Raw genomic sequence first — 144179 nt, 5'->3', positions numbered from 1 at the left:
GCTCTCATACTGAGCTACACGTGGTTGCACTCAGTGTCGTTCCCGATAGTGGCAGCTTCTCTCTCCTGGGTGGGTTTCCATCACCTCTATGCCTCCTGCACCCTGTACAACAAGAGACCAGAGGATAGGACACAGTTTGTGATTTTCACTGGGGTCTTTCACACCCTCAGCTTCCTCCTCTCCCTTATAGTCCTGTGTTTCACATATCTAAAAGTGCTGAAGGTGGCACGGTTTCACTGTAAGCGGATTGACGTGATCACTATGCAGACCCTGGTGCTGCTTGTGGACATTCATCCCAGGTAAGGTGCCGGTGTGTTCAGCAAATGAGACTCTTCGCTGCAGAGGAAGCAAGGACAGGGTTCGGTATGATGTTAAATACAGCCTGATTTGTGTCACAGCAGGGGATGGGGAGGGGGAGAAAGCAAGCATCCTTCTTGTCAGTTTCTATTCTGCATGTTTCCTTTACTTGTATTTGTTTTACCGGCTGCAGAAACAACTCTTTTTTGTGCTGGTTAAGGGCTTGTTTGGGAGGCAGAGCAAACAAACAGGCAGTTTTGGCTGGGCATGCACTTCCCTTTGAGACAGTGATCAGATCACTGCCGTTTGTCTCCGAAGTTGATTTAGCAGTTGATAGATTTGCATTTTTTGGCATTGTCAGCCCAAAACGCTGCTGGATCCCTAAGAAGGAGCAGGCAGAGGCTGCACATGTCCCTTCAGTTGGAATTCTGATGGGAAGCCGGGTGCTGTGTCCCACTCCTTCACCTGGCAGTTTCCCTATTGCCATACTCTCTGTAACTTTATCTTTCCTGAAGGCAGAATTGTCAAGGAGTAACATCTGCAAAATGCATACACTCAAGTGCCTATGCTTACATCTAAGTGAGAGACTTCAGTAGTGATGTTAATATGACAAGCAAAGGGAAGTAAAATTCATTTCAAATTACAGTCTTTAAGCAAGCCCCTTGTGCCTAGACAGAGGAGGAGAAAAGTCTCTGGGGGCTGGGAGGATAAAGAGGTTGAAGGCAAGCTCCAAAGGGGAATGAATGTGTCCTGGATACTGTGCAAAGAATCACGTCAGGGATTAGACACAAACTATAAATCTTGCATGAATAGGTATGTCTGGATCTGGAAGGGATGCAGATTTGGTGTCTGATACAGGGGCAGAAGTCTGCCTGGAGCTAAGGAAAGCTGAGAGTAGTCAAAGAGGGCAGTCCCGAGCCAGACATCCCACCTGATCCCCCTTCGATGTCCTTTGCTCTGCAAGCTGGAGGCAAACAGCAGCTCTCTCCATTAGCAGGGAGCAGGGCTTCAGGACTGAAAGCAATGTGGCTGTCCTCAAAAAAAGGTCATAATTTGGGGATTCCTAAGCCCAAGACAAATAAATCTGAAAGGATCAGGGCAGGACAGCACACTGTTAGAGGAACAGGAACATTTACTCAGAATTCTCCACTTAAGCTGTTTGGTCTTTCTCTTGACCAAGTATGCAGAGCAGAACTTTGGGCAACTCCTATAACTGTTCTTGAGAAACACATGTATAAATCTTCCCTTATTCGCCAAGTCACATAGAGGAAAAAACACTCTCCTGCCCTACGTGCTGTCTGGTTGCTAAACTGTGCCTCAACTGGTCTTAGCTCCTGCACGCACTGTGAGATGTGGTGGCTACTCCCTGACAGTGCCATAAACCTACCAGGGCTATTTGAAATAGCAATCGTTGTGCCTAATGCTTAAAGTATGCTTGGACTGCACAGCAAAGTTTAGGAAAAGGACAAAGATCCCAGTGCTGTTTCCCCTCCTCTGCATTTTTTCTGGTCTAGGTTAACTTGAGGATGTGTGCAGTCATTGCACAGAGGGGTGGATTCAATGGGGCTGTGGGAATAATATCCCCTTTCTTCAGAGGAGGCGAATAACCTGTAGTGCTAACTCTTATTTATCTGTCACATCAGGTTATTCTAATGCTTCTTTCTAAGAAAGGAGTTTTAGCTTCCTTTTTAGACTGCATAACTGGTGGCTGATATGGTCTATGGTGATGTTGCCTTAACTGGGACAGCTACCACCACTGAAAGGGCTAGACCTCAGATAGCCTTCCCTGCTGTGAGAGCTACACAAAAAGCTGAAGGTCTCCTGGAGAAGTCAGTGATGTTCATAAAGCCCTGACAGAGCAACAGCATCATTTGAATTACAGAAGTGATATATATATATGTACAGGCATTTTCAGTGTTTACCATAGTACCTAACAGCATAGACATGGGTGCTGGGAGAATTCGCATGAGAGAACTAAGTTTGCAATCCCACCTTAGACTACCCTGACTTCTCTGGCTTTTCACACTGTCTAGTTTCAAGGCTGAGAAATGTGTACAGACAATTTTCTGCTTCCTATGACTCAGAATCCACCCGCAAGGGGGTCCAGCGACAGGCATTATGACAGATGGCTTCATTACCTGTGACTTGGAAAGACATGAGTGATCTTCTGAAGATCATTCAAGATGAGTACAAAGGAAGCCTCTAAATACCACACAGATTTATGTGAATGTTGAGGGCACGTGCCCTTTCGAGTTAGCTTAGGCGTTTTTACTGGATACTGCTTCTTTCTTGACTTTGCTCTTAAGACCAAGATATCTTAGGTATTGTGAGAGTTTGGGCAAGATCCCACTTAAGTGCTTAACCCATGTGTTTCTTCACTCAAATTATCTACACTATCTTTTTTGTGTATTCAGCTCTATGCATCTTTAAGGTCCAGTATCTCATAAATGTTGTTTTAAATACCAAACCTTCAAAGGGATATTTCCAAGATTTCCCAAGATATCAAGATCTTTAAACAAAAGCTTAGTCAATAATCCACTTCTGTTGCTAGTGTCACTGCTGGAACTCATATGTATGTTCTTATCTTAGTGCATGAAAGTGTGTGCAAAAGCAGAGTACTCATCTGCGTACATTGTCTATGTGAAGAAGTGAGATAAAATACCTTCCCCTATGATGGGGTATTTATTAGCTACACCTGGAAAGGCTGAACAAAAGAAACTGGTTGAAGCGTACCAGGACTTCCCAAGTCATGTGTGAGCTCCAGGACTGAAAGACAGTTTTCTATGTGCCAGGAAGGAAAAGATGTTACTGGAGAAACTGTTAGAGACAAAAACCATGCCACCTTTACACCCTAACACCCCCCCAGTTTAACCTACTTTGGGGATTGCTTTTCCTACATCACTGTGTGTCTGAGATACTATGAATTTAATAACACACGATTTAGGTTAAGCTGTCAAAGATCATCTGTCTGCACCTAAAAATACTCCAAGTTCTCTAGCTCTTGCAGAACTGAGAGTACATAGGTTCTCTGGAAAAGGTGCATTTTTTTTTCCTTCTGAGCTGTCATTTCTAGCTGCAAATAACTGAGACGCAGAACATGTAACACATTTAGATGTGTTTTCATTCTACTTACGCATATTCTTTGACAGGAAGACAATTTGCTATTTCTAGGAGAACAAACTTTTCCTCCAGAATTTATTTCATTTTGCATACCATGATAACAGCTCCGGGTACTGACAATGTATACCATTATATACCATATATAAAACAGAGCAAAGGAAACACATTTTCGCTACCAGAAACAAAAAGTAATACAAGACTCATTGCCACAGAGATCACTGAAGCACACTGAGATCCTCTGGACATAACATGTTTAGATGATCAAACATATGTAGTTAGAGCAAATAACGTAAGAGTGTGGCCATAAATCTCTTAGCTATTAATATATGTAAGTGTGGAATCTGACAATGACTCATCAGTTATAAAATTTATAATAAAAACAGAGAGATTGATGCTAAGCAGTTACAAAATGCAGCACATGGGCCAGACCATTCAGTTTGCCTAAGGTGTGATTGTGTTACCACCAGACTTATGCAATGAGTCACCATGTAGCAGAGTTATGCGTGTAGAGAGGGGTTTCAGGACTCAGTCTGGCTTTGGTTTTGCCCTTCCCCAAAGGGGTTTGTTCAGGTACAGATGGCCCTGGTGCTCTGGGAGATACAACCAGTGCTGCCCATCCAATCTAACCATCTGATGAAGAGAGTAACTCATCCATTTCCCTCAAAAGGCACAAAAAGCACAGGAGTTACACAAGCAGGTAGAGATGGAGGATGGGCTTTGATCTTATTACTCTGTTAGTAAGCTAATATGCTGATTACAAAGGAGAGTTCCTGCAGTGAAAGTGTGACCTCAGCTCCTGCTCCAATCACCTAGCTGGCACACCAAAGGCCTTACCAGCTTTTCTGATGCCCTGGTGAGATCACTGGGAAAACCAAAAGAGAAACTCTTGTCCTAAAGTGCCACAGGTAGCAAAAAATCCCAGGGGGTGATTAATTTGTACCTGTTTAGTTGGGAATCAAGCCTGGTGTGAGGTGAGCAATCACAATATCACAGCGCTGTGGATTTGTTATATGATTCCCAGCTTTGCAGAGCATTCAGCACAGGCAGAGCACAAAAGATTTATGGCCACACAGTTCACAGCTATGGGACACAGCTATTGCTCCAACATTGGGCTGAATGTTGAGAGCATGATTTTTCCCTGTTATTATTTCATTGTGTTTTATTGCTTATCTTGCTGGGAGGTTTCTCCTATATGAGGCAGTGATGTTGGAATTGCTGTTTCTAGGGAAGTAGCATGCTGCCTACCCCACTCTGGATATTTTCCAAGTCTCTGAATAACATGAGGCAAACTCTGGGTTCAAAAGAGTGCTTGCAGTAATTCAAAAAGAAGCTGTAACTGAATTCAAGGCTGAATTCCACCACTTTCACTATATATAAACCTATATGACGGGGGTGTGTGCATATGAATGTATAATCATGCATTTCTCAGTGATCATTTTTGGAGAGTAGGATGATCATACGATGAATTAATACTTGGTATTGCCCCACATAAATGCAGTGCACGTGGTATTGACTTCTGTGATTACAATAGTTCCTGGAAAGAGTGATTTCCATCGTTCCATAAGTAAAGCCATTAAAATCTGCTACCTGATATTATGATTCATGTTCTTGTTTGTGTTGAATGTCACACAGCGTAAGAGAGCGTTGTCTAGAAGAACAAAAGAGGAGGAGGCAGCGAGCAACAAAGAAAATAAGTACCTTTATTGGTACTTTCATACTTTGTTTTGCACCTTATGTAATTACGAGGTAAGTGTGAACCTACATACTGGAAAAGAGTACTGAGATGCACTCTTAGCTCAGAGAAGTAGGGCACTCCGAGCCAGAATATGATTCAAGTCTCCTGTAAAAATGTTGTGCACTGTTTCAACTCTTATGACAGAGACTGCATTTACTGAGCTAAAAAAGCCCTATATAAAACGACATAATGCTTATGTGATACACTCCTGATGCTGTCCGTGGACCAAACTCTGTCCCATCAACCCAGTCAATGTGTTGGTTGCATGGGAGTAATCTAATTTAGGAAGTCAGCCCATGGGATTTTGCGGGCTTTTTTCAGATTCCCACCCTGGTTCAGGGAGAGATACTTGTCTGAGTAGGTCAGACTGTAAAACTCTGGTCAACAAGATCCAACTGAGGTGAGAACATGGTCCACAGACTTAAATGATAGTTTTGTCTGGCTGGATAGAGTTTATTACCCATAAACATCAAATATCAAAGCTGTTCTGTTATACAGCTAAAGAAAAATCCTGTGATTTATGGTCAGATGTCTATCTATCTCCTAGTTTATCTTTGGGAATGGCTCCTGTGGGAAACACAAAATTACTCCTATGAAACATAAAGTATTGGAAAGTGAGTATATCCAGAAAAGTGTTATCTAGTTGTTGAAGAAAATTTACAACTTGAATTCCTTATTAAAAGACTCCGGAGAAAACTGAAATGCTGCTATGCAGAATAGAGAAAGAAAAGAATATTTTTAAAGTATCTCCTATTCTAATGCTATCAAATAGAAATTATTGGGGCTGACTTCAGCCAAACTCAGATCCATCATAAATAATCATTAAAAAAGCTGAATTAAGACTTCATATAAGTGGGCATGTGCCAACCCCAAGTCTTTCCAATTCAACATAATATCTTGAATTTCTATTTCTAACGAAACTGTTAAGAAGGTATTTTAATCTCTTGGTAAAAACAGAAACCTGCATGTCACATTGGTTTTATGTTCATGATAATAATAGGTAATTGATTCATGCTGTTTATTTGTAACAATGTTGCAAACACATTTGTAACAGTGTTACTAGATTTACCTTCACTTTCACTTAGTAGTCACAAAAAAACACTGTACCACACACTCTAAGGGAGTATGAGAGGATTTGTAATTATGGACACTTAACCTTAGCTCTCAGGGTATAAGATATTGAAGTATTTGTCGCTTTGCAAATGGTTAATTTTCATTTTATGCTGGGTCTCTGAACTTAATGAGAATCGTCACAGTCCCAGAATAGCTGGCAGCTTCATCCTGAGAGACGCCGAGTGCTCTAACCAGAACTGTCAGAAGTATTTTTGTGCTCCTCCATAGGCATCTCAGCCCAGCAAACAGGCACCACCTCCTTCACCTTCTCTTAACTCTGTGGCATCCTAATTTGCTTCCCAGTAAACTTAAGATACAGAAGAGGGGTTAGAAAAATCCTTAGCCCCCTCCCTTTAGTCCATACAAGGGCCGTTTAAATATTCCCCTTCAGTCTGTTGAGGACTGATAGCTTTGCCAGAGACAGCAATGATGAGAAGAGTCAAAATATAGCTTTCTGAACGCATGAAGACGCTTGCCTGCACAGGGATAGACTTGGACACTTGTCAGACAGGGTAAAGGCTATCATGTCCCTGAACTTTTCAGTTCTGAAACATCAGGGGGATTCTGCTCAACAAGCTACAGGGAATTATGGAATCATACAATTCTAGAATGGTTTTGGTTGAAATGGACCTTGAAGCTTGTCCAGTCCCAACCCCTGCCACGGGCAGGGACACCTTCCACTAGAGCAGCTTGCTCCAAGCCCTGTCCAGCCTGGCCTTGAACACTGTCAGAGGTGGGAATTCCCTCTTTAGCTACTTGAGAGACTTTGCTGGACATTATACTGTTCTAGGACTTCCCTATGCCTCACAAGTATGGCTGAGGGTGCTGAAGGACTAGGAGGCTTTTGAGCTTAATTATGTAAGCAAGTATTATCTTCTGGACCAAGTCCAGTGCTTTGTAGGTAGAGGCAGAGATGGAGGCAGTCAATCAGTTCAAGGCAGTGAACAGAAGACAGTTAATGAAGTCTGTTGCTCAGCTTCTCATTTGGACAGCAATAATCTTAAATTAAATGTGCTTTTAAGTACTTCGTGTACTGAGGTGTGAAAGCAGCAAATCAAAGCTTTTATTATAAAACATCTTTCTGCTTCCACACTAAAAACTTATAGTTGTCTCTAGCAGTTCCATGAACCAGTCACAGAGTTGTGCTAATAACCCTAATCAGATAAATTCTTCTCTAGATAAACCAGAGTTTTTCAGATTACATTAAGGTAAAAATCAGTTTAAGCTCCTCTTTTATCAAGAAAATGCCCTTCTAATTAGTTCAGTAGCTGATTCTTTTTGCTTCAGTGTTTCCACTGTACCTATATGACAGTTGTATTATCCCATAGTAAATATTTTTAGGCATAGCTTGTTTCTTGGTTTGTAAATATTCTATTAGCACACATCTCTTCTTTTGCTATATTTATCATTATGCAATTCAATAACGTTGTTCAAAACACTTTCTGCAAGGAGCTTTTGCATAAGAAAACTTAAAGTAAGTCATACCAATTTCTAATATTCATTTCCAACACCAGGTATTTCATATTGAAATACAGAACTTTGCATATGGAAGTTAATAAGTGCCGTCAATGTGTGAGGAAATGGGCCTTGAATTAAAAATCCTGAAGTAATAGCAGAAAGACATTCATAACCCCAGTCCTCAGGTTACAGAGGAGGATGGTGGAACAGGCAGAAGATTAATGTTCTCTTTATCATCTCTGGGAGACAAGGATAAGCAAACTGCAACTATGCTTTTAAACTGATTGCCTGCCTTCTGCATGCAGATCTTGCTCAGGCTTAACAATTCTTCTGCAAGTTTTGTTCCTGCCTGTCTGTGCATATAAATGCATGATTTTCCTATGCAATCATCTTAGGTTGACACATCTGAAGAAAGAGGCCTTCTGGTCAAAAGCTTCAGCTGATGTTAAGTAATTTTCCTCCTGGGTGGAAAAATCTTTTGGTACAAGCTGGCCAGTCCTGTTTGCTACCCTCATATCTCTGTGCTGGGAGATGGCTCTTGCAGCTGTGGGGAACAGGAACGACTGAAAGCAATGGTTTGCAGAATTTGCAGTTCTAACTACAGGAGTCCAAAACTGGTACTGCTTCCTCCCAGAAGCTGTCTGGTTGTAATACATGCATCACTTCAGACACGAAACTGGCTAAGAGTAAATGAGGTAATGATAATTGCGATGCCATTTTTTGTATTAGGAAACAATTACTAAAATAGGGCTTTTTCACTAGCAAGACAGCATACAAAGAATTCAGCCTACCAAGCAATAAAGTGAAAATAAAGTAAAATAAACATCAAGATAGAACTCATGCTCAGCTTATTCATAACAATAGCACAATAGAAACAAATAAAAGTATAATCCTGATACTATGGGACTTGTGTGGAGACAAAAAAAATCTGAAATATGACAGAAATATTAGGAATGCAAGAGCTGATACAAATCCTTAAGGAAAAGACTGTGTTTTTTCTTGTGAGAACTACATCATCTACCAGCTCCGAATACACTGCCAGCTTTGTTTCGCTCCTGAACAACAAGTATTTTAGCTTAAGACTGGTTTATCCATAGTTTTCTCTGTAACTCAGTTAAGTTCTCAGGTTTATGTAATACATAACAGATATCTTGCAGTTGTAGGAGCCTTCAAGCTGGACACGTACATGGTCATGAAAACATTTTACTGTAGTGATTAACTTCACATGTATATAAAGGGTTTTCAGTGTGTATTATCTGCATCAGAGATCAAAGTATCAAATATCACAGCAAAACATCTTCTAGTTTTGAAATAAAAAGATATTGAAGACCAGAAGGTAGAAGAGTGGCTTATGGAAGCAAGATAGGAACTGATGTAGCTGATACTCTAGAATTTAATTTACAGGTAGCACTGAAATATTAATGCTCCTTCACTGAAAATGTCTTCTTTCTAGCTGAAACATTTCAAGAATATTGAAGCTATGCATGTAATTTCCTTCATAAATGAGAAACAAAACCTTCTTTCAGAGGCAATAAAGTAAGGGACGTGCCTTGAAAGACTGAAATTTAATTGTTTGTACAGAAAATAGAATTGCACAAATTCTGTATTTGCTTCTTGATATCTGCAAACGTAATTTACCATCAAAAATAATACACAAGAATTGTGAAATGTGTAAATATCAAGGATACTTTAGGAACGCAATCAAGGAAAATATTTCAAAGTCTTTTGGTTAAAGTGTAGGCTTAGCTGATCACTCAGTGAAGGTAAAATTAGTAAGTCTAGGCTTGCAACTGTATTTGATATGCTCTAAATGGAGATTGTTAACATCTTGTAGAGCTGACTGACAGAGACTCAGACATAAATCTGTCATATTTTGGTCATTTGAGGCATCCACTGGATTTAATTGAATTTGATCAAATTCACATCTATAAAACGTTCAGTAAAAAGTAAATCAACCCGATGAAATTTAACACAACGAAACTCAAAATACAAAGAAGGCATTGAATATATGAAGTGAAGAATCACAAAGATGGCTCATGGTAGATTACAAAGTAAATATGACTCAGTAGATGATTAATTTCCAAATAGTAAATTCTCATTTTCAAGCATAACAATGTGGGTGTCAGAGGGAACATTTTATTAAACAAGAGAGAGCACACCAAACGAGACCACCTGGCAGTGTGAGCAAATGACAATTACGTCTGGGTTTCGATCCTACTTTGCAAGAAAGATATCAGCCAGGAGATGCAAGGAAAGGTTGAAAGAACATCATTTTTTTGGTGTAGATGAAAAGAGAGATAAATGGACAGATGGACATTCTTTGGTATCTCAAAGCTGCTTACGGTGAGAAGCTGACACAAGTGGTACTAGTGGAGGGGCAAAATTCCCAACTGTTTTCATGTAACATAACCTCATCACCTCAGATGTTTCACACATCTGTGATTCCAAAGAGTGTTTTGGCTAATGTCACCACCCCTAAAAGCATCATCTTACAGGTGCACCTCATTTCCAATGAAAGTGATACACAATGTGAATAAATTGCTAGCACAAAATGCGCACAACTATGCTCAGTATTAGAATTACCAATACTGTGACAGTGGCTTAAGCCCCAGCACTAGATGCAGACCATGGTGCTAAGCCCAACACACATATCTAGGGAGATACAGAGCTTTTGCCTTGGAGTTTGCAGTCTAGGCAAACTAGAATGGGGAGAGAAGACAGAATCTTGGAGTCAGTGCTGTAACAAATTAAGGCTCCTTAGTCCCACTTTCATGCTCAAATGATGGTCAAATGGTCTCATGCTCAAATGCCATCTGCTCAGATGGCAGACCATGCCATCTGCCAGTGCTATTTTAAACAACATGACATAGTGAAAGTTTATGGAACGGGAACAAAATGACTAAGGAAAAAAATCCTCATCCCTAAACTGCTTGAAGTACCAACACTATTGCCATTGCTGCTGCAGGAACCGTGCTGCAGAATGCACCTTGGATATGGTGCTTTGTCTGAAGATACATTAGCAATTGAAGTATTTTCCAGGCTGGTTTGACAGCACCTTCTGCTGGAGACAGTTTCAGCAAAGGTCTTATTTGCCCTTGCATAGTGGGGCTCTATAGCAGCACATGCAGCTGTTTGTCCTCTAGAAGAATCAATAGTTTCTCAGCAGCTGTAGAGGCATATTGAACAGAACTGCCCTTCAGTGTTGCTCAAAGACATGGAGAGAGAAAACCTTGTGGAGATATCAATATTTCACTGTTAAATATACTCTATCCTAGTACAAAGTGATCTCTCTGTGTTAGAGCAGTATGAGGAATACATAAAGCTCTTCCTTCTCTCCCTCCATCCCCTAATGAGTTAAAAGTTTTGCCTTGCTGTATTTGTTGCAAATGTAAATGTTTGGCCTTTAAAAGTATTTTTTAAATTCAAGATCTATTATGCCATCTCTCAAAGATGCATTTTCCTTCCTTGTGTGCTTTTCCTATGACCCAGACAAACTGTTTAAAGGATCAAACTCTCTCTCTAGGAGCTGGACTGGCTAAGAAAGCCAGAGAGCACTGGTGATGGTGTTTCTCGAATGCTGACGTGGGGACCTAGAACCACAAGTTCAGACTAAATACTTGATTTTTAGACAGCTAATGGAAGGAGAATATGACTCCCATAAGACCAAGCAATGGCACTTGGTGTCCTGACCTCAGACTTAGGCCGTCAAAGTGTGGTTTTGCATCAGTATTTCAAAAATCATGTTAGGTTATACAGAAATAACTTTATAAAATAGTTGTGGTTAAATTTGGTGTGCATGATGGATTCAGTGGTGACACTAAGTGTGAAAGTCATCAGGAAGCATATCTGGGGAGATGATATTCCTGTCATTCCCTTTAGAGCTATATTAAGTCTGTGATGAACTTCAGCTGCCAGAAATGTGATCTTACGACACACACTAGAAAAATACACAAAAAGTAAAGTAAAATAATACAGTAAATATATAATGAAGTGAAATGTTACTGTCTAACAAGAAATCTTTTTAGGACTGAAAACCACGGAGTCACTACAGAAAGTAACACACATTGTCTGTATGGATAAATTTGGCACAGAGCCTAAAAGTGTAATGGTTGAGGATATGTTATGGAGGAAATGATTTTGAGTAGATGCTGTGTGACCTATTTCATCAGCAGTAAACTTTCTGTGAAGTGTTGACCAGCTTATCTCAGAGTATTTATGATCCCCACAGTGGTGTTCACCAGGCAGTACAAATAGGGCTAGGGTACAGTAGCCTGCAGAGAAGGGTGCTCCTTTATCAAATACCTTGATGGCCGGAGTGACACAGACGAGTTGAAAACCCAGCTCTACATCAGAGATCTGTACTCAAGTTTTACACTCCAAAAGGCATATTCTAATAGCAAATAAAAGGGATCTTTTGAAGACTGTTTCATATCCTGATGGAGTTATTCCATTTTGCACTAAATTCTTTCAAGAATTCAACATTTATTGAAGAAAATGAGTAAGAGAACCTGGTAGGAGGTAACACATCCAAGGTCTGCTTCCAGGCTCAGTAAAGGTACAGTTAAACATACAGCCAAGGATGTCTTGAAGTTTGGAGGCCAAGACACTCTGATAGGAGGTGTGTAGTCCCATCCATAGGAAATAGACTTCAAGTTTACATTTGCAGTCTTAGAAATGTATAAGTGAAGGACTACATTTTCATTTTCATGAGTATGCCATTCTTTTGTTTTCTTGCAGCTTTCCAGGAATAAATTGGTGTTTGGGGGGGGGGTGTCTTTGCCTTACAGTTGTGCTGTTGTTCCACATTTTTAATGTGAACATTCACTCTTTTAACCTTCCTGTTTCCACAGACTTGTTGAATTATCCTCTGTGGTCCACATCAACTCCCACTGGGGAATCATTTCCAAGTGCTTAGCTTACAGCAAAGCTGTTTCAGACCCTTTTGTGTACTCTTTGCTACGGCATCAGTACAAGAAGACATGGAAAGACATCATAAACAAGATCCTCAAAAGAAGCTCCATCAATTCCTCTGCCCTCACGAGCGAATCGCACAATAGGAATATATTGCAGCTGAACGAATGAGGAGCCTGGTATGGGACCTACAAGACACATAAAATGATATATAGGAAACAAAAGTAACTGGCCTATCCCTAGTATCCTCAGCTGTCAAGGTTTCGGAAGGCAGTCCTGGACAGGTTGAAGCCCAGCCCATGTTTGTCGAGAAGCCCATGTAGCATCTAAGGGAGGCAGGCTGCTTTGGACCTCCTGCCTCCGACTAAAAGAGTGTTATTGATCTGTGGTCCTGCAGGCTTCACTAATACAAATCTCCCATTGATCTCCATCAGCAGTTACACATACATATAGTCTTCAACAGAAGGACTCATGACAGTAATGGGAGCAAACTGATGCCATCATAAGTTTATTCTAAAAAGCCACAGAGGGATATATGTGCTGCATTTTTCACTGGCTGCAGGTAACACTCCCTCCAATGGGGTTGCCAACCTGCCTTTACAAAAACCACCCCAACCTGGTTCTTTGAGTAGGTTGTGTATAGAAAACCTCTTAACAGGAAAAGCTTAATAGAAATACCTTTACCTAGATACTCATTGTGCCCAAAGCATCTTTCAAACTCTTCTAATACACAGTTTTTGAACAATCCTGTAGAATTGAAGGAAGAAAAAAATCACTTTGAAGTACTCTATGGCTGGATTCAGCCCTGTCTTGTCTAAGTTTTTCAAGTAATTTCCACAGAATACCGTTAGTTTTCTCCCTATTAAATTACAGCAAAATAGAAATGGTAGACAGGATGGAAAGGTCACGATGCCTCCTGCATACCTTCTAGTATATCTGAGCTACAAAGAAATGGATTTTGCTTGATGCTGGAGAATGGGGCCCTGGGCCCAAGGGAAAAAATACCCCAAAGCACCAATCCTCTCAGAACCACCCACCAAACAACAAACCTACCAAAATACCCCCAAAATTGCTTTTTCTAATATCATTAATCATGGTTATTTTACCTACAGATATGTTACTTAAAGGAAAGATGAGCCTAAAGCTGAGTTTAAAAGTATAATTTCTAAACCAAATAGAGTAAAAATAATAGACCCCCCCCCCCCCCCGAGTGCAGCCAATCTGAATCTACATCTCAACATGCAAATCTCAGAAGTTTTCAGTATAGACCTTTATAGCTGTAGACTACAGCTATACACAGTAATGTTACTAATGTTTACTATACCTCCAGTTCAGCCTACAGCTAATATAGGCTTCAATACCAGTAAAATTTTGAAAACCAGACCAATCCTACATGTCACCCTTCCTCAGACATCACCACTGTATCTTAATTTTTGCAAACGTGATTTAGTTCATTGGAAGTACAACTACAGCTAGTAGATGGCTTCACAACTGTCATGTAGACGCGATGCTGAAGCCACCCTTTGGTGTCTAATAGAGAGTTACTTTCCTGGGTAATTTTCAGTGACTTCTCTCTCAATTCAGTGAGCACACTATGAAATGAGACAGCTTTTGAAGTGTTTTCTTATTAATTAAATTGGAAAATATCAAGATCAATAATGACTCAGGCTTTACTTCTGTTGTTCTGATTTCTGAAACAATTGGAAACAAAGTTTTTTTCCTCATAAACTCTTAAAATTTTTTTCAGATCCAGAACTACTCATTTCAAATGCTTTATATTTTGATAAGCAAAAGACTTAGTACCAAATCTGACCTTAATTCTGCACACATTTTTCTACAGAAAGTGACATAAATTCCAAAAGACAACAGCAAGTTAACATCAGAAATCAAATGAATTTTTGATGAATAGGTCAAGAAAGCTGCTGTCCAGTGGCCATAAAAAAAAGAGTTTCTTCAGTGAGGGTAAATACATGCCCAGATTTTGAATAGTCTTGGTCAATCAGGCTTCATGCATGCAATGACAGCTTAAATAATAGCTGATATAACTGAATATTCTTGCTTATAATTTTCATGTTAAGAAAAGATGATTTGCATCATATTGAGAAAATAAGGACCTCAGTACTAAAAAACACGGGATTACATTTTAGTTATTACCTCCCGTGTCCCCCAGGCAAAGGGCACTGTTTGATGCCTACAGCTCTGCACAATCCCTGACAGCAAAGGTTAATGAGATAAAATTGTACTTTCCCTGTCACTCATTTCAAATTATCAATATCAGTCAGTTTGCAAACATTAGCACGCTCCATTTGGCAAACTCTACCATGAATAGAAGTCTTTGATAGAACAGACATTATGTATTCTTTCATACCTTGTAAAAAGTGTTGTCTGCTGAGGTTTCTGTCTTGTGATTCAAAGCCCAGACAAGTAACTCAGTGAGAGGCTTCACCCCATCATCAGCGAACGTGGCGTCATACCTCAGCTGTTAGTCTGGAGAGCCTTTCTTTAGCCCTTAGCATAGTCCTACATCTACAAGGAACCATAACAATATATAAATTGTCACGATTTATAAATGGAAGAATTAATATAATGAAGATCATCAACTACAATGTAAATAAAAAAAAGGAGCTTCACTATTACTTTTAGTTATAAAAATATAACATAATTACAATAACATATACCCACAAATATAGAGACATACTTTAAGTAAGTTTTCACAACACTTTCTTCAAAATTAGTCTTTCTCCAGATTAAATGGTCTACCTCATCTTAATCATTTTACTTCTTAGGCATAACCTAATTTTCTCAGGTGCAATAGGTAACAACACCCAGTTCAATACTTGTTTCTTAAGAAATTCATTTGTATCAGAATGCCGGATATTAGAAAATTATTAGTGAGTTTAGAAAGATAAAAACTCTATATAGGATTGTTATATGTTTTACTAAGACCACTTTTACCTGAGTAAACTACAACAGGATGATTTTTAAAGTCCACAGCTGTTGTCAACTTATACATAGGGCTGCTGCCAAAGTCAATGGGACTTTTGTATGTCAATGAAGATAGTCCCAGAAGGATTTTGAATTTCAGATCAATTATTCACACAGAGTAAGCTAAATTCCCTGGAAACAAAATAAAACCCACTGTATGTTTAGGATGGCTAGTTAAACATGGAGAAGAATACAGCATTGGACTTGTCTCATTATCCTTGTATATCACAGTCAGTCACTGGTCGATTTACGTGTCACCACGAGCAATAAATCTCTCCCTTTGTATGTGTTTAAAAATTCATCTTTCTTTCATGGTGCCTTTCTTCTAGACTTAATCTTAGAGAATAAATATAATTTCCCCTTACTTACATCAGCTCTTTGACACATTGTCATATTTCTACCATCTGAAGCAGGCAGGAGTTGCAAAGGCTGGTGGCTTGACAAACTGACTCAGTATACAAAATAAAAGTAATACCTAACATTTCCTCATGACGTTTTGTAAGATACTAGAAATATGATTCTGTGGCTCGTTTGGTGCCAGTCAGCTGAATTCTTATAGGCGACTGGCACAAATCTAAAATGTATGTCTAAGTGATGAATGTAGATATAACTATCTGTCTGCTGAGTATATATGTACTATACAACACTGACTCAAGTGAGTTAGAATAACGATAAATGTAATGCACAGTACTTTATTATCTCCGATCATGAAGCAGAATTGTTCTCTCATCTAACAAAAACATGTGTGCGTGCAGGGGAGGGGGGGATTGGATTTTCCGTTTGTTATTTAAATATTTCTGAAGACGTGAAGTATGGCTGCAATGTGTGCCCAAAATGTGGAACTGCATGTGCAAAACCTGCGCAGCTGCTTCAGCAATATGCAGTGTTGTTTGTTGGTAGCTGCGTTCCATATGCAATAGCTATTCCTCACATGCATGTCCAACTAACATTTTCTTCATACCTTGTAAATTTGGCAGGCGGAACATTGGCAGATGAGGAAGACAGTTCAGTCCACTGTGTCATTTTGCAAATTCTGAGCTTTTTCCTCCATTCATTTTACAGTTATTTATATAATTTCAAAGCCCTAACTGTGAACTAATATCCAGTTTTATGTCATTCTTTTTAAAGCAGTTTAAATGTGAAGATCTGGGTAATTGCATTTACCAAAAAATATGAGAGACTGATAAGACTTTACTGAATAAAATACCAAGCGCCAGGTTCTCTCCTAACATAAATCGACATCATAGCTGCTTGTTTCACCTGAGGATCAGGTCCCATTAGATAACTATTTCCGTGTTTTATAGATCCGTCTTCTAAATGTGTAGAGCCCTGTTTTCGTGGTTTTGCAAATGGAAAGATGTCAGCAGGATTTAGTGAGCTCCTCATGTGCGTTTGTGCCCACTTGTAATGTCAGGTGACTGCATGACTGTTCTCTAAACAAGTTCTGTTCCTGTTCTTACTCTGAGTGAAAGACTTCAACAACCTCTTTTCAGTGACCCATAATCAGACTACTTTCTAACATCCCTTATGTGTGAAAAAGATCAAATCTAGACATTAAAAAAGTTCCAGGCAAACCCTTATTAAGCCTGCAGCAGTAGCCACGTGTATCACAGCACCATGGACCGCCAGAGGTCATCTTGTTCAGCCCCCAAAACACATGTCCCTGTCTCTTGCTGTACTTTACCTTCTAAATTCCACCAACGCATCTGTTCATTCTGCAGTACTGCTGGGAATTGGTCTTAGTTTGCTTCTGGTCAACAATGAAATCATCCTTGACAGAATTGATTAAAAAAAAAAATAACTTTGGGAAGACAAATTTAACTCCAAGAAACAGCTGCAAAATAACAACTTCAGAGGTTACAAAACTGAGGCAGAAATGGGTCTGAATGGGAGGCTGAGAAGCTATCAACTGGTTTTGCTGCTGCAGTATGCGTTACCCTGGCTGCGGTAGGCTTTTCCTAGTGACCTGTTTCCACACGGAGAGCTCTCCAGATCTCTCAGATACCCACTTACCCCAAAGAGAAAAGTAAAATTTCCATCAAAGCTCAGCAGCTGCCATAGAAGGAGCTAAGGCTTAGCTTCCATGTGTTAGGAAAACTCTAATGCTTTTCAGGTGGGCTATTTGGAAATTACTCACACTGCTTGAAGGACCAGAAATCACCTACATCTGGATGAGCCTTACCTTAGAGGTTTAGGTAGCTTGGAGAAAATAATGCTTTTTTGTACCTGCATGCCTAAGGTTTTATAGTTCCCTCACCCCTCTTAATCCTAAATGAAGAAGGCACTAAGGGATCTGAATATCTTGTCCTATACATTTTTACACACGCAGTGAATACCTTTGAAATGTCCTTTGGGAAACTGATTGTTTTTCACTACAGTTGGAGATGTTTTCTCCCCATGTTAAACGTTCTTGTGAATAAATGAAGCTTAAAAGCAAATCCAGAGGCTTCACACCTATGTCAACTCATTGTTACTTGACCCTAAAAATCACAAAATGCTTCAGCACATCACATTCAGCACAGAAAGCTCAGTTAGATTTTGATCCTATAGTCATTACCTGTCTGTTCCAGCTGGTAGCCCTGGATAGTTAGGGCTAAGCATAGATTTATCTATTTGCAGAATCAGGGATTAAATCTTTGTAACCTAACCAAGCCCAAATAAATGAGAACAATTTTAGCCTTAAGTCTAATTTTGTTTTTAATTTGCTTTTTATGCTTTCAGCATTCAGTATATGAAAAATCTTTGATGGGTGAAGTTTCTTTATGAAAACCATCCTGCTCAAAAGGCAGCTGTTCCTGTTGGTGGGGGGATATAAAAGTTTACATGGAGAAAAGAGCTGCTGCAGTCTTTGTAAATTGTCTACTTACCTATAGTCCTGGTGTGTATCATGTAAATATGTATTTAAGATTGTTGGTTTTTAAGCAAATAATGCTGATCTAATGAAATAGAAATGTTGCTATAGTTTATCATATATGTCTATATTTATAAGAAAGATGCTTAGCCCTATAGACTGTAAGTGCACTTCAGAAATGTGTGTATTGAGAGGCAAATGCATCAGATGTATGACAGCATGCATGTGCGGTAACTGTGTAGTAAAATATGATTCTTTTTGTTAAAGAAATACTATTGCACATGGTTTCAATGTACCCAAAGGCATGAGTCTACAAAGATACATTACGATAAAGATCTTCATTTGGAGATATTGCTGAATACTGGGATTTGAGTCACCATAGTTGTACAGAGCTTTAAAGCAAAACCTTTTAAAGAATCATGCAAACAGCAAAAAGTTGAAAGCCTCAGTCCTCCTGGGATTTGGATCCGGCAAGAGTACCTAGTGAAAAAGAAAAGCAGTGCTTTACCAAGGAAATGCCAGTGCATCCTAGTGAGACATTAGTGGGAATGCAACACGGCCTAGGGTATAAAGTCAGCTGTAGCTTTCCTCTGCTGTCCATCACAGGCAGTCCTATTCAGTCATATTGCACTTACAGTACCTTGAGTTCTTGAACAGAAATTTAAAAAGCCCTGTTGGGTATCAGGGTTTTACATTATCTGCTGACCACAAAATCCGTATGCAAAGATAAGCAGTTTCTACTCCTTTCGCTTTACTAATGTGATCAATGAGCTACAGAGGAAAAAAAACTCCAAATCTCATTAATTGAAGGATTTTTGTTAGGAAAAAAGAAGTCAGTGACAAGGCTGGGGCAAGTTCTCTGTGCTCTGCCATCCAGCCCAGCCTCATTTGAGTAAAACAAAGCTACCTGCATCAGCCAGAGTAAAGAATGGGTCTTTTGATAACAGAAACCATAGGGCTTCCCAGAGAAGATGTTTGGAAAAACATTATCACAGATTGCCTTGGAAAATAGTAATAGATAACTAAAAGGTGCCTTGATTTACCTTTATTTATACACAGGACATTTTTCTAAACCTTAGATTTTTTTTCAGTGTTTTTATTTTCTTAAGGTCATAGTAGGATGAAAGATCTCATACATTTGGTAATCACTTTAATTCATAGAATCGTAGAATGCCAGACTGGTTTGGGTTGGAAAGGACCTCAAGATCATCCAGTTCCAACCCCTGCCACGGGCAGGGACACCTTCCACTAGAGCAGCTTGCTCCAAGCCCCTGTGTCCAACCTGGCCTTGAACGCTGCCAGGGATGGGGCATTTAATTATTCCCTTCTGAATTCTTGCAGGAATGTAACATATTGTCAGTCTCCAGATGCAGTTAGATGTAAACATTTTTCCCTAGATTAGATTATTAGATGATTATTTGCTTGTAAAAAATGTTAGGGGCTGGTTTTATAAATCCTCACTATAAGGACAATGAGGTTGCTTGGCTAAGTAAGGACCATTCATATAATGAGAGGAATAAAAGGTCTAGCCCTATGTATGTAAAATTCTGTTTTGCTTTGCAAATAATGAAAATAGATGATTTCTATTTCTAAAAGCACTTATCCAGTCTGAAGACAGTTCTGAAATAACATTAGTAACAGCTGCTGTACATAGGGCATGTTTTGATTATATTATTATAAATATACCACTATAATTTATTGCATTTTACTTTTTTTTTGTGTATAAAAATGAGATCTAATTGCAGGGGCTATTTATGTAGGGGAAAAATGGCAATATAAAGAAAACCTTTCCAAATTGCATGGATAGAGATGCACAGACCGATTCGTAATGGCAACATGCTCAAGAGTGCCATGGATTAACATGGATTCCAGGGTCCCATGTAAGCTAAATTGCATTACTCTCTCAAAAGAGTCACTCATGTAAAGGCAGAAACATAAAGTTCTGCTGTGCTATTACCTACAATGTAAAGAAATAGTATACAAGAAATCTTAATCCTGACTTCCAATTTCTGAATAAAGGGGCCTGTGGTGTCTATGCTGTTTACAATGGCTTGTGCTTTGTGAATACATATCAGATGTTGTAATATATTTTTATTACATAGAGTTAATGGCTAATACAAAGCGACATATATAAATAAATACAAACTATATATGTATGTTGTGATTTTGTTAAAGTTGCTGTTAATGAAACGTGGTTATGATCAATGACTTGGTGTGAACTATTTTTTCATATAAAAGTTAATGTTTCCAAAAGTCCGTTTCACTTCATTGTTGCAAAAGTCAAGTAATGTCATTGCAATGATGTGACCTGCTCAGTCCTGCTCCTTTTTGGGAAACAAGTACTAACTCAATTGCAATAGAATATTACTCCTCTGTTATATGAGCAACACAAGTGAAATAATTGGAGAACCTTAAAACATAAAACATACATCTAGTCTTAATACACACAACGCGACTTAAATTTACCTGTTCCTTGACACACATTCGTGTGAAACCAAGGTTTGGGGGAGAGAGTTATTTGCAGTGTGGAGCTCCCTATTCCTGCTCCCTGAGCATCGCTGCCGAAGCAGAGGTCCCACAGAAAGGTCTCTGGGTGTTTCAGACTAATTCTGGACACCACTCAAGAATCACACCCTGCAGAGGGAATAGACAGTAGTCCTCACAGAGCAGAGGTCTTTCATTGACAATGTGAAGTCAAAACACTTGGTCCCAAATGTTCTTTTGCTCACCTGTTTTTTTGACCAGGTTGCTCCAAGCCCCTGTGTCCAACCTGGCCTTGAACACTGCCAGGGATGGGGCAGCCACAGCTTCTCTGGGCACCCTGTGCCAGCGCCTCAGCACCCTCAGAAGGAAGAGCTTCTGCCTAAGAGCTCATCTCAGTCTCCCCTCTGGCAGGTTAAAGCCATTCCCCTTGGCCTGTCCCTACAGGCCCTTGTCCCAAGCCCCTCTCCAGGTTTCCTGCAGCCCCTTTAGGCACTGGAGCTGCTCTCAGGTCTCCCCTTCAGGAGCCTTCTCTTCTCCAGGCTCACCCAGCCCAGCTCTCTCCGCCTGGCTCCAGAGCAGAGCTGCTCCAGCCCTCGCAGCATCTCCATGGCCTCCTCTGCACTCACTCCAACAGCTCCACGTCCCTCTTGTGCTGCTGCCCCAGAGCTGGATCAGGACTGCAGGGGGGTCTCCCCAGAGCACAGCAGAGGGGCAGGATCCCCTCCCTGAGCTGCTGCTCACACTCTGGGGGTGCAGCCCAGCACACAGGGGGGTTCTGGGCTTAAGCGCACACTAAAGCCGGATCATGGGCAGCTTCTTGTCAACCAACACTGCTGAGTCCTTCCCCTCATGGCTGCTCCATCCCTTTTATGCCAGCCTGTAATTGGGTTTGGGATTGCCCTGATTCAGAGGCAGGACCTTGCACTCAGCCCTGTTGAACTGCATGAGGTTCACACAGCCCCAGCTCTCCAGCCTGTCAAGGTGCCTTTCGATGGCATCCCTTCTCTCCAGCACATCAACCTCGCCTCACAGCTTGGTGTCAATGGGAAACATCACAGCTTCAATAGAGGTGGGTATTTGATTGGTGAAAACAGCGAGATCTCCAGTCTTTTTCCTGTAATCTCTAGTCAGAGATTTGAATTGAAGTTTAAATTCCACTCCAGTGCACAGATTAGGCCTCTTAAGGGCTCTTTTGCTTCCCTTACACGTGTTAAATCTCTATTTCAGAAAAGAAGGAGACCCCAGAAGAGCTCACAATTCTCAGACATAGAATAATTTCTGATTTAACCAACATGATTACTTTGTGATACATCTTTATCTTTCCACCCTTTATTTCCACCCTCTATTTCCACCTTTTATTTTAAGCAGCTCAGCAAAAAAATGTCCTTCTTTGTGTATGCTCTCCCTTCTTGTCACACACACACATAGATGGTTTCTGCAGATTAACACCATGCTCTCAGAAAGGCTGGCAGGGCTGCATGAAGTAAATGATTTATTCATGTTCAGCTCATAGCCACTTTCACTTTGCACTGAGGGCAATGAACAGGCTCCAAGTGCACAGATTTGCTGTTGTTTTTGGAAGGAGAAGCTGAAGACATTCCGGCTCTGCAAACCCTCAATGCCACAATAACGTCCTCGCACAAGAGGAAGACATTTGCCAGCATCACGGATCTGTCCTGGTCTCCAGGCTCAGATGAATACTCAAAGGAAACCTGCTAACACAATGTGAGAGATTCTGGGAGTCTGTTCCCTCTGAATCTGTGGGAGGTTTTATTTTGCTCTGGTCTCCATTACAACTGCTTCTTTTTATCCCCGTGGAAGGACCTAAATATTGCCTTTCACATGACAAAGGCTGATGCAAAGGAATAGTAATTCCTGGAAAGTTTTGCCTGGATATTTAGCAGAGAGAATAATTACCCTGGAAAACGCAAGGAAATATAATTTCAAAGGACTTGCCATCCACATGGTTATAAAACTTGGTTCTTCTGCCAGCATTGTGCTAGAACCCAGTTAGAAGCTTCATGTCAACTTTTCCTATCCAGAATTTGAAGGAAAAAAGCTGTAATGTCAATACCACAGCGGACATGCATCCAGCATGGCTGGAATAAAACTCTTTATTTCTTTATTTGTATTTAGTTGCATGTACAATGTACAAAAGGAGCCCAGCCAAGCCATCAGAGTCCATCTCTTTGGTCAGTCTGGCCCCACACACAGGAGCATAACATGAGGAGGTAAACTTCAACACATCACCAGAAGGTCAAGAGGCCTCTGAAGGGAAAAGGTTGTGAGACATTTAGTGGTTTATGGGCCATTAGATAACAACAGGCTGAGCCAAACTGATATTATATCTCCATGCGTGGCTGTACAGACCATTTCCAATGGGCTTGAGCAGATATGCCATGCAAACAATGCAGAAATACCCATATCTGTGCCATTTACTCAAATGATTTGTGTTAGTGTCGCTCCCAATGTATTCCCAATGTATTCATTGACAGAAAGACTCTAATGAAAGATAAAATTGAAGAAAGCAAGCCAACACAAATATTGGGCAGTAAATAAGTGGCTATTCATGTTTAGTGTTGTGTCAGCAGAAACAAAAAGTGTTCCAGAGGAAAAGAAGATTAAACAACTGCTCTTCAATGTAGGAAAAGTTCTTTTGGAAGGAGACAGAGCTCTGGAGATGCTTTTGCAGTTAAGCAAAGGAAAAGCGCTCCAGCCATTCCTGCCTTCCCTGTATTCTGCCTAGCACGTGTGTAGCTCTGGAGGCCCTCACTTTGATTAAACTGCAAATTTAGATCATTGCAGCACAGTATTTTCCAATTAATTATTAACCTTCAAGCCCCATATTTGAGTATGCATGTACTGAACCATTATATATGATCATCAGGATCAATTAAGTTTGATGGCACTTTTGAACATGCACAGAGGCTTCAGTTGAAAGAAGCACTAAAAGGAAACACTGCATATCAGCAATCTAAAGCAACCTAAATGACTCAGCTTTCCAGCTGGGGCTGGGCATAGCTAATGCTATTTGACTTTGGGTTTTGGTATTAACACTTTAAAATTGCAAAAGTTTCTTTTCAAATTTCTTTTTTCTTTCCAGCATTTCCTGAAAGTGCTTTAAAAAGCCTGTTTCCAAGATGAAAAGTGATGTTCTGACATCTTTCATAATGGTTTCATCATTACATCTGATGTAATGATTTAAAAATTCATTCTTCACCTTTGCTGTCCAGGTATCACGTTTTAACAACTGAAGCTACATATAATTTTGCTATATCTCCCTATATGTGATGCTATTTTTGCTTTCATCAGAAAGCTTCTTAAACTGTAAAATAAATTATTATGTACCTTTTCTACAGCCCATAATTCCTTTTGATGTATATTAAATATCTTGATTTTCATGACATATGGAAAGGGATAATGTTGGCTTGATTTACTCTGAACCTAATACTCCCCAGATATTAAATTTACCATTTGTTCAGATTTACCATCACAGATTTCACTAACTTCTTGCAATAAACCTCTCATTGTGCTAATGTTTGATGAATAGACCCACTGGGGAAGAATCCAGCCAAAAATAGTTTTATTATCTTATAGTTCCTACTTCTTTGTATTGTAAAGCTTCCACTCCCAACAGGCAAACTGTCAAAATCCAATGGTTTCATTGAAAAACAGGTTTCTCTGGAATCCATACAGCTTCATATGAAAAATAAATGTGATATGAGCAGCCATACATGCAAAGCAATAGCATCTGAACTCACACTACTCCCATCAGTTATCACCTTTCAGACAAAGTATACTTAAGGTCTTGCATTTCAGAAAGTGAACACACATTTTCTCCCTCAAGGGCTGTCAGTCATCCCCTATGTTCCCACACTTGCTCCAGGACTGCTCACATTGTGTCCCAGGGCCTGGGTAGGGCACAGCATCTAAGCGAGGACCCAGCATTCTTGATGTCCATGTGCATCTGGTCTCCAGGTTAGGCTTCCCTTGGCATGCCTGTTTTGCAAAGAACGTATTTCCACATTATCATCTACATCATCAAGTCCTGAAGCCACCACTCCAAAGTCATCATTGTTCAAATGGACAGGAGAGAGCACTAGGTATATTAATAGTAAATGCATTTTCATCTTCTTATGCAGTGTAAAAGCTGCCAATTGAGCATATCAGACACCTTTAGGAAGTCCAATGACTTGATAACATAGGAAGTCAAATTTCCTTTTACCTTTAGGAAATTTAATATGTCTCAATAAAATAATGTAATCTGTTCTATTAAGCATGCCTGTGCATGGGAGCCTTCACTGCTATTTAGAAGAGTCTATGCTCTAGACTAGCTTTTTGGCAGCAAGCTTTGCTTCTGTGGCCTTGCCTCTGTGCAGGGAGACTTTCATGCCAGCTGATACAGTGGTGTCTTGCCTTGTGAATAGGACCACTATTCCAATCAACTGAGACAGGTGTTTTAAGAGAGTAATTCAGAAAGTCCTTGCTGAACACAGGAAGGCACCTCAGTAAGGTGAGAGGGCCAGCAGCTGAAATGTGTAGTCTTTCTTCCAATAAATTTGCTGAAGACTTCTAATCTGAAATTTGCTTATAATCACTAAATTCCTACTGTATGAGCCCTGCACACTTTTAACAAAACATTTCTATTATAACTATTAGTAATGCCAAACAGCTAAAATTCTTATAGGCCCTTAAGGATATATTTATAATATAAGGAAATAATAAAATGTTATCAGAAATGATAGCAGAAATGTCTTAAAAGATAGCCTGAAGTGACCTGCTAGGATATTGTTAAAACTAGAAGGCCTTGGAGTAAAGTCTTAAATCTGAAAGAATTTGACTATCAAATTCTCTATTTGCAAACAGGAAAGCATAAACACTAGATTTACAATCACGGCTCATCTCTCATGTGTACACTAACAGAATCACTTCCAGCTGCAATGCTTTGGACTGGAGCATAATAAAATAGTTGTTAAAGAAAATATTATAGTGAATCAGACATCTGGGGCTCCCTGCTGCCAGGTAGGCTTAGTTATAACTAATTCATCTCCAGCAAAAGATAGCCTTATCTCTTTTTTAAAACACCCAGTTATGGTTATCAATAACTTCCCTATCCTCTCTAGATTATTTTAGAGTTTTACTGTTCCTGTAGTTAGCTTATTCTCTATAACATTTGAACTTACTGTTGCAAACTTTGATGCAAAATGTATAGGTCTTAATCGATTTTATTCAGCTGCAGTTACAGGAGGAGTCTTTTTTAGGAAGTGAGAATCTGAGGGGTTCAATATCTATTTACAAGAGACTAAAACTATAAAGGAAAATATCAGAAAAAAGCCCCATAAAATTCCCCAGATTTTTTCTCCCACAGAATCCCTTTGAAGTGGATAAACACTTGCACAATAAGACTCTCCAGGCAGATGGATGGGATGCTGGCACTGTTCGGTTGCATTATTTCCAGGCTGCTAATGAGTCAACAGTAACACTCTCACATGGTATTTTTGAAAAGACTCAGGAAATGAAAAAATTGGAAAAAAACCCCAACAACCCAAACCCCATATTTTCAGAATTTTGATCACTAAAACTAGTCAAAATCGGAGCTTTTTGCTGGTCAATGTCCTGAAGATGAAAGGCTTTGATGGTATTTTATATATAAAATGCACATAACCTACAACATACATGGTAGGGGGTTGAAACTAGATGATCCTAAGGTCCTTTTCAACCCAAGCCATTCTGTGACTCTGTGATTCTATGTTATATGTAAACCCTGATGAGACACACACAGGGGCAGCACTGGCAGGTTCCTCCTTGCCTCACTCCCTTCTGGAATGCCTCCAAGACATTCCATCACACACACAAATACCTACTGCCAAAGTGAGGCAGGCAGGGAACAGACAACCTAAATATCTCATCTGCCATGAGGTGGGTGCTCCTCTGCAATTCCCAGCATTAGGACCAAGCCTCAGATTCCTTAAACAGTGCCAGATACCAGGGCCAGCAGGCTGGTCCTGAAACACTGCATATCACTAGATATATCATCTATATGCCTTTCAATTTTTTAATCAATATCCTTTTCCTTTCTCTGAATGTCATCACGAGTGCTCCCATGATGCTCTTAGGTGAATACTCCTGTCTAAATGGAATGAACATAGCCTAAAGGGATCTCTTCCTCTTTCCTCCACGTGCTTTTAAAACATCTCTATCCCCTTTGTTTTAAAAGACGTGTGAGCAACACAAGCCTTCAAATAGAAACCATTTCCTATACACCCAACCCAAAGTCCTACAAGAGGCATGTGCCTGCTGGGCTCTACCCCACATCCCTTTACGGGGAATAGGAACAAGGCTCCTGCTCCCTCAGGCCAGCCCTGCATGCCACAGTCCCAGGGACGGAGCCGTTGCAGAATCACCCTCTAAGTAGCTATTTCTTTATGTTCAATCCAAATTCAGTCAATCCCTGCTCTTAGCAAAGCACAGTCCTCATGCTGGCTTTGCTTGTCAGATTGGCCTCTCGGCAGTTTGAGATGCTAAAAATTCCAGACTATTCTGGAGATCAAAAATAGCTATTATGAGAAGCAGGTGTTTTTTAAAAATTCAAAAATCTGATGGTTTTTTGAAATCAGTATCACAAGGTGTTTTTGCTGGGAAAAGATCCACCTGTACCCTGTGGATTCCGAGAGAGAGCATGCCGCAAAAGTCAACAGTCAACCTCATACAAATGCCAACAGCAGAATAAATCAGAAGCTAACAGCAAACCTCCAGTACTCTGAGGTCTGGTCCAAGCTGTGTCTTTTCTGAACTTGGACGCAAAAGCAAGAATCAGCATGGCACTTTGCTACACTGATTACATATAAAGATCACTTCCTCAGGATTGTAAATCCTCGTTTTACCACTATGAGAATAGAAGAAAATATTTGAAGGTTTTAATACATACAAGGTCATGATATGTTAATTTTTACAAGGCTGCTGTTTCCTTCAATTTTCTGGTATAAAGATTGCTTCTAGTGCTTTATTATATGTCCTCATTTAATGCATTTCAAAAATATCTGTGAAGCATGAAACACTGCTGTTGATCTCATTGTGTTCTAATAATTGCATATTTGAAGAAAACTGAAGACAAAACCTGACTGAAATTAAGCTTGTAATGCAAAAGAACAAGAAAAAAAAAATGAGTAGGAGTATGCTAATTACGTGCTTACGACTGTGACAGTAGGCAAAGAAAACAGAGCAGCAGATGGTATCTAAATCTGAAGGAAAATGTAAATGATGCTGAACTCAGACCATTCTCTTCGTTAGAGGTGTATTAAAGTCTCTTATTTAGATGGTGTATTTAGCTGCAGGAAGATGTTGCACCAAAACTGCCTGATAATTCAAGGGCATACATCCAATATAGAAGGGATGTAGAAGACACCTTTATTTGGATGAGAAATCACTTTATCAATTTCTAGGTACTGAAGGGCCTTTACCTCACTTTCCTGGCCATGGCTACGACTCTGCTTATCAATAAATTTACATTAGATGTTATATTTATCACTTGTAATCACACAGAACATCACCTTTTGTGACCTTGGTATCCTTAACACGGTTATTTGCAATGAAGTCTGAGTCAGTAGTAACTGGCCTCTAATTCGATGGGAAAAAAATCAACATAACACTAAAAGTCAACAAAAAGTATCATCAACATTTTAGGACGTGCTCCCAGGGAGGCTGCTCAGCTGCCTAATGCCAGTGTCATGTGAACGAGTGCAATGGAAAAATCAGGCCTCCCCCGTTTTCCATGTTTCCAATAGAACATGAAAGGCCAGCTCAGTTCATGGAGCAGGTCTGGCCAGCCAAGTGCTGACTTACAAATGAGGTTTTTTCAAGGATGTTACAAAGCAGGGCATGTGTGCAGTCCAAATGTCTCATCAGTGAAAAGTTATGTGTCAGCTTTAGAGAATAATTGGGTGAGTATAAACACAGTTAATAAGTTCCTCTGGCCTTGTTTTGCTCATATTGTTATAATTCTGGAGCGAGCAATGTGTGAACACACTGTAGAGCTAGGCAGCATTTGTCTAAAGATATTTGTACTCATACTTTGTTCCTCCTTTGCAATGCAAAAGAGAGAAGAGGAAGGGAATATATATCTATGCTTCTTCCATATTTACATACTTCTATATTTATATTGCATATAGATACATATGTTTTACAATATATTCATCCAAAGGAATAGTACAAAACCAAAAAAATCTATTATTTGATAAAAATATTAAATTTTAAATTAAAAATATCACTATTATGAAATTATGATTCTTTTTAATTCTCCTGTGTCAAGAGGACACAAAGAATATTGCTGCCTGCCACCAAAACATAAACACACATGGGCAGTGAGCTCATCATCTCAGAAGAGCTTATGGTTACTTTAGATTGCTTCCTCTATTTTTTGGAGGACTCGCTCAGGCTTTTTCTAGGGATGGAGGCATATTCTTCCTTGTAGTAAAACCAAGCAGATTACATTGGGTTTATTAGGTGGCCAAGGTACTAGCTGTGCCTTTCTAAGTTTACTATTTCCTCCTCCATAACCCAAATTCCATGTGTGTTCCAAAATACCTGCCAATTTTAAAGAGTGTCCCAAGGAGAGGCAAGTACCCAGTGTGTCCCTATGACTTCCCAATCTTGTGCAACTTGCTTGGCTCATCTTCACCATGCAAGAGCTTCCATAACATGGCCTGAACCAGCAACACCCCTTTATGTTTTGCATTGTGCTGAGGACCATCATTGCATTGTGCTCACGACCATCATTACATCGTCCTTGTCCCAGGCTGCCTAACAATATATTTTCTCTTTCTATCTCAGTTCCTACCATCTGACAAGTTATTGCTTGTTATTTTATTTTGCTTCTTTTAATAGATGCAGGTGCACACACTGCTGAAATGCTTTCCCCAGGAGCCCGCAGCTCTTTAATCATCCTATTGAAGTGACTTTGCATTTGCCATAATTTTCACATTAAAATAATCTGCACACATAAAGTTGGTCAAATTATGTGTTGTGAGCAGCTGGTTGAGTTGAGCTCTGTTTGTTTACCCATTGTCCACTGCCTGTTCACAGTTATAGGGAGCTGCTGAGTCACTCCTTATGAGAATAGAAGACAGTCATTTAAAGTTTTTAATACATACAAAGTCATGTTATGTTAATTTTTACAAGGCTGCTGTTTCCTTCCATTTCAATTTGAAGCTGTTCAAGAGATTTCAGATACTTTGAGCTGGGAGGGCATGAGCACTATTGTTGATACTGAGATGATCTGAGCTTACTGCTTCTAAAATGCCATGGGGCACCTTGCAGGCTAACACATAACCCAGTGACATGCCTGGTCTTCAGTAGGTTATCACAGTTTTTCTCATCATTAATGCATGTTGCACAGAGTCTTCCTACAGCAGCAGCATAACAAAAATAGCCTCATTGCTAAGTTGGCAGCAGCAGCCTCTATGGATAGAACAGTGAAGCATTAAGCCTTCAAAATAGATATACGTCCTGTTTATGTAGAGCCTGTACATTTTTGCCTTGCCATACTACATTTTTAGTCTTCTGATCTTACCTGCTGACATACATAAAACAAGGGATCTTCCAGGCAGCAGCTTATTGTCATTTGATGTGGTGTAACTGCTTGCTTTAAATATCTTTCTTGCGTGGACAGAATAGATATACATGTCCATTGCCCCTGCCTGGAGCAAAGGGATAAAGATGACAAACTCAGATACCTTCTGGTACTTCTCAAGAATCAACAATAAGAAAAAAAGTTACCATGCTGACCGTGAAGACCTCTCTTTTTAAAATTAACATGTTTTTATATCAGAGTTTCAATAAATTTGGGGAGTTTTGACTTGCAGAAAGAAATGTGCTGAGCCAGCAGCACGCCCAGGTGGCCAAGAATATGATACCTGGCTTGTATCAGCAACAGTGTGGCCAGCAGGGTCCTGCAGTGATTGTCTCCCTCTACTCGAATCATGTGCTCAATTTTGGGTCTCTCACTACAAGAAAGACTTTGAGGTGCTGGAGAGGGTCCAGAGAAGGGCAGCAGAGCTGGTGAAGGGTCTGAAGCACAAGTCTTATGAGGAATGGCTGAGTGACCTGGGGGTGTTCAGCCTGGACAGAGGAGGCTGAGGGAAGAGTTTATCGCTCTCTAAAACTACCTGAAAGGAGGTTGTAGTGAGGTGGGGAATGGTCTCTATAACAGGACAAGAAGAATGGCTTCAAGTTGCACCAGGACAGGTTTAGATTGGATATTAGGAAACAGTTCTTCACTTAAAGTGTTGTCAATCACTGGAACAGGCTGCCCAGGACAGTGATAGGGTCACCATCACTGGGGGTATTTAGAAGACCTGTAAATGTGCCACTTACGGACATGATTTAGTGGTGGACTTGGCAGTGCTGGATGAACAGTTGGACTCAACAATCTTAAAGGTCTTTTCCAGCCTAAATAATTATGATTCTATGCTTTGAAAGGCTCTATATGTTTAAGAAGATGTCTCCTATTTAGAAATGCTTTCTATGAACTCCTACTCCAGAAATGCAGTCCTGCTCTTGAATGAGTCTCTTTGCTTCTCCAACATGAATTTGCTTATAACATATGTATATGTGCATTGTTAAAGCTAACTGAACTTGCAGAAGTTTGAAAATTGTGCTTTTGCTTTTGGAACAACATATCAGTGAATTGAGAAGTACCAAACACTACTGTGACTACTGCTGCCACCATCCCCTCCCCTCCCTCTTTGTGTTATAGAGACAAGCACTGATGATGCTACTCAGTTTATTTGTACATGAAGTACTGTTTGCTTGAGCACAGGAGGAACAGAAAAGAAGAAAAGCATTTCCTTGCTCCCAAGACTCTTCTCTCTCACCTCCTTCTCCCTCTGGGATGCTCTGCATGAACATACTGTCAGCATGTTTCAGGCTTTCTCTTGTTATTTTCTTGCCCCTTACACAGTTTCTCTTACAGTCACCTACACAATCACAAACAGCTTCTGGGAAATAACTAGCTGAGGAAGAGAGGCAGCTACAGCTGAATTTCAGGGAGTTTTCTGTACAAACCCTAATGTACAATGCTGGATGTGCCAGTTATCCACATCAGTCCCCACGTCTCCTTGCTGCAAAGCCTGTCTCTATTGGGATGGTTGCTGTTCTCTATTTCTTCCCTTTGCCAGCAGAACAGCATTGCAAAGCTTATTTTCACCAAAACAGGGTGATTTTCACTGTGGTGAAAATAGCAGCAGTGACTTGGGCTGCGGCCTGTCTCTGGGAGACTAATGCTTTTTGATTAAAATACTGTTCATACAACTTAGAGACAGAAGAAGGGGCAAAGGCAATAGGGTACCATGCATACCATGATTAAAGTGACCTTGTAAGTACTGAAAATGTTGTTATAAGTTCAGTGCTAATGTGTATCACAAATTCCTGAGAACTGCAGTCTACAGAAGCAACAAATGAAAATCAAAATATCTTCATCATAGTACCCATTCAATATCTCAAACATTTTTAGTCTGGCTCACGCAAAGTAATGAATTTAGCTTAAAAATAATGAAATTAATAGAAAATACAATTGAGGACATTGATATTTTGGGTGGTATGTTTTAGTGGGAGGTGTCCCTGCCCATGGCAGGGGGGTTGGAACTGGGTGATCTTAAGGTCCTTTCCAACTCGGACTATGATTCTATGATTCTATTTAACCATGTTTTCTCCAGATGCTTACAAACTTCTGATTTTTGGCTTTCTTTAAAACTCTGAAGGCTTTAAAATAAAAGCAGCCAAAAGCTGAATTTCTTCCAGGGACATCTGTATAAATCCCAGTGTTGGCAGCATTTTGCCAGAGCTCAAATGACATCTTTTTATTAGTACCGTTTACAGCAGCACTCACAATGTGCTAGACCCTTCCCTAAACATTCAAGTGTGGATGAGTCATAAAGTTTGATGTAGAAAATCATCATACTTTCATAGTAGGAATCAAATATATATTAACTCTTGGTGAGCCATAACCTGCCTTTGAATTACTGATAAGGAATTCCATCAAATGCAGTGTCAAAGTGGCTGGGCAATTTTATCTTCATGGCAGTAGGTTTTGTATGGCTTCAACAGATGAGAGTTTGTTCTTGTTTCCTTTCTAAAGCCTCTTTACAACCTGCCATATGAAAATATAGCCAAGTTCCTAAATATTTCAAAGTAGCATTTTCAGATTTCGGTTCCAAGGCTGCAGCTTCACCACTGAAACTAATTAAATGAGATATAATCAGGAAAGCTGACAAATGCTACAGACTCCGACATTCTGCTCTGATTTTTACTGTAATAAAGCCACATTCGGACTATTTGGTTTTCTAATGTCAAACAATTGGCAGCTCTGCAGTGTTGATGCCCCCTGAGGGCTGCCTGTCCTCTTAATTGTTTCTGTCTGCTAAAAGTAAACCTATGAAGTGTATACAACATACCCCCACACAAGGCACATAGACACACACACTGGTATTGTAGTGGGTGACAAAGATTCATTTCTATTCTATTTCTATTCATTTTTAATATCCTTATTTGCCCCTTCCTCCCTGTCCAAAGTTTATTTTCTTCCTTCTAATGACTGACATTTAATTTATATTAAATTGGGAATGGACAATTTCAACATCCTCAGCAGTTCATGACAATTTCATAATACCTTTTTAGGTATTCAACCGCTCTTTCCAGATTGTGTGTTTTGGGACAGTGATGACAGAGCTGTGCTTGTGCCTGCTATGGGACAAATGCTCTGGACAAGGGGTGGTAAACAGAGCCCTGGCTTGGCTTATTTCACACATGCTCCACCCTCCTACCATGAAAAGGATATAACACTATTTTCTCCTTCACAACAAACATGAAATTTGTGTCGCATCACAAACTGTTTTAAGGAATGCTTCTTTGACCATTCCGTTTCCTACCCCGAGCTTTTACCAGCTTTCTTCCTCTTCCGTTGGTGTGAAAACTACTCAGTCTTCTTCCTTCCAGATCCCAAATTTCAGAGTAATTTTCTGTTATTTGAAAAACTACAGTTATCAACATTTGAGGAAAAAAAATATGCCAACATGTACATCCAAATTCTCTAGGTTTGACTGGAAATCTTGAAATGCCAATACTTAGGCTGCCCTTTGCTAATCAACTCACTGACTGCTGTTCTTTGTTAGTCAGCTCATTGACTGTTGTTCTTTGTTAGTCATCTCACTGACTGCTCCAAAACTAAGGACTATTTGAAAATTCAGGAAAAGGCAAGTTCAGGGAAGATTATTCAGGACAGAAAGAGGAGCAGATGCTTTCAACTTGAATCCTCTTTCCCATCCCTCAGTTTTTCTCTGAAAAATTGGTTCTCCCTCTCCCACCCCAATCTCATCCTTTTTCTGATCTCTTTTCCCAGACACTATACCTAAGAAGTTAACGGCTTCCCTGTAGATTACAAGGATGAGTTACAGGGAAGCTCTATATTTTGTGCAGATCTGGTCCATAATGTTTCTTCTTAATCTGTATTAATGGTGCATTTTCAAGAGCATGGAAAGTTTTTGTCCCCAGAGTTAGTACCAGCAAGCCACCAAGCAAGCAGCAGGGTGAAACCCCCTCATTCTCAAGTCCTTACTACATTTGATTCTCAGCCTGCTAACCACAAATCATCCAGCAGACAAGGAATTAATAATAAATCTAAGAAATGCGATTATCTGAAAAGTACTCTCAGGAGACTCATACTGCTTTAAGAATGATAGATTGCTTCCAAAGTCAAGATGGAAATGAATCAATTTGTTTGTACGAACACCTTCATTAGTGAGAAACTGATCCTGTAATGTTGGATTTTCTCCAAATCACGTATGTTCTGCACACCATTTAATGCTTAATGCATGATTATTGACAGTATAGTACCACAGTACTCAAATTTACAGTGATGCAGTCATTAAACTGATCCTTGGCCCTCTTAGGGCAAAAGTATGCAAGGAAACACTGCTGTGAAATGTCAGTAAAACCAGATACCACATGTCTCTGAAGAATAACTCTCAAAGTTCTAACAGTCATAGAATCATAGAATATTTAGGGTTGGAAAGGACCTTAAGATCATCCAGTTCCAACCCTCCTGCCACAGGCAGGGACACCTCACACTAAACCGTATCACCCAAGGCTTCATCCAACCTGGGCTTGAACGCTGCCAGGTGTGGAGCATTTATCACTTCTTTGGGTAACCTCTGCCAGTGCCTCACCACCCTCACAGTAAAGAACTTCTTCCTTATATCCAGCCTGAACTTCCCCTGTTTTAGTTTGAACCCATTACCCCTTGTCCTACTGTTAGTCTTCCACTCCTTTCCAGATTATATTGTAAAGCTCGTGGTTTTGCTTGTGCAAACTTGATCTCACTTCAGAGTCACCAGAAGCAGATTTGTCAGCTGGGTTAGAGCTGGGGCATGCTGCTAACCAAATTAATGATTCCACTCACCTGTGAGTTAAACAGCTCAGAAAACTGTAGTAAATAATAATGTGATTTTAACACTTTTTACATTGAAGCTATATAATCAGATCCAGATTCTTGTGGTGAGAAGTAGATCTCAAATTTCAATCCCCCTGCTCCATTCAAGTGAGATTATACTGCCAATAATCCTTATTAAACCACGTATTGAATTTCTGTCACATCAAACCAAAGAGTAATTCCATTTTTCATATTTTTACTTGCTGACAATAGGGCTGGCTGAATTTTCTTAAATCTTTAAATAATCGTTTATTCTGAATGCTCTTTTTGTTGCTCTTGGGATTGTAAGGAGTTAATAAGAATCATTTGTGCTGTTGACATAAGTGGTGTATTGAATTCTAGAAAGCAGCTGCTGCAAATTAAGTGAGAGCTAATGGTTAGAATGATTAAAATATGAGGTGGTTGATATAACTTCATATAATAATAGTGGGAATCATTAGTAACTGCTTTCTCTAAACAACATTGGTATTTCAGAATATACAGTACTAATTTGGAATGGAAAAGGACTCAAAAGAAAAAGCTTTCTGTTCCTAATTGTGATTTGATATTACTATTCATAAGTATTGTTTCAAACATGCAAAAGAGGATTTTTTACTTGCTTAATTTGCTTGCAAAAATCAAAATGTTGTTTTGGGTTGGGGTTTTTTGTGCTTGTTTGTTTGCTTGTTTATAGTTTTGAAGGTGTAGGGGGGAATGGGTGGGGGTTTTCATCTCATTCTGTATATATATTTTCAACTACAAGCCTGGTTGGGCTCTTTCCATATAGGTACTTATCAAGCTGCCATGCTTCAAGCTGCATACTGGGTCTCTATATTTATATATTTCTTTGATCTGTGTATTTCCTTTTCCATTTACCCTTTTCTGGCCTGGAAACCTACTGTACAGGCTGATGCTTTACCCTCTAAGACAGTATCTTTCAGGTGCTTTAAGCCCCAGTCTACACTGAATATTGAAATTCCTCAGTGTGGAGTGAAGGGCAGAATGATTTATTTAAGCCACCGGGGAAAAGTATTTGTTTTAACATGGTATTCATTGGTGTTGCAAGACAACTTTAAATACATCTATAAAGTCATAAAGTCTTGCAGAAATGGTAACATTTGAATGCAAAGAATTCCTTATGGAGCTATAATTTAATCTTGCTTTTTTAAACATCCTCTATTCATTAGTCCATCAACTTTTTCTTTACTTATATCCTGATCAGGACAACAAAGCGTTCTAATTTGCCCACACCTTCTCTTAGATAAGCATTAAGCTAAAAAAGTAGGCATTTGCAGAGCAGTGCAATGCTCCTTTGTAGTATTTTGCTGAAAAAACCCTACTTTCAGAAGTGTTGATGTACCTTCAAGAGCCTCGGTATTGCCTCCAGATGCAATGCTGGCGCTCCAGCTATGCTCTGATGACCTTCCCAGATGAAGATTTGCTCTTCATCTGGGAGCCCCTGTTTGAAAGGTCTCTGAAGATCAGTTTAGTAAAGAGAGACAAGCAAAGCTGCCTAAGCAGAAAACTGTGGGAAATTGTTTAATCCAGCCTGTGCAAACCACCAGACACGGGAGGGGAAGATGGATTTAACCTCTGAGCCTGGCAATCCAGCAGATGAATAAAGGCACTCATATAACTGAAAAGGCAGATTAAGTATGTAAACGTGCAGCTATAAAGTACCTTTACGTCCACTGCCTAAAAGTTTTTCACAGGATTTCCAAAATCCTACTCTTGGCATTTTTGCTAGTAAATGTATTCATTTCATGTAGTTATGAGCAGAAATGTTATACCAAAAAATGTCGAGTCAATACAGCCCCTCTGATATTTATGAAAGGCTTTAAAATGTCATTTTTCTGCCTAATGAGCAAGGAGCAGATAATGAGCATGAGAGCACTGCTGAAAGTTTTCTTTGAAGCCGTAATTCAAATCTCCATGAAAATAAATATGAGTCACTTGTCAGGTTAAGAGGACAGAGAAGCCACCACAACAACTGAGTGACACATTGTCCTGCAAATCTGAATATGGAATTGGTGGGTTTCTAAGTCTCAGCTAGGTATAAACTGACTATGCAGGCCGTAAAATTGTGGTTATACCAGTGCAAGATGGCAGAGAATGGTTATTTGGTGACTTACTGTTCCAGGCACAAAACTGCATTCACCGGGATGGCTTCATTGAACATAAATTTTGCTGCTAAAGAATCATATTAGAGCGTTACCATGAAATACAAAAGTAATCTCAAGCTAAATGACCTTCAAAAAGAAATTAAAACAAGCACAATAGACTAAAGGTATAAATGCCAGTTAAATTTGGAAAATTAAGGAAATACCAGAATAAAGACCTAAAACTACTATATTAAACACCTGAAGCCACACAGCATTAATAGCTGCTCATTAAGGGCTGGAAAGGACTGAAAAAATTGCTTGCCACTATGATAGCACAAAGAAGCACAGGCAAAAGTGATACTAAAATTACCCATAAAATCTACTGCAAAAATCACTGTCCCTCTCTCAATGTATGCAACCGCTCCAGTAAGAAAGGAAAATGACATTTGAAAAATTGTATACTCTTAATGAATATGAAATAGGGCTTCTTTGGGTTCCTGCTGGATAGTTAGTAGGTGGGCACAGAGCTCTTTCTCCCGCGGTGTTTCTGTAATGCTGTAGCAGTGTATTGCAACAGGAGGTGATGCTACCACAATTTGTACAACTTGTATGTGAGTTTACACTTCATCCCTGAGGCTTGTGGTTACAACCTGACTAAATTAATGCAGAAAATGATCGAAAAAATAAATGGTAAAGAGGCACTCTGCCTCCAAACTCATGCATTTTCAGACCAATAAAAAACACATCACATGCCAATTTTTAAAGGTTAATCATAGAATCATAGAATGGTTTGGGTTGGAAGAGGCAGTAAAGCTCATCCAGTTCCAACATTCTACCATGGACAGGGACACCTTCCACTAGACCAGGTCGCCAAAGCCCATCAAATCTGGCCTTGACTACTCTCGGGGATGCCACTTTTACTCTATTTCAAGCTAACGCATCTCTGTTCTGGTGCTTTTCGCAAAGGTCAGCCACCTACCACACCATGGTAAAAGAGTGAATCTGGCTATAAAACTTTGTCACTAACTGCCGAAGTCCACACTTTGGAAGGTGTCCCGGATTCACTGAAAATAATGAGCTGAAGACAGAGGAAAAAAACACAATTATACATGGGTAAAAGAAAAGAAAGTAGTTGGTGACAGAAAATGAAAGTATGTGAGAGGCTTAAAATATCTATTTAATTTCTTCACCAGCATAGTCAACAACTTCATTTACATTCAATTTTATCAGTGTGTTTTATCCACAGAGGTCAAAATCCTGGTAAAAGCAATACTCAGATACCTTTAACAGTCTTCTGGTGCCAATAGATTAAATTTGGGTTAGAGATTACCAAGATTCTCTACACTTACACCAACATGTGTAAATGGAAATAGTTTTAGTAGATACAGTTTTATTGGCTTCAACATTCCCAAGCTGATTTGCAAACACCGAGATCTGTCTCTGAGAGGTTATGTTCTTGTAACTACTAAAATGAATGAGAAAAACTGAGATACAGGGTGGTGAAAATTATCATAATTAAACAGATAAAAAATTAATAACTGGATAGCATGGCATGGGTAGTCAAGGAGAAGCCAGCAACTCCCACTGTATTTTATGATTGTCAGGGCTCTGTATGGGAGCAGATGACTGATGGTTGGTATTATCAAGAAGAGTAGAATGTGTCCTGTTTTAACCTTTTATTTGTTTAACCTTTAAGGTGTAGGTGAGATTGTGCAGCTGAATTTCTTATTACTGGAAGAGATTGTGTTTTTTTTTATTCTTTCCTATCAGGGATGGTCAAAATTCAGCAAATTCTTCATGTAAGCAGCTATTAAAATGGGTCTGTAATTATAAAAGGATCATATCCATCTTCAAATCTTATCTCCTGCTGTTTCTGCAGGGTTGCTCATTTTCCTACAACACTGAAAGGAGAAGAGATTAAAAGCACAAAATTAATAAAAAAAACTATTCAAAAACCATGGAAAAGGTAAATAAATAGAAAACATTGGTACCAGATTTAATATATTGTGGTTGGGATCTATTTAAAGGTTAAATAGCTGTACTAGGTATTACAAAGAAATTAAACATTTTAACTCCCAAGTGCATAACCAGAGCACTAAATAAGGCACACATTTGTTCAGTATTGTTATACTCAGGGCAGGCATACGCATCTTATCTCAATATAAAACATTGATACACCTGAAGTTGCCAGTAAAATTCCTTTGAACTTGAGTGTTTCCCAGTGTAAAGGTGCCAGACTGTCAAAAAATAATTGCAGAGACAAGTACACTTGGCAACTATTAGGCCGTTTATTTAGCAATGCCTGGGCTAAAATGGAGTAAGGTCACCTGCATGAGTCATAGTTCTGCTGTGCCAATGTGTAAGCACTAGCCGTGGCCAGTAAAGAGCACCGAGCCTTCAGCATCTGATGTTACTGAGGTCTTCAACCAGAGTTCATCTAATTTAGCCAATAGACATCAAAGAATTTCCCATCAAATCCACTTGTTGCTATCAAATAAAACAAACTAACTTCTCATGGAGACAACCTCATACCTGAGAACAAAGCATAGGGACCTCTAGGTTTGTAAATTAAATCTCAAACCAGTCTGGAACAAGGTAGAAAGAACTCGCCTGTCAGGAATAAGATAGCGGTTTGTACCCTCAATCTGATTATCAGAGTGATTTAAATTTGTCTAGTTAGTTCCTTGTTTGCCTGTGCATGCCAATCACCCCATTGACTGAGTAGCCATGGGAGGGAAGAAGAAGCCACCTCAGAAACTCAGCCTATAATACAAAAAATCATGTATGACCCTGATCTATTGTGGTGATAATAAAATCCACATATGCCAATGAACAAGCCAAATGCTAACAAATTGTCTACTGTCGTTACTCCTTATTCCAAAATCATTTCCCATCACTATCTGCACAATGACATCATTAATCCTTCCCAGCTGCCAAAAAAAAGCCCCTTCTCAACAAGTTGCTGTTATATTTCCTATACAAAGGCATATGGTGTATAGAGTGCTGTAAGGGTGGTAAATAAAATGAAATAAGTAAAATATAATTCCAGATGTTAACGTAATGACTGGATTATTTGCTTACCTCTATTACTTAATTTAAATGATGCTGACTGGGAGCTGGAATCCCATAATTTCAGTTATAGAAAATTACATCTGCACTCTTTATTTTATTTGAGCCCTTGCTGCCAAATACATTGCTCTTGTTTAAGAGCATCTGCAGAAAAAACATGGGCTGGAATTGTCTAAGAAATTTAAGAACAAAACTATCTATGATTATATTATTCATTCTGTAATCTTTTTCCTTTTATGTGTTTACAAGATCCATTGACGAGAAAAAAAAGATTTAATAGAGATGGCACATGGTATTTTTACAGTAAGCTTTTTACTTGCATTGTATTTTCTCTGTTTTTAATGACACTTTGAATGTGTTTTCCAAGAATCAGATCAAATAGGCAACTATAATAGCAATTAAAATGCTTTAAACAATTTTATTTGGAAATGTATGCCACAGTCTTTCTACCAAGCATATGAAGAGATGTTTACTTAGCCCTAGAATTTTGACTGGCTAAAATCGTGCATCTGGCCTTTCATTTGGTATAATAAAGGTCATAACTTTGAAGTTAATGGAACAAAATTGATTTTCACCAGCTGATACTTTATGTTTATTTAGGTCTTTCCCAGATCTGAACTGCATATTTCCTGAACCTTGATTCTATCCTGCTGAATAATTTTGTTACTCAAAAGCCAATAATAAAGCCCAAATCCTGCTCCCATAGAGTTGTAAGGCCAGAAAAGCAGCAGCAGCTGGAGTGGCAAGATGAGCAGAGCATGCAGAGGAATAGAAAATCCTCTCCATCTCAGGGAAGTCAGTGGCACAAAGTGTGCATGAGCACAGAAGAACTGAGGCAGGCCAAAAATCAAGGCAAAATATATCAGTGGATTTTTGAACTCTGCACATATCCATGACCAAGCCTGTCCTCTCATACACTATATGACCAGCTGTATTGACAAGAAAGGCTTTGTTTCAAGTCCCTTTCCCAGGTTAGAGAAGGGGTGCCATGCCACATTGCTGAAGTGGTCCTCATCCCATGCCCTTTTTATTTTTACTTTTAATTGAGTAAAAACTCAGCCTTAAAATCCAGAGAAGAAAAAAACATTTGTGGCCTTAAACTCTGGAACCACAAAACATCCTTAAATATAAAAAACCCAAGCAGGAAAGCTAAGCTGGGTTATTTGCATCAGGTTTTTTCTCCCAAGTATTATGGTGCTTGCCAAAAGGTGGAAATTCAGGGAAAAGGGAATTGAAATTTTGACACAAATTTTAATGATATTCAACAGAAGTTGTCTCCTTTTCTCTCACATGAGAACAAAACGTAAAGAGTGTAAAATCCTTTCTGAAAGGCAAAAATATACCAATTTTATACTTTAGAAACAACGTTTTACAGTTTTTCATTCAAAACAACACTTCTTTATAAGTCTCTCTTTTCTATTTTAAAGAAAACAGATTTACAAAGGATTAAATAACCCAATAAGCAAAAAAAAAAATCATTCCAGGTTAACTCAAAACATCTTTCTACATTCGTCCTGCCTCTCTCCCCAGCCCGGGGCTTATTTTGGTTCAACTTGAATTTTGTTTCTTATTTTTTTCCAACTGAACCCCCCATTATTCATCCAGCTCCACTAACAGAAAAGCCTCGTGCAGAGAAATATGTATGAAAGAGGAGCTATGTAACTCTCACTACGACTAGAGCCAGGCTGATAGAAGCAGAGCTCATGGATGCTGTGGTTCTGCCTGGGCTGAGGTCTATCGCTGCTGCCGCCACTGCCGAGCCCTTTGCCTGAGCCGCCGGATGGACAGGCTGACCGGCTGCTTCCCAAACTTCTTCATGATCTCCTTGATTCTTGCCAGGTTGGTTTTGGAGATGGTGAAATCGCACTGGGTAGCTCCCATGTCGTAGCCGACTTCGCAGGTCTTGGTGGCGGTGGTGTAGCCCTCTGCCTTCACGGCCACCACGTATTCCCCTGGGTTGAGAAGGCGCCAGTAGTCCCCATCGGCTCCTGGTAGGAAAAGAGATGGCTTTCAGGACAGCATTGAGGAAGGTGCTGTTTATGGGAATACAGAAATACCTGCGTATTGACGACACCACAAGCAACAAGCCTGCATCCTCTCACCAGGAGGGTGTCAGTGATGCTGTCCCCCATCACACATAGCGTTCTTCGTCCTGCCAACTCTACAGGAAAACCCACCTCAAAAGTTTTCCAAATGATGAAAAATGACAATGGACTTTGATTTTTCTTAAGACTTTTGTCAGATGAAGTCAAAACCATCTTGAGGCAAAGGGTCACCTTGCTGGTGATTCCCAAGGGGGTATAAAAGATCTTTTCCACACTAATTCTGCTGAAGGAATCAGTGAGGTACCCATATCACTCTCATGAACCTGGCCAGACTGCCTTGACACACGTTTTGATACTATTTAGTATGCAAAGCATATGAATGCATAATATCAACTCAGAGATCTGAGCATCCTCCTCTATAAAATCTTACACTGAGTTTTACTACACTGATTTTCCTACAGAGCATAATTCATCAAGGTACTTAATCACTTGCTTACCTGTAAGCACATGAACAGCAATAACCCTAATCAACTAAAGTAGTCATGGACAAAGCAAGATATATCTTAACACGTCATTGAATCAGGACTTTGATTACTCCTTTCTTCCTTATAAATGGTCTCAGATTACCCATACATACATAAGAATGGCTTTAGACCTCTTTCTAAGTATTATTTTAAATAACAAATATGATTAGCTGTGGACTGAAAAAGGTGAAACACTAATATCTAAAGTCAGTTTTGTACTCTTTCCTGGGAAAACCAACTGTGAAAGAAAGTGCATATTCAAATGTGCAATTCTATATATAAACAAAAATGCACCATCTCTTGATGATGAGGAGATACTTTAGTACTAATGCGAACCGGCAGCTTTGGGTTTCTTGCAATGCAGTGTGTTGCAAAAACCTAACTATGGTTTACATAAAAATATTATATTTAGGAAAAGAGCAGACTAACCTCTATGCAAAAAAAAAATGGATTTTAAGTGAAGGGTTGGTAAAATAAAAACCACGTTTGCAACCTGCAAGTGTTAATAAAAGAGCATTACCAACTATATCCTGATATTGCAGTCTCTGAACACAAGCATAGCAGCTTGCTTAGGTTTTTCTTTCAGCCCGTTTGACCCCACTTGGGGTGATGATGAAGATCCAGATTTTCTACTTCTCAGGGCTCAAGCATTTTTAAGAGGAGCTCTCTAAAAAGCTTTCTATTCAGCTCTCTCTTAACTATTGGGTCCACTGGCACCTTAACCAAAGGACAAAACATAAAGCTGTCCAGGTTTATTGAATTTATCCCAAAGGACTCATCCGTAGCTGTAAATGCTCTGGCGATACTACAGGGCTGGCAAAAGGCTACGGATCACCCAGTGTGTGGCCGTGAATGCATCCGTGCTCAGAGGCCGGCTTTAGCCCCTGGTGTTCAAAACTGACCCACATTTTCTGACACATTTAACAAGCGCTTCACCACAGCCCCACACAAGGCCAGAAAAAAAGCAACACGTTCACATACCGCTGATAAATGACTACAAAGCTGAATATTAAGCTGTTAGCAGGATGCCTTTTACCTCCTTTCCATTTACAAGTAAGCAGCCATTAGCATTTCTGACAGCTGTCATTGCCCAGAATTTAATACCAGGCTTAAAGGTCTTTTTTTTTTAAATCAGATTAAATGCAGTAAATAAAAAATTTCAGAGCAGATGGCAAGAGAAAAACAATTAAAAATACAGATAAAAGTAGTAAATAATAGGTTTGCTAAAAGAATAGGCTCCAGTGGGAGCAGGTTGGAGGTAGACTACATCTATCTCCATCTATTGGGTCAGGAAAAGAATTGCCATGTCTGCTTGGATAAAATAAAAATGCATAAAAATATGATTATAATATTATTATAACTCAAATATGCCAGGTGAGTCCATAAACCTGTCAATTAAGAGGAACACTCCGAGTGTGGAAGGACAGACCTTTGTTACAGTTGTCATGTGTACACTTAGATGTACCCAATTTCACTAATGTAAATACCTTATAAAAATCTATCCTAATGCTCTGTTACCTGCAAAAGACTCTCCAAGAAACCTAGCCATAGTACTGCACACCCAATGCATGTAACATCTAAGCCTTAACTTTTCTCTACTGAACAGGCAGCCATGAATGAGGATGGAGTTATGAGAATTATGCTTATCTTAGGGTAATGTTATTAAATGTTACTAAACACTTATTCAAAATCTTTGGGTTTTGTTAGATAATATAAACAGGGGAAGTTTAGATTGGGTATAAGGAGGAAATTCTTTCCTGTTAGGGTGGGTGAGGCACTGGAATAGGTTGTCCAGGGAGGTTGTGAATGCTCCATCCCTGTGTTCATGGCAGTGTTCAAGACCAGGTTGGACAAGGCCTTGGGTAACATGGTTTAGTGTGAGGTGTCCCCATGGCACGGGGGTTGGAACTAGATGATCTTAAGGTCCTTTCCAACCCTAACTATTCTATGATTCTATGAAATAATACGAGACATCAAAATATTGATAAAAATTTATCTGCACACTATGTGAAATTATATTAAATATGCTTTATTATTATAAATTGTGGAAAAAATATATTTTAAGAATATATATAATAAAACTATATGTATTATGTAAGTATGCAAAAAAAAAGATCACACAGAAATGTGCATCTGTATTTGAACTCTGTTCACTAGAAAGAAATTTTATATTTCTTCATCAAGATTTGCTGTGAGATTCCCAAAATGCAATTACAGGAAGCAGCACACAAAACTGCCTTTGCACCGTGAGGAAAGAGGTGTTCAGGTGCATTTGTTCATCTGACTGATGAATTCTTTTCCAAAGGTTATCTTACAAAGCACAGTTCACATCTAATTGCAACAACATGTAATCACCCAAACTTAATCAATAGTTACATCTGCATCAACAGAAAATGCAATAATTTTCCACAAAGCTCTTACTTCAGAATCAAAATCACTTAGGCTATTAATACTGTCAGCTTAGTGTCAGCAACCCTCTCTTCCCATATAATGTATCATACATCCAAGAGAAAGTACAAATAAAGAGTGCTTTCCATGCAGTTTTTGTCCATGGGATGAAGCAGAGAAATTTTCTCAAAGAAGTAAATGTTCTTAGAGGACCTTTATAGATAACTCTTGTCTGGCTCTACAGGGTAGTCGACCATGTTAATGTATCAAAGAAACAGTAGATAGCAGCTTAGCTCACTTTAAAAAAACCTTACATGAATAGAAATAGCAGCCATAATTTTTCTCCTGCTTGGCCTATTTTTACATCAAGGCAACACAGAGGTTCAAATGGATACATTTTTCAATTTAAAAGGTATAAATGAAAGCAGACCGCTGACAATTCGCCTTCTTTCACTGGAGTTATACATGCCATTTTAGCTTTTTGCCTCCAACATAAATTCTCTAGTTTCAAAGACTAATGAGACATAGAAGTTTCGAAGACTAATGAGACATACATTGTTATCTGTGTAATATAAAACAAAATAGACCTTTTATGTTCCCATCTACAAAGTGATTTGCAAACAGTGTCAGCTTAAATGTCTCATTAAAAAGAAAAATTAAAAAGAATAAGTACTTCTATTTTTACTAACAAGCACAGATGGCTTTGAGCCATAGGAGCTCAGCTCTAAGTCTAGATGTAAATAGCTGCAAGATTTTGCCAGTGTTATGAGGTGGATTTGGGGATCTTGCACATTTATTACACATGTCATTGGGTCTCCTTTCTGTATGCATGTTTGCTGTCTTGAAACTGTTGGTTTTTCTTCCATGTGGCAATCCAACGTACTGAAAGCTGGAGGTTAATCCCCTCTTGCATTTACTCAGCCTCAACCAGAGGCATATATTAATTTTGTTAACAGGGTAATACAAACTACAATTTATGGCAATCTTTCAAGACTGCCAAGACTTCTACAATGAGGAAAAACAACTGATTACTTTAATTCCTGCTAATATTTCCCAGTGGTCCCATTTGGAAATGTTTAAGGCAGAATCATAATTGCCTAATTAACTATCTGTCATTCAGTGTTTTCTCTTACAACAGAGACAGAGTAGCACTGAGATAAAGTTAATCATAAACTAAGTTAGATATTCCAAGTTTTATTATTGGCTCAGATAATTTACTGTAGCAAACATTAAAGATTTGGAAGTCTCTTATCTAAAGCTCTGTGATAGTCCATAACCTAAAATCAATAATTTACCTGTCAAAGCGTTATGTACTGTACTTCAATGGCAAAGCACATGGAAGTGGCAGCAAATGAAAGGCCCAGAATGCCAGTCAGATATATAAATGATATAAAACTAGTGTTCCTCTTTCTAATACTGAGTTAAACCTGGACTATCCAACAAGATTTCTCTGATTAGTTACCATGATGTGATTCTTCCATAAAAGTCCACAGAAAGTTGTTAACCTTTTGCAACCAGCACTTTGAGTGCCATCACTAAAGACTCCTGCTGACATCTTTCGCTATTTTTCTTCATTCTTCCTTCTTTGCTGCATCTCTGATGACTGTGTGTATTAAATCACAGTACGCAGACAAAATGAGTACTGGGCTCTGTCCCAGCCACCGCCTCTCAACAGCAATTTTCAGGTATTACTATTAATCTTGTAATTGGCTAGTGTCTATTTAAAGCAGTTCTCTATTTAGTGCCATATCTACTTTCCAAGCTATTAAATAGGCTTAGAGTTTGCTCTGAGTATACATGCCTGTGTCTGGTTGTAGATCAAAACTGTGCTAACATGACAAATAGCATTTTTTTTAACTATGCACATTTTGGGCCGAAATTCACCTGTGCAAAGCAGTGTTTCTGCTGAGACCCATTAAATGACCTTTTATACAGCTGTGATGTTTTACAGGGTACTTTAGGTTGTGAAACTCCTCTTTCCCTGCAATAGCTCTTTCTCCTCTGGACACAGCTCTAAATCACATCTCCAATACATTCAGAGTCCTATAACTGCTAACAGCTAGAGGAATGCTTTTCACTCAGCAAGGCCTTATATACACTCCTGGTTTTCAGGGCTATAATTACTCTGATTTGCACTACCTTTAAATGAGAAAAGGAGCAATAAGAGTGATATGGACTCAGCCTTTTGATTGATTTTTGGCAGATTGATTTTTGATTTTTTGGCTATTGATTTTTGGCAGATTGATTTTTGATTTTTTGGCTATTGATTTTTGGCAGATAAAAGGCTATTTTCTCAATACTTTAAGAGGTGGAAAGAGGAAGAGGGCTAGAGAAGAAAGCCATAGTTTGGTTCTTTTTTATGCAGCTGCTTCATGGGAAGAAGTGACTCTGCCCTTACGCAAACTCTGTCCTATTGCCACTCCTTCTGCAACATTCTCCTTGGACCAAATATTATCTGCTGGCTTTTCTCAGAAAAGAGTTCAAAGTTCAATGAGGTTCTGCATTTTGTTTAAAAACCATAAATCTGTTCATTTGCACTGATGTTTTGAGGGGTTTTTTTACCTGTGCGAATGTCATGGTTAACACCTTCTACTGAAATAACAGCATTTGGGATTCCCTTTCCATGCGCATCTTTTACTATGCCTTTGATGCCCCGATGAACCTAGTGAAAGAACAGACAAGAAATATTGCACAGCAACAATCACTACTATTGTTAAAAAGAGTTGGGACATATAATTCCATATGTCAATTACATATATTATGGCTTACACAATTTTGAAGTATCATTACTAACTCAGAATATAACCCTTTCAGGCATTAGCCACTTGTGAATCAGCTTACAAATTCTGGTAGGATTCCCAAGATATCAAATTCAAGAGGTAGATAAAACAAGCAGATAAAGCAGCAGACATAAGGTTTTTCTGGAACTCCTTTGTAACAAGCTTTTCACTCACATCAAGTTTTAACAAGCTTCATTGCCTTATTCTCCTAGGTCAAAACAGCCTGGCTGAAGTGATACACTAACACTGCTTGTAGGTAAGGTTTCCAACACAAACATCAATAATCATGCAATTAGCTGTGTAAGAAAAATATCAGAAACCTCAAACTCCCTTTCGTTCTGAAAGGAGTCATCAAATTACTCAGAAGTTACTCGTCTGTCAAATACCTGTTCCATAAAAACAATCAGGGACTCGCGATTGTTTTCCCATTCTTCAGGCAGCTCGCTCTCATGGGGATACTTGTCACAGCCAACGTAGATGGACAGCTCAAAGCAGTTTGTGTGCAGATAACTGAAGTCATTTATGCCTGTCAGTGGGGGGTATAAACCAAATTATTTTATATCTTCTTTTAACCTATTGATCAGACCTGATTTCTTTATGCAAAGTAATCTAACTTATTTAAACACAAACATAGCTGACTTAGACTGCATAGATGACGTCAGGGCAAAAGATTTTTAGAAATACTACATCTCCTGTATCAAAGCATCAGAATAACATCAGAGCTATATATGTGAAAAAAAAGAAGACTTTCTAAAGACAGTATCCCATCAATACACTCAAAACAGAATATATTACACCATGACAACATAGGGCACTGTGTCACCCCAGCACCACATCCCCAATTCCTTTGCCACAAAGAATGGCATCCTTCTGCCATCTCAAAACTTAAAGGAAATAGAAATTTAGCAGAAAACAAATGAACAAACAAATTAAAGTCATTCCAGATAAAGTTTCTATGATATTCTTCACTATGATAGTGATAAGACATTGGAATAGACTGCCCAGAGAAGCTCTGGCTGCCCCATCCATGGCAGAGTTCAAGGCCAGGTTGGACACAGGGGCTTGGAGCAATCTGTTCTAGTTGAAGGTGTCCCTGCCTGTGGTAGGGGGTTGAAACCAGATGAGCTTTAGGGTCCCTTCCAACACAAACCATTCAGTGATTCTATTGATGAACTTGTGAGTACAAATGCCATCGCTCTGAATATCCCCCTCCCTTCCTCTTTCTTCCCACAGCTTTATGTGCTGAGCTATGCATATCCTATATGGTGCGAGATATCCCTTAGGTCAGTTGGAGTCAGCTGTCCTGACTGTATCCCCCAACTCTTGAGCGCACCCAGCCTCCTCACTGGTGGGGTGAAGAACAGAGAAGTCCTTGACTCTCTGCAAGCACTGCTCAGCAATAACTCCTTGTGATCAACACTCTTTAGAGCACAATTCCAAACCATAGCCTCATACCAGCTACTGTGAAGAAACTTCACAGCAGCCCAGCCAAAACCAGCACACCATATTACGGCTTTGTAGAGGACTGGAGTTGCACTATTGTGCTGCAACAGGGATTTCCATGAGAAGTATGTCCTAATCAAAACCCAGGAATCGCAATGCCTCTGACCTCTGAGGAGCTGCAGTTTAAGTCTACGTTACAGAAAGCACTGTGACCTTTGCAAAGGTCCTGGGCACTTAAGGTACTCTGCCTTTAGACACAGATCTCAAACATTTTTATTCTCAGGTTTCTCTCCCATTTCTCACAATTATTTTTCCCTTGGGAAATTCCATTTATTAGTTCTCCACAATCACACAGATAATGTAAGTACATGAACACCAGAGGAATAAATGATGTGAGATTCATTTCCTATTCCACCTGCATTTCTAATAAAAATATATTTTAAAACATGTTTACTTATGATCATGAAATGTATTTTAAATGTCAAAGATTAGCAGCAAATGCATTCACCAAGTGGTTCTGATTGAAAAGAGTTAAAAACCCCCTAGTCCTATCCAGTTACCATAGTGCAGTAGTCAGGTATTTAACGAGCCCTCAGTGCCTTCTGGATAAGGAGCAAGAGGATTGTATAATGCAGATGTTAAGTTGTTCAGTTTTGTGGATGAGGAAAGCCTAAATATCAGACAGTGGCATATGCTACTCTGCATAAACATGCTTCCTCTCTGTTTGAGAAACAGATATGATTATTTTCCCCTCACATAATGTATCACATCCTGATTAATCTGTTGTGAAATGTTTTGCAGTACACAGTAATTGCTCAGTTTAAATACATGTATTTAAGAAAACGGCTTTACATTGCCAAGAGTAACTCTGTGAAGTGTCTGAACACGCAAATACAGCCTTGAAAACACTGGAAATAAAATGAATTTCATCTGTTCTTTGTCTTTGTGCAGTTCACCCAAGCAGAAACGTTAATGTAAAATTGCTAAAGAACTCGCATTGATTGCTGTTCAAAATACGTGCAGGAAATAGCATGGCTGGGTTTCAAAGTAACACAGAGGTGTTCGTGCAAGATATCTGTGGTGCAAAGACTTCTTTAGGGACTGTCTGGTGCTGAAAAGGAATTAGAAAAATCCCTTATAAGTTTTCCCATGTCATCAGCAGTGAAAAGTTTATGTGCATGATCACTGCAAGGCCAGGTAGCAGGTGGATGAGGAGAAGATGGGTGGCTTCAAGCTGTGGCACAGCAAGAAGGTGCCACCCAACCAAAGGGCATTCTACAAGCGGCATAGTGGTGTGCCACCTTTGGCTCAGACATTAAGCAAGCAGAAGCTTAGCAGAAGAAAGTGCTACACGTTGATCTGAAAGGTAAAGAAATAGTAGAAGTAGAGCAATAAAACTACATCTGTATAGTCATGGAATTACAGTGAAAAAAATATAGCTTAAATTTGTCTTCAAATCTGGAATCCTATTTGGGCAACCCATTCCAGTGCCTCAACACCCTTACAGTAAAGAATTTCTTCCTTATATCCAATCTAAACGTCCCTTGTTTAAGTTTTAACCTGTTACCCCTTATCCTATCAGTACACTACATATATATAGACATATATATATGTATGCATATATATGTATATACCTGCAATACAAATCACTCTCCTACATTTGTCTAAGTAGACAAGAAGTCTAAAACTATCTTGCAGGTTGGAGGCTGAGTTCAAATGGAAACCACATCTTTTGAGGTTTAAGTCTGGAATCCAAGGTGTAAAGAACTGAAAGTAAAAGCAACTTTCGAGCATTTTTCTCACAGACAATCTTGGAAGTCTTACAGTAACGTAAGAGAGCAGGATGTAAAGTATATTGAGAAACGTCATAAATCAATATAACAAATCAGATGAACATAATCCAATATACAATTGTTAGTAAGAAATCAAGATACTACTGAGCATCTATATTGTACATCATTACTTATTGAAACAGTCTGGCAGCTGTTAGTGACATGGCCAATGTCATCTTTTCTGGATCAATTCACAATCATGTTTCTTATAACGGGGAAATTAAACTTATAAATGAGATAATTGAGCAGTCAAGCTAGCATGCAGAGAGGGTATTTTGGGAATTAGCAGGAAGCTGTAGAAATGCATTGTCAGGCATTGGCATTGTGATCTAAGAGTCCAATCTTTCCCCGCAAATTCACCCAACATGTTTTAACCTCCTGAAGAAATATTTGGGAAGTTAATTCCTGGCTCTAGTCTTTAAAGACTGGCCAGGACTAACTTTACAGGGGCCAACATAAGAGCCATAAAAGCCATATCCAAAATTTAGAGATGTTTATGCAGTGAAATTACCTGCAAGTTACAAACACGAGCCAGTTCCAATAAAACCTGGTCTGCACAGACGCATACTTGCATCTGTTTGCCATTACTGCTGCAGTTATTCTCATTCAAGTGATGGGAGATGCACATCATTTCTTAATTTCATAGAATATTGGTTTATATAAAACAAAGGTTTTGAGCAGGACTGTGATGAATCAACAAAGTGCCTGATTTTGAGGCTGCTTGAAGTGTTCACCCATACAGATAACTATGCCTACCTATGCTGCTAAAAATGTGCTTCTAATTGGGCTTTCCTAAAAACTGATGCTCTGTCTGCAGTGCAGGAGACAGCTCTTCCTTCATGCTCCTTAACAGGGTGACAGGCTTGGGCATATGGTGAATAATTCAGCCTGTACTTTATTCTGGCAGAAGCAATGCCAGAAGCAATGGAGCCCATGCAAAGTTTAAGTGTAAGGGCGTCCACATTGTTTAAAAATTGGAAAGCAGCTTTTTGTGGCATGTTTTTACAATTCGGGTTGAATCTGTGGCTGAGTTCAGCAAGCAGGAGGCTGAAATCATCATTTTCTCATCTGAGGACCACTGGAATGTCTCAGTGGAGTCAATGCTATTGCTCTGACACTGGTTACACCTTTCGTGTCCAGCAGCAGTTTTCTGTTGGCATCTCCTGAGATGGCAAATGCTGACAGGTTTCCCCCACTGGTGGGTTTGGGGTGGGTTGGTTTTCTCCTAGCAAACCCCCTTGAATGTACAAAATCTGTAAAACTAATGTATTGCACGTGCTCATTTGGAAACCTCAGCTGTAAATGAAATTGGTTGCCAGGTATCAGTGACACAGTTTCCTTCAATACTGATACTTGATGAAATAAACAGACTTTCAGTTAGGGCAATATTCCTCTTAGGACACATTTTACCACCATTGCCTCTGCAACATACACCAGGCAGTGATGGCATTATCCTATTTAGCAAGGTAATGCTAATTGCTGTTTCTATAGGCGCTTACTTCCAGCCACGGTATGCCAGGATGCTCCATTAACAGTGCCATCTTCCTTTTGGAAATCCTCTGTGTGACACGCTCTCCTCCTCGCATCTGTCATCAGCCGATGTGTGGAAGCATAGGAATATGCAAGCCAACGAAAGACATGGTCATCTGGGGTAGGTGTGTAATCCTGGGTTTTCCACATGGATCTCACCATGTCATAGGGGTATGCCACCACAAGCTCCCCTCCCTGCAAATTGCCACCCAGCACAAAAGGAATTTTTTCCATCCATGCTATTATTGCCCTTGTCTCCACTGCCACCTGGGAGGAAAAGAAACAGCAGCTTTGATTCAAGCTCTGATATTGGATAATCTCCTATCAAAGGTAGACCAGATGCAGGAGACCTGCTGTAAGTTCCTTAGCTTAGAGTGAGCAGTCAGTACAAGAGACGTGTCCAAGGAGAAAGGCTTCCTAAAATTATGGTGCATGCCAGCCATGCCTTGGAAATCTCTGATATAACAGCTATCAAAGCCTTAATATTGGTAATTTATGCAGCAGGAACACTTATGTAGAGTAAGGTCAAGAGCAGCAACCAACAGTGATCAGATCCTGGCACTTCTCCACCCTGCTCTCAGCTGAAATCAGTTTTCAAAGTAAGGGATTTTTAAACCAGAAATATTTCTAAAGCCCACAGAACCGCAATAGCTCCCCTCAAGCTCGGGGAATTTCAGCCACTATAAATAGTTGCCATTATGTTTAAAAGGCCATGCAAAAATGAGTTAAATTTTTAGCATTACAATTCAATAAATGACTTTAGCCTAAGCCACTGCATTGGTTTTGTGTATGCCTCAGCAGTTACTGTGTTATTTCAGACAAGAATACATTTCAAATAAGAACAAATAAGAAACCCCCAAGAGACTTCTTTATGGCTACTGAGTTTGCAAAGAGCTCAACTATGCTGCAAAACTAAGGAGAAGCCTGGTTCACAGCCTTGAGTCGTCCAGGTTCTCACAACACCAGGGGGAAAAGAAAATCCTCCAGGAAGCAGTTTCCTTCCCATTCTAACTGCCTGTAAAATATGGGGGTGAATAGTACTTTCATGGTGCACTTTTGTTTCCATTGACTAATGAGGAAGCCTAGGCAAGTAGTTTAGATCATGTATGTCGCTTCACCTGCAAGTTATTGATTTACTGAGAAACATAAAGCTCAATCTTTCAACATGCCCCAGCCTTTGTGCTCCCTCTCTCTGGCCTTACTCACGGTGGCATTTTCAGACAGGTACCAGTCAGGGATTGGGATGTGATGGTTTGGAACTTTTCTTTTACTCTTCTTCTGATCCTCTGACTCCCAGAGCAAAGAGTTTAAATCAGGGAAATTATTGTTGATATCAATGCCGTCCTGAGTCCATCGTCCTAAAGACCAGCCCCCTAATTCTGAACCCTTAGATAAAAGAAAGGAACAAGGGGAAAACAATGTAAAAATTCATTTAAGAATACAAAAACATGTGAGCTCTCAGCAAAGTGTTTGGGGATGTTTCAGAGAAAATCCTATACAGAGAAATGGAAGGATTAATTAGTTAACTGAAATGAGTAATTGACTTATTTTGATTTTGTATGAAACCTTGTATAAAGTGAAACAAAACCCATGACAAATTACTTGGGGTTAGCCTAAATGTTGTGGTTTTTATTTCAGACTGATTTTCCACTGGGTGGCAATGGAGATAGCATATATTCCCTTCCATGGTTGTGAGTGGGACTTCTGTATTCCAGTCTTCTACAGACTGCCTTGGGAGATTTTCCAGTGCATTTGACCAGCCCCTGCAACTTTTCCTCCTGGTGCCTGTCTCCTTCCAGACTGAATTATTATGATGCCCAACACATTGTGCTCTCCTTAAACACACTATTAAGTTTCAGCTGTGGAGGAATGCAAATTTTCATGTGCTTAGCTTGGTTTCTCATGAGAAACAGACTGCATGAATTTTCCATTTTCCATAAGTGTTCCCATTGATCTATACACCTCAGTATGGTTTGTCCTGGCATTCATTGTGACCATCCTTTCCATATACACCTTGTTACCCAATGTACACAGCTTTCTTTTTCCTGTTTCAGTGGTTTATGTTTGATGTGTTTAATCACTTCTTAATTTTGTTTGCTTCTAAAATATGATCTTTGAAAAAGAAAACAATGACAACAGGAGCACATTTCATTCATCAAATAATCATATTACCGCTTTATATGCCTTGTCGTATCCATCTGGATTGACTGAGGGCAGGAGGTGGATTCTGGTATCCTCAATTAGATGTACAATGCGTGGGTTCCCAGCCAGGTACTCCTGGCACATAAACTGCATTAGCAAAAGGATTAGCTCACGTCCAAGCACTTCATTCCCATGAGCTCCTGCAATGTACCGGAATTCTGGTTCACCTGTTGAAAACACATGGAGAAGTGTAGACAAAGCAGGAAATCAAGCATCTAACCAGACTTCATTGATGTCAATCAGCAACATTTCACTGACAGAGAACTGGAGAAATGTATTAACTGAAGAAATGATAGATGACCATATAACTTTGCAGAAACAAGTGATTATTTGTTGCCGTTTTAGAAGAAGACTTATATATCAGTGATACCTACGGCCAATTTGTAAACCCTTCAAAGACCACTTTCCATTCTTAATTACATTCACAGTTTCTCCATTTTACAGGTAGATTTTAAATGTTTTGATAGTCTAAAAATAGCACGAATATTACACTGCCAGTAGCTCTTTGGGACAGAGGTCAAGACTCTTAAAAGATAACAGCCAGTAACTGCACATAATTGATCTCTAACTTCACACATCCCTTTTCCTTCACTAATAATGCAACAATACTTGCACTCAACTACAAAATAATTCAGATGTGATTAGGACTAATACCAGCTGTTAAGATAAAAACCCTATATTTTAGCTGTCCTTTGTATGAATAACACACCCAAACATCAACAACTGCCCAAGCTATAGCTTGTGGCTGGATTCACCCTCCCAGTTTGTCTGGACCCATGAGACACTCCTTGCATGTTTTCTGCAGGACTCTCAAATGAAGTGGACAAGGCAAACTAGATTACTTATTCTGGTGTTAACATCTGAGATTCACAGGCTGCAGTCTAACACCAGCTCCTTCCTTGCGTAGGACAAACACATATCCAGGTACTTATGGACATGGCAAAGCACAAGACATCTTTATTCCAGATGCCTCAGGCTCAATTGTAGTGAGATCCTTATTTTTCTTGACAGCAGGACAAAAGACCAAATGAGTTCCTATTCTGAAGAATTATATCACTGTAGAAAATTGTACCCCAACACTGACCAGTGAAAGATGATTTGGGAGATTTGACTTGTCCTTTTTTGCAATGCATTTACCCCATATAAAAAAGGTAAATTTCTATCCAAAGCTGCATAAACCCCCACAACTAAAATCCATTCTCCAGTACTAAAGCTCACTTTTATTTTGTTATTGTAAAGAATAAATCTTATTATCATTAAAGAATTTGATCCCACATTCAAAATGCTTTCTATTTGTGCTCACCCTCCTCTTCCCAATTTAGAAATACAGCGCTGAAGTTCCTCCCACACACATTTGAAATCTTTGCTGCCATGAATATAATCCCATCAGTGATAATTACTGCAGATACAGAGAATGAGGAGAGAAAAAAAAAAAGCCAAATCCTAACACCCTTCAACAGATTTAGTTAGACTAAATCCTAACCAACTTCGTGTTCTCCTGGGTTGTCAGAAATCTCGACAGCATACAGCTTCAGTCCTTGGTTGCTTTTTCCAATGTTATAAATCCGTGTGATATTTGGGCACATTTTATTCACAGTTTTCATCAACTGCCAACAAAAAAAAAAAAGACATATAGTTAGACAACACCGAATCAAAATAGATCTGCCATTAATTGTTTCACTCCATATTGGTTGTGGAAAAAAAACTCTTCATTTTCTTTTCTGATTTTTTTCTTAGTTGCAAAAGCCTTATATTTATTTAATGAATTTATGGCTCTGCTACAACACACCATAATGCTTTTTCAGCCAGAGCAAGCTGAATCCTGTCTGCTGAAACACCACAGCACAGGTGATGCTCAAGTTATTTCTTATCAGATGTATTTGTAATATTCTCACAAAATTCAGGATGTGAGAGGGAAGTCCAGTAGGAATAAAACCAGTGAAAACATACTACTTTACCATCAAGAAGTAGTAAATCACACTTCAAAAACATTATGCAGAGGAGGATAATTAGCTGTTTTAACATTCCTTTCTTTGCTCTCTGTGGGCATACAGTTAAGGGATTTGAGATGCCCCATAGCGTTTAGTGGCATGGTGTTGCATGAGGATTGCAGGTTGCCACAGACACTACCCAGTGAAGGAGGTTTCTCTCTCCTTTTCCCCTAGCAGCAGTGATTTAATTCAAAACAAATGAAGAGAGAAGGACATCATTTTAAACCTGTATTTCCCAGTAAATTCTTATTACACCCACCTCCACTGACGTCGAAACCAAGCCCACCCTTCTTCTATTACAACATGAAATCTCACGTGGGAAAATTGTTAACTAAGGCAGCATTGACATGGGTAAAATAATGAAACAGATAAAATCCGAATGACTCCATAAACAGAAGGATGTACTCCTTCAGTAAATAACAGATTCCTCAGAATTTGCTTATGATGTTTCAGAAAAAAAACCCAGAAGTAATAATGGAAATGCCAACAGCCTGTCTGAAGGCATTCATCCCATCAAAATCTATTCTATTCACTTTTTCTGCAGATACTGCATGACATAGTCAAAATAGAATCAAATTGCCTTAGTGCTTACTGAACCCAGGACACTACTGAAGCGCACTTGGGAGGTCATGGTTAAGGGTAGTTCTGCCTAAACCAACAAGCTAATACAGATGTCATCCAGGTAAGGATACCTGGAGTCTAAACTGTCACATAACTTTACTGTGGCTTTTCAGGTAAATGTTAAAATTTACAAACAAGACTAGAAATATCTGTGTTAATAATAAGAAGTTATTGTGAATAGCTGTAAATGATGAGAATTTGTCTCCATTTTTATTCATTGGAAGGCATTAATGAAATAAGGACTTTACTGTAAATTGGAACCCTAGGGACTATTAATTAGACAATCTTTTCATAAACAAGGGAGCATACATTAATGAAGAAATACTGTAGCACAACAAAACTCTTTGCTCACATAGTGCTCATTTAGAAACAATATTGGATGATCACAGGGCCCATGATTTTAAAGAAATGCAATTATTGGATGTGTCTGATTCCCATGCCAACATTTAGGAAATCTAAGCGGAAGCACAATTCACACTGGGAAGATCATTAAAATTCCTCTCATAAAAGGCTTCACTTCTATTTATAATCATGTTGCAAAGAGACTGAAAAGATGCTATTCCTGTATGTTTGTTCATCTCACATGTTGGGTTTATACATGTGAAAAACAATTTCTTTTGCAAATCTAAACTCAGCACTTGTTTAAAAAATACAGTCAGTTCTGCTCCTTCAGTGTATTGTCTAGTTTCATATCTGTTTTTTTTTTCATCACTGTCATCATCATCAGTGTGCTGGTATGATGGAATACCCATCTGTTTCTATGGAACTCGTCTTAGCGTTCTGGGCATGCAGAAGTGGGTATTTCATCATTTGTTCCAGCTGAAACACAAAGCTGAAGCCGGAGGCCACTCACATTTTCTAGTGTTTGATATGAGTTATTTACTAACTTTCCAAGACATACTGCCTTAAAACTTTGGGGTCAACCTGCTCTTAATGAACCAAAAATACTACCGATGGATATGGAGCTATGGAGCTCTTTCTAAAGTATCACAGACCAAAACTTAGCCAAGGTCTGCTGCATGGGGATTATTAGCTTATGTCCTTCTGGCAACTAGATGAAAAAGATTATTATTGGATCAAATACTATGTTTTTCTCCAATAGAGATAAATATTATTTTTTCACTCTGCCAATGAGTACAGATACTGCATTAAAAGAAGGTCTATTGTAGGAAGCTAAAAATGGCTTTCTGTAACGTATAAATAATGTTTTTGTCTTAGACATATGTTTATTAATTCCTCTCGATACAATCTCTTCAAGCTGCTGGAAACTCGTCCTTGCTGATGTATTGCTGCATCCATGCAGCTCCCCAGGATACGAAATAAGGAAGATGAGCTTGAGCCTGTCATGTCAGAGATGTCTCTGAAATAAAGCTGCAGATCAAAAGCTTTCCTAACATGCCTGTCACTTCAGCGTGCAGAGGACACCAAGAGCATCAATTTAGGAAAGCAAAGTATGTTAAAAGTTCATTATAAGCAAGAAAAACGCCTAGAACCAAGTTCATATGATATTAGTTACTGGAAATATTTCTATTGGCCTCAGTAAACTCCCCATCACCTCTTTAATTGCAACCATGTGATTACTTCTGAGTCAAACAAAGAATCTTTCCTGAATCAGGGCCTCTGTAGTAGACTTGACTGTGGCTCTTTTGATAACAGTATGGATATAGTAATGTAGTTGAATGTTTATATGTAAATACAGTACTGAAAATGAACATATTTCATCTCTGGTTTTCCTACAGCCAGCACAATAGGTCACCTGAAATGTCAGTGTTTTCTTTGTGCTTCTACAAACTGTCAAAGACAATTGATGATAACAGTCACTCGGGGCTTTATTAACAACCAGCAGGACTGTAAAACACTTTCACAATTACGATCACTAACAGTTCTTATTTGACAGTTATTTGTTTGTCACTAACAATTATTTGCCTTATTTGGACCCTAGAAAAAGACTGTATGCAGCTGTTGAAAAAGCCTGGAACACTGGTTTCTGAAGGCCCAATTCCTTTATTTTGCAGAAGAGGTGTATTAAATGTAGGTCTAAGTGCCATCTACACTTAGAGGATGTAAAAGGACTCTCAGTCAATGCCTTTCAGGTTAGGGCTATTCTTTATGCCCTCTGGAGATCATAGCATCATTTAGGTTGGAAAAGACCCTTAAGATCACATCCAAGTGTTAACCTGGCTCTACCAAGATCTCTGTATTTCTCGTTCTGCTGCCAGCCAAAACAAAAAGTACCTCCTTCTTGAGCTTGGAGACTATCAGATAGAGACGACTGTCAACCCGGCATTGCATGCAGGCTAGGATGTTCTACATTTGTTTCTTTCACACTTAAACCTGTTCAATCGTTAACACACACACTGGTCTTTGATGTTGTGTATTATGATTACCTTGAGTCCATAATCACAGGTGACCATGAAAAGTAACACAAGACTTCAGGGGTGCTTGGAGTGGCTTGTCCAAAGGTAAAAGTCACACCTAGTATGTATTTAAAAATTAACAATCCCATTTCCTAAAAAACATATGATCTGGGTTTGTTGTTCAAAGACAAGGTTGTACTCAAATATCCATCTCAAACTATTTCTGGGGTTCTTTATCAACCATTTTAACAGCTTCCTATATAGCTCATCCAGTTCCAACCCAGGAAGGTTGATCCAAGCCCCTGTGTCCAACCTGGCCTTGAACACTGCCAGGGATGGGGCAGCCACAGCTTCTCTGGGCACCCTGTGCCAGCGCCTCAGCACCCTCACAGGGAAGAGCTTCTGCCTAAGAGCTCATCTCAATCTCCCCTCAAGAGAGACAAGGTTAAACCATTCCCCTTGTCCTATCACTACTTGCTCTTATATGTACTAGATGTACTCTTATTATAAATTCCATCTTCCTAAACAGTGAGTTCTATTAAAATAATCTGGCACTGATGAAATGTCTCCCTCTCATAAAGACATGACATGTTACTATGTAATACATGCTTCCAAAACACAGCCCAGGGAACATCCTCTCTTTTTCCTTTACTGTTCATGACAAATAACTTCAAAGAACAGGGGTTTTCTATGTTGGTTGGTAGTGAAGTAGCTAATAAAACTGACAATAATGCACACACACTAATCAAGTTGACTCTAGATATCAACAGTCATTTTTCCATTTTCCTCTCAGGGCAGAAACTATGAAGTTCCAAAAATAGTTTTTGGAATACAAGACTTGTTGCAACCCAACCCACAGTATCCCACCTACCAGCAGCAGAACTGAAGTAGAATCCAATAAGCTCTAAATAAATCCATTATTTTGACAAAAAGAGAGCCAGCAATTGGGAAAGCACAGTCAAAGCCAGTTCACAACTGACAAGCTCTCAGCCATAGTGGCAAATTTTCTACTTTTATGAAAAGTGGAAAAACATTCCACTTTTTCCTGAAGGTATTTCTAACCTGACTAACCTGTCTTTCTGCAACAGGAATGTAAAAATACACTTTATTTTATTGTTCTTGACAGTAATTATGCCAATTGAGTGTCTATTTGTTTAGTCTTTGTGCTAAGAAATATAAGCCATGAAATCTCTACCGAAATAATTGTGTGACTCAGTACACAATTGCTCAATAAAGATGAATGGTGATTCATGCAGTATAAATACACTGAAAATTCAGCACACAGCAAATGATTCACACACTTCAAGTCCAAACATGTTAACTTTACATTCGAAGACAAAGTGGGCAGAAATATTTCTTTAGGACAACCCACACTTATGCCTGTGGTGATATGAAGCACGATTTTTTTCGTAGTGTTTTTTTTTTTTTGTGCGTGTTTGCATAAATTTTCACAACTGTGAAAACAGAATTGGACACTGTATGGTTCATTCTGATTTTCTAAACCCACTGAAATGCAGAAGAATTCTGATGACTAAGACTAAGAAAGGAGTAACCACTAACATTCACCACTCCAATACAGATGGAAGAAAAATGATGGCACAGGATATGTAAATACTTCCCCTGCCATGTAGTCATGTTTTAGGTTAAATGATGTACAAATTAAGACTTTGGGATTTTAATAAATTACTTCTTTTAACAGATTAAATTAAGGGAAAAGATTTTTTTAGTCTGATTTCAGACACTATTTAGTAATATATTTAACAGTGTAGAATTCAGATTCCACAACGTCAAAAACCTGCACCCATCCACACTCCATCTAAGAGATCACACTCCGGCTTCTTTGCCTACCTGCCTCATTTCCTTGTAGTTGTGATGCTTGAAGTCCAGGTTATCTGTGGTTGTCATTTCGTTTCTCCTGTGGTAATAATTATTTGGGTCTGAGGAAAGAAATAAACAGATTTTCATGCGCTTATGAATGTCAGATTTAAAGATGCTTAGCCATCATAGCGCATTCAAAGAATGTGGAAATCTGAATTCCAAGTGCCTATATGTATTTAAAACATCTTTCAAAGGCAAAACTCAAAAACCCAACAAATTTGAAATATTTCTAATTACTGCACAAGTCATCTCACATAGATTCAAACAGAAGGAAGGAGACAGCAGGAATCAGCTTGCTAGAGAACTAGTCTGCACAAAAATCTTAATGTCAAGAGAAAAACAGTAGGGCATCCTTCAGCTATAGAGGAGAGCAAAAGACACTGCAAAATGAGTTAGACACAAGATAAGGGGTGGGGGGTGGAAATCACAACTCAAGAAAAAGCCCCAGTAAATGTTTTTTGTCTACTTGATTTATTTGCTATTAGAAGGAATTATCTTTTAGCTTTCTGGATGAGTATTTTCAGAGTCTATGCTCTGCTTGCAAAGTACTGAAAGGCTCTACTGTGAATATTAATCATTCCTGATTACTTTCCTAAACATTTCTTTGCAGTTGTTGGATCTCTTTGTTACTTTAAAATTAGCATATTCATTAATTTGTGGATACAAGTTATAATTTGTGCGCTTGAAGTATCAAAGGAGAACATGTGGATAGAACAAAAACATTTGTTTCCTTGCCTTTCCAAGCCTTTCACCTGGAAAACAAAACAAACCAGGCCAAGACTGCTCAGGGCTCATTTTTGTATATGTGCTCCTTAGTCTAATCTACTGTGATTTGGTTTTAGAAAAAAACAAGTCTATTTGGAAAACACTGGACACATTCCTTAATTTGCTGTATCTGGGATGTCTGGAATTTTGAGTCTGTGAAATCAGTGGCTGTCAGGCTGTTAGGAAAAATTTTCTCTTTGCAGAAAACAATCTTTATTTAAGATTGTTGGAAAAAAAGCCAAATATGAAAGCCTACATATGATCCTGCCTTATTGCGACACAATCAAAAGACGTTATCTCTAGAGAAGAAGAAAGGTTTGGCTGGCTATTTTCTAAACGGCATCACCCATCAGTTGTGATTGGTTTTGGGGACAATAAGCGTAATGTTTAGTAGGAAGAGTACACAGATATTATCCTCTAACAACACAATGAATTTACGGAAAACTTAAAAATACCTTATAACAACATTTTGAAGCTTCGTATTTGACATTAAACCTCTAAATGCTCAAATTTCTTCTTTGCATGGAATTATAAAAGTGTTTGGGTTTTGTTGTTTTTTTTCTGTTTTTTTTTTCTTATGTGGAAAAAAAAGCAAAATTTGAACTATTTAAGTTATTTATGAAATGAAACATGAAAGTTCCATTAAGCTTCACTGTAACATCACTCATGTTCTCTACCACTTATTTACTCTTCATTCACATGCTTGTCTCCAGTTCATCCTCTAAACTACAGCAAAAATGATGGAAGGTTGAACTTTACTCCAAAACATGACTGAAAAATGTCAAAACCCCACCTTGCCTCAACAAAATCTGCTTGTTCAATGCAGACTCTCCTTCCCAGTGAAAACTTATTCTGTAACAAGACCACCAGGAAATGGATTTAAATTAGAGCCTAATCAGGTGAGGAAATAAGATTTCTTTGCTTATTAAAAGAAAGTTTCAAAGAACCCAGAGGGTTAAGTTTCACATAATTCAACTGCATTTTCAGGTGTTCTTTCAAATCTAATTGCAGGCTAAATTGATGCAAGCCCACTGACAGCCATAATGCTGCACTAATGCTGCAGATGATTCTGGAATGCCAAATGCTTAAAGGGTCAACCCATATTAATTCATAGAGATTATTCATTAATATATTGATGATTGAGAAATGTAAATCACGAAACCCCTCCCCTTCTGGAGGCAATGTGTTTAATGCCACACAGAATATCTTCACCACTGTAAAAATCTCTCTTGTAACAATATAAAAATAAACATCATAAAACTGCCAGGATATTGAAGGCTTTTCCTTATCACCATGAGCCAAAATACACAGCAGCCGATATTTTTTTCCTAATACTTTAATCCCATTCCTTTCAAAGTCTGGCACTTTTTCCATACATCAAACGTTAATATCATGGGAATGACTGTGAACTCTGTAGAATTGGTGGAAAATAAGTATAAAAATCATACAGTGAGAATGATTGTAACTTTGGTCCTTCCTCAAAAACAGTGCACAATTTGACAGCTCCCTAGAGAATTAACACTCCTATTTCTGCCAGGCTCTACTGTCAGTCTGCTTGGAGCACTGTATTCCTGCTGCAGCAGAAAAATTAAAAGCTAAAATGTAGAGTCTTGTGCACAGATGGTTAGGTCCACTTTGGCAAAAATTATTTTCTTTAATAAGACAGAGAATAAGAGATTAAGAAACTCAAACCATGGAAGAATTAGAAGGGAAATGCATTCATTTATTCACAGGACTAATTCAGTCTCTTTTACTTCTCAGGAGAAGGGATCCTGCAAAACTGTGGCACTCCCATTTATACAGGGGAATACTGTTTTTTTCTATCATTAATGTGTCTTTACTAGACACTAGAGATAACTAAGTTTGTAGGTAAATGTACTTTCATATTTCTATTCTTTGTAAGTATGGAGAAGTGCCTAAGAAGCTCTAAAATGCCCAACCACTCTCTGAGAGCTCCAGGAACTACCCATGAAAGTACCAGAGGACTGACTGCTCATCAGTTGGATGTATAGAATGGATTTTCTGTTATATTACAGCTCTACACAGCACCTCAAGAGGAGGAGCCCTGATGCCTCCAGTGGGTTTCCAGTTATTATTCAAAAAACAACAATGGGTGCTGGTTGTTTCTTACCTCCTTTAGTTTTCAGTATGCTCTGAGCTGGCACAGGAAAGTTATGACATGGGCTTTGCAATGACTTGAAGATGAAATTAACACTCACAAAAAATATTGTCAAAATTCATTTACTAAGTAAAACCTGTACCCATTCCCCATATGATTTGTTCACGTGCTTCTTTCTTACAGAAGTCCTACACTAAGTTGTATGCTGTCATATCAATGAAGCTTGCAAGCTCACAAGTGGCACTCATATGGTGCTCAAAGTGGACAAGATACTGAAGTCAATCCAAGTGATTTAGATAAAACTCTAGTCTAAATCCTTTAGACTGCCCTAATAATCTCACCGTGCCATTTTGCAAATGACTGATATTTTCATTTCCATTTAGTACAAGTAAATTTGACTTGTCTTCACAAAACTGAACATGCCACAGACAGCACACATGAAAAAAAATCCTGAAAAAAAATCTGCTGTCAGACAACTCAGATGATTTTTAGTTTTTTTCCACATGATCTATTTCATGGCAGTCATGAGCATTAACATCACACACTAAATCAGCAGTGAAATCATATTCTTCAACCATACATGGAATCTTTTCTATATATGTTCATGTATAGTCAAATACCAAACAAATAATTCCAGTTAAGCATGAGGAATGATGATAATGGGTGAGAGGAAACCCAAACTCTTAGCCTGCAGTATGCTTCTTAAATTTTTCTGCCAACATTTGATTTTTCTAATAATTTCCCACAGTTTGATTCTTATAATAACTAGAATTCTTTTGGAATTAGGTGATACCGTCCATTCCATCCCAAAGCATCCTGATTCCTCAAAACTCCATTTTACAAATAAAATATGAAAGAAAATCTTTTAATGAGAACCACTGCATTGCTGGGGGTAGCTATACATTCGTCTTGATAAGTATGGAGAACCAGAATACATTTGCTTTTCCCAGGAGAATGATTGAATATGGTCTCATTTTTACCCAGCAAATTCTTCAAAAAATATTACATTGCCCAATATTAAGTTTTAGCTTTGCAATGACAAAGCAGAACATAAGTGCAGACTGTCACTCTAAGCACAAATTACTCTCGCAAGCAGTTAGCTGAATTTATGCAATATCACTTATAGTGAAAGATACTTGCAGAAAGTCACCGTTTTATACAAGGTGAGCACTAGAAAACCAGGTAGCCTGGCAATAAGAGACAAGCAAGGAAATTAAAACCAAATGGTGCATCCTCTGCAAAACACCTCACTCCATTACAGAGTTCATTTTTTATCATGGGTTGAAAGTGATGGCATAATCATGATACCAATGATAGCTTTCTATATAAGAATTATTAAAAATTAAATCTAATAAAAAATTTATTCCATTAAAATAATTGCCCATTGCCTTGAATACTCTACAGTATAAATAAATGCATGAAGAGCTCAGCTAATTTTCTCTCTCCTATCTCTGGGTACTTTTGATCATATGCAGTTTCTTTTTGATTTTCCTTAGGTTCAAGAAAGAAGAGGCACGGAAAGTACATCCAGCCCTCTGAGGCAACTGCAAAAGATTGTGCGTATCAGTCTATGCCTATGTAAATACCAACATTTTGGGAAAATGGAGAGGGAATTAAATGCTGGTGCTTTTGTCTTCTTTTTCCCCAGTGAGGAATGGCACCTCTGATCCTCTGCTATAGGTAGGCTTTTATGGCATCTTCCCTTTTTTTCCTTTTCTGGCATCAGCTAAATGTTTTTCCCTTGGTGAAACAGCAAATCACTTCTCCCATCTGAAAGACAGTGCTGACACAGTTGGATAACACAGCTTTTTTTGTAGAGCTCCTGTAATAGGCTAGAAAAAGGTTGTTTGTCAAGACTAGCCTACAATAGACCAAAAATGTATAAGTAGTATATTTCACTGATTGAAATTACCATCATTTTATGTAATACAGATTATCTAATCAGTAACTCCTCTGCTCCAGTTATCTAAATAGTAATTTCTCATGATTTTTCCAACTCTTGGTACACCATGCATAGGAAGGAGGTATATTCACAAACCACAGGAATGGGTCCTAACCATTGCCATCTCATTCTGTCGATGCAAACAAGCTTTCCTAGAATATTAATACCTTATTGAGGTTTATCCTTTATCTGGTATTCCTTTCTTACCCTCCCTTGTGAGCCTACGTGATGGAAAGCTGATCTACAGCACAGCCTGAATGCAAATTGCAGCATTTACTCAGGGATTAATAAAGATAGAAACCCTAACATTATAAGTTTAAAACACAAGAAATTCACAGTTCTGAAAAATTACTTTCCTTCCTTCCACCCTCTTTTTTCTTGGGGTATTTCCCTATGCCCTATATCTGCCTGTCGCTGTTGTTTCCTCAGGACACTGTGCATGGGAGTCCTAAACCACATCCAAACTGCTGCTCTCGACAACGTGATTTCTTGTATGTTCACACACAGAGTGCAAATATAATCAAACCCACAGCAGGTATTCAAGGAAACTGAGCATCACATAACTTCTTTCATAGGTCTTTGGGCTTTGGAAAGGACAGAGGTGTTTGAATTGACAGAGCTCCACCTCCTGACTTTGAACTTAGGAGACTTGCTCAGTTTTATAGTGGAAAACTCCGTCAGAAAAGAAGACTTCATTTCTAGTCACACTGCAATACAGTGTATCAGAGCAGCACTATCACACCAGTGAGTTATCTAACTTGGAACAAGTAAGACACTAATAAAGGGTGAGGAATCCAGTTACAGGGAACTACATATGTCCTACAGGAAGAAAACAGGCCTCTGCAAGCCGAGGACCAGGTTTGCTCTAGGAGCCTTGTGTGCAATGGATAAAATGAGCTAGAAGAAAGGAACATCAGTTCTTTCTGAGCTAAAAGGATGGGTAGGCAGCTTATCAAAAGCTATTAGTTCTTTCAGTCCAATTACATTTTGAATAAACACACCCAATTCCCAATGCATTTCTCAATGAATGATTCTGGTATTTTCTTTCAGGGATAAATGGAATCAGCAACCGCAGGGAATTAACTCAATAAATGAATACCAGGAAGAAGCACTGATTACATTTCTATGCTAATCCAAGACCTGCAACAAGCTGGAATAGCACTCATTGGAGTGCTGATGGAAGTGCAGCTATGGTCTTACCTTGGTAGCAGTTTCACCCACTGATACAGCCCTGTGAAGCTGAAGGGTGACAAATGCTAACACTGCAAAGCAGAATTTGGCCTTGTATGGGTGTATGTGCAAATGAGAATCAAGTGTAAATAACTGCTGCACTTAATAAAAATCACTTTTTCAAATATCAACATTTTTTTCTCTTTCCTTTTCAAGTACCTATGTTTTTCCTTGAGCCTCATGCCCTGTGTCATAGGGTGGATCCTCTGCAAACCAGCACAGGAATTTGGGATAGATCACTACTTTCCGACAGCCCACTGGTCCTTTCAAGACAGAAGGGGAAATACTAGCTCTGGAATTGCCCCTTCAGGGTAAAAGCTATAATGGAGGACAAGAAACCCACAAAGTTGAAGTTTTCTAAATCCATGGTTGGAAGAAATCAGAATCCTATTGAAAACATGAATATTCACATACACAGGACACCCTGGTCACTGCCATTCAACTCCAGGATGCATTTGTTACCTACAGAAAAGCAGTTGTCTGAGCGCTGCTAAATTTTACTGCTTCATAGTAATACACCTACCTACTAAGTTTCATGATAATACTTGCCCCATACTTCTCTTTGATAAAGAATTATCCCTTCTGTGCCCCAGACTGGTTTTGTTTCCTGCGTATCTAAACACCTAAAAGACGAAAATCAGGCTACCTCTGCTTGGCATGTGAAGACCCTACAGGGACAGTGGAATTGGAGGTAGCAAATCTCTAAGAAGCAGCAGGAACAGATAAAGCAGTAATGGTGGGCTCTGGAAAGGCAATAAAGAACCCAAACAAAGAACTGTCCCCAAGGTGCAGGAATTTAAGATCAAAGAGCAAAATAAAACAAAGAAAATGAGAGATGTGGAATGAATAGTGGACAATTGAGAAAACATTTGAAAGCTTCTTCCAATCTTTACCAAGGACTGGACCATTTACCTTTACCTGAGACTTACTAAGGATCATGCTGGATTTGATAGCACTTGAAATTGGCTAGAAATTCTTTACATCCCCAATTCCCCTCCTTCCCCTCTAACAAGATAAGCACTAGTTCAGTTCCATTATTTGCCTTCAAATTAATTTAGGTAAGTCCTATGGCTTATATGAAATCATAATAATAAATAATCATCATACTACATAATATAATGCTTTTCCTTGCCTGAGAAACTCAAGACATCTGCAAGTGACTGTCCTGATACATAATCCTATTGCCTCCCCAGTACATGCACACTCTGTAAGATTAATTGTGCTGCACTTCAGCCCAAACAACACAGAAAATCTTGTTAGATCACCCACGCAATGCTGTTTTATTAATAAAACCATTTGTAGATACTATGTGATTGCATTTGAAGATTTATCTTGATACTGATCATGTATCTGGACAGATTTTTTTTTTCTTTCTGCATAACTGTACTTACAGGTATTGCATCAAAAGCAAAAATATCCAAAGGAAATAAAATTTCTGAGTCTTGCTATAGGCAGCCACATCAACATCACTTGAGAAAGACTCTTACCTGGCAAAGGACACCCTAAGATTTCCAGTCTCATACAGATGCTACCTTCTTGGAACCAGGACCGTGGGTTTATACGGATATAACGAGCAACCAGTGGCTCCGGCAACATATTGAGAACTGGGATCTCTTTTTCACTGTTTCCTTCAAATATCTATGCAGGCCAAACATACAAAAAATGGAAGATCAGCTCTTCAGAAAGTCTTTTAGCACTTGGGGTAATAGTAACAAAGTCACCTGGTACAGCCCCATGATGACAGTGGATAAGGCCAGAGCTGCTCTCCAAAGAACAAAATTCCCCCATGCCCCTCAGAGAGGGGATTCTACACTCTCTCTGGCAATAGGCACCTCATGGGCATGAGATGTCCTCAGGGATCATCAGACTGATGCTAATCCTTGCATGGGCCATGCAACAAGAAACACATCATAGGCCAGACCATTGCCAGGGTGGCATTTGCATCCATTGGCAGACACATGCAGGTTTGCTATATAGGATATTCTGGATCCCTCTCCCTATTATGTGATTTGCTCTTAAAATTAGGGGGAAGACTGAGAGAAATTGCTTTGTAGTCTTTAACTGACCAATCTGGCAAATCAAAACTCCATGTGGACAGCCCCACTTTCCCACCTCTGCTCTTCATAAAACTTTTGTTTTGTGATACTCACCACATCTCCAGATTCGTTTCTGACAGCAGTCCATGCATGACTGTCATTGCTCACCAATACTCTGTAAGAGGTCACCCAGTTACTCCTTGAAAAAGACAAAGAGTAACTAAGTTATTTTTTTCATAACTTAGAATGACTGCAAGCTGTGCTTAGTGTAATAAAGCTTGTAAGACTGCTGGCAATGGAAATCCCATGTGGCACAGTCATGTCAACACTTGGCTGAAAAAGTGACATGCAAATCTAGATTCAACAGCTCATTAGAGCAGCCTAGCACATAGCAAATAAACAGTGAGATAATATCCTGAGGTTCCAGGAGGTGAGGGATTACTGCTCTCCTTTCTTTTTAGATGCAGAATTGGGGATAAATAGCTTATCGAGAGCAGATGCACCCAGTGTTTAGAAATCTTACCTTTTCAGCTACAGAACATTTATTATTTCTGCTGCTGTTATTGGAGAGGATAGAAAAATGTAATAAATCCTCTAGGAAGAAAAGCCTGTGAATTTCAACCAGGAAAATTTCCATTTCTTCCAACACAAGAATGACTAGAGCCTGCAGTCATTCCTGTATTTATTAGCAATAGGTAGGAACAGAGAGACAATTCTGTCTTTGCACAGCAGAGTCCAATTAATCACAGCACTAATGCACTGCTACAATACTTACATCCATCTTCAGTAGGCTGATCTTTCTAGTGGCCTGGTAACCAATTTACAGCAAAATACCCTTTAACTTAAAAAAGCAAAATCTTCATTTGTACCTAAATTGTGCCTCACCTTTATTTTTTTTTTTCACCTAAAGAAGAGTAGAATAAATAGAATGCTGCTTCTTATATTCCGAGTAGATTTAAAGCTGTGTGGCTTTTATACTGCCTGGATGTTCCCTCCGGTAAGGTGTATACAGCGATGGAGAACGTAACACCTCTCATATTTGTTGGCCTGAAAAGGCAACAGTAATACATTCTTTTTTCCCCTAACACCTTCCTGGTTTCAACAGGCAGCGACTTGGAGGAGAACTGTGGCTTGGAGGTGTGTTTGTACTATAAAGTCAGTCCAGGATGATTAAATTCTATATTATTATATATAAACTGATTGTGCGTAACCAGCAGTCCTCTAGAGCAGTCCTTCTTTAACACAGGCTCTCAGATAAGCTACAAAGTCAGATTGCTGGGAATGAAACCAGGATAAGGAAAGCTCTTAGGACTAGAAAGAAGAATAGGGGCAATTTGGGCAGAAATGAGAGAAGCATCAGAGCATATGAATCAGAGATCAAGGAGTACCTGGAAGAACAGACACAGGTAGGAACAACTTTCCGTTGTAGCGCACCCATGCAAACACAACATTCTTTGCTTTTTGATCTTTTAAAAATCAACAAATACCCATAAACTACCTATGAACATACAACATTGACTCCACTGTGTTTACGTTTAAAGGGACAAATTAGCCTTTATGCGTTCACTGAGAGATTCAGGCTTTTGGTGAAGACCAAGAAAAGGACAGGGGCAGAACAAGAGCAAAATCATCAGCCATAAGACCAGCACAAGTTCACTCAGCTTCATCTTGTACAAAATAGTGACCTTAAGATGATGCCAAAGTAAATGCATGGCAGCAAAATATCTATAATTTTACTCAGAAAATAAAACAGCAGAATGAAATTTAAAGTGGTGTCACTTACATAAAAGATTCAAAGTGATGTCCAGACTTACAATGGCACCTGAATCCAGAGATTAGGTGTTTAGTAAGATTTAGAAAAGCACTTCTGTATGTAAGTATACTAATACTCCCCAAAGTCAAAGAGGAGATATCATGGGATCTTCAAAAAATGACGGAACAAACCCAGCTCTGTTTCACACACTAAACCAGCCCTCTGCAAATCTTCCACCAGCCTTCTTTAAGGAATAGATTTTTGCCATTCATGTTAGTTTGTATGGAAAAAGCTTGACTATTGCCAAGCAGACTGAACTCATTATCATATGAACAGATGAATATAACTATGACTTGTGATGGACACACTACTTCAATGGTCATTAAACAACTGTAACAAGTTAGCAGCACTCTGAAAATACTAATTGTCTGCCTGTCAGTGGAAGATCTCCTGGGGTAAGGGATTTATAGGGGATCTGTTACATGCTGGATAGACAGTGACATCAGTGTGTTACATAGGTTTCTACTAATTCTTGTAAAGAATTCAACTTTTTTCTTTCAGCTTTGTTGTGTAAGTTAAAGGAAGGCAGATGTACTTCTAGCAGACATGAAAATTAGGAATTTTGGAGGCCAACATCAAAACTCCAGGAAGAAGAAAAATAGCTTTTTCTGATTGGAAACCAACCAACAGTAGAAAAAGCACCCAGAAATTGAACTCAACCACCCAAATTCAAGAGGAAAACTCGCGGGTTTGGATGGTGGTGGTAGTGTACACATACAATGCATATTAAATGGTGAGGGTTTTTTTGGTTTAGTTGTTTTGGTGGTTGGGTTTTGGATTTTTTTTTAATTATTATTAATATTCTTGGCCTTCTTTCAAAATTAGGCTAAATGGCAATGTCACAAATCAATCAACATCATTGCTTCTGAAATATTCCAGAATCTTTATCACTTCAGTTGCACAAATAAGATAAGAGCAAGCAATACATTCATTACACCTAGAAAATAAAACCTAAGAGAATACCACAGTCACAAAACCAAGACAACGGTGGACTTTCTTCATAATCGAGAATTTTGTAAGAAAATCATGGCTTTTGATTAAAGAAAAATGGGAATCAAAGTTTTTAACAGAACCAGCTCATTTTAGTGGCATGAGAAACCGTTGCTGCTGCACTGCCATTTTCATGATATGGCTTTTATTTCCAGCATTTTAATTTTCTCATTCCCCACAAAGGTGCAAACTTCTCCCAAAAGAGAACGCATACTTGTCAATTGTACACATTTACCATCTTGAGTGGCAACGTGCTTTTCAGAGGATGTCTGCCAATTAAGATACAAAATGGATTACATCCATTCTTTTACATTTGCAGTATAGGAGGACTACAGAGGGCCATGGAACAAGATAAATTAGCATAATGTATTAGATCACACACCACATCCTGTTAACTGTGCTTGCCTATAAGGATTAAACATCCACTTTGTATTTAGTGAGATGCAGAATAAAACCCTCATGGGCGACTAGATCCTTCTCCCAGCGGCACCAAATCCAAAACTGCCTCTAGGGACCTAAATTCTTCCCCCTTTTTTCCGAACATCATAAGAAAAATGTTTTTTTTGTCAATATTAAGGAGGCTACTGTAAATTCAGATTTGCCTCAGAAAGGGCATCTTCTGCTTAAAAGTCATGTTCCCCATGGTGGGGAAGGGGAATTCTGCATGCATTCATGCATTCGGAGTATCTGGAAAACTGGCAGAAGCTTCTGACCAGGGAGCCGAGTGTTTTTAATTCCCACATATTTCTACAGGTACAGACCAGAAGAATAGCATTCAACGTACTAAATCTTCTGAGAAGCTGCAGATTTTCTACACATGTGCAGCACAGGAGGTCTTCTAGGAAGCAGATGGATATGTTACACATGCTCAAATCAACAACCAGTCTGTTTACATTAAGTACAGCTCTTCCTAGAATTGAAGAGCTTAATATCTATACAGTGCTCTGTTCATTCATGTAGACACAGAAATCTAAAGGTTTTGGGGGAAATCCACCACAGAAACATGATAGCTAAGTGTCCTGGGTTCAGCAGTAGCAGTCATTTTTTCCTCCTTCTTAGTAGCTGGTGCAGTGCTGTGGTTTTGACTTTTGGCCTGGGAACAGCGCTGATAACACCGATGTTTTTAGTTACTGCTCACATGTTTAGTCTGACCAAGGACTTTCTGAGCCTCATGGTCTGCCAGGGAAGAGGGAAAACCAGGAGGAAGCAGAGACAGGACACCTGACCCAAACTGACCAAAGAAGTATTGCATACCACAGCATACCATGCCCAGGATGTAACTGGGAGTTACCCAGAAGGGCTAGTTCACTGCAGGGTGGGACTAGGTATTGGTTGGTGCTTGGTCAGGCTGGATATTATCAGTGGGCAGGTGGTATTGTATTCTCTTCCCTTGTTATTTCCTTTATCATTATTATTATTGGTGGTAGCAGTAGTGGTTTGTGTTATACCTTAGATAATAAACTGTTCTTATCTCAGCCCGTGGGAGTTGCATTCTTTCAGTTCTCCTCCCCATCCCTCTGGGAGCAGGGAGAAGAAAAGGGAGCGGAGTGAGAAAGAAACTGCGTGGCTGATTTATGGCTGACTGTGTTTAAACCACGACACTGAGATAAGGTCTTTTGATAGCAGTAGTATTGGGGCATGCCATCCGTATTGTTATCTGACAACAGGGAGATCTATCATTAATTTCTATACATTAATTTCTTCAGCACACCACATGGAAACTTTTTGGGACCTATCAGCACTGAACAATGAAGCTATCTAAGGAAAACTGAAAGAAAGCTGCAATGCTTTCCAGTACTTTGGATGTCCCTACAATTACCATTGAGAAGCTCTTCTAAATTCACTCCATGAAATCTTCTTGGACCCACCATTGTATGCCTCAGAAAATACATATACTTATTGGTTTCATAGAGACAGGGAGACACCATTCAGGGAAGTCCTATGCCAACATTCAGAGAAGAGTGCGTTAGTTATTAAGCCCTTTCTTGGCAGGAAGCTAGGCAATAGAGAAGTTATTGCATGACAGTACCTTCTGAAGTGTTTCAGGTTACCTCTAGTTCATCATGCTCTAACAAAGTGCTACTTACATGACTGCCTCATTTAATTCACCAATGTTAGAAAAGGATCATGAGATACAGATTTGGCAGGAACCATTTGGGTTCAGGTGCTTCCCATTAATAATCCTTCTTAAAATTTATGCCAGCCTTATCTCCTCAGGAGAAACCCACCAGGAAAATCTCAGTATCTATTGCCAACATTAATCAATTCATTTCACAGAAATTAGACGCAAAAATCAAAACCAGATTCAAAATCACTGCGGCGAATTTAACTATTATTAATTAGTTGGGTTTATCTGTAACGCATTAGCTTTAGACAAGGCTTATTTGAACATCTTTGACTTTAAGTTTCTTGAGATGCAAGGAAATATCCAGCCTGGCCACTCTCATTTTAAAAAAAAAGGAAAAGACAAACTGAGGGATTGAGTGACTTGTCCAGGGACACGGAGGAAACCTGAATCAAAGCGGAGAATTAAAAACAGATCTCCCACAGCCTTAGCAGCTTCCCGCCTAGAGAATCAGCTTTTTCTTACCGAACCACAGTAGCATCAGGCTGCAGTGTGTAGGGAAAGATACCATGCCGCCACCAGAACAACAAAACATCCTTCTGCCTTGCCTTTCCCAGTATAACTTGCTTACTTTTCTTTATGTGTATTGGACACCTAGAAGACTCTCAACCCAGCACAGCACATAGTGAGTGCTAAATGAGAAGCAGTGGAGGGACACCAGGCTTTTGGCTGCCCAGCTTCCAGCAGGTAAGTACATCAGCTGAGACATCTGACTATTTGTGTTTGGGTTTATATTGTTTGAACTGTGCTTGCTGCATGTAATACCTTAAGGCCAATCTCCTCAATTATGGAAAGCTGAATAAGCAACAAGTGAAGTAAATCTGATACTCTTATCCTAGTCTCCAAGGATGCTTTTCCGCATCACTAAAACCCCACGCGTATTGAGATAAATAAGGAAAGCTGTCAGGTGCTGGTCAGCAGAAGCCAAAGGCAACAGTGGAAGAGATGTTGGGGATGCGACTAGCAAACATTGGCAGAGTTCATGTTAGCATCATCTGCAATGGATGTGGCTCCAGCTGACCATCTTATTCTGCTGTTATGAGAGTCTCATCTCTCTGCATTACAAAATCCTAAAATTAATAGAAAACAGAACCAGACAAGCACATAGATATGCATCCATCAATAATATATAAATCAACAAGCCAAAACACTTGAAATAGCAGAACACCTATACAAAAACCAACATGTTAGTTAAGCTTTGAACTACTCATGCAACAGAATCAGCATGCTGACAATTAAATGGCTTTCTGCTTGAGAAGTAATTTGTAGTCTCATGCAATTAAATGCAAAGCCATTAACATTAATATTCTATAATAATATTTATACTGATAAAATTTTAAATCACCCATTGCCAAACAGTTTCAAAAGGAAGCCAAATCAAAAACTGCTCAGGCTCGCCACAGATAGCACAGCAAGCTTCACAAACTAATTCAATCAGTGTGATTTAAGAGCTGGAGCTTGACTAGCAAGCAAGGGCAATTCTTTTAAACAGCTGAAATTTTGAAAGTTTAAGTTTTAAAATTGCTTCTGTCTGACTTAAATGAATACACTGAAACCAGACCCTGCAGAGGGCCTGTGAAGAAAAGCTCAGGGCCAGAATCTGACTTGCGTAGAATGAATTCAGCAATGATTTTTATAGCGCTCTTCTCAGCGAGGAGGAGTTGGGGTTGCAAATGTGTTCCCCACCTGATGGTTGCCACTTACAGCCAGGTTTTGACAAGATTCTGGTCTCTGACTTTCTAGAAAGTCCAGTGCTAGCTGTGGGTATTTCCTTTTGCTCTTATACAGTCAGACAGTAACATCTGAAGGTGTCTTTGTGGGGTCAAAGACATCCTCTGCCCCAAAGATTCTGTGGTCTTAGCATCTATCATTTAAAGCCACTCTATGCAAAGAGACCTGCTTGTGTTTGAAATTATTCCTATACCTGATCCTCCCCTTTCAGGTCTCCTGCATCTGCTAAACACAACCAAGCTGTGATTCCTTTCCTTATAAACTTCCTTTTGTGAAGTTTTTAATTTACCATTTTTTTTTGTGCCTATTACACCTTTGTAAATCAGTCATGTGTCTGAGGAGAAAAATCTCAGCTATACAGGCACTGCCTCACCATGTCCTTTTGTCTCCTTCCCTGTGAATATTAAAGTAATGGAAAATGAAAAGCTCTGACAGTAAACAGCAAATACTGCCATTTGTGTGCACAGCCGTGAGCATATTTAAAGTAATGCTGAAAGAGCTCAGATCTACCAAGATCACACAAAAATGCGGCCAAGTATCCCTTGGTGCATGCAGAAGTGATGAAGGGCATGGATGGAGGGGAAAAGAACAGCTGCCTCATGTCCCCCAGCTAACCCCATACACAACCATTCTCATTGCAACAAGTCATAATGCACATGCAAAATATACAGATCAAGGCTGTGATTAATAAGTGCAAGTAGATGCCTGTATTCATTTGATGTATCCTCTTCCTAAAGGCTTTGGCTCATTTGATTTCTAACTACCCATTGTAGGCCCTTCCAAGGAGGTTAAGAAGCTTTCCTTCCTCTTCTGAGCATCCTGTGAGCCTCACTTTGCAAAGCAGACTCTCTCCACACAGCACCACCCTTTGAAAGGTTGGACCAGATGACTCTTGAGGTCCCTTCCAATCTCATACTCTAAGATTCTATGATTGCAGTGATAGGACAAGAGGTAAGGGGTTCAAACTGAAACAGGCGAAGTTCAGGTTAGATATAAGGAAGAGGTCCTTTACTATGAGGATGGTGAGGAACTGGAACAGGGTGCCCAAGAGTGTTGTGAATGCTCCCCCCCTGGCATTGTTCAAAGCCAGGTTGGACAGAGGTTCAGGAGACATGGTCTAGTGTGAGGTGTCCCTGCCCACAGCAGCAGGGTTGGAACTGGATGATCTTAAGGTCTTCTTCCAACACTAAGTATTTTGTGAATTTATGATTCAAACCTGCTCCCTTCCAGTGCTTCACCATGAGTCACCAAGTCTTTGGTGTACATGAGTCATAACTGGAGCAAGAGCACCACGACAAAACATACCCATAACAGAATGAGTTGACATTCTTGACAATCTTGTGAAAATATAAGCACATTTCTGAGTGTGCTGTCAGAATCCCACCTACATGGGATCATCTGAGCTGGTCACAAAGCCAGCTCCTCATTGAGGACTACTCATCAGCAGTGAGAAATGCTCTACTAAAGTCCTGCATAAAGTAGAAGAACCAAGGTGGAAGATGAACATGGCACAGGGACTGAAATTAAGCAAGTAAGTGGAGAGCACTGAAGGCTGAAGCTGCCAAAGGCTAACTCTCAGAGCTTCAGCCACTGAAAGCCCATGAGATGGCTCCACCATTTTAATGAAAAATATAACTTAAAAATGTCAATTATAAACACTAGTATAATATGTAACTAGTGACATTAATATATCAGGGGAGCTTTTTCTATACTGAACTCAGGTTGTTTTATAACTCACATCAATATACTTGATATGATTTCAGTGGATTTGGAGCAATTCACTCTACCAGAGCCTGACTTCAGGGAAGCTGTAATAACCTCTGCAGTCCTGTCATCCAGTCAGGGCAAATAACAGTTTGCACTGATTTAATGCACCATAACAATTCAAGTCTGTACACAGCAGCTGCTTATTTTATTATGTAATTTGGATAAAACATAGAGACATTTTCACTGGATTTGCTGAAGTTTCATCGGGGTAGGTTTTCATAGGTACTACTTTGAAAGTCAACACCAAGTACCACTTCTGTCCTTGTGAGCTGGACAGGATTTATTCTACAGTTTATTCTATTATGCTTCCAAAGCAGTACTGCACTGCTGTTGTATTTTGCCCCTTCATATCTGCAGTGAAAAATTCTTTTTCTTAGGTATACGTAGAAACAATACAAATACCTGTGAGTAATCACTACACTGTCCCAAATGCCAATGCAGGTACACTGAAAGGATTATCACTGTTCTTTATTCTCTTGTTATTGGAATACTGAAGATGCTGATGTGATTATCACTTCATGAGGCCAATCTTACTGCTGAGATCATGAACTTCATACCATGAATGAGTGATAAACTGGGAAGGAAGCAAGGATTTTCGGCCTCTTGCAAGCGAGGAAGTTTACCACCTTGCAATCCTCACACACAGACTGTCCATAAAAACAAATCTCAGCTCTTGAGGAACTGCCAATGAGTACAGCAATAAGTTAAAATCTGGGGCAACACATTCATTTTGTGACTAAAGAACTGTACTTCTTTCTGTACTGCACCACCAAAATTAGAAGCAAACCGCACTGACCTAAATCTATCCTCAACTATATCTCTGGAAGGTACCCAACTTGCTCCAGAGCTACAATTCCCTAAGGACAGTTTGTCAAAAGGGATTTTGGGAGATCATGAAGGGCTACACTGCACACAGAGAAGGATGACGGTGTACTGCAAGAAAAAAGCTTGCAAACTCATTCCCCTATTCATTTACAAATAAACTGCCTTTAACAAAAGCAGAATCAGAAAAAACCTGATGCGCTGGATATTCATTATGTGCTATCCCTACAGAGTAGCACAAGGAAATCAAACAAGTGACCCAGTAGGGAACGTGTAATGGTGACGACACAGTTTCTAGATAAAACTTAGCTTCAACAGCAATGAACAAAAGCCACAAGTTTTAAAAGTGTCAGTTTAGAAGCAATATGTGCAAGTCATTGTAATTATTCCTTCCAGCCAGCAACACCATTGATTTGTTGTCTCCTCAAAACAACTAACCTTTAAAGTGTTGTTGCATGCAGACAGATCTCTACGTAAATCAGACTTGAAAATGACCACATCCCCCCTTTTCTTTTTTTGCTCCTTCTTCAAGACATTGTCCCATCCCTGGTAATGTTCAAGGCCAGGCTGGATGAGGCTTGGAGAAACTTGTTCTAGTTGAAGGTGTCCCTACACATGGCAGGGGGCTGGAACTGGATAATCTTAAGTTCCTTTCCAACCGTACCCATTCTAGGAGTCTGATTCTATGATCTTGGGCATCATGGTTTAGTAGGGGGTGTCCCTGCCCACAGCAGGAGGGTTGGAACTAAATGATCTTAAGGTCCTTTCCAACCCTAACTATGCTATGATTCTATGATCTTACATGAAAGTAAGAAAATCCTCAATATTTCCATGACTCTGAAAAGTCATAAAGATATACATGGAAATAAGTTTATTTTGACTTTTCTAAAGATTTCAGATTTTCCCCTAGGAATTTGAGCATTCTGCACAATTTCATCCATGTTTTGATTGTTGTTGTCATGTTATTTCATGACATGCAGCAATAGTGCATAATTTAACATGGTTGAAAGGTTAATTTTAAGAAAATGCATCAAATCAAACACACTTTACTCAGTGACATATTGCATCCTCTTCTAAAAATCAAAACAGCTTTTGCATTGAAACCGTCTACAGCTTTATATTACAGTCAGTACTGTAATATATTTAGATGTGTGGGTTTTCTCTTGATACAAAAGGTGGTGTTAAATTATCAAAAGACAGTTTGGGTTGTGGGAAACATGTTTCCTGTGTGTCTTAGATTCTTGCCAAACTGCTAAGAGTGATTAATATCTTTTCCCTCTGTCAAGGGAGTGCATATTTTAAAGTATCACATCATTGCTTCAAATATATGGCAAGATTCCATGGTGATGCTTCCAGTGTCCCACTCAACACCCTTGAACAGTTGTTTGAAGATACTTGGTTCTTAAAACTGAAAGATGTACCGGCAGCAATACAAAGAATTGCATACTGCGTTTCTCCCCAAAATATGCAGCCATAAACCCTCCTGTAGCCCAGCTATGGCACCATCCACCTCTCAGAGGTGGATGTCACATACCTTTCTAAAAGGCCACATCATTCACACAACTTTGTCTAGTTTGAGAAGTCAAACAAAACAGCTCTGCAGAAAGATGCCACTGACATCTATCAAGCACACAGTGAAACAGTGTGGTGACTGTCCAGAGACAACAACCTCCCGATGTTCTCAGTTCATACAAAGGAACTGATGTTCTGCCCACTCTCAAGGTGTTAGCTTTTATTTGAATCAACTAACACTTGTGGCACTCCCAAGATCTGGATATCTTCAGTGTAAAAATCAAAAAGAGTCCTGGTTTTAGCAGCTGGACCCCACTTTATACATGAAATTTCAAGCCTGCAGATCTTCTCAATAATATAAGCACGGCTTACCATTTACAATGGTAAAAGAGTGCTTTGCCATGATTTCAGGTGTCCCAAGAATGACTGAGGTAGCTGAACAGCAACAGCCCTTGAGCTTATGCGCTTGCTTTGACTGGTAAAAAAACCTCCTCAATTTAGGCACGTTTTGCTCAAAACCTGGCTTTGCTTGTTACAGGAGTTAAAAAGAAAAGCAGAAAGATTTGATTCCACATGACTATTATGGAATTCACAGCCAGGCAGCCTGAGCACACGGTTTGACTCAGAAGTGTTTTTCCTTTAAAAGGAAATGATTAAATAATTCAAGTATTCATTACTAACCAAGGATGGCTTCCTTCTTTCTCTAGTCAGCTCATCTGCACTTCCAAATAGCTGTTTCTGTACCTAAGCCTCTTCCTCCTCAAGGCTCTCATGCCTCAAGCCAAAGAGCCCTGGACTGTGAAGCAGAGCCACAACACACAGCAGAAGACAGACAAGAAACAGCAACTTCCCATGAGATTAGGAGAGAAATATCCGAGGTGAAACAATTCCTGCCAGCACAAAGTGACAACCCCGCACATTTGTGTGTTGTTTGCATTGTGTCAAGATTAATCTTCAACTCATCATTGCCTATAAAGCTCAAAAAAGCCTCAACAAGCAAGGCTGGATGCGAATAGACCGTCTTTCAACAGAGTAGGGCATCAGCAAAACCAGACTACAGTTGCCAGTGCTGCTGTAAAGGAGCAAAGGGTTGCTTCCACCACCAGTATACTAGCTCTGGCTATAGCTTCAGACATACAAGCAGAATCAAAGGCCAGACTGTTAATAACTCAAATGGTGCAACCCTACAGTGAGGGGCAAAGCTATTTGATGCAGGATTCAGCAGGGTCTCCTTGTCTGCCCTCCCAATGCTCATTTTACATGTCCTCATTAAGTCAAAAGGAGGAAGCTAAAGGGACCAGGACAGGTTCAAAACTGATCAAGGCAGAAGCTCGGGGGGTACTTTTGGTTAAGTACATTGTTCCACTTTGTTGAAGATTCTTGTTCAATAAAAAGAGGAGGGAAAAAAGGTTGCTTTTCTGGTTCTTTATCCCTCTCACACAATAGCTTTGGTGAACTTTGCATACACCCTACTGCCTTGATTTTTATTTTTAATATAACAGTGGGAAAGTCTCCAAGGCTTAAATAAAAATCTTACCTTGGCAGGCTTTTGCTTCTAATACAACACAGATCAGAGGGGTGTTTTTTTGGCACTCATGCCTGAAACAGCTTATTCTCCAACATATGATTATATTAGTTATGAAAGCACTATATTATTGTCACAATTTCATCAAGTTGGGAAAGTGCCTCAGGTAACAGAATGGCATCTTCCTGTGCAAACTTTCATATCCTATACAGATCTTTTATGATACTATCACTGTCAGTAGCTAAGTGTAAGAGAAGGATAATGTATCCGCTTTGTTTCTAATGCCTATTATAGCAAAACAGTCTCAAAAGAACCAGCCACACAAATAAAAGTACTATTGATGTGTTTATGCTGAGCTGGCTTCTAAAGCCAATTCACTGCATGCAACCTCTGTGATTACAGTCAGGTCATCGTCTCCCGAGTTTACCACAAGCACCAAAACATCTACCAGTGCCTCTGAAACCCAGCCTAAGACAGATTCTGCTCCAAGCTCAGGGTTTCTGCTGTTCTTTGGATTCAGTTTTGCTTTGTGTAGCTCTCCTCCACACCAGGACTTCATGGTTCTTTCCTTTCTTGACTGAAGAATTGGGGTAGAAAGTCATACTGAGATCATCTTTCAGACACAACGACATGAAGAATTCAGAAAGCAGCATCTGCCATCTTCCTGGGTATGATGTTCCCAGATGCTCAGACTCTGGAAACCCTAGGACACCCATCTTGGCCCAGAACAGGATTGCATACATCAGCCTAAACTCTTTCTAAAGCACTTTGAGGAGTACCAACTTGCTTTTAGAAATATCCAAGAAGTTACACATGCAGAAGCAGAGCACACAAACGTCAAACACATTGGTTTTATCTGTTCAATCTGATGAAGGGAGAGATTTCTGGAGGTGGACTCCAGGAAAGCCAGTCCCACAGCCAAAGCTGTATCAAGAGATGGCAAGTAGGATGGAGGCCATCACACGCTGACAAGAAAAGCCACCTCCTCGACAGTTCATTGTATGCAAACTGGAGATAGGGAAAGAGGACACCCCCTCCTGGGACTATTTTTTCCCACACCTCTGGCCCTTCTATAGGGCAGATATTAGTCTTACAAGATGTATTTACCAGGAGACATTAGCAAAGCTGATCCAGTTGAAATCATCTTTGCTCCTATGATGCAGCAACGTGCCTGTTTCTCCATACATCTGAGTAAAGACCCAGAAGGAGCCTGGGCCTCCTCTCCCAGCATCAGCCCTGCTCTTTCTGCAGACCTTTAGGGCTCTGCCCACCAACTCTTTGTGGGGGAAAGAGGGCAAAAGCAAGACTTAGTAATTTGAAAACCAAACAAACTGAAGATGACTGTGAATGTCAACTATAAATAGAGCATCAAGTGCTGCTGTGTACCTGCAGTAGAGCTGAACTGAAAATAGCAATATGACAAGACGAAGCCATGCAGCACTGGTGTTGAGAAACAGCAATGTCAAGAGTATGAATATAGAAAAGAATAAGACTTTTCTACAGTAATTATCTACCTAACACAGAACAATGTGGAATAAATATAGAAATTTTATTGCCAAAAAGGCTCCTACTCCCACAGCGGTGCTCAAAGAGATGAAAAGCTCCAGAAAATTAAATGATAGAAGAAAAATAAAGACTACCTTTTTTTTTTTAAATATGCTTGTATTTTTCTGGTTTACCTTTTGTTCTATGGCACATTCCTTTTCTTAAGGGAGATTTCTGACCAGAATGGATCTAAGCCTGTGCATCTCCCGAATACTTGGTCAAAAGGTCCAGTAGTGCAAGTGGGAGTATTTGCTTACATAAGGCAATGAGACTCCACAAGAAATTAAGGTACTGAACAAGCACTGTAAAGATCAGGAACAAAACAAACCGTTGCCTTCAGTTCCTGTTTGGGCTAGCCGATTGCTCTATTCCTCATAGACAATTCTCACCTCATTCACACTTGGCTGGGTTATAGAGTGATATGTTCACCTACACTCAGAAGCTGGTCCCAAAAGAGTGAATGCAACCAAGCCTGCTCACAAGTCATTTCCCAGTGCCATATACTCATCCTGTCACACAAGCAGTAACCAGAAAGGTCACAAATGTTTTCAGTGTTGGAAGTGGGCAGCACTTTCAGTACAAAGCTAAGGTCCTGAGCTAGGTGTGCCTGCACTTCCTCCTCAGACCAATGCAGCAAGGCAGCTTTCATAGCAAACGTTCCTTCCTCAAAGCTTTCTTGGAAAGCTGGCTTGAACTGCATGGAGTCTTGCTTGCATTCATAAGCACAGCACAACAGGCCTGCTACCAAACACTGCAGTCCTGATCCACACACACTGCAGGGTTTTGGTTATATTAGAAGTTCTTCTTTAGAAAAAAAGCAATTCAGCTATAACATTTGGTAACAGCTCATTTAGAAACCACATTATTTTGACATTTTACCAATGATTTGTTGGTTGCCTATGCAATGGGCAATCTCAAAGATGAGTGGTTATTCTAAACCAATATCTAACAAACCTAGTATCTAAACTAACCAATTTAAATGCTGGGAAAGAATTAGGACCTTTAAGTCAAACAAATTTGAAAGGTGAATACAAAGGCACAATCTGACGGAATCATGTTGATTCCTTTGCCAGGTGTAAATAGTGCCTATAGAAGTTTTCTTCCTATAAACACATATTTTATGCCATATATAATCATATAATCACTTTGCCTTTTACTGTTTCTCTATGCAATTATTTGATGCCACACAGCATTTCCATTCTTTCTTTTTTTCCCCTTGAAGAAACAACACACAACACAGCATGAATTCCTTGGTCTGAAAGCTCAGAAACTCATGGAGAAAAGTAAGCCTGTACTTACGACCAGAGGGAGTTTCTCCCCTGTGTGATGACTCCAGTGAATTTTGTTAGCCTTCGAGCATCTACTTCAATCCACTGATATGGGTCATTTCTTCCTGCACACCAAGCACCATCATAAAAATCATTTTCGTTAACACCTGCCTGAAAAGAAGGAGAAAACTGTCTTTATAAATCAGAACCAAGAAACCAAAGGTCTTTCATGGGAAAAACGAAAATAACACACAAAGTCATCACTCATTCCACTTCCTCCTCTGGCACCACTTTTAAGACCCCTGGGACAGTCATTCTCACCAAAATATTTCCTTACTCAAAGCAGGGAGGGAAATTCTGCAAAGTCCTTTTCAAAACTAAGAACCATTACATATAAAGTCAAGTTAGGGTTAGAAAGCATAAATAGGGCTTCAGTTCACTGTACCAGTCTGTGGCCTGAGAGAGCCTTTATCCAGAAGAAATGATCCCCATGGTCTTCAGTTATGAAAGTCCTAAAAAGTCAGCTCCAATCCATGTAAATAATGGTCAGTGCTGGAGCAATGTCATTTCCCTTGGCAAAGGAGAGAGTAGGCCATATGGAGATAATATTACTATTTCCCATCAATTTTTAGTCCCAGATTTATTAATTTTCATCACAAGGGTGTCAAAGGTTAAAAATTCAGGAGTGCCCAGCTGTCCTTCAACTTGTACACCAGTCTTTATGCCAGTTTCTTCTGGCAAAACCAGCTCAAAAAGCCCTCTCAATATTTTCAGAGAAATAGCTGCAAGGTATTTTGAGTAAACTGTATTCCAAATACAGCTGAAATATTTAAGGAAACATCGCATCTGAAGTCTTTAGATATTTATCTTATTACTAAAGCCCAGGAAATTTTTGGCACCAAGCAGCTACTGCCATAGAGAGCACAGAAGCTTTTCCATATGGTTCTCTGAGGCTACATGTAGTTTTATGATAACCCATTTGTGTTGAATATGGATTTATTGTTGCCATCCATGGAATTCTAAGAAAACATATCCTTAAACATGTCCCAGATATAAATGAAGGGTCTGGAAAACTTTGTTATATTAGAGACGCATCTTAAAGCTCTGATATAAAGCTACTGCTTATTCAGTGGTAAACTTTCAGCTGGTGTGTGTGTATATTTAAAACATAAATGAAGTATCCAAGAGCACAAGTGTCAAATTTCCCTGAATTATGCCTCAGCTTCCCTCTGAGCAGCATTAGCAGATGTTACAGTCATAGCGGGGTTACAATGGCAGCGATCCGACATTTTTAAGGACCATTTCCATCAAAATGGGCATTGTGTGGGTCTAACTCAAAGTGAAGACGCAGTGGGAAGAGAGATTAACTACAAGCCTGGTGGCATCTGAAGGAAGAGCTGCAAAACAGACACAGATTCAATTCCTAAAACTTCTTATTTTCTCAGGTACTCAAATCTGAGTAAGAGCAGCTTAAAAACAACTTGTTTTCCTAAATTCCAAAATTACCTTAAGCCACCTACTTCTATGTATTAACTCGATATTTTAAAATGGAGTTTGCTTAAGGGTTGGAGATAAAGGGAAAAACCTCTATTAACAATGGAGGTTACATTTTTCAAGGAGAACTGAACAATGGGAAAACAGGAGAATACAAATGTGATCACTGACCTGAGTAATAACCTTTCACAAGGAAAAGTTTCAATGCATTTTAGAATAAGATGAAATTTGAAGTAGCCTTCGGGTTTAAAACCAGTGCTTGCCAGGAAGCATTAAGATCTGCAGAGCACCTTGAACCAGCATTATGCTAATCCCATTCACAGTGATGAAATTTGACCAATTTCTCTGCACCAAACACCTGCATCTCTCGCTGCATCAGCTGAGATCCTTGGCCCTCATTCAGACTGAGGATATTTCCCATTGGTGTGATGATCATCAGGGTGTAAACCTCTCCTCTACGTTACTGTGAGAGGTGGGAAACAGAGGACAGAAAGAAAAACTTATATGCAAAAAAAATCCCAATTCTAATTTACTTACTAAAATCTCCATGGTTTCAATTGGATTTAAGCATATGTTTAAATTGCACATCAAATATGGGGAGTCTAAAGAACATGCTTACGGTTATGCACATCTTAAAGTAATATGGCCTTAAAAAGTGGCAAAGAGAGCATTAAAGAAAAGAAACGATGCTGCTTCTTGTTCCTGCTTTATTTCTTGCTATTAGCTTCTCTGAAGCAAAAAGTATTTTTACTAAGCAGAAAGAAGCAGGTATCTGTGTATAACTAGCACAGAGCACTATGTGAAAAAGAGGACTTTAATCAATGAGATGTTCTTGTTAGAAATATTTCTGGGGGAAAAGAATAGAAATAAACACGTTAAAACTTCTCTTTTCAAGCTTTCAGTCTGTGTTTTTTCTTAAGGTGCTTGAAGTTTTGAATTTGCCCTACAGCCACTTCAAAATACTGTTTCTAAAACAAAAAAACCCACCTTATAAATGCAATCAAATATTTAGTAGATATTTAAATTTCTTTGGGAAAAACGTTAATTCCTGAAGGATGAGAATGGCCATCATCAAATATTCAATCAAAGATATAGAACCAGATGCCTTGGCTCAGTAAGATGGTGACTTGAATTTAAAAGTTGTATATTGAATTAAAGGAGATATGAATTAAATTATAATCTGTATAACTTGTATATAATGAATTAAAGGGATAATTAAATTTATGACAAAATTATAATTTTATGAATTAGAAGTTATAACACACCCAAGCTATACATTTTAAACACCTAAGTTGTCTTTATAAGGAGTGCAGTAACTAATTAAAAATGAAAGTAAGGACTAAGTCTTAAGCAAATCCTTGTTTCCATCACTCAATTTTCAATAATAACTCAAAATTAACCCAGATTTCATAAATGCTAAAACATTCCTGAATATGCCGTATTGTATGAAAAAATACCTTTTTGATATAGAATAAGGGACTTCTTTTATGTCACTCCTAAATAAGTTCTCTATAAATATGACTGTTGAAAATCACAAATCAAGTAAAACAAACCAACTACTTATTATGTATCCAGAAGCTAAGATGAAGGGAAATCAAAAGGTTATGATTCCCTTACAAATGACGACTTGTGGTTTTAATTCATGTTCCTCTTTAGAGTTAGATACGTGCAAAACAGAACAAACACTTGCTCACATTATCACTGTTCCAAAAGCCTTATTCTATAACACAAAGATGTTACTGCCTAAATGTATTCAAACGAAGAAAGCAATTTCAGTCTGCTGCCATAAGTCAGCTAGAGAAGCAGCAGGAACACATAATATCAAACCACGTCTGTTTAAATTCTTCTCCTGTTTCCCAGAAGGATGATCAGAAAAATTATTTTACCAAAGGAAGTTTAGAAGGAAAATAAGAAATAGAAAAGCGTTACTCATCACAGGTATTTATAGCAAGCACTGTCAGTAGAGGAGAGGTAAAGCACGGAGGCTGGAAGTGTAACTTCAGTAATTGTGCCTTTTGCTTATGTTTTGAGAATGGAGCTTTTCAAAAGGAACTCATGAAACAAAGAAAAGACAAAAAGCAATACATTCTGCTTATCTGCATACACGCAATTGTATTACTTGCTCAATCTTCACTGCTGTTGGATTTCTCCAGTCAGGAAAATGAGGAAGGGGAAGAAATATCATTCTACTAATTATTTCAGATTTAACCACTGCTAATTATTGGGCAAGTGACAAATACTAATGACTTTTATCCCTGAAGGCAGAGGGCCTCAATGAATATTATTCTATGCTATGATTTTTCCTCATGATGTTAAATTACTACTCGTGGTACTACTGCAGTTGCAGGCTGGATCTCATTGCTCCTGCCTGCCAGAGCTCCCAGCTTAATCACCACACTCACACAGGGCCAGAAGCAAAATCAGGTCCCACACAACGTGAGGTCACAAGAGGTACAGATCCCAGAAGGTCTTATCCAGCCTTGATAAGCTTGTCCTTCTTTGGAATAAAGCGTAAACTGACTGATTAATGTTATACACTTCAAATAGTCTAATCAGAAAAAACTAACCCTCAAAAGCCTTTGAAAAATTTCATTATTCTACAAATTCCCTGTGCATTGGGGTAGTGCCAGTTACCTGGGGTGAGCCCTAAGCTCCTCAGCTGACTTTGCAGCAGATGATAACGCTGGGCAGACAGCAGATTTTGTCTTATTTCAGGAAGAAGCACAACGGTTTCTTCCGGACATATGAATACTGGGATGGCTCCGTGGTTATACCCAGAGCAGGCCACCAGCCCATAAAACTGCTGATCACCAGACACATAGCATAGCGCTCTGATGAAACTTCAGAGGCACATCAGCCTCTCTGAGTCTGACTTGGGCAGAGTGTTTACTTCATGTGTAGTATTAAAGAGCATGAAAACACAGCTGCCTAAATACCAGTGCCTTTTGTCTTTGCCCAGCACACCGCAACCACCCTTCTAAACAACAAACAGAAACCACCAGGGACCTGGTCGCACACCTGACGCATCAGTCCTCCATAGCACTTATTCTCAGTTATAAGCATATATCTTTTTAAACACTAGAATTCTAAATACTTAAATTCTAAATGTAAAAATGTTGAGACTGAAATTCAGAACTCTTCACACAAAATAAAATTAAGCCCTAAAATCCAAGTGACAGGGAAGAAATCTGAGAATCCAAAGTGGCTTTGAACAGATTTTACCTACTAATTTTAACCTGACCCCGAAGGAAATACTATCTAAAGAGAAATAAACGCAAGCCCATACTTTTAACACTGCAAGTCATCGTAACACTAAGTGGTCAAGGGGCTTGGGGGAATTACTGTATGGATAGCATACAGATAAGTTTTCAGTAAGGGTAAAAGATTTTGACTCAAGCATTGCTAAGTATCTTTATTAAAGACACAGCAAATAAAAAGGGCTACATTTAAACAAAAAAAGTAAGCCAGAGAAGTCACTTGACTATAAGCCAGGTGGTTGGGTTCATTGTAGGTGAGCCTCACACAGTCCTGGGATCAGGACTATACCAGAAAAAGTCCCTATACCAGGAAAGAGCAAAAGCAGCTTTTGGATAATAATAAGGATCAATCCATGCAGAATTTGTACAGCTCAGGAAAATGACGACACAAAATCTATATGAAGCAGAAGCGTGACATTGCGAAGCCTTTGTTCACAGGAAAAAAAGACCCATGAATTTTAAATGGAGAAGAGTAAAAACCCAGTTTGCAAAACGCTGTACCCCTGGCTTCACTGGAGGCTCTGGACTATCTTTGGGGGAAACACCATTCATGGTTAAGACTTTTACCCATCTTTATTTTAATGCAGCATTACTGGTGATGACATGACACACAACTAGATGGACTCCTGATCTGAACCAGTAGGGTCATTCTTGTCTTTAAGTAAATTGAACTTTAACACCAGCATGAAAAATAAGGGACCACAATCAGAGACTCACATCACTGCCCTTGGTCTTATGCCACTATATAACAAAAAACAATAATAATATAATTAAACTTTCCTATAGAGCCAACCTGAATATCATTTGCATACCATGATTTGTGTCCATGAGGTTTAATTCCTAGCAAACAATATGACGTAAAGACACAAACTACCTTGCACAGATCTCAAAAGAAGTTCCATATGAAGTCCTCCAGCTGGCTGTTTCTCAGGCAACTGCATAGCAAAACAGCTTTCTGACTAACATTAACTGATTAAAACGGGCAGTGAAGAAAAGAAGAGGTTCCCCATTCCCCATAGACAAACTCACATAGCAGAGGCACTGGAAGATGCTGAAGCAAAGGGAAACACTTGCATAATGGGATTTTAACTAACAGTAGTCCCACCTTCCAGCAGCTGCCCCCCATTACATGGCAGTAGGCACCACGTGAAATTGTTCTACTGATTAGAGCTCATCCTTCCTAGTCCCAGCCTAACTCCCCTAGTTCATTAACTAGCAAACCCTTTCAGCTGGAGAACAAAACAGTCTAATGGAGGGTCTAATAACAGGTAAGTAATAGATTAAGAAAGCTTTAGAGACTTTTTTTGTTGTTGATTTGGTGTTAGTATCCTGTTTATGACTCTGAGCCTTAAATGTTGTGTTTTACTATGCAAAGTAGCTTTTTCTCATTGGAAAAGACTGTAATTCCGAAAACAGCCCTAATAGAGTGGAAAACAGAAACAAGAAATGGGGGAAATAGAATTTGGTCCTGCAAAGCAGCTAAGCACATCTTTCATATTAAATAAAAGGAGCTAAACTAGATTGCTTGCTAGTGACTTCTGAACTGAAGCAATTTTTGGTAGTACAATCACTGCCTTTGAAAAACTGCCTTGGGGCAAGTGCTTCACTTGAAACCACGCTTCTAATTAACCACTGTCATTAGCAAACAACGAAAAAAGCAATTTGCTGTGTAAGCTTCCTTCCAGGCTGATTGCTAAGGGAGCAGCTCTGGGCTGCCTTCACCTTTGCTTGCTCATAGAGGTCTGTTTGGATTTGCACCCTCAGCACACTAAGGTTGGAGTTTTTCTAACTAAGCCCCATGAATCTGCAGGTTATCCATCAACCTTATTCACTCCTATAATTCCAGTGTTTCCCCTTCATTTGAATTACATGAGCTGACAAAGTAGTCAGAACCAATAATCATCCATTGGTTCTCTTTATACAACAGTACAACCTTAAGCCATTCTCCCACTTAGGAGAAAAAAAATGGATGTTACCTGAATATTAAGCCTTCCTCTGTGGGCCCCAAGGCCATACCGCTTTGCTGTAGAGGCATGGAGCTGGAAGTCAGTAATTTTTAATGTCTCTAGTCCAAGTGGAGGGCAATCTACAAAACAAAAGATTGATTAAAACTTAGTTAAAAAAGAAACAGAACAAGTATTCAAAGTTTCTGGATTTCAATTGTGCCAAACTGGCTGGGGTCCTCGACTGGTACAAATGAGCACAGCATCACTGAAGTCAACGAGGAATGGCAGGTCTTACAAAATCAATGAAGGAATACCCTTGTCTTGGGTGCCATGGTTTAGTGTGAGGTGTCCCTGCCCAGGGCAGGGAGTTGGAACTGGATGGTCCTTTCCAACCCTACCTATTCTATGGTTCTATGATTCTACTGATTTACACCAGGTGAGGATCTGGCTTTTTGAGGGTCTCAGTTATTACTGCTTGCTACATGCTTCCAGTTTTCATGGATATGCACAGTATTTCCTGCCTAGTGCCTCTCAGTACAAAATGCCAGTAAAATGGCCTTTTATTTTTCTTCCCTTTTGGCATTTACTTTTTCATCTCTTGTTTTGATTATTCTCCCCCGTACTCATTCCAAGCTACTGTATGAAGTTATGTTTCCAATTAAAATCTGTTTTGGAAACTTCAAGTACATGTTGCACAACAGCATCTGGTCCAGAGGTCTGGGACTGGGGACAGCCACGCTCTTGCTTGACTAAGGACAAAGAGGGCAATTATGAAACAGGGGCCACCTCAGCTCCAAATTGTGCAAAGCTTTGAAGAAAGAAAAGCAGATGTTACTCCAGCAGCTGGAGCTCTGGTTTTGGAAGACAAGAAGTTGGAAAGAGTCTCTTCATGATTATCAGAAAAATATCCCCTGCTCTAAAATGACCCCAGTACCACAGGATTTAAGTAAGTCCCTCATAGGGGTTGGAACTAAATGATCTTAAGGTCCTTTCCAACCCTAACTATTCTATGATTCTATGATTCATAGTGCTTAGTATATTTATCCTCAAAACAGCATGGTGAGGTGGGGAAGACCCATCTCAGGGTTTCACAGGAGGTGAATAAAACCACAGAGAAACACTTTGGGAGCACCTCAGTGGGACAACAGGGCACGATTTAGTGACTGAAATCAGCATGAGCTGGAACAGGAAAGTCTGTGTGGGGCAGAGGTGGAAAGCAGCGTCATACTTACTATTTAGACCAGGTACTGGTTAGGTTAGACTAGGATTTGCACTGCTCTGGCTTTACCACTTCTGGGCTTGGATAGAGGACAGATTTTTTTCTGCAGTTAAATGTGGGAGGATTATTGTAACTTGCACAACAGGCTGTGACAGAGACAGAAGCTGAACACCAGCAATGGATCCCAGGCCACATTTCCAATCCCCAGGCCACCCCTCCCTATCCATCCCTTCTCACTGCCTGCCTGACAGCTGGGATTGAAATCTCTTTTGTGCTGCAGTTGCTGGAGAATTCATAGGATAACACCACACAATTCCAGCCTGGTTTGTGCTGGAAGGGACCTTAAAGCTCATCCAGCTCCAACCCCTGCCACTGGCAGGGACACCTTCCACTAGAGCAGCTTGCTCCAAGCCCCTGTGTCCAACCTGGCCTTGAACACTGCCAGGGATGGGGCAGCCACAGCTTCTCTGGGCACCCTGTGCCAGCGCCTCAGCACCCTCACAGGGAAGAGCTTCTGCCCAAGATCCCATCTAAAACCCCTGAAGCCACTCCCCCTTGTGCTACCTCTACTTGCTCTTATAATAAATCCCTTTCTAGTTTTCTTGTGGGCCTCTTTAGGTACTGGAAGACTGCTTGTAAAGAGCCCAATCCTGCGCTCTATGCTTGTGTGTCACTTACATATATATGTTTAATCACTCACCAAAATGTCATGAGGATATGTACCTGAGAATCTCATCCTGGCTGTGTCTGTCAGGTGTAGTTTTGCATCGCGACGTACAAACTGGCAAAAATGTATGGTATTTCATATGTTCCTCCTTAGCACATAACAACCTAAAATCCCTCAGGAAAAATATTAAGTGTTGTCATTTCACCCTGGTATTTCTTTGTTCATCTATAGGAGAATTGTTGCATAAATCCAGGGCCAACTGTCTCCATCAGAGCCAGTAAAGATAAATGTTAAACATTTAAGTATCTTCTAAAGTACCAACAATGATCTTAGCCTTACACAGGAGACAAAATGTAGACAGTTCCTCAGTTTGAAGAGCTTTCAATCTAATTATCCAAAACAGAGAAGAGACAGGATGTATAAGGGAAGCCAGAGGAAGGAATAATTTGTTGGATTTTTGTTTCATTGGCTGATTGTTTTAATTGCATTTCCTTAGAGAGTGTTTCATCTTTCATCATACTCCAAGTGGAAGAAGTTTCAGGCTCTGACAGATCTCTACTGGGAATATATTGCATAGCTGGGAACCGCCTGCCTTTCTTTAACAAGAACCTCAAGACAGGTTTGGAAATCAATCTCATGGTGTAATCCCGCAAACACTTTTGCACTTTGGTGTATTTTGCTCTGTGAACAGTGTAGCATTCCCAGGCACTCAAAAGCTATTCAGAAGTACTTGCACCAAGCAAGAAAAACAAGCTGCTTTTATATACTCAGCTCATAAAATATCATTTAATGCCATCTTTATACTGTGCCTAACAAGGCTGAGGAGCAATCCATAGGTACTGCTAGGAGTCAATAAGAGTAGAAACAAAGAGAACAGGCAGATCCATCTGCAATGGATCCCCTAAAGCTCTGTCTCTTCCACATTGTTTTTCACACCCCGTTCTCTGCTATTGAACAGAAGCAATGGCTGTGGAGCTGCCCTGGGGACAGCCAGCACATCATTACTCCATTGCTCTCTCCAGCATGGAGACCTGTTTTCATGCACCATTTGTGAGCCTGCCAGCTTCCTGTCCAAAGTGACCTGCAGTGACTTACACCTGGCAGTCTATGTACGAGAAGCGGGTTTGGTTTTATTCAGGCTGAAATGTTACTAATTGACTATAAAACTGGCATATTCTTGGGCTGCCTGTGGATTTCAGGGAGGGTGTCTTAGACTGCAAGATGAGTATTTACAGGCTGGAAAGTCTGCCTGCATGTATTTGTGTGTATTATCTCTGTTTCTAGAGAAACTGAAGCCTAATAATAGACTCAAAAATGTTCTATGGGTCTCAGATAAACACGCCTGACTGCTCTTTATTTTTCAAGAATGAATTATTTGTATTGTCTATGAACGCATCAGATTAACAGGCCAATATTATGAAATGCTCAATTTAACCAGAAGTTTCAATGAAAGGAAGATTGAGCTTTAAGAGTAAGCAAGAGCCCTATGATACGGAGTATAGATACCTTTGATGAAAACTGTGCAATGCATTGTTAACAACATGCTGTCTTTTCTCAGTGTGGTCAAGCCTTGCAATACGTTAGCTGAAATCATTAGGATCTTTACCATCAGTTCAATGGTATCCAGGATTTTACTTTTTACTGTTATTTATATAAACTAGTAGTAGAACACCTAAGTTGCTTTCCCTTAAAGTGAACTAGACTTGAAGCTGGAACTTCACTAACATACCAAATCACACAAAGACCTTATTTTCTTTTAACTTGGTAAGAAAAAATCAAGTATTTTGCTCCAGTACTTGACTGAAAATTAATGGAAAGCATTCCTTAGCCCCTCTTTTTCCAGTGACCATCCCAAACCAGGAACAGAGCAGCAGGATTCTCCATAAAAGACCATTGACCTTTAGATGTTTCTGTGTGCACAGTTTCGCGCAGGAATGATATTCTTGGAGTCATCCAGCCTATTGTTTTCAGTAGCTTTGATGTATGGAATTTGTGCTGTTTTCCACAAGAGAAGACCTTTGATTTTGCTTTTAAATGAAATTATGTCTTTTATTCATAGCCATAATATTTGACTATTAACACATTAGGCATATTATTTTTTTCCACGTGCATATGAACTCCAGCATCTATAAAGGGATGAAAACAGGAGCATATTAGACCAAAACATCAATCTGGAATGCACAAAAATATTTGGGGTAAGTTTTTCAGTACAGCCTCATCTGACTGACTTCAAGTTACTCAACACAACCCAGCTGAAGTCATTTCACTACAGAAAAGAAAATGTCCTGAGTTATACTGTGACTTTAACTTCAGCTAAATTATTTTGTTGGGGTGTGTGTCTCCTGTTTCTTAAAGGTACTAGGGGGTTGTCCTGGGTTTAGCAGTATCAGTCAACTCAGGACAGGGGTTAAAACTTAAACAAGGGAAGTTTAGATTGGATATAAGGAGGAAGTTCTTTACTGTGAAGGTGGTGAGGCACTGGAATGGGTTGCCCAGGGAAGTCGTGAATTCTCCATCCCTGGTGGTGTTCATGGCCAGGTTGAACAGAGCCTTAGTTGACATGGTTTAGTGTGCGGCGTCCCTGCCCATAGCAGGGGGGTTGGAACTGGATGATCTTAAGGTCCTTTCCAACCCTAACTATCCTATGATTCTATGATAACCAGTACAACCTGCTTTTGAAAAGCATACAGGAAAAGAAACTGATTCCTGGCATTCATCAAGACTACCGTTTATAAAGTATTGTTTTAATGCATTTTATTTAACTTTAAGAAATCTTTGCTATAACAATGAAAATTGCCACACAATCAGTAAGACTTCCTGAATGATTTTGTATTCTCCCTGCTAGCTTGACAAACCCTTGCAGAAGCTAGAGAAATTAAGCAGCATAAATAATCAGGGCAGTTCATGCCTCATAGATACAACTGGAAATGATCAAGTTATTTGGTTATTTTTTTTAACTGGTTGACAACACAATCATTATAAAATATAGGAAATTCAAGTACGGCTTTCAAAGACATTTCAAACCACATCCTAGGTACATAAAAACTTACTAACATAGTGCATCTAATGCATTCATGTTTTAGAGCAACTGAAAAGCAAGCATTAAGCTTGCAAATGCAGGGAAGAGCCTGAGGTATGGACATTTCTCTTATCCTGGCCCATATCCAAACATGATTTCATATGTGATTTGCAACCACAAATAGGTATTCACATGCCATTAATAAGATGTCTGGTTCAAATTAGTTAATCCATTCCAAGACCTAAAAAGACACAGAGCTTGTATTTAGACTTAATGACATTTGTATCTTGAAGAGTGTTACTGTGAGGTTTCCATTTCAAAATTGCTTTCCTATTAGCTATGTTAAATAGCTGTATCTCAGTGCCCATTATTTTCAATTATGCATCTATTAGCCAGACTGGTGATTGCATCCGAGCTAAGGACAGCAAAGCATTTCTGACACATCAACACTGTTAGCAATCACCTCTCCCTTGAAGTCAGGAAGAGCAAACATTTGAGATTACTTCAGTCACAATCTTACCTCTGAAATCTGAATTTACCGGTTATAATTTAGGTTTTGCTGTACTAAGAGCACTATCTAAAGCTATCCCTTCTCAAGCCAGCATCAACTCAAATTGCAGTCTCAGCATGGCTCTGTACAAGGGTATTAGCCCAGGTGTGGGAGCAGTTTCAGCCTCAGAATGGCTGTGTCCTACTGATGCAGCATCTTCCACTGAAGATGGTGGTCAAAAAGCCCACCTTCTGCAGAGCCAGCTTGGTGGTCCTTACACCTGTGGTGTAATTACAGCTGCTCTGTAGCTGTTCTTTATGATAAAGCTGTATCAGCAGGCATTCTTAGAAACATACTAATTCTCTAGGTAGAAGACAAATGTATGAGCAGGGCAAGGAAAACACTTCTGTTCATCTTTATTAATTATTAATTATTTTATTTTCATCTGGTCTAAGTAAAGATTGTCAGATAAGTACAGATTGTCTTTATAGTTCTTGTATCTAATAAGTATGCATTTAGGAAATCAGTCTGTACTGTTCTTTTGGAGGCACAGCAGACAAATGATTTTAAATAATAAAGAATATTTGTCATCAATTTAGGAATATGGTTAGTTTCTCAAACGGAAAGAAGAAAAGAAGCATCATGTTTCCTCTTCAGTTATATTTTGAAGAGCCATACTCACAATCCTCCTCAATTCCTGCAAGTCTGTGCTTGTCTCATGCACAGTGATACTCAAATCTAGAAACGGAGAAATATCAGCCTTGTGTAGTCTAACAGTCTCCTTGATATTTGTGGGCAGAATGTACCCTGACTATTCATTTTTGATGATTCTAAATGTGCTTTAGCTCCAAGAGCTTTGTCATTTTTAAATACAGAAGAATCCCCTTGCACTTCAAAATATTTCTTTGGGGAGGAAGGATGTTACACTGCAGGGATACAGAAGTTCAGAGAAGACAAGAGGAGGTCAAGGCAGAGCTGACAGTGAGGTAACACAGAATTTTCTCTATGCAAAGAATGGTCTTAGTTCCAGGATTTTTTGTTGTTGCTGTTGGTATCTGTAGCCTTGCATTTGGGGCTTGAGCTTGCACCACCAAAGTTAACAGAACATCACTGTGACAAATATGAAGACCTTATCACTCTTCCAGTGTAACTAATTTAACTAACGCATTTCCATCAAACTATACACTACCAGTATGATTTTCAGTAACACAACATATCTCAAGTTATCACTGCGTTCAGCAGCAACAGGCGATGAAGTCTCATTAAAAATTGTCATAGAATCATAGAATGGTTTGGGTTGGAAAGGACCTTAAGATCATCCAGTTCCAGCTCCCCTGCCATGTGCAGGGATGTCTCACTGGTCGGTTTAGGGAGTCAAAACCACGTTGCACATCTTGGCCTTAGCGTGACTGGAGCTTGGCCAAGTCAGTGGATGATGGTAGCTAACAGGCATCTACAGCAACAGAGGTGATCTGTCACTTGGGAAGGGAAGCAGGTGCCAGAATGGTGTCCTCTAGGAGCTACTTCTATTTCTAGTAACAACCTATCACTGTAATTAATACCAGTTTCTTTTCTTTAAACCCATTTGCTCATGAGGCTTGGCTATAAACTTGTCCCTTCATTGGAGACCTTATTCTTTGGGGACTCAACACATATCCTGCCAGCACAAAATATGGTCAGATATCTCCCCTGGCAAAATCCCATGTAATAAGACAGATTTAGTTTTAGCTTTTGATTCCCTGTTTCTTTTTCTGGGTTACCCCAGGGTAGATGCAGAATTTAGCTCTTGTTTAAGCAACACAAATGTATAGCTAACGATGAAGATGCAAATCTGTGAAGCTACTGATATAGGCAAGTTAAGTTATACACGATTAAGCGTATACTCTGGTGGATGAAGATTTTAACGCTTTTTATACTATTCATAGTATTCTTTGACATTTATAGTCTTGGACAAAAATTCTTAATGAGGTCAATATAATAAATCCTCCCCTAAAATGTATTTTTAGAGCTTTTCCTATGAAAAGTGTGGCTGATAATTCATTTTTCAACAACAAAACTTTTAAAGGAAACTCCATCAGTCCAATTGCTTTGTCTTACGTAATACTTAGGTCACAGGTATGCAAAATATTTTAATATTGTAATGCACCTGAAAGGCGAAATAACAGTAAAAGCATATTTCTGCTGACATGCTGCTTGCTGAAAACACCTTTGCATTGCTGTTCTGTGACAGTCTTTGTGGGGGCTGAATTAAACAGAACAAGGTTCTCCATTTTCTAAATAGTTTGTTATATTTACAGTATTAGGACATTTGTGGGGGGAACACGGTCTAGCTAAAACTTGCTGTTTTGACAATGCAATTGTGGAAGGGTGAGATTTCCACAGATGTTCATGAGTCACACTCCATACGTGGTATGGCTCAGCTTTTCCCTGGAAACAGCTCTATGGATTTCAGTCTGAGCAGTATTCTGACTTTGTTCATGTCTGATGTGTTGCTATCAATACATACTGGTTTCATTTCTGGCCTGAGTTCAGGCCACCAGTCCCCATGCACCCCAGATTAACTGAAGCAGTAGAGGCAGATGAAGGTTCTTCAAGCACACACAGTTTGCTTTTATTTGCTTTTTCTTACAAACTCATTCCCAGGGCACTAAAAGAACAGAGCAAGCAATGTGCACTTACAACAAATCCCCTATATAGAAGTCAAAATACTGAATTATATTCTCAGATCAAAGATGAAATAAAAGATTAAACAGATGCCAAAATTTTGTCTCCTAAGTCAACATTAATTGTTCTCTAATGCTGCATCAAAGCTGTATATTTTTCTAGGACAAGTAGCAAATACTGCAAGGGGTTTAAGACGTCGGGGACTTCACTCAGAAGGAAGGGCAGTATTTATCACAACACTGCAACATAAGCTTTTTCTATTATTAGTAATATTCTATTATATTAATATTATTATTCCTATTCTATTATCTTAGTATTATTATTACTATTCTATTATAGTAATATTTTATTACAATATATGTTTATCCTATGGTTGCTGTTGAAGATTTGAAGAAAAAAGCCCCAACAAAACCCACAAACACTTTTGGTTAGAAGCCACAAAACCCAGCTCTGTCAGAGGTCTGACCCAAAGCTCCTTTGAGTCAGCAGGCACATTTTCATTGGCTCTAGGTGAGGAAAAAGCCTAAGTGAGAGTCCCATGAATGTTACCCATTTGATATCCAGAGCTGTGTTTGATGATCAGATATGCCTCTTATTTGCATCCATCTTTTCCGGGGCTGTTTCTGGGCCAAGGGGCTGTGCTTTGATATCCTGTTAGCCTGTGAGGATATACTTTTTAATCCTATCTTGCTCACCAGGCACTGCTTTGTCTTCCAGGTATACACACTCCTTTCCCTGCTAAGGCTCTCACCAGAAGATTTGCTGCCATGGTCTTTCTTGTCTTGAGTACTACCCATGCTTCAAAAACTGAACCAGATCTTTAGGAATGGAGGGAGTTACAGAGAAGTTGCAAACAGCTCCTGCCTGATGGCAAAAGGCCAGTCCAGGACAGGGAAGGCGCTCTCCCATGGTGCAGACACCAAACACTTCCATGCTGTCTATATGCCACCTAAACACAGTGCACCAGAGAGAAGGACTGGGCACAACCATCACTTGAAAAGTTGCAGGGTACAGACTCCACGCAAGGGTAAAAGTGTCTATGCTCCTCCTTCCAAGTTTGAGGGAAAATGCAAGGATTAAAGGCAAATAAAGAATAAATTAAGAATTATCTTGATCCTTTAGGTCAGGTCTGACATGAAACCGAGCATTTCTGAGATTCACAAAGTGCACTTTTTATTGCATTATTATTCACATTTTTGCTCCCTCACAAATCCGGGTTGCGGCTGGTTCTAGATACAGCAAAACAGCACACTTAGCAGGGAGAGCTTCTATTATTCCTGGCACAGCTGGAAGCAGGAAGCTCCAGAAAGCCTGCTCTTTGTGAGTTTGCTGGCCAACCTTTCAGACTCATGAGGCTCATCCAGACTCCAGATACCATACACATTCCCTGAGCTGCCCACTGCTGCCATTGTGTTGCCTGCTTAGGAGACAATCTGATTTATGATGTGGACGATGCAGGAGCCTAATCCCACATGGACAAAGTCAGCATCCTTGGGCACAAGAAGCATCTCCCATTTTAACTCCTGACTCTGTTTCTTGCTGCCTGTGGTCCTGCTCAGGAGGAAGAAGCAACCACAACCATACATGCCTCAGGCATCAGCCTCCTCCAGGTAGAGGGATGTTACAGCTGAACCCAGGTCAATAGGTGTGGAAACACTGTCCATAGCTCTTGTATGCCTTAAACTGCTTTAATTTCTCTTTTCCCATGCCTTTTTATGAGAAGAGAAAGGCAGAGGAAAGGGAGGTGCATGCAAGCAACCCAGTTTTCCTGTCTTGCTGCCCATGGGAACATCACCTTGCTGACCTGATACGGGAAAGAATGAGGATGGGAATAATATTGCAAACCTGGCCATGGTTCCCAGGCCATTAACAGAAGAAAGAATGTGAGGACAAGCTGCATTCAGTGCAGTCTGAATTCACTGTAGGCATAGCTCCAGGAAAGGTTTCCAGATGCTCGTGATACAAGGTACCCTCTGATCTGTATCCAAACCTGACAAGTCCTCCGCTTTCTCTACAAAGGAGTATGTGTAGTCATTCTGAAAGAGACATATTATTACCTTTAATGGACAAAAAAACCTCAGCCTGAAAAATATCATATCGATATGATACTTTTTATTGAGTTTTGACTAAGGCTGAATTCTGTGCCATTAATTTTAACACGTCTCCTCTGATGTTTTTCTGAAGCACAGGATGAAGGCTTTCTGTAATTCCAGCTAAAGCCACAAAACTGAGTACAACCATCAAAAATGAGAACCATCCTTTTTATTCCCACAGCCAAACAAGTGGATTCAGCCAAACAATGGAGAAAAACCTTGAGACAGACCACTTACACAATGGCTGGGTATAGGACTAAAATTACCATTAGAAACGTATATCTGTCCAATGTCTTCATGCCAGAAATAGCTTAAAACATCAAATCACTGCAATATTCTGCAAGACCAAAGATTCTACAATGAGAAAATTAAATGTGGCCATTAGAAATGAGCACTGAAACTTAGAATACTATTAACAAGTACAAAATCAAGACAGAAAATAGCTACTTTCTTAAGGTACATCCCTCCCTCTCTCAATAAAGGGGATATCTTAAAAATGCTAAAGTTTAACCACATTAACAGCCCCATTTGAGTGTATTTTACTAAGAATAGTAAAACTGCATAAAACCCGTTATATGAGTATAAAATTGGCTCATGGTGCAATTATTTTCCTCCCTCTCTATGAAAGCTATAGTAGTAACTTTATACAGAAGTAAATGTATCCATAGTGAGGTATAGCACATTCACTTTGCAGTTGTACAGAGTGACAGCAGAGTCATGAAATTCCTTACACATAAATAACCTGGAAAAAGTCCATAACTCTGGGCCTTGGAAATACACATCTACCAAGAATTTTGCCAGTTTTAAGGATTTTGGAGTAGAGACATATTTTTGGAGCAAAATAGGGATCCCAGGTGGCACAAGGAAGTATCCAAGTGGGAAGACAGGAAAGGGGCTGTATATGCTCCATCAGGAGGATCAGAATTGCACACGTGAGGTTATATCAGACTCAGTGGTGAAATACGCATGAACAACTTCAGCAGCTCTCTAAAAACACCTGATTTCACTGAGATGGATGGCACTATTATGAAATGACCCAGTTTTCACTCTCCTAAGCACACACACGAAGCCCACACACATAGAGCAAGAAAAACTTGAGAGATTGTAAAGGAGTTCTCATTAGTAGTGACAAGCCATTAAATTTTCTTGCCATTACTATAGTTACCTCTACTCCTAAGTACTAAATTTACACTTGAGAAATGTAGTCACTTCCAGGTCAGTAGTACTTAACATTACTTAACTTTTAATCAAGTTAAGCATAGTCTGAACTATGTTTCTTTCACTTTTTTATAAGGCAGAAAATGCGCTGAAAATGATACTGAAACAGCTGTATTAGCTTCCTTTGATGAAGCAGTCCAAAGTCTAACACAAATAAATCAGAGATGAAGATAGAACCACTTTTCTATTCAGTTCTGTATTTCACAGTAGGCTGTTTTCTACCCGTTTAGCTTTCTGACTGAGCTCTTGATGTGCGCCAGCAAACTTGAGAGCCAGTGTGATGAAGTAGTATGAGCAGCAGACAGTCATTAGTCATCTTAGCTGTGAGCTGGAATGTCATCTTTCATTTTTTCATGATTAAAACTAAAAATACCCATTTACCAACAGAACGTAGAAGTCTTCTCTTCTCCTGTATATTCTATTCACAGCATATTCTGCAGTGAGACCTGGTTAACAGGATCATCTTTCTGAAAGTCATTCCTCCCCTGCTGCTCTGTGGAAAAATAGTCAATTTTAAATCTTCCCAAAGAATATGCTGCTGACCAGAAGTGACATTAAACTTTGCCTCTTCTGCATGTAGAAACACACATAGCTGCAAACACGCCTCCATGCACAATCAAGAAGACCCTCAAAGATGGCCTGACCACTTCAGCAGAGGTTTCCATCATACCCCAGCACCTAATTGTATTTCTACCCCTTGCAATTAATATCTTTCCTCCTCTAGAAGCAGTAATTCTTCTGCAAGGAAGCATCACTGGAGGTGGAAATGGTTGTTCGAGCTTCAGAGTTTATCTGTGAGCCGTCACACTGCACAGGCTGGCCTTAGTTGCTGCCTAGTCCTTGTCCAGGTTGCACATCTGGGCTAAATACTCGACCTATATAGAGAGCCTGTGACAGGAAATACCTAAAATCTATCCAGCTTGGTTTTAAAACCTTTTATAAAGCGCAAGTCTCTGTTTTATGCAGACCTGGGGTGTCTGCTCCAGCAGCAAGTTCAGACATGTATACCTTTTTTCTAACATCACATCTATTGTTATTATTTCACATGAAACAATAAGAGGAATGAATAAAACCAAACACTTCTCATAAAGCATAGAAGCCACCGTAGTGCCTGGAGCTATTGCTCAACGATTTCAAACGGAAGTTGCGTGGTTACAATTAACCTGAAGTCAAACTTCCCATCCCTGAAAAGGAAATCAGGTTGTATTTCCTAGAGCACATTAAAAGGAAGTTTAGTTGGCTTGTTTGCTTTGCACTGGACTTTCTTATTCTTAAATGCATGGTTGATCCAAGTCTAGCTCTAAGACAGTACTAAAGAGTCAGAAGTGGCTAATACATTTAAAGCCCAAACGAGTGGAAAACTCTTTCAGTGAAGGGATCAAAAATTGGCCAAATGCACACAGAAAACAACCAGAGGTTCTTCAGATATACCCAGAAGTGCTGAAAAGCAAAAGATTTGGGAATTCACATAACAGAGCTTTCTTCTTTCCTTTAATGCACCCTATGTCCAACAGTTGTACCCTTGAGAAGCACCCTGAAAGCAGAGTATTTAACAGTTTGAAGCATCAGGAAGTAAAACTTCACAGAACAATTAAATCTCTAAGATTTGAGAAAATCAAATCCAGGCCTGGATTGAAAACCTATAAACATAAAGACAGCATAAAGAGCAAGAGTGGAATTGCCGGGATGGAAGGAGGGATGCAGAAGGCATGCTTTGCCTGGGAACAGGGCTGTGACTGCCATTTGGGCTCACAGTGGAGACACGAACCCCAGGGCAGCACAGGAATCCCATTGGAAAACGCACCATTGATGAAGAAATCTAAGGACAGAGCCCAGTTTGCAAAAGCAATGAATTATCCATGTTTTTGAAGGAACTCATAAAACACACGCACTCTGCTGTCAGGCTCTCCCTTTCCCACATTTCACCTGCTGTGCTTCCCATGAGCTTTTGCTCATCTTCCTCAAGGATTTCAGCTGCTAAACAATGTTTTAGCTTTTGCTTGTCCATTGTGAAGATGGCGCTTTGCACACACCATAGTCCCTCCTTTTCACTTCCCCCTCTCTACCTGCCCTCAAACCACTCAGGGAAGAGCCTATTTAGGGAGCTAAAGAATAAGATTAAATGAAAAATGCCTGAAGCCCAAGCGAGCACCAGGATTCTGTGGGTTTAGGAGCTTTATTCTTAATATCTTTTTAATTTTGAGCATTCACCATTGTCACAAGCCTCGAGCTTCCTGCCTGCAGGAAATGTGCTAAAAATACCATGAGAAAGACATGGCTCTTGCTATTTCTGAGCTGATCAGAAGGAAGAACTGGAGGTTCAGCAGGGAAGCTGTTATGAAGCTCCGGCTCCATGCTACAGAACTGAAATAGTTCAAGCAAGGTTCAGACAAATATCTCGCAGGGTGGGCACCTCTCCAACTCAAATGAGTGAGTGTTCAGAGGTCCTTCCGCCCTATTCCAGCTTCCTACGATCTTGCAGCTTTATGCAGCCCGCAAAAGATTCCCAAAATCCAGTCTGTCTAAACATCCTTTCTGCTTTGTTTAACAATTCAGCCCTGGTCCAGCAAAGGCTCATAATCAGAAGCTGAACATTTAACACATAGGAGGCTTCACTGATTCAATGCTAAGTGTGTCAGGCACTTCAAACGATATGAAATGTGAGTTATCAGAGAGTTTGATATTGCATGTCTGCTTGATCAAGGCTGAAAGCCCAGAGATCCAAAGCGAAGGCAATGCATTTACCAGCCTGTGGACTGCTCAGGAGAACACTCAAATAAACCCTAGTCTCTGTTATTTGCCCAGTGAGGTTTGCCATCCTTTCCCTGGAGAAAGGAGTCATGCTAGCAACAATACATGCTGTCACCATGCCTCCACTGCAAAACATGAATATGCTAGTGTGAAAAGTGCAGGTCATTAATTGGGGATTTATCATTAACTCAACTGCTGCCCTGGAGAGTCCATCCTCCTTCCCACCCACAGGAGCTGGAAGTATTTGCTAAGCAGAGGTATACTGCACTTGAAAAGCTGTGGACTAGAGAAAGCTTGGAGATAAGCTACCCTGAGGATTGAAAAAGAATATCTTTAACTTGCTAATTGGGAGGAAAAAGTCTGATTCAGAATTAATGAACAGAATTATGGAGTGGTTTTGCAGAACAGTAGTGCTATTTTCTCTCCTCTTTTTCAGAGCTCTGTGGTATTTTAGCTGCCTAACTCCATACCAGCACTTTTTGATCATAATCTGAAAACTTTCCCATTCTATTCCTTTTCTGTGTAAGGGCTCCTCATGTACAATTGCCATTTGACTGGCATTCAAGCATCAAAGCCCCCCAAAGTACATATTTGGTGTTGGTGTATTACTAATATCAAACAATTCAGATGTGTCTGCAGTATTTTGTGTTCCACATGCTACTAGTCCTCATCATGATTTGGATTATTTAGAAAGCAGACCTGTAAAACTTTACCTCCCCACCCCTTTTTGCTTGATAGTTTAAAATAACACTAATACTTTCAGCTGCAAGTTGAGAGCTTTGCTTCTTGTTCATTGTGGACTTGAGCTATTGCTTGCAGACAGACATCACTCTCCTTGTTGTAGAAGTGTTTTCAGGTCCTAAGCAACAGGCAGTAGTCTTGCAGAGGAAATGGGTCAAGAATATATTATCTTTCATATTTTCTTCTCTTTTAAGGTAAAGAATTCAGTTGTCCAGGCAGACAACAGATGCTATACCTTGTGATTTCAGTGGCCAGATACCTCAACCCTCATTCCTCCTGGGCTGCAAGTTTGGCAGCTGAGGAATTTATCCATTTTCTTCTCTGAGCTCATGCATCCCACCCATCTCTTGTCCTCTGCAGTACCTGGGCTCATTTTGTCAGTATTTCCAAAGGTCTTTGAAAGAGCACTCATAGCTTCTTGCCTCTATTTATGACTCACCAATCATCTGTTCCACTACAAGATGGAAACAAGATTTTTTGGGGGCCTCTTTTTGTCACTTGCATGTACTTAATGAAAAACCTGATGCAAAGGAGCTGGACCAGATGTGAGACACTCATCTGAGGAGCCTGCAAGAGTTTTGGACTGAAGTCCTCTGCTGGGATCCTAAAGCATTCAGAAGAGCCGAAGGAAGAATGTGTCTGCCAAAAGAGCTGTAAGACATTTTTCTCTTTGTCTTAGCTTGGGTGTGTGCTGGACTTTGGCTACAACTGGCCTTGGCTACTTGTCTCCTCAGCCCTCTATGCACTAGCAACATAAGAATTATCACCTTACCTTAGTGGACATGCATGTCCCCATGCTCTTGGGTCACCTGTATCTTGGAGCAAATCTGAGTTCAGGTTTACCATGGGAAATTCCAGCCTTCCCTCCATCCATGTATACAAGCCATCTATAACCCAGACATACTTTTGGCAGAGTTTTCAATGGAATTTTTGCTCAGAATTTGAAGTGAGTAAAAAAAGTGCAGTTTAAATACTCAGTGGGATAAAACTGGGTCTATCCTTTGGGACAGGGAACTTGCCATCCAGCTTGTGGTGGCAAATGTTATTCTAACTGTTTCTGGAATATTTTCTGTAACTTTTCAGTATATAAGCAATTAAGGGGGGAAAGAGAAAAATCATGTTGTTATAAGCTGAAGTTTTAGGTTCTGTTTTTAGGCAAACACATAAGAAAGGCTGTTTGGCTGAAATGGAAGTTTCTGTTCTAAGTCAGTGAAAGATCACTGGGAGGGTTGAGATCTGGTGCCATGTTCTGACATCCTCTGTCATGTGTATGGGGCAAACTCATTACACTATAGAAAATTATCCTGGGGGAAAATAGAGTGTATTGAAAGCAAATCCGGCATAAGGGTGGTTATAATGGTGAGTGCTTACATCCAGATTTGAGATCAGCTCTTCTAAGATACTTTGAAGTTTTCCCTGCATTTGACAGATGTTTTAGGAGGACCCTGAAAGTAGAGGGGAGCCATAAACCTGTCACCATAAACCAATTTATTTCTGAAGAAGAGAACATAAAAATACTCTAATTTCTGGGAAAGAATGAGAAAGATGGTTTTCAGTTGCTCCCATTGCAAACAACACTGTCTCCCAGCACACCGTGATGATTAATGCACTCAGGCAGTTTACAGTAAATCTTGGATGTGTTAGAGGAAGGAGATACTTGGCCTTGCTCTGTGCTCTTATGTCAAACATAACTCCCCTTGAAATGGGAGACTGTTTTGCTTTCTAAAGTTCTTATGAGGAAACAGGTAAAAGGCAAATCTAGGGACAACGGAGACTGCAGAACTCCTGAACCCCTCCATAGGCCAAAGAAAAACAGAAGTCAAGCAGGAACATTTGGGGTTCCCCCTCAGGTTTCCTTTTAGGTCCCAGCCAGGAGGATCAATCTTGTAGAGCCAAAAAGAAGGGAAATGACAAGAAAACTACTAAATTCGTGATGCATGAGAATGCGAGGAAGATATCATCTACAGGAAGCACTGAAGCTCCATGATCTAAGTAAGCAAATTAGATTTAGGAAGCTCTGTCAGCCGCTGTCTGGATGAGATACTGAGGTCCAAAAGAAAGAACAACTTAAATACAGGTCTCTGGTGCTTTAGCCAATTGAGTCCCATTATAGAACAGGTGAATGCTGTACCTAGTAGTGTCTCCTGGGTGGTGAAGATCTGTCTGCCATGTACTAGGATTCAAAACTAAGCATTTGTCTGTCCTGAATGGATCAGTACACTGTAAACTTAACCAACATAACAAGCTCTGGGAGGAACATGGCCATCAGACAAGGCAATGGAACAGGATGTTTCCCTTTATCTGATTTCAAACGACGCCCCAGATGGCTAAAGCACCCACATGGCTGTCATGAACACACATCTCATAGGGAAAGTTGCTGAACATCAACCTACTGACGTACATGGGTGCTATCAGCCCATGCTGCAGGAGATACTTCTTTTCTCATGAACATCAGAAGGAGCTGAATGGAGGCTGGAGGACAAAGATGAGTATTTGTACATTTTGGTATTTGTATTAGCTTTCAATGAATGAAATAGAGAAATATCAATTGGTTTCCATCACCACCACCAAAACAATCACTACCTGTGGCTGTATTTCTAAGGATAGGAGCTTAGATTGCAATCTGTTGTTAAGCACAAAAATCATACCTCTTTCAAAACTCTCATCTTTTTAGAAGTTTATAACTATAAAAATACACTTAATCCTTTAATATTGACTTCATGAATATCTACTTTGTGTTGTTAGTTGAACTGGGTCATTGGGAGTCATTTTGATTACAGAACAACACTATTGCCAGGCACATACCTCACATAATTCACAAGCAGCTCAAGACTGACGTACAGTTATACAAGAAGTCTGTCAGGCAATTCATTAAAAACAACAAAGGAAAAGATAAACCACAAAATAAATCTGTGATTAACCAAAAACCAAAAGCCACAAAGGTGCTCAATTAATGAGGTTCACTATTCATTTTGAGAGTAATATGTTTTATGTAGCCAGAAACTGCAGAGTAAATGCATTATGTAGTAGCAGACAGAAGTAAGAAGACATGCAAGCTCCCAGTACATGAGTTATGTTTCTATTACATTCCTTGCTTGGACTGTTCGATGCAGCAGCACTTTTGCAACTACACTATCCTGCTAATGCTTGTGTGAAAGCAGTAGCAGAACTGGGTTTACTGTTATTTGCAGACCTGTACATTTACAGGATTCCCACACTGTAAATAACCACAAGCAACCAGGGGATTAATCCTAATTCTGGGAGCTTCCACTATTAAATAAGATACTCAATTCATCCATGAGCAATAGTTACTGGAAGTCATTATGGTCTGCTGAAGCTTGCCAGAGTTTTTGTGATTTTCTGCACTGCCTATCTAAATCCCAACAGACACAGAGTAATGCAGTCCCACACAGACCGTGCAGCACAGTTTTGGGCTCACTCATGTGCTGGAACAGGAAATCATTCACTTTTCCTAATCCAAGTTTAGATATGTTTCCTCAGCTCTGACATATAGTAGTATATCATGCAATATTTTTAAGAAATTCTTGTAAAATACACTTTACAGTGTATTTGGCCTGATTCCCCTCTATAAGAAAGCTCCTTTAAGCACCCCTCCAGAACCAGAAAGTCACTTTAAAGCCTCTTTTTGCTTAGAAAAATGATGCAGATCACTGTGGAAATAAGGAAGGTAAACCCTATCTTTCCTTGTGTCCACTTAGCCTATAATAATGGTACAAATCCTTGCTCGCCAATGCCCATACGTTACCTACCAGAAGTATTTTATGTCCAAAAGGGCACTTAGGTATCTATCAACAGATTCACTAGACTATCCTTCATAATTCAATTCAAACAGGGTGAGAGAGATTCACAGCTAAACCCAAGTACCCTAAAGAAGCTTTAAATGATCCCCACATACTTCCGCTGATGGCTTCATAGGCACTCTGGCTCTGAGTCACCATCTGGCATCTCTTAATTCCCCCTCTTGTTTCTCTCACCTTTTTTAGGTTGCCATTTTTAGCTATGGGTAGAAAAGAGAAGCAGTTTTCCTTTTACACCTATCGATATAGCACTGTCTGTGATTGCATGAAAAATAAACCTCCTTGCTCTTCTTGGTGGTGTACCATCCCTTCCAGCACACAGCAGACACCCAGAGCACCCTGTTCTTTCCCACACTGGGATGATAAAACTGCAAGGGAATGGAATCACAAATGTTCACAAATGTTAGCTGTGCTACAAGGAAATTGGAAATGCGCTTGCATCAGAAATAATGAATTAACACTGCAGTGTATTTTGCTAACAGTTTAATGTGGTAGTTTTCATTACTTGATCAGATGTGTAAAAACCCAACCAAACACCTTTTGAAGTCAACCAAAATAGCCAGAGAAAGGCTTCTGGAGGAGCAAGGCTAGCCCCTGAAAGAGGCAGATGTGCTCAGTGATCAGCATCATCTGTGGCTCAGGAAAAGAAGTCCCCAACAGGAAAATAATCAGACAGCAGCAGTGTTAGAGACCCATCTGGGGCTGGCCACAGTTTCCTCTAAATGCCTTTATTCCACTGTCCATGCCCTTTGTTCTTGTTTGCACATGAACAGTGTGTTCAGGCAGGTTACTGAGAAGTAACTTCTACACTGGAGATGTAACTGCACAGATATGATGGCCATGACCATCCTTGAATGAAATCCCATGCAAAAATGAAGGAAACTCAAATGATCTCTTTGATTAATGGCTTACTGAATTAAATAGGACCAAAGTGTCCACTAAGGTATATCCTTGGGACAGAAAGATTAAAGGTGATTGTATGTTTCCAATATGAGTGACTATTCCTGCAACCCCTATTTTCTCTGGTGAATATCTGAACTGAGTTAGGGCTACTGAATGTTTTTCATGTGTAATCACTGGATTGTAAAAGGCAAATAATTTGGACTACATCAGAGCTTTGCTTGTTCCCATTTTCCTTGAGTACCCAAACCCCTAGTGTTAAAGGCATGTATTTACATGTTCATTTCAAAAAGTTCTGCTTAATAAAACATGCAGGATTAGAAGATACATACTCACCATAGGCCTGACAAAAAGATCAAGTCTAATGTAGCCTTTTTATCATAACAACACAAGCACAAGCAACAATTATGTGTGAATATGAGAACCAAATCTCAGCTCTGTACACTGATAACAAATCTGTTGGTAGTCTGCTTTTAACACAACGAATTGGGCAAGGCTCAAAAATCCCAGGAACAAAAGGCTCAGACATTGAAAAAGGAATAAATTACTTCTTCTGCACCATGTCTTCCGCTTCCACTACTTCATCTTTTTGACAGATTCTATGATCACACAGCTGACAGAAGTGTTCATTCCAAAACCAAAGGAAATAAGTGAAATTTGATTGTGAGCTGTCTGATTGACCTGTCTAACCAGCTCACTGAACAGAGAATAACATTAAAAACCAAGAATGAATTCAAATAATGAGTGACTCGCAATATGCTGGAATTTCAGGAACAAGTCTAGACTCAAGTTCATGCTATTAAAATCTATTCAGTGAAACCATCCCTTTTTTAAAGAGGTATTTTTCTCACCTTACGTTTGAATTCAGAGAAGGCTGATGGGAGAATTACTGTAGGAAAGTTTTCTCTAGCATAATCAAATGTGTTTATTCTGATTTATTTTTCTCATGTTACATTATTCATTGAAATCATGAGTAAGGAAAGATGCTAATCAAAAAGATTTGGCCAGTGTTGAGGGCATTGCTCATTGTTCATTCTTGCTCATCCTTTGTCTCCTTTCGTTGTGGCATTCTTTAAAGTACAGGCTCTTAAATGGAATGGCTATGTTACATTTTATTATTCTACATATTTGTAGAAGTGCTGAGGGAAAAATAGAAGCTTGTAGATGAAAGCACACTCATTAAAAGCCACATGTTTTCATCTTTGCTTGTCACATCTGGCAATTAGGATGTGATACAGGCCACATTAAAATTCATGGGATATGCACCTAGGGCCAATGAGTTCATTCTGAGAAGTTGCTGGCATAAGAATTATAAGCAAAAGCTTTATAATTGAAATCTACATTCTAGGTCACAAGAGCGCTCCACTTTCTCTCGGCTTCTCAGGAATGGAGCCAGCTACAGGATTTAACAGAAGTGATACAAATGGGCTAGAAAACAGCAGTGCTGGTAATTACCCAGCATATGGGTAATTCTGTGCTTATTTCTTCTTAGTCCCTATACAAGTCATTTATCGCTAAGTAGCTTTCATTAAATAACAGCCTATGTAAGCAGTCATCCCCCAACCTTCATTTTACCCTCTGATTCAGCTCCCTAACCCAAAAACCTGTTTCTTGTCCCCCCTGAATCTCATTTGTACTTCCAGCTCCTGCCCCATTCCCCTTCATATCATCCCATAAGCTCCCTGACACATTGCTGACAGCCTTTGCTGGCTCTGCTCCCTGACAGACCCATACCAGTTACCCCATCTGGCTTGTGGCCCTCGCGTTTCACTTGAAGGCACCCTGTGTCTAATAGCTGCTTCCAAGCCAGAGCTCTGAGGCATTACCATATCTTCAATGTGCCAGCAAAGCTCAACACGCTGCACTGCAAATGTCTTTGCAAAATTGACTTCGATGACTCTCTTTGCTCCTAGGCTTCCTCCTGACTCTCTAGGTAAGCCTTCAGCCTGCCTGTGTTTTCACTCTCCCATTTTTGCATCTTTGCTCCCTTTTCCATCTTTGCTCTAGTTAAACCCATCCAAAATCACAACTCTAGCAAGCAGTGCTGCTGATTCACAAGCTACCTTTTCCTTCTGTGTTTCCTTCTGTTCTATCTGGAAACCTGGTGTGTCTTGGTGACCTTTTCTTAAGTACTTTCAGCTATCTGTTCAATGTCTTATATATCACTCATATCTTCATCGCAGTGAACAAATTCATCATTCAAATGCCAGCAACACCACAAACATCCATGCTTTCAACTTCATACCCTCTTCATGCCTTCATCACCATTTTACAGACAAATCTTTCCAGTTTTTCCTTTTTCTCTATGATTCAGCTTTTCCTCCTCAGTCACTCATCGATGTCTCTCTCCAAGCCTTCATTATCTCATCTCTTGATAAGTGCCTCGATTAATGCACCACCAGTTCTATTTTTATCCATGCAAATCCTTTCTGCAAGATAATTTCATGGTTGCTTGCACTGGTCATTTTATCCTCTTTTTGCCTTCCTTTACTAACTCCTCCTCAGATACAAATCCAGCGAGATCCTGAGCCAGACAAGAAATTCCTATACACTACATAAATTTAAAAAAACAACTAACCAAAACCCCTCAGAATTACAGTGTTGAGCAGCTGGCAACATTACACACAAAAAAAGTATATTTAGCAAGCAAACAGGGATGCATCTAAAGAGTTTCATCAAGCCTGGGGAAAGCAACAGATGAGACAAGGCAAAGTCCTTTTTGTCCAAATGAACCTGCTTGAGCAAGCCCAGAGAGGCCACGGAGCTGCTGCGAGGGCTGGAGCAGCTCTGCTCTGGAGCCAGGCTGAGAGAGCTGGGCTGGGGCAGCCTGGAGAAGAGAAGGCTCCTGAAGGGGAGACCTGAGAGCAGCTCCAGTGCCTGAAGGGGCTGCAGGAAACCTGGAGAGGGGCTTGGGACAAGGGCCTGTAGGGACAGGCCAAGGGGAATGGCTTTAACCTGCCAGAGGGGAGACTGAGATGAGCTCTTAGGCAGAAGCTCTTCCCTGTGAGGGTGCTGAGGCGCTGGCACAGGGTGCCCAGAGAAGCTGTGGCTGCCCCATCCCTGGCAGTGTTCAAGGCCAGGTTGGACACAGGGGCTTGGAGCAAGCTGCTCTAGTGGAAGGTGTCCCTGCCCGTGGCAGGGGTTGGAGCTGGGTGAGCTTTAAGGTCCCTTCCAACACAAACCACTCTGGGATTCTCTGATTCTACGAAATCATGATAACTACATACAAACACACATTATGCAGAGATTACACAGAAATAAAATACTGTGAGATTTGTGAAATACAAAATAAATGTGCAGTAAACCCCATGCTGCCATATAAATAAACATTACTCCTTTATTTTTTGAGGGCATTAAGAATGGAGGCATGGCCAGAACAAGAACTACTCTAAAAAGTATTAGTTTTATAAATCAAATAAAAATAATTATAGATATAACTGTGGTAGATTTAGGTGCAACAGAAATTAAAAGGGGGAACCTTTCAGTCACAACCCACAGCAACGTGCAGCACTGAGCAGTGTTCATAGGGATCTCAACCCCATAAACCTCCTAGTGACAGATTTTTGCCTGTATGCAGGCAGACCTCTCAAACCATTTATATGGGTCTGCCCCACAGCTCATAACCAAGAAGGCATATATTAAATCTATTAAAAGGCCTCATAAAAGAAAAATATTGATGTTAACAAGACTCTTTCCAGTGATTTGAATAGGCTTTGGATAGAAGCCTACATAAACAAGGATGGAATTAGAAAATGGAAATATGTATATACAGAAACCTGTCAATCCAACCCAAGGATGACCTGATACCACTTCATTTATAAGCTGTTTAAAGGGCAAAGAAACTGATTGATATTTTGAACTGTTACCTGGATCAAGTATTTGCAAATATTGATCCTAATAATTATTTGAACCCCCCCCCCACATTGCAACCCCACTATCATCAATAGGACTTCTCTCTACATTGATCTTTCACAGATAAAATATATATGTTCTCTCTACCTTCAGTAATAAGGTTAAATAAATGGAGTCGGTGTCATCTGTTCTGTGCCGTGTCCTTCAGACTGCTATGTTCGATTCCAACTTTGATTCAAAGCTAGGGCTGATCAGTACCAGCTGCTCAGCCAAAGGGCAGATCACACATTTCTTGTTTCTCCTCTTTCTTCATCCCAGCTCCCAGCCAGACTATTGTTTGTTGTAACTAATTAATCCCTCATGCCCTGGCTGCCAGGGAAGCTCACAAACCCCACATTTTTGTATTTATTGCGTGTCTAATACATTAATTCCAGTTCTGGATATATTTATTAACACATTAAAGTATACACATACACACAACACCCATATTTACACAGCCAGATTTAGAGTTACTAGTCATGGATATCTGTTTGATAGCTGCTATTATTACTTTTAGCTGTCCTCTTAACAGGTCAGATGTGAGAAATTATAGTCATGTATCATTATTTAGACACCTGGGATTATCAGATCTTCATTTCAAACCAATTCCTGGTGACACAGTGACATGGCATTAAGCATTGGGGTCACTGCTCTGGCAGGACCTGACCCTCACCTGCATTTGGGAGAGTTAAAAGGAAACATTTCAAGTATTATAGCTAGACCTTTTAACGCTGCATTTAAAAATGCCAGACACTTCCTGCTAAAAACCTCCTGTTTTCACTTATATCTTTAACAAATGGTAACCATCCTCTTGCTGTGTGTTTGCCTGAGGGCTTATTATGGCTATTGCAGTTAAAATAGTTCAGCTGCTCCCAACGAAATACAGCATTTTCCCATATTGAAGTAAGTCTAACAGGCAGATTGCTGAGCTGGTGTCAAGCCCTCCTGTGCTGGAGCAAGAAGTGAGTTTGGTGGAGGGAATTAGTGGCTTGTTATACCTCTGGCTGTTGTTTTTATTAGAATCATAGAATCCCAGACTAGTCTGGGTTGGAAAGGACCTTAAGATCATCCAGTTCCAACCCCCTGCCATGGGCAGGGACACCTCACAGCAGACCATGTAACCCAAAACTCTGTCCAACCTGGCCTTGAACAATGCCAGGGATGGAGCATTTATCACTTATTTGGGCAACCTGTTCCAGCGCTCATAAGCTCATAGGCTTTAAAACCTCTTATTACATATGGCTGGTGAAAGCTTGGTAGCTCAGTTGGTTCAAAAGAGCATCAGCCAGGAGGGACTGAGCTCTTTCCAGGTGCTTTTGGTGGTGCATCACAAGCCCTTGCCAGGATCCCCTTGACTTTCTGCTTGGCCATGCTGTGGAACAGGAGGAGGCTGAGGAAGGACCTTACCTGATGGAATGCAGAAATAAAATGATTCCCTGGACTCAGAGAGCCAGGTAGGGTGAAAGGTAAAAACGAGTAAATTAGAAGAATTCTTCACATGTCAATTGGTTGGCACAAAATGAAGTGTTTTCTAGAGAAGGCTTAAGGAGGTCTATTTTTCTTTTTCTAATTCCGTATTTTCCTATATACAAAAATGTGATACCATGGCCAAATTCAGACTACATGCAAGACCTCAGTATGCTCCCCTAGTAGGTCATCAGTGTTACACAGTTTGAATTTTGTACTGCTGTACCTGCAGTGCATAAACTAAATCAGGCTTGGAAGGGATGAGTGTTCCACAATGATGGAGGTGGTTGTTGGTACTGCTGCTGCCTTCTTTGCACTTGTAAGGTGCTCATTGCCATGGGTGGAGAACAAGGAAGATGCCCATCTGTAAAGAGAAATGAACCCTGCTCTTGCAGACTGGTTGCTGTCCTTAATGGTGTCATGTTTGGTGGAGTATGTGAAGCCATGGGGTTGAGGAAATCAGGGAAATGCCAACAGGGAAGGTGAAAGCAGAGCTGAACTGGAGAACATCCCATTGCAGGCTGGAAATCTGTATTGTCTGCACCACACTGAAGAAGAGTAAGCCTGGTACCTAAGTAGGTAGCTTTAAAATCCATGTGTTGCACATAGTTAGATAATAAAGCCAATAAACTAGTCCTTGTCATGGTCCAGGCAGTATTTTCAGTGGCAATTCAAACTGCCTGCCCCACAGTTTTCCATACTTCAGAAATGGTATTTTCTTATCAGTATTTATTATTACAAGAGCTCATCTATTTGCTTATCAAAAGGTAATGAATTTGTTAGCGTTAATATTAAATGGAAAGTATTTTGTTTACTATCTCCCAGATGTAACTGGCAAAAGCTAAAGCCACTCTACAACCCTGGATCCGCTGTTTTCCTGTACTCCATGTATTAATGGCTCTGCATTGCAAACTTTGCTCCTTATGCTCCAGCTGTTGACATTATAAGTTTCCTTCTGAAGTAAAGCAGAGTGTAGCTATAGGGATTTATAAGTCAAAAGGTCATGGGTGAAACTCACTCCTAAACCTACTGGTATCCCAAACCGTTAAAGCACCAACCATATGTGTGGGAAGCACAGAAAGAAATTACTCTTCTTCCAGGAACAACTGAATGGTAAAAGCTGATCAAGTTTCTGCAGACTTTAATAGCTGCATATTTTCATCCCATCAAACAGAGAAAATAGAGAATGGGATTAACGGTAGACTTTTTTAGTGTAAGTCATTTTTGTTGCTGTTTAATTTCTTTATTTTTGCAGGTCAGTAATTGAATTGAACTTGTTATGACTTAGCCTTTTACAGGAAGATCTTTGTTTACAGATCTCCCTCTGGAGGCCTTTAAAGTGAAATCTGAAAGCAATTCACAGGTTTACAAGTAAAGTAATTCAGGAACCTCTCATAAATTAAAAAAAGAAAGCCAAAGAACAAAGTAAGGTGGCACCATATACAATCAGCTTTTACAGGATCCATCTCCTCCTTCGCTTATAGAACAACAGCTTTAACAGCAACCCAGTTGTCAAGTGTAAGTAAGAAGTTAAAATCCATATACTAGCTAGAGCGCAGCATAAGTAATAATCACCACTCTAAAATGTCTTTACTTGATGAAGAAAGGGTTAAAAAGCCTATAAAAGTTCTGTTCTGTGGGATAATGTGTTGTCATCATCATTGCCACGACCATGGTTACTGTTATTATTACCAAGACTGCTATTAACTGGATATTCATTAATGCTAAAAGTCACAGTCAGCATGAGATTAGCAGACTCCAAGCTCTGGAGGAGGAGGTGGAAAGTTACCTGGTGGAGTTTCAAGAATGGCTTTTCCTTTTTTGTTGCTTTTCTTCGCTTTTAACTCTTTCCTGCTGGGTTTGAACTGGGGGTGCTCCTCTGTATCTGCAGCACGGATAGGTTCTTCCTCTCCGGGCTGCTCCGTGAAAGGGAAAAACTCTTCACCGGGATATGGAAAGGAATAATAGTGATCCCTGTTGCTAATCTCCTGCAGGTAATAATCCTGATCGTCCATGGGTACCGCCTGGGACACGTCCCTCAGCAATGCCACCCCAAAGGCGCAGAGAGCGAGGCAGAGTTGAGAAGAGCATGAGCCTTTCTTGCTAAGGGCAATCATTACCCTTTGCTTGTGCAGCAATCTCTGCAAGCCCCAGAACTTTATATGGAAAGGGAGAAAACAGCCTCGGCACCAAACCCCCCCCGAAGGGGACGCAGAGGGCTACAGGATCCTGCCTGTGAAAAGCGCCTCCGCTTTGGGATAGTTTAGCAGGAGTTGCGAGGAGCGCAGCGGGACGGGGCTGCGGAGGGAGGAGGCAGGACGGGGATGCATGTGATCGTCGGGCTCCCCAGCCAGGCGGACGGACCAGCGCTGCGCTGCGCCGGCTTTTGGCAGGTGGGATCACCAGCACGGCTAGCTTCCTGCTTGCCCTCTCATGCCTTTTGTGTCGCTGTGGCTGCTTTCTTTCCAAAGTAAGAGTTACGAGAGAGTTCCAGCTGAATCCCCCAACGGTTTCTGCAGCCTTCCCGCACGGAGCTGATCTCAGAGCACTTATTCAGAGAACAGTAAACTTGGCAGCCAGCCTTTGCCTCCCAGCCTGTCTTCACAGTGTTCCCCCCCCCACCCCAGGAGGTGCTGTGCAGATGGGGTGGGCACACAGAGCCTAGGATGAGCCCTGCCTGTGGCTGGCAGGGTTCATCCGCCTGTGCTTTCACCCTGGGTGCACATGAAGATGTGGGTCTGTGGCAGATGAGCTTCATTCCATGTATGTTGTGCTGTATTCCCTTTCATTGTATTACATTCTTTTCTTTTTAGCTTTAACAAATGTGGGATCCCTCTCTAGCACTCATCTCAGCCTCACTTGTCTATATATTATATATATATGTTATGTATATATGACTTACATACTTTCTATAAAAAGTGTATTATAGAAAATTTAGATGTTATTTTATATCAATATACATAAAAATATAAGTAATATACAAGTCTATCTATATAGATATTAGTAAGAAATTCTTCCCTTTGAGGGTGCTGAGGCGCTGGCACAGGGTGCCCAGAGAAGCTGTGGCTGCCCCATCCCTGGCAGTGTTCAAGGCCAGGTTGGACACAGGGGCTTGGAGCAAGCTGCTCTAGTGGAAGGTGTCCCTGCCCGTGCAGGGATTGGAGCTGGATGAGCTTTAAGGTCCTTTCCAACACAAACCAGTCTGGGATTCTGTGATTCTATAACTAATAAATCTCAACGTGTGCCTATTTAAGATGCTTCTCCTAGGGTATATGGGAGCTCTCTGGACTCAGCCCACCTGAAAAACAAGGACATGCTTCATCATTGGCCCCTTTTCTCACTCTTTTTGAATGATTTTGACTTTTATTCACTCTGGAACATCTTCTAAACAGATTAGGATGTATTGTGCTAGCAGCTGCATGCATGCAACCCTGTGTCTTCAATAGAATCAATTTGTTTGAAGATAAAAATCTTATCTTTCATCTTTTTCATGCGTCTAAAAACAACCTTCTCTGCTGAAAGAAACGTGCAGCACTTGGCTCACATGAAATATGAATCCTTACTCCTGTGTTGAAAACACCAGCTTATATTTTCATCATGTATATTGTATATCTTGCCATTGTCCAGTCATCTGAGAGACAGCATTACATCTGTTACCCCACTCTTTATTCTGCCTTTGCAATCACATTTCATGTGTGTTTCTCATAACTTTAATACTGTAATTATCACAATTTCATACCTTGCTTCCTATATCTTTTGGTGTATTTGGTGTTAGACTGTGGTGATCCAGTCCCATATATTTAATGATGGTCCCTCCTTTCTAATCACTAGTTCTAAAAGCAATTTTGTGATTATATGATGTCTGTTTTCTAAAAAGACAAATGAAAATATGTTTTCCCCAGCAATTCTATTGTCATCCTTCAGTTTTACATGTTTTAACATCTGGAAACTATGACTTTTTCTATTTTAAATATAGAAATTTTCATTTTCTAAAACTACAATAAAACACACTTTGCTTTTTCACTGCTTTACTGAATTATGTATTTTATTTTGATTTCATTTGATGAAAAACTGCTTCCCATCAAACTTTTCAGATAGCTTCATCTGAAATAGCATTGTCCCCTTTGGCACAGAGCGTGCAGTGAGTGGGTGCAATGTGGGAGCTAAGACCCACTGGATATGGTGTGTGCAACAGACTGCTTGTTCCCTGTATCCGGTGGCATGCTGAATATCCTGTATATCCCATCTTAGTGACTTCACAGAGTTCTTACTCTGTTTGCCCTTTCCAAATTACCCGGTCCTCTCTTCCTTTGGTCCTAACTTCTAAGGGCAGAGCACAAGCTACACAAAATAGGCATAATTCTGTTACCGTTTGCAGCACAGTCACTCTTTTGCAAGTATTGTGGACATTCACATACCTAGAGAAGTAATAGAAAAATAGACTTTTCCATGGCGTCATTAATGATCTATTTTTCCAGTAACTAAAGGAGCTTTAGCTACAAATTAGTATTTGACTCATTGCAGTAGTCGAAGGACGTGTAGAAGCAGGAGAGGATTTACATTTCCAAACATAACAAGAAGTGTTTTCATAAAATATCAAGTCAAAAGTACATTAATAAAAAAGAATGAGGATTGTGATTAGGGGGAATTTTACTTTATCTGCTTCTGGCAACTTTAAATGTATAGATTTCAGTAATTTATGTGTGTAAACATTATGTCTTTTCTCTCCCATATGTTAACTTTTCTATCTATAAAGAGACAACTGTGTGGGCTTTATTTTTTTAATTTATTCCATATATTTTAATTTATTCTATATATTCGTATACAATGTGCTATATTGGATTTGGACCTCTTTAGAAGGTGAGTATGCATAGTTAGCTGTATGTATAAAGTATAGCAGCAAAGCATTCCGGCAGTAACAGACATGTACTTATTTCATGTATATAAAAAAATATATTTAAGTGACACAAATACCCACCCAAATGTTACCCAGCTCACCCATCACAATGCCTCATCATTCCTGTATCCAGTAACTCATTGTTCTATGTTCATGTCATTTAAGTGAGGTGTTGGTAGTTAAATTAGGGGCCAAGCCACCTACAGGCAGCATTTTGCCTCATTCTGTCATCTCACCCCTAATGATTTTGGATTTTTCTGGCATATTACAAAACACTGAAGATCCCAATGAAGTTTCCATGCATTGCAGATAGCTGGGAGTCCCTGCAAGGGCTTCCTCACCAAGTGAAAGGCCAGCACATCAGCATGCTGAGAACAGGAGAAGCCATCCCTAAGTATGACTCCTGGGACCCCTGAGCCGGAAGAGAAGCCTGGTGAGCTGTTTGTGGTCAGCCATGAGAATGTACCCAGCAGGACACAGCAAGGGACTCAAGAAGTGGCAGGCTCGCTGGTGCACCTCCACTTTTGCAGGTAAGAACTTTGCAGAACTTCAGGAGGTGCCATGCGCACTCCTTCACTTCTTGCAGTTGCCACAGATAACTCTCTTTTCACTCCAAGCATTCCTTCCTTAAGATTTATGGAATCATTTAAGACCAAGCCAAGGGCAAGGTCCTACACCTGGGTTGGAGCAAACCCAGGCACAGCTACAGGTTGGACAAAGAAGAGATTCAGAGCAGCCCTGCGGAGAAGGACTTGGGGATGTTGGTCAGTGAGAAAATGAACATGAGCCGGTGTCCTGGGTTCAGCAGTAGCAGTCATGTTTCTCCTTCGTGGTAGCTGGTGCAGTGCTGTGTTTTGACTTCCAGCCTGGGAACAGTGCTGGTGAAGCCGATGTTTTCGGTTGTTGCTAAGTGATGTTTACCCTGACCAAGGACTTTGTGAGGCTCATGCTCTGCCAGGGAAGAGGGGAGGCTGTGAGGAAGCAGAGACAGGACACCTGACCCGGGCTAGCCGGGGAGGTATTCCATACCACAGCACGTCATGCCCGGGGTGGGGGGTAACTGGGAGTTACCCGGAAGTACACGGGCTTCCGGGTGGGACTTGTTTCTTGGCCGGTGGTATCGTATTCTCTTCCCTTGTTACTTTCTCTTATCATTGTTGTAGTTGATAGTAGCGGTGGTGATTTGTGTTGTACATTGGTTGCTGGACTGTTCTTGTCTCAACCCGTAGGAGTTGCACTCTTTCGATCCTCCTCCCCGTTCCTCCGGGAGCGGGGAAGGGGAGAGTCCTGGGGGGGGGCTGAATTGCTCTCAGCCCAGCACCACTCACTGGGAGTGAGTGAACAAGCTGTCTGGCTAGGGTTTAAACCACGACAGTTCTTTTGGCGCCCAACGTGGGGCACGAGGGGTTGAGATAAGAACAGATCTGACTGGATTGATAGTCACTCGTCACAATGCTGATTTATTGGCTCTCAAGGTTTTTCCTCTTGATCTCACAGTTTCAGTATATCATATCTTACGTCCATCCGGTATTGGCTGTATTAGTGTTTTTCAAGTGTGGGGCTTGGGCTAAGGTTTTTGTCCCATTGTACTTTATGGTAATGACTTGCAATACAATAGAATCATTGATCATGAAACTGATCTGGCTTATGTTCCCAGTGTGGTCACCACCTTTATACTTTGGGAGGTATATGATGGAGGTGCTTAGCAATTACACATCTTTTTTCTCCTTCTCAGGTGCTCAACCTGTGAAGGAGACATCCTTTTACCCTCCCAGTCCTCCCCCCAGACCATTTACATTTGAGAGTTTTGAAGTTTTTGAATGGCCTTTTAATGCTGTTGAGACTTGTTTGCTGATGGTGATGGGAATCACCATGCTAACACGCATACAGAGTGTGTTTTGCCCACTACTGATTTCAGGAGTTAAGCAGAGTCAGGTTTGGGTCTTGTCTGGGGTCAAACGACGATGTAGGAGGACCAAGAGATTTTCCCTGAGGCTGGACAGCCATGAGTGGCAGGGTGTGTGGGATAGTATGGGCAAGAATCTAGGTCAGTGGGCCCCTCCAGTACTTTGGAATTTCACTACCGAACAACTGCAGAATCCAGAAGAATTAGTAAAACACTTAAATGAGGTGTGTGGTCATTCTGGCCATACCAGAGATGGACAAATCACGGCAACGTGCTGGGGCTTGGCCCATGTTTACAGGGCCTTGTTCAACACTATCCAGCACCTTCAAAAGGAAAAGAATGTCGGTGGATCTGAAGGCAAAGGGACAGTCAGCGCAGCTACTCCAGCTCCAAGCACAGCAGCTTCACCACCCCTAAAAAGGGGTGTCCACCCTGGCCTTGAACACTGACAGAGATACATATAGCTGCCGAAACCCGGGATTGAACCAGGGACCTTTAGATCTTCAGTCTAACACTCTCCCAGCTGAGCTATTTCGGCTACTTTAATCCACCCCTTATTCCATACCATTCATGTCATGCTCAGATCCTATATTTTCAATACACCATTGCTCTCCCACATATATACATCCATATACACACAGACCAAGAGAAAGAGATCATTTTCTTAATGCATGGACCAAACCCCATAATGCTGCTGAATCCATTCGGTCCATGATGTCAGGTTCCATCTCTTGTAACAATCTTTCAGGGCAGGAAAGGCTGTGTGCACTATTGGATCGTTGCCTGCTGATGCTGGTCGTTCCTTTACTGTGGAACTCATCTGGTTCTATCAAAGTTCATTCTCTGTTGGGATGATGGTTGGAAGGAAGTCAGGGCCAGTCGCTGGTGACCTGGAGACATCTAGTTGATGGGCTATAAAAGTATTACACAGCGGGCAACAGCATACAATTAATTTCATTGGCTGTTTTCCCCTAAAATCAAATCCCCTTGAGGTACACACCGGACTTCCCCATCTGCCCTCATTCTCCACCAAAAAAGAACTGTCGTGGTTTAAACCCTAGCCAGACAGCTTGTTCACTCACTCCCAGTGAGTGGTGCTGGGCTGAGAGCAATTCAGCCCCCCCCCAGGTCTCTCCCCTTCCCTGCTCCCAGAGGAACAGGGAGGAGGATCGAAAGGGTACAACTCCGACGGGTTGAGACAAGAACAGTCCAGCAACCAATGTACAACACAAATCACCACCGCTACTACCAACGACAACAATGATAAGAGAAAGTAACAAGGGAAGAGAATACAATACCACCGGCCAAGAAACGAGTCCCACTTGGAAGCCCATGTCCTTCCGGGTAACTCCCAGTTACCCCCCCACCCTGGGCATGACGTGCTGTGGTATGGAATACCTCCCTGGCTAGCCCGGGTCAGGCGCCCCGTCTCTGCTTCCTCACGGCTTCCCCTCCTCCCTGGCAGAGCATGAGCCTCACAAAGTCCTTGGTCAGGGTAAACATCACTTAGCAACAACCGAAAACATCGGCTTCACCAGCACTGTTCCCAGGCTGGAAGTCAAAACACAGCACTGCACCAGCTACCACGAAGGAGAAACATGACTGCTACTGCTGAACCCAGGACAGCCGGCTTCAGTGTGCACTTGCAGCCCAGAAGGCCAACCGTATCCTGGGCTGCATCAAAGGGAGCGTGACCAGCAGGTCAAAGGAGGTGATCCTGCCCCTCTGCTCTGCTCTTGTGAGACCTCACCTGGAGCATTGTGTGCAGTTCTGGTGTCCTCAACATAAAAAGGACATGGAACTGTTGGAACAAGTCCAGAGGAGGCCACGAGGATGATCAGGGACTGGAGCACCTCCTGTATGAAGACAGGCTGAGGAAGTTGGGGCTGTTCAGCCTGGAGAAGAGAAGCTGCATGGAGACCTCAGAGCAGCTTCCAGTGTCTGAAGGGGGCCTATAGGGATGCTGGGGAGGGACTCTTCATTAGGGACTGTAGTGATAGGACAAGGGGTAACGGGTTCAAACTGAAACAGTGGAAGTTTAGATTGGATATAAGGAAGAAGTTCTTTCCTGTTAGGGTGGTGAGGCACTGGAATGGGTTGCCCAGGGAAGTTGTGAATGCTCCATCCCTGGTGGTGTTCAAGTCCAGGCTGGACAGAGCCTTGGGTGCCATGGTTTAGTGTGAGGTGTCCCTGCCCATGGCATTTTCTTAAGGTCCTTTCCAACCCTAAGTATTCTATGATTCTATTACTCACCCAAATTTACATGTCAATATCTATTCCTGGGTCTCATCCTGTGTCAATAATCACCCCCCCTGTTTTAATTTCTCCTGAATTCTAATACTTTATATGGATATACATGCACTGCTTCCCCTTCCAGACCCACCTCTCATTACAGGATGTGCATGCATCCAGCCAGCTGGAAAACCACACAAAAGTTGTCTCTAGGCAGAATTTTGGTGTTCCTCACTGCAAGATGTTTTTCTTTCTGTCTGTCAGCATCCGAGTAACTGACAACTTACAGGAACGAAGGTGTTTTTTCTTCTTAGAGTATTAAGATCACTGAAGGCTCAGATGTTTTGGGCCCAAGGGCTGCTCCTTATTTTTGCCTGTGAAGTATCACAACAGTTTTCAAAAAGTTTGCAGTTGATGTGGAAGGAGATAGAGCAAACTAATATTTTATAGAACAACTGTAACCAGCATTATCCTCCCCTCCTGGACTAATGCCAGTGATAATGTGTAAGTCATTCTACACTTTGCTTTAAGTCTTTATCCTGCTGAAGTGAAACACAATGTGCTGTTATCTGCAAATGAGCAGGGCTCATTTCTGTTCCCAAGAAGTACTCATTTGAAAGATGATGGTTTAACCTCCAAGCTGAATTAACACTTCTCAAGCTGTGTATTTTCATAGAATCATAGAATCGTTAGGGTTGGAAAGGACCTTAACATCATCAAGTTCCAACCCCCCTGCCATGGGCAGGGACACCTCACACTAAACCATCTCACCCAAGGCTCTGTCCAGCCTGGACTTGAACACTGCCAGGGATGGAGCATTCACAACTTCCTTGGGCAACCCATTCCAGTGCCTCACCACCCTTACAGGAAAGAATTTCCTCCTTATATCCAGTCCAAACTTCCCCTCTTTAAGTTTTTAACCCGTTACCCCTTGTCCTATCACTACAGTCCCTAATGAAGAGTCCCTCCCCAGCATCCCTATAGCCCCCTTCAGATACTGGAAGGCTGCTATGAGGTCTCCACGCAGCCTTCTCTTCTCCAGGCTGAACAGCCCCAACTTCCTCAGCCTGTCTTCATACAGGAGGTGCTCCAGTCCCCTGATCATCTTCGTGGCCTCCTCTGGACTTGTTCCAACAGTTCCATGTCCTTTTTATGTTGAGGACACCAGAACTGCACACAATGCTCCAGGTGAGGTCTCACAAGAGCAAAGGGGCAGGATCACCTCCTTCGACCTGCTGGTCACGCTCCTTTTAATGCAGCCCAGGATACGGTTGCTTTCTGGGCTGCAAGTGCACACTGAAGCTGGCTCATGTTCATTTTCTCATCAACCAACACCCCATGTCCTTCTCTGCAGGGCTGCTCTGAATCTCTTCTTTTGAGCCAGTTTCAACACCACCCCTGGAAAAAGAGGCACTTGCAGCTCCCCCTTGCCCCTAAACACAGGCAATAAGTTACTTTTAGCCTGGCAAGTTCCTATGTCACCCTGGAGCTGGAGATGCTCAGTGCCAGCAGGTGGAGGGCACACGTGCGCCACTCTTCCCTGCCCTTCTCTTGCCTCGAGATGGTGTTTCCCAGCTCTTATTTCACATGCACCATTTTGACATTATGTGGCTTTAGTGGAACTAGTGGTTTGTGTATGGGAAACCTAGGCTTTTCCCCTACCAACTCTGCAGTTGTGTTTCTCTCTATCTGGTTGTCAACAGCCATAACGTCATGAAGTTCTTAAAGCAAGTGGTTCCAGTGCTGGCACGATCAGCAGAGGAGTGCTCCACTGTGGTGCAGAACAACCCCATGCAATGCTATGGGCTCAGGGAAGAGTGGTTGGAAAGCTCCTTGGCAGGAAAGGACCTAGGGGTACTGACTGAAGGAACTGAACATGAGCAGCTTGTGCCCAGGCAGCCAAAAGGCCACCAGCATCCTGGGCTGCATCAGCAATAACATAGCCAGCAGGGCCAGGGCAGTGGTTGTTTCCCTGTGCTGGGCACTGGTGAGGCTGCACCTCAAATCCTGTGTTCAGCTCTGGGCCCCTTGCTACAAGAGAGACATTGAGGTGCTGGAGCTGGGTTAGAGAAGAGCAACGGAGCTGTTGCAGAGCCTGTAGCACAAGTGTGATGGGGAATGGCTGAGGGACCTGGGGGGGTTTAATCTGGAGAAGAGAAGGCTCAGGGGGGACCTTATCACTCCCTACAACGCCCTGAACGGAGGATGGAGCCAGGAGGGTGCTGGGCTCTGCTCCCAAGTAACAAGCAATAAGACAAGAGAAAATGGCCTCGAATTGCACCAGAGGAGGTTTAGGTTGGATATTAGCAGACATTTCTCCACTGAAAGTGTTGTCAAGCACTGGAACAGGCTGCCCTGGACATATATAAAAGACATGTAGATGTGGCACTTTGGGACCTGGTTTAGTGGTGGTCTTGGCAGTCCTGACGTAAAAGTTGGACTTGATCTTGAAGGTCTTTTCCAACCTAAATGATTCTGTGAAGTGCAGATTCAGGAGCACATTTTTAGTGAAGAGAGTTGTATGCATAGGCACAGTCCTTGCCCAAGGTCTTCATTTGTATTTATACTACATAACCAATGATTGCACGTTTATGCTTAATTCAAAGTGCCCAGTGACTCTTCCAACTTGGTTGGAAAGAAAAGATTAAGAAAGAGGTATCCCTCTTTCTTTGCAATTCCACGGTAACTTTCCGAGATAGCACATAAGGTTTCTATATGCCTTGGCAACAAAGCAACACTAAAAATAACTCCTTCCGAACACCAGTAAGTTTCTGTTCCTTTTGTAATTCAGATCTGTAGTAAATCATGGAGCACAGAGTGGAGCAAGAAAATAGAATTACACTTTTTAATCACTCGTTTTCTTTTCCTCATAATGCATTTACTCCTGCTGTCAACAAGGTCAAACCACCACAGAGGAAACAGAAACCTAAAACTGACATCGGGAAATACAAAGAAAGCTGTATTTAACATTTATGTGTCTCTTGGATGTCTGTTTCTTACATATGTAACAGAGACAAGTACTACCTAGCTGTCCTTCTGCTTACTTGTGTACACTGTGCACATCCCTGGGGTACCCAGGCATGTAAAAGCCTATTTGCACTTGTTGATAAGGCCTTAAAACAGTGGCTCTTATGTCAAAAATTACTAGGAACAAAGCCAAGCTTTCATATGGAGACATTTTACTCATGTTTAAGAGGCATTTGACTTCAAAGGGAATGTCATTATTTGACCAGATGAGGGATGCCAAAAATACACAGGATCTTAACATTTATCACTGAGCATATCAAAGAATGATACAAAATAAAGTGAGTCTAAAGAAGAGGCAGTTATGCTCCCCTCCCTCACGAGCACTCTGCTCTTTCCTTTAGGTAAACAGGTTTTAAAATGAACTAAAATAAACATTAATGACATTAATGGAGGCAATTATTTTGTTTAGCAGTTGCTTATTTTAACTGGCTGGGAATGCAGCATGCATCCTGACTGGTGAAATTAGCTCAGTGTATTCTCTCTAACTTCTTCTCCTAAGAGCAACGTGACCTTCAGATAATCATTCAGCATATTGCCTTTGTGCTCGTGCCTGATGAAGGAGCTCAGACTGCCATGGAAACAAAAGTTCCTTGTTCTCTTGTACTTCCTTGTGCTGTGATATCATTTTCATTATATGAATCCTTTTCTTAGTAAGAAACGGAATTGTGGGATTTTGATGTTTTGAGCATCCTGAAGGCATCATCTTAGGTGATGGCTTAGTTCATGGCAGAAATGCTTTGAATGTGGAGCAGAGATTGCACTCATCATCATTATTATTATTTAGGGCTATTTAAATCAGATGCATCTGCATCAGTCCATTTCTGCTGGAGAAATGAAAAATACCTACTCTTTTCCAGAGTTTGCTTTATTTCTCCCTTCCATGCTGAACAGATGAGAAGAAATCATTTTAAGAAATCAACATTAACCAATGACATAAACAAACCAAAAAGAATTTCTGGCATTTTTGCAATAGTTCTTTTCTCTTTTTTTTTTTTTTATGCTGAGAACTATATTTCTGCATGCCCTAGAATGCCTGTAGATTTTGTATTGACAACACATTGCCCTAGCATTTGGCAGCCACTGCTGGATCGAAGCCAGCAGGATTATCACTAGGAAAGAGACTGAAAAGGCTGCCATGTGATTAAGCAATCTGTAATCCTAACAGTACAAAAAGGAGAACTAAGAATACATATTTTTACTTTTGGTTGATCTGTCAGCATTTGACTGTAGGTCTGCATTAGCTGATGGTTTAGAGTATTTTGCATTGTTCAAAAATGAGCAAATTTGGTCAGTTTTTTTATTTTACCTGTAAGACTGAGCCAGTGTTAAGGCACCAGAGGTAACTGGATAACAGTAGCTTTATGGAACAGTTGGAGAAAATGGGATGAGATGCTCCCGCTGTGCACTCAACCAGGCTGCTGCAACGTCCTTTTCAGCTCACTGGTATGAAAACAGCCACTTCCAGCAAATTCCCATGGACATCACCTACCTGCCAACAGTTGAATTTCAAAACGTAATGACTCTCACATTTCAGTCTGGTATTTCCTGGACCAGAATTGGCTGTACATGTGCCATGCAAAGTGTGAGCAATATGTTTAATGCATCCCAGGCAGCAGCAGGGAAATGCAATGCGGATTTTGTCTGAAACCTACTCAAAAGCCTTTTTTCCTGGGATTTCTTCAATTTCCACAGCTTAAGTGTAGCTTGAGAAGTCATGGACAAAAGTCCATTGGGAACTGAATATGACATATAAATATAACAGCCTTTGTTATGCTAAATACAATAGAGCTGGCAAATGCAACACCAGCAGAGAGCAGTCCTTAAAATTTCTGTATTTAAGGATTGCATTTTAAAGACAGAACAGCAAGGAATTATTCCTTTCAGATACAAGTTGTATTCATGGCTGTGATTCATTTTGATGAATAAATACATAATGCGATACTTCCTATGAGAGCTCTGCCTCTGCGTAGCTTATGTTCAAATCCAAACAGATTCAATGTAATTTAGTGATGTTTCATTATTTAAAGCTAGTGTATTTGCTTAAAGGTGGGAAGAGCTGATTTTGTTTATCTTCATAATCACAGATTTTTGAGAATATGCTGGAAGTTTCTTCCATAATGCGTTCACTTATGAAAACAGTGACAATTCAGGATCTAGGGGAAAGAAAAGCTCTTGAATGAGTTTTTACTTGTCATACAGAAGGCATAAAAGATTCATGTCACACTTACATTACCGAATATGCCAATATGGTTTCACAGCTGGGTAATAAACTTGTTTGAACCTGGCTTGCAGCCATTAAAAAAGGGCTTGTGCCAGCATGTTTGAAGGGTGAAGCAATAGGCTCTAAAGATGGAGTGAAACCTTTAAGGCTATGCAGATGTTTACTAATAGGTGGTATAACATAAAGTTCCAGAGAATATTTTGCCATCTCATGTCACGAATGCCCAATTATTTGAAATGCACTGATTTTTCCACACTAATTCTGCCAAGGAAGTTGGGTCATGAAAATTGCCTTGCAGTTTTAAATCTATCTTAACATATTTAGTTTCCAAAAAATCATAGAACAGTTTAGATTAAAATGGACTTTTGGGAGATAAGCATCTCCCTTTTTAATCCCAGTTGTATGTTAAGCTATAAGATCTCTAAGACACAGTTTATTTCTTGCAATGTGGTTTTATGTCCCACTCATTAGTGGGATCAACACTGTTAGAGATATTACTGACTTCAACAGAGTTCTATCCTAAAGAGTATCACTAACATTTGGGTTACTGAACTTGAGTTTTAGAAATACTGAAACTTCGCCAAGTACAGCCCATAATGCAGTTCAGATTGGTTTTGCTTGCTTCATACTGGTTATGGGAAACACAGTCCAAGTAAAATACCTTGGCTTCACTTGAGACCCGATAAGCTTGTCAGCTGAGTAGGGAGTAATTTCCAGAAGCATCCATCAGGACTTAAATGGCTTATCACAGAAATAATGATAATAACAATGATAATACTGTTTTTTAAAAGAAATCCCTTGTGACTAATAGAACTGCTGTCTCCTTTGCAACAGTATCCAGACAAACGAGTTTCTTATTTCTTTTTTACTGCTATAACTGAATTGATATCAAAATTGGTACAAAGTGATTTCAGAACTCTCATGGTGTTTTTAAGGATGCTGTTATGTGCTGTTATTGCTTATGAGCTTCTCTTCCTCTCCTGCCCGTGGTCCCTGCATGTTAGCCTTGGGATGGACCTCTTCTTAGGCTATGATGTTGTATGGCTTTGACCACAGCGTATTAGGGGAGAGGCTGAACTCAGAGGGCTGGTAAAGCAAGGACCAAGTTGCTTCTCCAGAGGGTGAGGCATTAGAGTCAAACAGGCTCCCTGATGCTTCGGTGTCACTGTCACAGATTTTAATACAAATCTTGCTGCAGAGACCTGCCTTCATGCTGGTGACTTTCTTCTTCTTCATTGCTCCTCTCTGCTTCTCAGTGACCACAGTCTCAGGCCTCCATTCCATGGGAAATCTCAGATGTGTAGTTTTGGAATGAGAGCAACAGACCTCCTGCAAGGCTGAACACCAGGGAATGGGCACGTCTGCAGACCCGAGCTTTGTGGTTGGCCTGATGTTCCTATATGGAATAAAACTGCACCATAATTATCTTTCCCACCTAGTTTCACAGGTGATTTGAAGCTGTATTAAGATGTTTTTTCTGACTATAAACATGCATTTTCAAATATTCATCATCTGTGTTTTATTCACTTTGGACAAAATCCTGACAGAAACTCACAAGAGGCTCCAGATCACTTGCAGAGAACATTACCAAAGGCCTCTTTGCCAAAAAATGAAAAGTTAGCTCCTCTCTCTCCAGAGACCTCATCATCCACTAGCATATTTTGATTATTTAATGCTGAGTGACAGCTTCAGGTTTTAAGGGTACTTTACATGTATTTTAAATGAGATTACACCCATATGAATTCATGATGTTTTATAAATTGGACTAATCACTTGCAAACACTCATGTGAAAACTGTGATTATATCAAAGATGTCACAGCCTTCCTATACATCTGGATTATCTCCAACAAACTCAAACTGCTAGAGGGGTTTCAGAGGCATCATTTTCCATCATTGCTCCCTCAAGGTCTGTGGAAGATAATGTATTTATTAGGGTCTTTGGAAATGCCTGTCCCGTTGTGTTGCACTGTCACCAGGCTGTCTGTTGTCTTGTCTTTCCGAGGTGAGTGTCCACCTGCAGTGCCCTCATCCTAGTGATGCTGGAACAGCTGATGGATTTCATTTGAGCTGAACGTGAAAATCAAGTTGGCAAATAAATCCCTCTCACATAGTATGAAAATTGGCTGAATACTGAAAGCACGGCCAAATTAGTAACTCTAGAGATGGAAATCTGCACTGTGGATTTAACAGTTTTCAGTTCTGTTTAGCTAGCTGGTATCTCATCATACTGATAGCTTTAGACCAACCCAAGCACATGAATCCTCTTGCCAAGACAGCAATTTGGGAATGTGAAAGAGAGCCAAGGGTACTCAGTAAGATCAGAGGAGCAGAAGATATGAAGAAAAACTGAACTCACTGTGATGAGCAGCCATAGGTATCAAGTCATAGAATCCCAGACTGGTTTGTGTTGGAAAGGACCTTAAAGCTCATCCAGGTCCAAGCCCTTGCCATGGCAGGGACACCTTCCACTAGAGCAGCTTGCTCCAAGCCCCTGTGTCCAACCTGGCCTTGAACACTGCCAGGATGGCGCAGCCACAGCTTCCCTGGGCAGCCTGTCCACTCATTATAGAAGAGCCCTGTAGGAGACATACAATGGAGATCTAGAAGAAGTGATGCTCAGTATCTTTTCTGTCTACACATGCTACCTGTGCCTCAAGTCCCCCAAAGACACTTGCTGCAAGCCTGGGGTTTCTTTTCCTATTTCTATATCTGCCTCCCTTTTCCCAAAGGCTGCAATGGTCTTCCAGACTCTCTGCCCCTGGTCAAAATATTGTGTCATAGGTCTCCCATGGTGTGTAGAGGGGAAGTACTACTGCTATATTCATGCAAGAGACAATGACTGCCCGAAGCTGCCATTTCTGCACCAACATTTTGGTGTTTGATTTCCATACCCTTTGCAATACTAAGAGGCAGGGGAGGAAGGCAGACTGCCTAAGGCTCTTCCTGAGTGAGCTTCCAGACATGTAGGCAGCACATCACCAAATGGAAGGATTTTTATAGGCACATTTTATTTCAATCACATATATTCATCTGAAGTGCAGAGGAAAAAGGAAACTTCACTCACAATGCCTTTCCTACCAATGAAGTCGCCATATGTAGAATTCAGGTTGCAGCTAAGAACCGCTGGGCTTTTTAACAGCTGTGAGTATGTGTCGTGGTTGGTTTCATAAATTAATATGAACACAGTCTTTGGCAGCAGATCATCTTCCCTGAACTTTTATGACAAGACAAGCTGTCAGCCGCTGCCTGCTTTAATCCCAGGGCTGCAATTACTTCGTTTCTTGCTTCAGTAGGCGCTTTGCTTCAAGACCTTGGTGAATGCTATTTGAGCAGGGTGGAAAAGTCCTTCACTCTCCTGAGCAATTGGCAGTCTGTGAACATGGGTGAAGGGCTCTGAGCCATGAGGAAGAGAATCAGGTAGGTATGTGGCTCACCAGTGGTCGTCTTTACATGCCTGTGTACCTCCTTGCATGGATCCACAATTCACTGCTGTTTAGTGTTTAGTTATTCAAGGCACTCAAGAATCCACTCAGACAAATGAAGGGTTTTCCAATGTCATTTTCCTGTGTGAAATGCTCCATGTCATGAGACTTCCCGTATCTGCAAACATCTACTGCCTCCAGGGCTGCATGGTGAACTGTGTCTAAGCAACCTGAGGGCCAGCACAGCAGGGAAGAAGGATGTGATGTGCCTAGAAAGTTTTCTTCTGCTGTAACGGATCTATCCTCACCTTGGTAGTGGAAAAATAGATTTAAAAGTTCAGGTCAGCTGCAGGATCACTTACAGCTACTTTCTACATAGTTTGCTTCTAACTGATGCATCACACATACCAGACTAATGGATTAGAGGGCAACTTTAGCTTCATCTTCCTTTATCTTGGAAAATCTGGGTAATGGCATTAAGTGTATTTTTCCATAAATAATTTGTATGAGGCCAACCTTGTAATTGCAATGGAAAATATTTGTTGTAATTTCGACCAATCATGTGTAAATTCCTCCTGCCTACTTGTCACAAAAGAAAAAATACTTAAAAGGCAATGTTGAAAATGCCCTGGAAAACACCAGAAGCTTAAACCAAAACACTAGGGTAGAGAAAGGCAAAGCAAGACCCAGTAATTTCCAGACAGACAGTCAAATTCCCCAGATAATCATTAATCTGGGAAAATAAAATCCTTGCAATTTCTAAGATTATTAGATATGGGTGTTGGTTGCTACTGATTTAAACTTTCTAGTATTTAAACACTTACTCCTGAATAAATAGCATTGCCTTTCCTCATCAGCAACAGCAGTAGACATGAACCACATGCAAGGGATCAGATGCAAACCACAAGCTCATCCTGCCTGTGACCTGCCGGGAATGCGAATTCCACTGGCTGCAAACCTTGTGCAAACATCACTCCCAGCTCTAATTTACAACAGTTTTCTTTTCAAATAGCTTTAATGAGATGGTGTTTACAGAGCCCTGCTTGTGGTGCTGGGGAGCCCGGCAGCCAGTGGTGCAGCCCTGCCTGGTGGGCAACCCTGCGGTGCTGAGGCATGCAGCCAGCTTCAAGCTCCATCAGGCCAAAATAGACTTACTTCAAGACACAGCAATTAAAAATCCCCTGATTTTCTCTCATGATTTCTTTTCAGGCAACCCCTTTATTTTGTAGCATGGTCCTTAATGCCCATGCCATCATTTCACATGGCTCCTTACTCCATTTATTAAAATGTTGCTCTTTTCAGCATCTTATGTATCTCCAAATACCTTTCTTGCTAAGAAAACAAGGTAAAACCAGAAGGTTTTATTATCTGCCCAACAGAATCACAGAATCATAGAATAGTTATGGTTATAATAGAATAAGATCATCTAGTTCCAACCCCCCTGCCATAGGCAGGGACACCTCACACTAAACCCACCTATCGAGGTAACACTGCCTTCACAGGCAGACATTTCTGCTTGGTCTGTCAGTCTCTTTCATTTGCTTGTCAGAAAGCAAATGTCTGGCTATAAGGAAAGGTTTAAAGTGGCACAGGTGTGGTTCTGGTCTCTTCAGAGTAGACTGTAACCATGCTTCTATAAATAAAATATCAGAAGTTAATTCTGGGGAATCAGAAATATGTGTTCTTTAAACAGATAAGCAGCAATACCACACTCTTTCAAAATCAGATTTAGGACTCAAGAGAGAGGAAAACTCTTTGTTTCTCTAAGTTTCTCCCTTTCCCCCCAGGCACAGAAATACTCTTTGCATATTTTCCTTTTGTCCAACTTCTTTTTACTAGCAACAACACGTGGTCCAGCCACGAGCAGAGAAAGCTGAGGAATAGCAGAGCTGAGCATTGACTCTGGCACTGGCTCGGAATGTGAATGCAAACTCGTTGCTTTTAACTTCTGTAACTCACTTTCTGTTTATTCTCCTAATAAAAACTGCATTTTTAAGCAGCTGATAAGAGCTATTAGCATTATTCACTTGTACTTTCATGTCCATTTGTCTATTGAACACAGGTTCAGTATTACCAGATACTTTCAGTATTGAGCACTTACATTAGGGACATCAATTAACAAGTTGGCTACAAATTGTCAACTCCACAGTCCTGACAAGGCAGGAAAAATCATGGCATCTGCTCAAAGAGTGTCACCTGGTTGCAGTCTGTTCTCCAAACTGTTTCTTGAAGAGTCTATGACTTGTAAACAACCAACCAGTTTCACAGACATCCTGTTTGTAAAAGGGATTGTAAGAGTCTCCCTCCAGCTAACAGGACTTCTGAGGTCTCACAACAGTGCAAATTTCCTGGCTAAAATGGTGATAAAGCATAATCATGGTTTTCCTTTGCCACAAAAGAGAAACAAAACCACTAGGTAGGATGCCAACTATATTAATAGTTATTCATGTAAAAGGTACTTTCCAAAGCAAATGAGGCTGAATGTTTATACTTTGCACTGAAATTAGGGTAGTTCATTTAGCATGCAAATATTTCAGTTATACTCAAAATATAATTTTCTGCATATAGCAAGTGTGTTATGTGCATATGTTTTTATAGGAAGATATAGGATCAGCCTTGTTCAGCCTGGAGAAGAGAAGGCTCTGGAGAGACCTAATAACAGTTTTCCAATACGTAAAGGGCCTGACAAGAAATCTGGAGAGGTGCTTTTTATAAGGACAAGTAGAGATAGGACAAGGGGGAATGGGGATTTAAACTGACAGAGAAGATATTCAGATTAGACCTTAAGCAGAAGCTCTTCCCTGTGAGGGTGCTGAGGCGCTGGCACAGGGTGCCCAGAGAAGCTGTGGCTGCCCCATCCCTGGCAGTGTTCAAGGGCAGGCTGGACACAGGGGCTTGGAGCAAGCTGCTCTAGTGGAAGGGGTCCCTGCCCGTGGCAGGGGTTGGAGCTGGATGAGCTTTAAGGTCCTTTCCAACCCAAACCTTTCTCTGGTTCCCTATGATTCTATGATTGCTGAGCCTTTGCCCGGCATTGCCGGAGGTGTGGCAGCAGGACTCAAGTTGATGCAGAGACTCAAATCCTCCTTTATTACCACCAAGCCCTTTTTATCCCCTTGTTCGGTACTTTCCCAACCTGCACATACATACAGCGTTCAATATCTCATTGGCCCCTGTAAAACTCTCCAGGGAAATAGTCCAATCACAGTGTTGCAGACCCTCTCACAACCCCCACATCCTCTGGCCTCCAAATGGCCATCCAATGGCCTCCAAAACTACATCCTGGCCCAACCTCCCAAGGCTTGATGGCTTACCTTCCCTGTCCTTCAAGGTTCAAACTCATCGCCCCAGGGCTTGTCAAGCACCAAGGACTCAGAGCTCATTCCCAAACTTTTTCATGCAAATCTTATCACTTTTTCTCCCCACACTGGCTACCTGAGCCTAATGGATGCTCTGACCTGGCCAGCACAGCCCTGGTCTGCTGTGACAAGCTCTGCCGATGGGATGAAGAGTGGCTTGACTTCTTCCATGAGTGCTGCTAATGAGGGTTTAAGAATGAGGTCAGGGATTTGGTTTTATCCAGAAGAGCATGCAGCTGATAATGATGTGTAACTTTTCCTCTCTCCACACTTATCATTAATTCAAGCTAATTCTGAAGAGTAGGCTCATGATCTGGATGGTAAAAATTTTTATAATTGGATGTTTAACTCCCTTTGCAGATGCTCAGAGGAGCTGAATCTTCTTGCACAAAAGCAGCAGAAACTCTTAAAAATGTCTGTTGACATTCTGGAAGGCTGATGTCATCATACAGCTCTTTTCTTAATATAAGGATGATACGTGTGGCTGCCTGCAGGATTAACTCTTCTTTCTGTTGTGTAGCTCTGGAGAGTTAATGATTAACACTTCCATCACATGATAGCAGTCAGAATATCTTAGCTTAAATTACTATTATTACATCTCTAAATAAATGCAGATCCTAATACCAAATAAACAGCAGCAGCAGCCAAGCCAACCTTTAAGTATAACATGCAAATGAGATCAATGCAAATAGTAATCCTAGGTCATTAATAAGAATGTGTGAGTTTCGTTCTCTCTATGGGTAGATGCTGTCTCAGGGGGGATCTTGCTTCTTGATGCTATTGATACTTGTTCTAAAAGAATCCCTCCTGTACCAACCTGTTTGCATCCCCAGTTTCCCTCAGCATCTATCCTGTGACAAGCCCCTGGCTGATGGATTAATTTAAACTGTAAATGGAATTTTTAGAGGATGCTCAGAAAACACTGCCATATCCCCCAGACAGGCAGTGAATCAGCCCAGTGAACAGCCTAGAAGCTGTCTTCATGCAGGAATAGCTGCAAGGGTGTGAAACCCTGTCTGCTTTTGATGGCCTCCCCAAGAGTGCTGTCTGTCCATCACGGTGCCAAGCTTTCACCAGGGCCTCAGTGAAAGCTTTGGGGTAGATGTGCTGTGGAGAGTCACTGTCAGTTATTTCAGACCACTTCACTACTCCTAAGTGTTTCAAGAGCAACTAATGGTGGCAGCTCAGGGTTTGTGTTGCTGAACACCAGTTTTCCATCATTTCCCTCATGATGTTGGAATACTGAGTTGTGATCTACTTTTTTTCCTTCCCTCTTCTATTAGTATGTTCTTGTGTACAGCCCTCTGCTCTCTGGGGACATCACATGGACATCAGTGGTTTGGAGCTCCCAAGGTGTGTTAGCTTAAAGTCCATGGGCAATGCTGGGCAGAGCTGTGTATAGGCAGACACCACTAAGATCAGACCAAATATCTGTCACAAAACCAGAACAGAACCTCAGGCCAGGTTGGATGAGCAACATGGTCTAGTGGAAGCTGTCCCTGTCTGTGCTGGGAGGTTGGAACTGGATGAGCTTTAAGGTGCTTTCCAACCCAAACCAGTGTGGGATTCTGTGATTCTATGACAGTCCATGTTACATAATAACCCATTGCAATAAAAATTATTGTCAATAATGTTTTATGGTGACTGGGATACTTACAATGCATCTCTCCACATAAACTGTCTGTTGTATGTTAACAAGTCAGTTCAAGCTACGGGCTGCTCCTTACCCAGAGCATCAGTGCTCTGTAGTTCATAGAATTAATGTGGGAAAGGAAATCAGTAGTAACTTTAAAACTCTGCAGCCTCCATGTTCTCTGTCAAACTCCAATGAGCCAGGACAACTGGAACAAAGGTTATTAGAGAAAACGTTCTCACAGTATGGATGGAAAAGCCTAATTAATTAACAAAACAGGGTAATTAGAGAAGCAAACTGGGATTTGGTAACCACATCCAGAGCCCTAATAAAATTAATCACATGTGCACAATTAACATGCTGTGAAGATTTGGACCAATAGATTAGAACGTTGGAGTCTCCTCTGAACATCAGGAAAAGGTGAGGAAGATCCTGTGACTGGCTCATTGTTCACATTAACTGTTGGGCATCAGTGCAGGAGGCACTATAACGTTAAGATCCATGGTCATTTCTGCAATGCCATCAGTGATAGCATTGAACCAGGGTCAGCTTGTATAGCTCAAGGGTGCCTGCTTACCTCCTGCTTCTTGAGCATTTCCTTGGAATTATCTCAAATGCAATGGATCCATTTAAATGAGATTGTACATAAATGCCCCTTTAATTACTAATGAAAGCAGCTGCAGGGACATGTCCATTTACCCAGCCTCCAGCATGGCTCATGCTGAGACCCATCAGTGCTGCCAGAGCTGCCTGCACCAGGCATGCTGGTAGTATACAAGACTGAAGCACATGCAGGTATAAATTGCTGTCAATCTGGTGCAAAGAAAACTGGTATTTCACCCTGGCTGCCTAGGTTTTCTGGAATAGATGACACAGTCCTGGCTTCCACTAAGTTTACTCTCCAAGCTGCCAGAGGGAGAAAGACTGTCCTTAATGATGTGTCTGCAGCCAGCTTGCCCTGTCCATTCCTCCTTTCTCTTCCTTGATATGTCCCTTAATGCTCGTGTGGGCAGAGGGATGTAACAGCCTGCAGCACTCCTGTGTCTGTCAGAAAGGGTCCTTGTTTCTTCCTTGTGAGTTTCATCATGGATTGCTCTGCAAAATTCAGCCCCTGGAAGCCTCTGGAGCAGGATAGAACACAAGGGAAAGCCCAAGGGGATTAAGGTCCACCATCAGGGTGAGTGCAGCAGCAGCCAGAATAGAAATAACTCTCACAGCTCACATTCAAAGAACAGAAACCTGAAGTTTCAATCAGCAAAATGCTTTCACTTTGCAGAAGCAGAGCTTTTGTTAAAGTTTCATTTCCACACCTTTAATAGGAGCCATTTATTGATGAGAATTGTGAAAGTAAAAGAGAAAGCTTCAGCCTTTGGCCTGTTGCTACCCTTGACAGCATTTGCAGGTACTATCATCTTACACTTTTTGAACTTCATGTCATTCTTTTACTCTGGATCAAGTGGTTATGTTATCAGGCAGTCCAAAACAACACCAGCCATAGCGCCTTCTCTGTAAGAATGAACAGTGTCACATACACATCTTGTGGCTGACTGGTTCACACTAAAGAGAGCAACTTAACTTGAGACATTCTTCTCAATGTCATTTTGAAGGGTAACTATTTAAAGGTGAAATCTGAGACTTAAAAAGTCTGAGAGAGTGAGACGAGGAGAAAGTACTTTTGAATTTCACAGTTGAAATGCCAATATTTGCGATGCCAATCCACACAACTGTTGGCAATCTGAGAAACATTTCAGAACAGAGCTACAAGAAGGATGCCAGCATAAGAAATACTGCCCTCCAAACACTAAAAACCCCTCTGTTTTTCTGCACTATGCAACTGAACACTAGCTGTGGATTAAAAGTCCCCTGGGTGGAAGTAGGTTTCCAACAGCAGAGGGCTCTTTTGGCTCAGCAAATGATGGAATTACCAGCTCTAGTAGCTGAAACCAACTGATAAAACAAATAAAAAGCAGAACAGAAATGAGCTGCAAATTTTTAACAGCAAGGCTAAACTTTATTGGAATGACTTAACTGATGACAGATGTGATAGAGAAGTGAGAATGCCTTGAAAAGTTATGAATTTTGGGGTAGAAGTAACCTAATAAAACTCCCTTTCTAGTCTGTATTGTGTAATAGTTCAAAAGGGGTAACTACAAAACTCCATCCCAAATTTACAGCTTCTCATTCCTCTATGACAAATGTCATGCGTTGAGGATGGAGGGTTAACATGATTCTAATTTTAATGTTTGATATGTTTCTACTGTAGAAATTTATTTTGATACACAGAATTTTCACATTTATTTTGGATTTACAGCTACTCAAGCTCACCAGCCTGATGCATTTAAAAAGTGTTTGGAAATACCAGCTCAGGCTTCAACGTAAGATTTGGAGACAAATCAGGGTAAAGTAGCAGAAATCAGCTAATTTAGGGTTCTTGATCACTGGAAAATGATACTTTTTTCCCATAAGGGCACGAAATGAACATTAGAGATCTCTAATTTAGTAACAACAAAGTTACTTAGTCACGCATCTTTTATTCCCAAGGCCACTTGATAGACTCAGGATCTTGGAAGATAAAAGCGGGAATGAGCAGATGTGCATGTAAATGCAGAACATTAATACTCTTGTCTTAGCTGAATTTATCATGACCTCAAGCAAATCACTGACGTCGATACAACTTCAATATTTTTAGGCACATTTCATTTTCTCTCAGCAGGGCAAGCATTAGGAAAATGCTTTGATAAATATTCTATCTAAGCAATATAAAGTAGTCCTTTGGTATGGAGGACACTCCATACCACTTCTAGATCAAAACTTGGCATTAATGTTTGATGTTTAATGTCAGGTCAAGAAGCTTCTTACAATAAGGTAAATAGCTTGTATTATTTGGTGAATAATCCTTTTCTATGAATTGGCGTATTTTTCTCTCAGTTCTGAATTTCTTGCTAGTATTTATTGTAGAAAACATTGCTGGATTTCTCTGGGAAAATTGTGATTAATCTGTGCTTGATCTAAGTCTGCCAATTAGAGGTTACCTTAGCTCAGCATCATGCATTATTATACCAAAACAATCCAATATTATACAGACCGTTTGTGGGATCTCTTCATGGGACACAGGGACTATTTGACTGTAAATTCCATATAGTCATCTCTTTGAAATTCATAAATAAATACCATATGTCGAACCTTTTCCCATGCCCTTGTGTAAATTGTTGTTTTGTTTGCACTATGTAACCAGATGCTGCGATATAAAATATCTCCCATAATGAGAGCTGTTACTAGAGGCTGCAAAGAGCACATGCCGTTAGCAAAATGAAAAGTGTTCTTGCCTTTTTTCCTCTGTGTACAGCAGCTTATAATATTTTATCTCTTACTTAGAATGGATTCAGTCTTGATTTACACGCTCCTGAAAGAAGAAACAGGCTATATGTATGCAATGCCCAGTGCCAGCATTCCCGTTAGCCTTGAAGACTGCTCATTCTCCTCTTCTTTTGAGGTGATCATAGAATCCTGGAATGGTTTGGGTTGGAAAGGATCTTAAAGCTCATCCAGTTCCAACCCCTGCCACGGACAGGGACACCTTCCACTAGAGCAGCTTGCTCCAAGCCCCTGTGTCCAACCTGGCCTTGAACACTGCCAGGGATGGGGCAGCCACAGCTTCTCTGGGCACCCTGTGCCAGCGCCTCAGCACCCTCATAGTGAAGAACATTTTTCCTGATATCTAATCCAAATCTCCCCTCTGTCAGTTTAAAGCCATTCCCTCTTTGTCCTGCCCCTACCTGCCCTTGTAAAAAGTCCCTCTCCAGATTTCCTGTAGGCTCCCTGTATGTATTGGAAGGATGTAATATCACCTTTTCCCAGTCATTGTGCTAAGGCTCATGCAGAAACCTGCAGAGCTTACAAGAGCAAGAGCAAGTGAAGGCCTTGGGACACAAGCTTTGCCTTTGTTGCTGATTCTTTTGATATATGTTCTTGGGCTTAAACTTTTTGTACCTCCACACAAAGAAATACAGTCAGAAAACCTGAACATTTTCCATTCTGAGGTATTTCATGGCAGATGACTTGAGAGCACACGTTGCACCTTCTCTATGTATCTGCTGCCTCTGTGCTGTATTTATGTCTGGAACTGCTGAGCCAGGAGGCAGATGAAAATCTACCCTGGTCTTTAACCTTTCCAGGATGAAGGGAACTGAGCTGGAGACTTTACAATTAACTTGGAAGATTCTTCCCTTTCTGTTTCCAAGATTCTCCTTCACAAGCAATAAAAGGCTGGGAAAAAAATCGACATTTGTGAGTATTTCTCTCTCAAAACAACTGTGCCCATTTCGATGCCAGCATCTTTTCAGACCTGACTGCTCCTTTTTGAAGCACTTAAAGGGTTCTGAAGCAGGACCTGCATGTATGATCTCCAAATTATTACTATTGCAGAGCTTGAACCCCACCAAAGAGAACCTTAAAGGGGAAAATGGGGGGAAGCTCACAGAC

At 40.3% G+C, this 144179-nt stretch overlaps 2 protein-coding genes and 1 non-coding gene across 5 annotated transcripts in view; 1 reads left to right on the top strand and 2 right to left on the bottom strand.

Annotated features, from left to right (window-relative positions):
• Positions 1-13081, top strand: part of GPR26 (G protein-coupled receptor 26) — a 13879-nt gene extending 798 nt beyond the window's left edge. Inside the window, exons 1-3 of one of the 2 annotated variants that reach the window (XM_057417370.1) lie at positions 1-299; positions 5050-5163; positions 12574-13081. The exon at positions 1-299 is cut by the window's left edge and continues 798 nt beyond it. In XM_057417370.1, coding sequence (XP_057273353.1) covers positions 1-299; positions 5050-5163; positions 12574-12805 — 645 coding nt within the window. In that variant the 3' untranslated portion in view covers positions 12806-13081. The remainder of the gene's footprint in view (positions 300-5049; positions 5164-12573) is intronic. The other variant, XM_057417371.1, reaches the window with a different exon arrangement.
• Positions 13082-41670: 28589 nt separating this feature from the next.
• CPXM2 (carboxypeptidase X, M14 family member 2) lies at positions 41671-119283 on the bottom strand. Of its 2 annotated transcripts, XM_057417345.1 has the most exons (13): positions 118792-119283; positions 92095-92204; positions 85399-85538; positions 70384-70468; positions 69721-69871; positions 62148-62236; positions 56814-56937; positions 55301-55497; positions 54335-54514; positions 53098-53395; positions 48710-48849; positions 48106-48205; positions 41671-42574 (listed from the first exon to the last, which is right to left on the bottom strand). In XM_057417345.1, the coding sequence occupies exons 1-13, from the start codon at positions 119117-119119 to the stop codon at positions 42321-42323; spliced, it is 2196 nt and encodes a 731-aa protein (XP_057273328.1). In that variant the 5' UTR covers positions 119120-119283; the 3' UTR covers positions 41671-42320. The 2 variants fall into 2 exon arrangements, with proteins under 2 accessions (XP_057273328.1, XP_057273329.1); XM_057417346.1 differs by lacking the exons at positions 92095-92204; positions 118792-119283 and adding an exon at positions 87220-87330.
• A 4987-nt stretch (positions 119284-124270) lies between these two features.
• TRNAF-GAA (transfer RNA phenylalanine (anticodon GAA)) lies at positions 124271-124343 on the bottom strand. Its single transcript has one exon. It is a non-coding gene; the product is annotated as a tRNA-Phe (tRNA).
• Between the last annotated feature and the right edge of the window lie 19836 nt (positions 124344-144179).

This window comes from Pezoporus wallicus, unplaced genomic scaffold, assembly GCF_028554395.1.
Source record: "Pezoporus wallicus isolate ANWC-B61680 ecotype Strahan unplaced genomic scaffold, APGP_CSIRO_Pwel_v1 contig_8188, whole genome shotgun sequence".
Lineage (NCBI taxonomy): Eukaryota > Metazoa > Chordata > Aves > Psittaciformes > Psittacidae > Pezoporus > Pezoporus wallicus.
This window is presented reverse-complemented; position numbering and strand designations above follow the sequence as displayed.

What these genes read in the sequence shown, in the direction of transcription:
- CPXM2 (XM_057417345.1), bottom strand. Translation starts at nt 119,119, where the DNA reads ATGATTGCCCTTAGCAAGAAAGGCTCATGCTCTTCTCAACTCTGCCTC. An exon ending in GAAACGAATCTGGAGATGTG is followed by an intron (nt 69,872 to 70,383) that starts GTGAGTATCACA and finishes TGGCCTGCATAG; the next exon opens with ATATTTGAAGGAAACAGTGA. An exon ending in ACTACAAGGAAATGAGGCAG is followed by an intron (nt 56,938 to 62,147) that starts GTAGGCAAAGAA and finishes TTTTGTTGGCAG; the next exon opens with TTGATGAAAACTGTGAATAA.